The 103,387-nt window shown below is 30.5% G+C and overlaps 1 protein-coding gene across 1 annotated transcript; it reads left to right on the top strand.

Annotated features, from left to right (window-relative positions):
* The first annotated feature begins 9,344 nt into the window (after positions 1–9,344).
* Positions 9,345–79,744, top strand: LOC123302989 (neurofibromin). The gene is made up of 18 exons (XM_044886084.1): positions 9,345–9,456; positions 39,330–39,660; positions 42,717–43,183; positions 44,440–44,876; positions 46,447–46,775; positions 47,282–47,791; positions 48,587–48,628; positions 48,699–49,506; positions 50,302–50,517; positions 50,598–50,714; positions 50,890–53,403; positions 53,880–54,177; positions 55,085–55,984; positions 56,151–56,409; positions 56,987–57,231; positions 67,070–67,269; positions 68,582–68,768; positions 79,403–79,744. The coding sequence occupies exons 1-18, from the start codon at positions 9,397–9,399 to the stop codon at positions 79,742–79,744; spliced, it is 8,262 nt and encodes a 2,753-aa protein (XP_044742019.1). The 5' UTR covers positions 9,345–9,396.
* The last annotated feature ends 23,643 nt before the right edge of the window (positions 79,745–103,387 follow it).

Raw genomic sequence — 103,387 nt, 5'->3', positions numbered from 1 at the left:
CATTTTTGTCAAAAAAAATTTTGTTCTACAACTCAATTGCATGACAGTCAAATAGTCCGGGCAAAATTCGTCATTGAGCATGATTAATTTTCCCATGGAAAATTTTTACTGGATCTCGTTGAAAACATGCTCCTTAACCTAAAAGTGCAGGTTGCCGGTGGGTAACACGGTAGGATATTGTTTAAACAAACGAGTGCAACAACAAACACCGGCAACCTGCACTTTTAGATTCAGGAGTATGTTTTCAACGAGATCCTGTAAAAATTTTCCATACGAAAATTAATCATGCAAGATTTTCGAGTTCGAGCCAGATTTGATTTTAATTCGTTTCTTTATCCATAGTGTAAGGTTTTTTTTTTTAAATATAATTTGATGCATACGAGATTTTCATTTTAGGAAATTATCAAAGTTCTCCGTTTTCTTATTAACTGATATAACCTAACTCATCACGTTTTTAACATAATATTAAATGTTGTGCTCGCTGTTATGGATGTTTATCAATTATTGAATGTTATTATCCCCTCCCATCTCCTTTTCTTTACAGCTTCTTGTCATTTTAAATGAGCACCAAACACTCTAAAAATCCCTTCTCCTGTTACACAGCCATACACGGAAGTTCTTTCAATCAAAAATGAATAATATGGTGCATAAAAGTAACATTTTAGCTAAAATTTTTATTCTTCAAATTACAATTTTTGCAGGAAAACACGAGAGCCTTCTTTGTCCGAAAGAATTTTCGTATATGGATAGCAAATCTAAATATATATGAAATAATATAATCTTAAATGTATACAATAAATGGGTCCGGTTATAATTGGATTGTTAATTAAAAACTAACCATCAATTTTCGTATTTTATTTCAATTTTTTGTCATAATATTGACCTTCGTCAAGAAAACTTTTTTAAAAGCTATGTATAATTAAATAGGCTAGTCGACAAATTAAAAATGTTGAAAAATAGAGATAATGCTCTTAAAAATTTGTGCGGTAGCTCGTTGGGTTCGAAATGATGTCGATGTTGGGTTCGAGAAAAATGTACCGGAAGCGTTTTTTTAGCACATAAAAAATTGCAAAAATTATAAACAATTTAAAATGAAAAAAAAGGTATTTAGTTTTAAAAAAAAAATTAAGTTAATTTTTCAACAATTTAGACAATTGTTAATAAACAAACTGTCTCGAATTTTTGTCTTCATTGTAAACTTTAAAAAAAATGTTGAATAAATGGGCGTACAATTTTATAAAGGTTATAAACCAATATTTCATATAACATTAATATTTAAGAAATTTTAAAAATAGATTCTTAAATTTCCGGGAGTGAAAGTTTTGAAATATTGGCAAAATATGTACCTCTTTTTTTTTCATTTTTATTTTATAACTTTTGCAATTTCTTATGTGCAAAAAACGCTTCCGGTACATTTTTCTAGACATCATTATGAATCTAACCAGCTATCGCACATATTTTTAAGAGCTTTATCTCTATTTTTCACCATTTTTAATTTGTCGACTAGACTAAAATTTAAGTTAACTAAAATGAATAAAATATACAAAAGAATTCATAGATTACAAACGTTATTTAGGTATAGTGTGTTATGTTCGTGGAAAAATGTTAAAATACAAAAAATTATTATGTCACACGATGTTTCACGAAAATTTTTTCTTCGAGTGTTTTCCGTTTCTCTTTTGAAAAGTTTTTTTAAAACTGTATTAACTTTCAAATTATTATGCAAAAATAAAAACATTTTGTCGATTTTTCCATTTTTGTTCAACAACTCAATTTACTATATGCAAATTTATTGATTTTTTTAAAAGTGAGAACTGCGATAATTCCTTATTAGTCGAAGAAACGATGTAATGAAGTTCGTAAAATTTGAGCACTAAGTCGGATTTGAATGCGGTTTAAGGCATTCGATTCGTTAAAGCGTCAGGAAATTTTGCGACCTAATTTGATTTAAAGAAATTAAAATATGCATTTTAAATTGACCGTAAATACTATATTCACAATTCGGTTAATAATGATGACAGTGATTTCAACCTCGTTACACGGGGATGGTTTTTGGGGTCGCTGAACACAACTGGTGCCCAGGATGAACGGTATTCCCTTCACCTCCGGGATTTTTCAAAAAAAAAATCGTTATATAATCAGTCCAGGTAGCTCTGAGACCGATTCTGTCGCGATATTCGTGTTCAGTGAACCAAATCCCGTGTAACAAGTTTGAAATCGTTTTCATCACTATTAATCAAATTGTGAATTTAATATTTACGGTCAATTTAAAATGCATATTAATTATGCTAATTGCATATTTTTAATTTCTTTTAAACCAATTTAGGTTACAAAATTTTCTGACGCTTTAACGAATCGAATGCCCAAAAACGGCCTACTGCTCAAATTTTTAGTATTGCTAACTTCTTAAAGCTCTATTTATTCTACATCAAATTTGTTACTCATAATAAATATATATGACAAAATCTGTAATGTGTATTCAATTAATAGAAAATTATTTTATCATAGCAAGCGATTTTTCGCCCCCAAAATATTCGAGTTTGTGAGAATTATAATATTTTAATATTAGTTTATATCACAGTATACGTTGAGAAAAGAGAAAAAGTTAAGTTCTGCGACAAAAAGGTCAAGCCCTATCATTATGTAATAGTACAGTCAAAATGGGTGGTACCGACATTGAAGGGAAGTTACGCCGTTATATACATATATGGAGCGAATTTGGTGACTCACTATAAATTACCTGAGAAAAAATGCAAAGCCGGTTGTTAAACGACAAGCTCGAATATAAAAGAATCAGTTTGGGAGAGCAATCAAATAAAAACATGATAATAACAGCTAACTAATTTATTCTTAGGTTGATTACATTGTAGATAGAAATCTGGCAGTTGCTCCTTACAAAAAAAGTGTGTGTCAGCTCCGTACGACTGGAGTTTACTCCTTAAGTGTTGTATAGTGTGCTGTGTCCGTCAGGTTATTGTCAGTTTCAAACAAATAGATGCTTTGTGTTATACGTGCTATGTAGCCTAATTTATATATGGTAACCCGAAAAAACCGAATACGTACGATGTACGTTGGCTGAGTAGCTATGTAGTCATTCTGTGTCGGTGGGTAACAACTACACTGTGTGCTGTATCTGTCAGGTTATTGTTTCAAACAATAGATGTTTTGTCGGCAGAACAAAGCATCTTTCTCTCCCAAAAAGTGTATGAGAAAATCAGATTTTTAATATGCCTGCGCAACCGTTCTGAAGGGTTAAAATAGTAATATTGGGTCTTTATATACGACTAATTCTAACGATAGTTCGTCGTTGTAATCGATATGTCTTATACGATGTTGCTATAGATGGTATGTACCTTTCCAATTTGTCATTATATGCGATATCGCTGTAACCAATTTTGACTGTAATATAATATTAGATTTCTCAAAATTCATACGTTTGGGTTGTTTTAACTTTCTCGGCAAATCAAAAATAATTTAATTTTAATTCTTTTTTTTCTTAAACTAGGTAATTTTATTTCCTTACATGAAAAAAATTAATATTCATGAACTTTTTGATAAAACAAAATGAGATTCTTTTTTTAAAAATTGTGTTATTAAATATAAAAAAATATACTGAATGTAACAATTAAAAATAAAAATATATGTTTCTCAGAAAATAATCTGTGTTTCATTTATAGACGTCTACCACGGGCGGCAATTTGGAGAACGTGACCAAAAAACAATACTTTAATTATTATTAATTATGTTAGCAATACAACATATTTTTATTAATAAATCACTAGCTTGACCCGTACAGAATCCCGCTCCCGTAGTTACCGTAACCCGTGGCTACCCTGTACCCTTGGCTAATAAAAAACAAACAAAAACTTCGTAGAAAAGTGGTGAAAAAAATTCTTAAATTAATATTAGGAGAACATGTATTAAAAATAGTGATTATATGTGTTGAGTATTAGGAAGCATCTGTAAAATAACATGTTTGCCTAGTAAACTTATTATTTAAAATTATGATATTTTTCCATTCAAATTATTTGTGTAGAGTGTTTTTTCCTAAGCGGTACATTTTAGACGGTGAGTATATTTTTCGTCAAACCTAGACATAATAAGCTTCAAAATGAGGGGTGAATTATGGAATTTGATAAAGGAATAAAGAAGATAAGGGTAGGACAGAAAAAAACTTGATAGAGTAATAATATATAAGATTAATAGTTATTTACGATACAAGTGGAATAACAGTATTATTAACGTAGCACGAATTTGGCAATATTAGAAGTATGTTAACAATGCGTTAACACACGTATATTGTACAAAACTTGATCTACGGCTCTAAAATTTGTCTTGACTTATAGAAAAAAATTGAAAATTAAAAAAGTTACTACAGTAACTTGTTGTTAGTTTACATTTTAACAGTAACTTGGAGTGTGGTAATGAATTCATTACGATACAAGAGCGGTAATGCTGCGCATACTGAGTGAGAAAAGTAGTACTTTTCTCACGGGCGTGGATAAAATACATTGCCTAAAGTGCCTATAACTCATAACTCCTTAACTACTCAGTTATAGACAAAGTATATGAGGCACTTTCAACTTAAAATTGTCAAAACAATATGCTCTTAGACTAAGGCTGCCAAGTTACGGAACACTCTGTAGGTATATATCTATCTGTAGTGTGTATTTATAAACAGTAAATATATTTATCATATGGAGGGTAAATATTCACCCAAAATTTCAGACATGCCTTCGCTAGAGAAGTACATCTTCAAAAAAATTAACAACTAGAGGAAATAGTACAACATTTATTATCGATTTCTCCTCGGAGATCTCCGAGGCCACATAAAATTATCCCAATTTCATTACATAATAGCAGTGATAAACGTTTCCTTAGGAAGGTTTTCTCAGGGGGAAACGTTTATCCGACCTTCATTTGATTTTAAACTTCAGTTTGCCCCCCTCCATCCAGCAATTTTTACTGGCTCTAAAACGTATTTTAATAATTACAACTTTTTTAACCACTTCCTCCCCCCTCTTTTCACTCTCTTAAAATTATGGAAGTGGGATAGTATTGTATTTGGTGCGATTTCATCGATGATAGCGATGCTTGACGCTAGCTTTTTGCGTCAAATTGCATGGTATAAATTCGATGGCTTTTTATCTAAATGCCACTCTAATCAAAATTGAATCGATGTGATCAAATTTGACGCTAAAAGCTAGTGTCAAGCGTCACCATGATATCGCACCTTTAGGATGGATACTTATTATTTGAAGCTCCCCATAAATTAGCAACCTTCTTTAAGATTTCGTAAAAAACCTCGGAAAAAAGTTTTATATATAATTTTTTTGTCTTCGTGAATCCCTCCCTCGATTATAATATTTTATTTTAAAATTTTATATTTTTTATTTTACAATTATAACTCTTTACAAACTGACTGGTGGCGCCATGTTCACATTTGTTACGGAACCCTTAGTTTATGAAGGGTCACTAATATTAGTACCATAAAATCATTTTTGTGTATGCAAGTTTACATGTTTTGGTATTTGCAACCTTACGTAGCCTTTCATATAGCGTGACGTAGTACCTTCAAAGTACATCTGATTGGTGTTTGCTGTCACGTAAGCGGATTATAAACTTTTATACAACCGATTTATTCTTAGTGAACAAAATTTTCAAAGAGTATACTTTGATATTACACTTTGAGAAAATTAAAAAAAAAAAGTATTTAAGAACCAATACACATGGTCGTGAGATACAATCAGCGACGCCAAATTCATATATGCGAACTTACAAGTGCCCGACATGTATGGGTCCATCGAATGCATTGCCCGAGATCCAGAGGTAACTCTCCTCTTTTCTAATCTTCTTGGTCACACATGGAAAACCTTTTCAAGCGTCAGCATGAAAATACACCTTTTTAGTTTTGGAAAAAAGCTCTACAAACTTTCTGACACTAATTTGTCTAATTTATTTTCCAGAGTTTTTCTCCAAAACTAGAAGAGATAGAAGGTTGCTTCTTGGTATGTGGCTTCGAATTGTTGGTGTATAATGCTTAATTACATACTTACTCCGTTTAAAATTATTAAGAGGTGAAAAGGGTAATCTTCCCAAAATAAAAATAAAAAATAAAAAAATAGGAAGTTGAAAATTTATAGGCAGCCCCAATTAGTTTATATTTTGATCCTAATTCCATATCAACTCTACTCGATAGTAATGAGAGGTCAAAGAGGGGACGGAGTCAAAATTTATTTGAAAGCAAAAATTTTAAAGGTACTTACCTTAAAATTTGGAAACGAATATTGACATATACCTATAATGGTCGAACACCGAAATTGGTTTTTAAAAATTGCAATAATTTATTATTTCCCTTTATAACGTTTTAAAATATTAACAAAATTTTGGGTAAGGTATGTGTTCCCATTATCACCTTTCTGTCGGTCATCACCATAACTCAAAAACGCAGAACAGTTATCAGAAATTTTATCGCGTATTACAAACCAAAAACTTTGACAACGTGTCTTAAAGAACGCTGAACCATATTTAAACCAAATAAATATATAAAAAAGAAAAAAAAAAGAAATATATTGTTTTTTTTAAATAATTTTAAAAATTGCCTACGGGGGCCAAATTCTTATAATTAAATCCGGACCTACAAGTTACGAGGTAAAACTAGAAAATTGTGAAATTTTCACTATTATGCTCGGAGGTCTTCAGTAAAACTTCAAATTCGGATTAAGCGCCCCAAAGAACATAAAGAATCGCAGAGAAATCTTCTGCTTGAATTTTTTTTCATGGGAAGAACTTATGTGTTAACGAATTACTAGAATACTGGATAATTATTGCACAAAAACTGATCTAATTCGTGATTATACTTTTGTTCTCATGTGCTCAAAACTTTTTATAAAATATTTAATTTATCCGTTTGTTTTTTAAAATATTTGAATAATTTTGTTATAAAGGTAATTTGGCTTTGCACAGGCGCATAAACAAGTTTTTTTTTTAAATTAATTTATTGTGTAGGTTGAATTTGTGAAATCTATAAAATATGATATTAAAAAATATAATATTAAAAGCTTTTAATGATATTAAAACATTAGATATTGCTGAGAATATAATTAAATTACTTATAATTTTAAAATTGAAAAAATATATATTTGCGGGATATATAAACTTATAATATTATATACATACAGTATAGGTATAGATAGTAGGGTTACCCATATCAGAGCAATGGTATCATCTATTGAATAAATATAATAAAAGATGATATATAAGGGCCACAAGTCAAAATCATGGACAAAATATAATAGGCAACCAATGTCCGCCAATGAACACACTTTCGAAGGACTTAATTCTTTTATATATCTTGGTATTAGATTGAATACTAATACATAGTAAAATATCTTACCTTAAACAGAGAATCATGGCAGTTGATTAAACTAAGCCAACATAGAATATCACCGAGTCTTCGAAATTAAAATACTAAGAAAATTATGTGGGCCAGTTGATAACAGGAAGTTGTATCCCCTCCAGCTGGCGATAATAATTTGTACTAATTAAAACAGGAAGCTGACTCGTTTTGAGCATGTTACTCATCATTCATCAATAAATGATTTGGTAGAGGATAAGAAATAACAAAGGTCCTTGTTTCTGAAGGTAACAAGCTGGAGAGTGATAGATAAGAAGTGTATCTCATGAAAAATAATTACGAGGGTGAAAGCTTATTCTGGGCTGTAGACCTGCGTTCCGTGTACTGATCTACTGATTTTATTACAATAAATTAGGAATTATTACTGAAAAAGTTCATGTTAACAAATTTTATCAACCGATGCGACGGAGGAGTTTTACGATGACTGGATCTTATTGGATTAATAGCAAAATTGTAAAGAAAAGTTTTGAAGGGATCCAAACACTAAATTTGAAAATTATCGTATAATATTCTAAAACTTTTTTAGGAGTAAATACAAAATTTGGAACATCTCGGTTATTCTTTGTATTTAATTATATAAGTAGCGCCCTAATGACACATACGTCCTTTTGGAATTAAATAAAATATTTTCGTACAGAAAAAGTAGCGAACCAGAAGGGCGTATTTGCATACACTGTTGGAGTAATAGAAATCAAATACATAATATGGATAAGCTATTCGTAAAAAGGACGATTAGAATTAGGGCGATTAGAGAAAACTTTATTATTATTGTGTTTTATACCTTCCAAAGTATTCAGTTGATATTCGAATTTAATGCTAATATGTCAGCGCCACGAGTAAAAAAAACTATAAACCATACCTGTTAGACTCAAATGATTTTTCAATCGAATGAAAAGGCGGAAAATATCCATTTCATTATACATTTTAATGTGTTGTGCCATATTTTCTTCCCTAGTCAAACTTTATAGTTTGTGCGTTATATAAATTTTTTACATATAATTATATATTTTTTTATTCAAATTTAAAACATTAAATTTTATAATTTTTTAGTTTTTTATTTACATTTTGAACTTTTAATTTTTGGGTGAGGTAAGTATTTTCATATATATTTTTACTTTTAACTTTATAGTTGTGTGTGCTTTCAAACACATTTTATTACATTAACGATTAACCTCTTTTATATCTGTATGGTATGCAATATACAACTTTGTAAACATCATTTCCGTTGAATATTACATATCTATGCGAGCTAGAACCTACAGTTTTTTTCTCAATCACTAGGTAGAGTGTTTCATAGTATATGGAATTCAATATAATCAATTCCAAAAGGGTGTATGAATCATAAATCCATAACCCTTAAACAAATATAAAAAAATCACTAATTATATATAATCATAATAGCATACTTAAAATTTTGAAGTTCAAAAACAATACAAAAATCTATCAAAAAGCTTATTAAATATACGGATGTTTAACGAAGTAAAATTTAAAAACTTCAATGGACTGTTATGAAAAGTTATGTTTTGGGCGATATTCACTTTATTGGACAATACATAACTAAATTATAGATAAAGTAAATTAATTAATTAAATAAGAAAGATAATCATATTTAGATTTACGTAAGCCGTAAACAGTAACAGTGATGACTGTTCATATTCACAAATCACAATCGTTAAGATGAACGCAAGAAAATAGGTGTTGGCAACCCTAGCATTGTGATGTCACATTCGTAGTTCATAGTGTTTCTCTCTGTTCAATGATGTTCGTTCGGTTAATAAACGAATACTCAACTCAAATAGTTCTGTTCAATAATTTGTTTACCCCTTTATTAAATACTGTGCAATGATGATCGCTAGAAGCTGAATTTTCATGTGGAAATGAAGCAATTGTTATAACAACATTTTGAGTGTAATTTGGGGGGCGAAGTGTTTTTTTGTTTGTGGGAAAGTGTTATTATTTTTAACAAAATATTAACATAAATGGCAAAAGAACGGCCTGGTGAATGGGTGGTATCCCTAATCACCCGTTTTGAGGAACAGGTCAGTCCAAATTTTTATTTATTTACAAAATACCCCCCTCTATCAATCAAACGGGGCCACAGACTGCTGTCATTTGTTTTTTTTTTAACTGTCAAATACCTAACACCTAAAAATTTGTATCAAACAACATTTTTGACAGATATTCCGACTGTTTTTAAAATACATACCGGAATATTAATTTTGTTTAATTTATCTCTAATTAATATTAATTAATTTCCGGTGTTTTTTTAGGTCAGTCAAGATAATGTCAACGCATTTATTTTATAATTTTAATTATATTTGATTAAAAAAAAATTATGCCGGTGCATGGTTTCATGTAAACATATCGAACTTGTTGTAATTCAATGTCAAAACATTTCAAGAAAATGGATTTATTTACGTTTCATGTTCCGTTTTTAATATAGAAAATTAAATTTTTTAGTTTATTATCCAGTTGTTACTTTTCTAAAAAATATCTTGGCGAAAAAATCTACATCGAAGATGAAAGTTTTGTTAACATTTCGAGAAATTTTGTTTTATTTATGTTGTATGTTTTGTTTTTAATTTAGAAAATTTCATTTTTTAACTTATTATTCAGTTGTTAATTTTTTAAAAATAACATCTTGACGAAAAAATCTTACTCGAAAAAATTTTGAACTTGTTTCAAAACAATTTTTATGGTTTATGTGGCGTTTTTAATTTAGAAAATTTTAGTTTTTAATTGTTTATTTGGTTTTTATTTTCCTAAAAATAATATTTTGCCGAAAAAATTGAATACAAAGATCAGATTGCTTTAATCCACTTCGAACGACAATCTTTTGTCGAAAAGTCCACTTACCAGGCGCATATTCTTATTTCATGAAAACTTTTTTATGTTTATTTTAATTTGGAAAATTTCATTTTTCAGCTTAATATTCAGTTGTTTAAAATAGATTCACAAGCACAAAATTTCCTCTAAATCCATTTTCAAAAAAAATAACGTTATATCAGATACCGATAACTTCACGAAAAAGGATTCTAAACAGCAGACATGTTGCAGATGTACATTTTTTTGCGTTTCCGGATGCGGCAGATTTTCTGAGTCTTGTATCTGCGGATGCGAATCTTATGACTTTTAAGAAAATTGAATGAATAAATATGGAGATTCCAGAAATAAGATAACAAAACAGGGTGTTCCTGAAAGGTCTTTACAACGCTCTACCACAAATAGCTTAGCTCAAAATAAGTCGATTTAGCTAAACATGTCCTAGTAAAATCGTTTTCTTTGAATTTTTTTTTTTTCATAACTTTAGATCGGATAGCGCGATTTTTATAAAATTTTGTGTGGTGGCACTGTTTTTCACACAAAATAATTCATATCAACGTTATAAGTAATATCAATTCATTTTGCGTAAAATGTGGGGTTTTTGGTAGAAAACCCTGCAAATTTTTACACCCGGAATTTAAGTATGGAATGTAGATGAAGTTAACTGTTGACTACAAAAAATTTGCTCTTCAGAAACATTGATTATTTTCATGGATTACTTAAAATTTGCAATTTTAATCTTTGGCAGCAGCAAGATTGAGCCAAAAATTAAGTTTTGAAAAATTATTTACGATTCAGATATTTTTTAGATAAAAATAATGCTTAAGAAACAGTAATTAATCATATCGGCGTTTTTTTTTCAGGGGATAAACAAAAAACAAAGACCGAATTCCGGAAAAATTCCTCGAAAGCTGGATTTTTGCTTGAAAATTCTATTTATCGTTCTAAAAAAAATTCTAAAAGTCCCCATCGATCCGTATGCCGCTACAAAAGTTGCCCGGGGTAAAAGGTCACAAAATACGATTTTTCACGAATATTTCGTTAACGGTCTGCTATCGAAAAATACTGGTTATCAAATTTGTATATTAGGTTGAAAATGCGATTCAAAAAGTTGTAATTAACGGTATCTGTTGAGGGGTGTTTAACAGATACCGTTTTTTCCTTCGAAAAAATTGTTTTCATGATGTATTGACTTGCGGTTTTTTGCATTGGCTTCAGAAAATTATCCTAAAAAAGTCTAAATGGTTTAAATCGGAACTTTTTAGTTTTAAACTTTCGCGCCTTGGGGTAAAGGGGGTTTATATCGTAAAGTAAATCAGATAACTTTTAAAAGGTTTTAAAAAGATCAAAATGCTAAAGTAACCCGTAATTTAAGATATTTCTATTAATAAACTCCTTTATGCACCTCCCCCTACCTTTCGGAGGTCTGACAGACTCGCAAAATGAAAAAGACCATTTTTTTTTGCAAATTAAGACTTTTAATGACGTATAAAGAGGTTTTTGGGGCCGCTGATCTGTAATTTTGTCATAAAAATCAAAAAATTCTAGATTCATTTATTGTACTAATCAGATATAAATGAATCAATTCAAAAATATTCGTCGGATCACCTCGGAAGAGTATTCTTCTTTAGTAAAATATCAGGGTATTCAATTCACTCCTTATTCTTTTCAAGTAATTTAAGAGGTTATATCCAGTTGCGAGCGAAAAAAACACTTTTTTTATCAGATTTTTTTGGGAAAAACATTTATTTTAAATAAATATAAAAAACGTATACTTATAGGACATTACCTTAATTTTAAGATCCCGTTGTTCGATTTTAAAAATTTGATATGGTACTGTTCCTGTAGGCGATCTCCTGGAGGTCTTCCAAAAAACGTCTCTGTTGGTGAGCACTATATCTCTGGTTTGGATTATCCAAAATGAAAAATTCCAGAAAATTTCTTTTGTCGGTTGATAAATACAGGCAATAATCGAAGGAATAGCCAAAAACTATGATTTGTGACAAAATGACGAGAAAAAAAATTATTGATAAAATTTCCAACTTCAAAGTGGTCTAAAATAGCGAAATAATTTTTAGAAATCTTATTTCTTTGATTAATACCTGAGGAAAATATCTAAGCAGGTTGTGTAAAAATTCGAAACCGATCGGTCGAGCCGTTTCGTAGAAATCTTGCTCACCGACTTTGAAAATGCTTTTTCGAGAAAAACGCGTTTAAAGTTTGCGTGCTCAGGACGTAAAAAGTGAAGTATAGAACAATTGGGTCTTGGGTACGTAGGATCCATCTTGTAAACCGTTAGAGATCGAACAAGAGTTTAAACGTAAGAAGTATTATTTTTATTAAAAAATATTAGAATCAAACGTAAATAATTTTTCGAAACTTAATTTTTGTCTTTTGTCTTAATATTTGAGTAAACATTGAGAATAATCGATGTTTATGGAGAGCATCGTTTTGTAGTAAACAGTTAATTTCATCTAAATTCCATACTTAAAATCCTTTACCTTCCTAATTCTTACCTAAATTTGGAGAGTTGTAGCTACCAAAATAACCACATTTTACGCCCATGAATTGATATACTTATGACATTGATATGAATTATTTTGTGTGAAAAACAGTGTCACCCCACCAAATTTTATAAAAATCGCGGTATTCGTTTTAACTTAAGGAAGAAAAACGATTTCAAAATTGCAACTTCAAAAGAGCAAGTTGAAAATATGTATTTTGTGACCTTTTACACTGGGCAACTTTTTTAGCAGCATACGGATCAATGGGAACTTTTAGAATTTTGTTTAGAACGAAAAGTAGAAGGTTTATGCAAAAATCCAGCTTTCCAGGAATTTTCCCGGAATTCGATCTTTATTTATTGTTTATCCTCTGAAAAAGAAAGCGCCGATATGAATAATTACTGTTTCTTAAGCATTATTTGTATCTAAAAAATATCTGAATCGTCAATAATTTTTCGAAACCTAATTTTTGTCTCAATCTTGCTGCTGCCAAAGATTAAAATTGCAAATTTTAAGTAATCCTTAAATAAGAAAATAATCAATTTTTGAATAACACATTTTTTGTAGTAAACCGTTAACTTCATCTAAATTCCATACTTAAATAAAAAACGGCGTAAAAATTTGAAGGGTTTTAGGTACCAAAATCCCCACATTTTACGCCCATGAATTGATATTACTTATAAAATAATATCAATGAATTATTTTGTGTGATATGAATTATTTTGTGTGAAAAACATTGTCATCACACAAAATTTTATAAAAATCGCGCTATCCGATCAAAGATTTCAAAGAAAACGAGTTTACTAGGGCATGTTTAGCTAAATCGACTTATTTTGAGCTAAGCTATATGTAGTAGAAGGTTGTAAAGACCTTTTAGGAACACCCTGTTTTTTTCTTATTTCTGGAATCTCCATATTTATTCATATTCCATACAAATTTTCTTAAAAGTCATAAGATCCACATCCGCGGATTCAAAAAAAATGTAAATCTGCAACATGTCTGCTGTTTAGAATCCTTTTTCGTGAAGTTATCGGTATCTGATATAACGTTATTTTTTTTGAAAATTGATCTGGAGGAAATTTTGTGCTTGTGAATCTATTTTAAACAACTGAATATTAAGCTGAAAAATGAAATTTTCCAAATTAAAATAAACATAAAAAAGTTTTCATGAAATAAGAATATGCGTCTGGTAGGTGGACTTTTCGACAAAAGATTGTCGTTCGAAGTGGATTAAAGCAATCTGATCTTTGTATTCGATTTTTTCGGCAAAATATTATTTTTAGGAAAATAAAAACCAAATAAACAATTAAAAACTAAAATTTTCTAAATTAAAAACGCCACATAAACCGTAAAAATTGTTTTGAAACAAGTTCAAAATTTTTTCGAGTAAGATTTTTTCGTCAAAATATTCTTTTAAAAAAATTGACAACTGAATAATAAATTAAAAAACGAAATGTTCTTAATTAAAAACGAAACATACAACATAATAATAATGAAGGTTTAACCTCCGTTTTTATGACATACGCCTTATCACAGAGGCCACCCACATTATTATTAATTAGTTAATCTTTATTTATTAAATTACATTCATATTTACAATATAAATAAAAACCAATTTCTCGAAATGTTAACAAAACTCATCTTCGATGTAGATTTTCTTTAGAGACACCCTACCCTGTGTATTCAATCTTATTATTTAATTATAATTCAACATTTAATATTTAAAGTTAAAATTTGGTGCATTATATTTAATAAAAAGTAAGATAACTATCTTTTTAGGCTCCAGTCTGTTCCGCAAAGATTCACAAATTAAGCCCGCGCTACTGAACAACTGTTCACTAGGAACACTGGTCGTGTAATCCAATTAATCTGCGAAACGGATGACGAAATTGCTAACAGAAAACAAAAAATGCGTTGTTATAGAAGAAAAACAGGCCAAGAAACATAGCGTTGTTTGTTTACGACTAATCAACGGCTAAGTTAACCGGAAAAATTCGCAAAAGTAAAAAAAAAAACGGTTTACTCGCAATTAAAAAAAATTGACCACTAACGCAAAAAATTAAATGGGAAAGTTTAAGGTCTCAAAAAAAAATCTATGGATTGACCTCTGGTAAGTCCGATTTGGATGCGTAGATGTCGAGAAAACTTGAAAAACGGAGCGAAAATAAACGTTTTTGAGTTACAGGTACACAAATCTTCAGTTTTCTGTTTCTTGTCGCGTTTTTTCGAAAAAAGACATCTTTTGTAAAAACTTTCCTCTTGGTCGAGAAATTATGGTAGAGCGGTTTTTGGGAATTATGGTGAGAGCGTGGCTTAATCTCTTCGCCTAGACTTCTTCGATCATGATATTTTAGCAAAAAGTGGAATTTTTTAAATTTTGATGCCGAAATCGGGCACCGGAAAAGTGCATCTTTATGGAATGGGTTTTTCGCGGATAATAGTAAAACTCGCAGAGCTCTGAACCTTGCACAAGTTACTACTAAATAGGTTAGGTTAGTTTAGGTTATATTGACAGTCCACGAGGTCACACTTAGGCTATAGAGCCCATTGTAATACCACATATGTGTTTTACCACCTTTCCGCTGATAATTTCATTTATCAGCTTCTCAATTCCAGAGGCTGAGTGGCACCTCCTTCATGCATATACCATGCACTACACCAACCCATCTTAACTATTAATTAAATTAATTTTGTTGCGACGGCGGGAATCGAACCCGCTACCCTAAGCATACCGCGGACGGAATTGGTTATGCCTTAACCAACTGAGCTAATAGGACGACTTACTAGATACTTATTTTATATTAAAAAAATATTTGCAATTGTTATCTTTCGTGAAACGACGGCTATGATCCCGTTAACATCGAATGTTTCTGCATCCTAAAAAATGCACTTTTATCAAGGCTCGATTTCGGAACCAAAAATTAAAAAATTTCTCTTGCTGCTAAAATATTATGATCGAAGATGTCTTGACGAAGAGATTACGCACCGGAAAATCCCTCTACCATAATCCCTCGACCAAGAGGAAAGGTTTTGACGAAAGGTGTCTTTTTTTGAAAAAGTGCGATATTTCGAAAAATTTTCTAAATTTTTTGCTAAAAAAAACTGAAGATTTGTGAACCTATTGCTTATTCACCAAAATATAACCTTTAAAATTGAAAAAGAGAAAAAGTTATAAGTAAATGTAAAAACGACTATTTTCGATCATTTTTTTCTCGGCTCCTTGCATTCAAATCGGACTTACCATAATGGTGTCAATATCGCATTTTTTTAGATTTTGGTCAAAGTTAAACTCAATGTTTGCCTGACTTAAACAGTTACATAATTGTAGTACCCAGTTATATTTTGAGTTTTGATTTAAAGACGTAAAGGCCAGATACTTAAGCCTTTGGAAACATAATTTTGGGAATCTGCTGTCGGGCATCTGCATAATTGATTTGAGCCATAATAGTGTCAAATAAACGGCCTTCATTTAAAATTAGATATTTTAAAATTGTCCAATATAAAATCTAATTAAAATTTTTGAACAGAACCACAAAATAATTTTTGTTTCGTCAATAACGAGTTTTCGGCGAAATTTTCGCATTTTTTTTCAAATGCTTATATCTCGAAAACGATGAGGTAAGATAAAAAATGTCTTGGATCAAAAAAATGCTTAAAATTTTCCAAAATAAAAAATCCAATAATTTTCTAAAATATTAAATAAAGGGAAAATGGTGTTCGGGAGTAGGGAACTTCTGCTCCATCCCATGGACGTAAATCGAAAATGCACAAGCTCTCATGAACATGATTTTGTTGAGGACACTCAGACAAACATTTTCCACCGGCTCCCATAAAAATCAGCTGGCGCGGAGTTAAATCACAAAATTTTTACCGTGTATCAGTTCAGTAATAAGTTTTTATTTGTTGATAGGAACCAATTTATCCATCGCTGACCATGGGTTCCTAATGGCTATTTTAAAATGAATAGCTAGGTTTCTATTTCTCTTGGGATCACAAAATTGATATCCAAATATACATGTTTAGGAAGGGTAAGGAAAATCAGCTACACAATTATAACAGTATCAGAGCAAAAAGGTGTGTTTTCTGTGTATGGTGGAAACACTTTTTAGAAAATCGAATATATTCGGTAGAAATTAAGTGTAAATTCCCACTTCCACAATAATTTTTTCGAAAATTCTGTACACTAGCATTCCGTTATTTTGATTGTATTTTTATTAAATTTATTAATTTATTTTCAAAGACACGACCACCTCCGCAAGACATAAACATAAAATTTCTTTGTTCTTCCTTTAAATTATCTCTATTAGGTATGTTTAACTTCTGATAACTCACAACTCATTTTTTTTGAATGAAAAACATAAACATGGCAAAATTGACAGATTGTAAATTATTTTCAAAATATCCTCAAAATTCATGGCAATCTGAGTTTATTAAAAAAGTTTTAGTTTCCGAGGTAACAGATCGTTGGATTTTGGAGTTGTTTTAAATTGTTGCACATTTTTTGGTTTAACCTCCCAACCAGCAAACAAATTATAACGTGCGATAAGGAACATATTTCCAAAACATAAACTTGTTTCAAGGTAAAATAGATAATTTACCATTCTTTGATTAGTATTATCTCTAGAAAAATCTAATTCAATTTCAGAGGCTAGTACCATCCCTTAAAACGCCTGCAATTAATCGAATTTCAAAATTCGACAAATTTGGTATCCAAATATACATGTTTAGAAAGAGTCAAAAAATCAGCTACACAATTATTAACAGTATCAGAGCAAAAAAGTGTGTTATCCGTGTATGATGGAAACACTTTTTTAAAAATCGAATAAATTCGGTAGAAATTAAGTGTAAATTCCTGCTCGTAATAATTTTTTCTAAAATTTTGTAGACTATTCATTCCGTTATTTTGATTCTATTTTTATTGAATTTATTTTCAAAGGCACAACTAACTTCGCAAGAATAAAAAAAATTGTTAGAAAATAAGTAGAAGTAAATTTCTGTTGAATTAATTCGGATTTTTAAAAAAAACATGTTATCTTTGTAAGAAAGAATGTTATGACTTACTCATCTCATAACATTTATAAAATCATTTTGCCTCTTCGAGTATGATAAAAAAATTAAATAGATCGCTTGGTTCTTAAGATGATGGAAAGTATAAATTTCATCTTCTGTGTAGTCTATTTTTGAATTTTCATATGACAACCTTATCTTGTGAAACCTTAATTGAAAGAGCATTCAATTCTCTTTTCAAACATGATAAAAAACTTTACAGAAAATGGAATTCATACTTTCCATTTTCTGTGTAATTTATCTTATGAACTAATTGATCACTTTCATTTTTTTATCATGGTTGAATAGAGAATTTTATGCCCTTTCAAATGAGGTATAACAAGGTAGGGGGTGCCATTTGAAATTTAAAGTTAGGGTGGCTAAGAGTGAAAGGATGAGACCTAAATTTCTCTAGGTACCATTTTTGTAACATTTAAATCGACGTGTTTTCACTCAAAACAATAATCACATCAGGTTTAGAGTTATTCAAGGTGGATACTTTTGAAATGAACACACTGTGTCAATGATCATATTATTTATAATCGGAATCATAAAACCGAAATTTAATAGTACTACTCTGATTCCGGGAACCGATCGCAAACTATTTGTATGAGAGTGTAGAAAGTGTTTGAATAACAAATGAAAGAAAAAAGTTCGTAACAAGAAATCGTGCTGAAAAATTATGAAAATAAGAAAAAAAATTATTGTATCTTTTATTTAGAACTATTCTAAGCATTTTTTTGTACTTCGATAATTTTTTTCCAAACCTCGTCATTTTTTTAGATACAATCGCTCAAAAAAAAAAAAAATCGTTATTTTGACGAAAAGACATTGGCAAAATTAATTATTATTGCGTGGTTTGATGAAATATTTGATTCAAAGAAAATTTAATATTATATTTTCGACATTTCTAAACAATTTTTGTCTTATGACTTTTTTTTACCTATTTTTCTAGAAAATCAGCTACATAATAATTGTATTAAAGTATATACAGAGTTTTCTGTGTATAGTAGAATTCCTTTTTTGAAAACCGAATAGATTCAGTAGAAATGAAAAGTAAATTTCCACAATTATTTCCTTGAAAACCAGGTAGACTATCATTCCGTTATTATACCATGCATATGAAATATACATAGTATATTAAGTTTAGTCCCAAGTTTGTAACGCTTAAAAATAATGATGCTAGGAAAAAAATTTTGTCATAGGTGTTCATAAAATCACCTAATTAGTCCATTTCCGGTTGTCCGTCCGTCCGTCCGTCCGTCTGTGGACACGATAACTCAAAAACGAAAAAAGATATCGAGCTGAAATTTTTACAGCGTACTCATGACGTAAAAAGTGAGGTTAAGTTCGTAAATGAGCATCATAGGTCAATTGGGTCTTGGGTCCGTAGGACCCATCTTGTAAACCGTTAGAGATAGAACAAAAGTTTAAATGTAAAAAAATGTTCCTTATCAAAAATTAAACAACTTTTGTTTGAAACATTTTTTCGTAAACATCACTCTTTACCCGTGAGGGCGGAAATTTTATAATATGTACTATACTTGATTATCAGTTGTGTATGTGTCACCTGTTTGTATGTGTAATGTGATAAAGAAATCCACACTGACTATGCATGGTATTTCAACAATTAACTCAGTCAATTGTTTGTTTTTACTTGTTTTTATTTAATTTCTTTTCAAAAACAAAACTAACTCAACAAAAATAAAAAATATTATAAGTAAATAAGTAGAAGGAAATTTCTGTTGAATCAGTTCGGTTTCTAAAAACAATGTATAAAAAAAAATTAAATTTTCTTTATAAGAGAGAATATTATGAGTTACTCATCTCATAACATTTATAAAATCTACTTTTAAAACACAATATTTATAAAATCTTTTACCTTGAGGACTAATATTAAATTCTAGGCTTCCGTCAGATTTGTCTCTTTAAAACAAACATCTTTTACATTGGTCAGCTTTTTCTAAATCCCTTCATTCCGGAGATCACAAAAGAATCCGATACTTTTTGAAAACACTGTATGTGCTCTGATACATTTATTATAATTATTTTGTATCTACGTTCATTGATAGACCAGTCTCTTTATCAACTAAAAAACGAGATTAGTATTTTTGAAGTACACACTTTGCGACCATGGGGGATGGGTTCTTAATGTTATCAAAAATTGCCCCGTATCGATTTTTTGGCGGGATTTTTTGAAAAAAAAAACAAGTTATTAAAAAAATTTTATTTTCTGAATTTTGTATTTCCTCTATTGTCAGCGGCGATCCATCAATTTTCAAAAACAAACAGGTATAGGCCCGTATCTATTATTAATACAAATTCGAAAGAAATATAAAAAGTGCTACCTTCTCATACTATCTCTATCGCCCTCACCCCTGCCGTTTCCGAGAAGAAAATTTGTCAATTTCAAAATTTCAATTGCTTATAACTAGAGAACGGGCAGAGATACAGGGTCTAGCCTAAAATACGCATTTTTTAATAACTTTTCTATTTAATGTTATCAGCGAAAATCAATAGTTTTCTCAAAAAATCACCTTTATTTCAGAATTTTTCAAAAAACCCACCAAAAAAAATTGTCCCGATTGAGACCAAAAAAGTTTTTCTCAATATAGAACGACTGGCCCATGAAATGCAATGTATATTTTGATACGAATTTTACTTAAAAGAAATAGAAATCTAGCTGCCAATTTCAAAGTGGGCCTTATAAAATCCATGGTTGGTAACGTAGAAAGTTGATTCTTATCACCAATTGAAGCCCTATAATACTTGACTGATGTCAGATAAGAATTTAATGTTTTTATCCACATAAACTTAGAATTGTACAAAATCGAAATCATATCGATTTTTTAAACAAAAGAAAAGATCATAATTTTAAAGAATCTCAAAAAAAATTGAAATAAATGTAAAAAGTTTAGTTTTGTATAATAAAACAAGTGAAAACAAACAATTGACTGAGTTAATTGTTGAAATACCATCCATGTAATTGTGTACCATACATGTATTGACAGTGTTGATTACTCTATTACATTACACATATACCTATACATGTCACACATACATAACTGATAATCCCATATTAATACATACTATAAAATTTGCATCTAATGTGTGCCCTCGTGAGTAAATAGTGATGTTAACAAAAAAATGTTTGAAACAAAAGTTGCTTATTTTTTTATAAGGAACATTTTTTTGCACTTAAACTTTTGTTCTATCTCTAACGGTTTACAAGATGGGCCCTACGCACCCAAGATCTAATTGACCTATGTTGCTCATTTACGAACTCGGCTTCTTTTTACGTCCTGAGTGTGCTGTAAAAACTTCAGCGCACTCAGGATTGATATCTTTTTCGTTTTTGAGTTATCGTGTTCACAGACAGACGGACGGACAACCTAAAATAGACTAATCAGATGATTCTATGAAGACCCATACCAAAATTTTGTTCGTAGCATAGCATCAATATTTTTAAGCGTTACAAACTTAGGATTAAACTTAATATACTATGATAATATTTCATATATATGGTATAAATATGTAATATCTGATTAGTTTGTAATAACCCATACGGGAAACAGAAGATGAAAAGCATCAAGAAAAAGAAAAAATGTTTCTTAGAAAAAAGACAGCTGTCGTGGCACCCGGTTGGAACTATGTTCCTATCGTATCTTCGTATATTATATTGTAGCGCTTACTTTTTTACTCAGATTTGCTTTGATTTTTTTGCTGGTTAGAATAATTGATTTTGCACATGTTCAATCTTTTTTCTTTTGTTTATTTTTTTTTTAAATATTCAGTTTGACTTGTAGGCGATTTGCTATAAAAAAAACTCAATTCCAAAAAAATGAAAAATATACAAGATAAAATTATTTGAAAATACAAATAACTGTATACTTTATGTATTAATTGTAATATTAGTTTAAAAAAGACATACTTCTGATTTAGTAGTCAACCCAATACGTGCGTACATTACCTTTATTTGGCTTGATCAAGATATTTATTATGACATAACATAAAATTTCCTTGTTCTTCCTTTAAATTATCTCTATTATGTTTAACTTCTTCTGATAACTCACAACTCATTTTTTTGAATGAAAAACATAAATATGGCAAAGTTGACAGATTGTAAATTATTTTCAAAATATCCTCAAAATTCATGGCAATCTGAGTTCATTAAAAAAGTTTTACTTTCCGAGGTAACAGATCGTCGGTTTTGGTAGTCGTTTTAAATTGTTGCACATTTTCGGTTTTACCTCCCAACCAGCAAACAAATTATAACGTGCGATAAGGAACATAGTTACAAAACGTAAACTTGTTTCAAGGTAAAAAAGATAATTGACCTTTCTTGGGCTAGCATTATCTCTAGGATCATCCAATTAAATTTCAGAGACTAGTACCATCCCTAAAAACGCCTTCAATTAATCGAATTTCCGATTTTTTACTTTTTTAAACGAGTCTTGCAAGAAACTTTGTTTTTGGTACGTCGGTAGTCTTTTGATCGTTTATATCAATTTCAATTAATTTACGTTTTAATATCGTTTATAGTAATTTCAATTATTTTAGGTATTTAGGAATTAGTAGCAATCAACAAAATTAAATCCTTTAAAACGTTTTATTAATTTGAAAAACTGATGCACATAACAATCAAATTGTCGTACGTCACAATTTTAACTAAATAATTTAATTAAATAAATAGTTGAGTTTTATGGGATTTGATGGAAAATGTTTGTCTGAGGGTACTCAACAAAATCATATGAATGCGAACTGATTTATTTATCTTTACATTATTTAAAAAGTGTTTCCATCATACACAGAAAACACACTTTTTTGCTCTGATACTGTTAATAATTGTGTAGCTGATTTTCTTGACTCTTCCAAAACATGTATATTTGGATACCAATTTTGTGATCCTAAGAGAAATAGACCTAGCTAGAGAACCTAGAAATGTTAGTTTCAAAGGGACACATCTTAATACCGGCATCGAATTCGATTTAAGTTTTCAGGTTCAATTAAAACCTCACTCTGATTCATAACTGACAAACATTAGATGAACGCTTTAAATAAGAAAGTTGCTCTATGTTAATCGGAATCCACAAACATTTTTTGTTTGAAACATTTTTTTATAAACCGAATAGTTTACACAGTAATTGAAAACAAAAATTTTGCTTTTTGGGCTTTTGTTCATTTGAACTCAAATGGTCTTTATTATAGAAAAACGAACCACTTTTATTGAATTTATTGAAATTTTTTTTTCGAAGAGTGCCTAGATTTCGCAGAAACAATTATTACGAAATAACAATTTAGATACGAAACAAGTGAAATGTTCAAAATTTGTAAAATCTCCGAGAAATTTTTCGGACACGGAACCCTAAGCTCGTACTAGAAACGTATCTAAGAACTTTCTCCATTAATTTACCTTTTTTCTTAGAGCTTTCTCCAAACTGAACCGATTTTGAGGATCATCCCTTATTTTTTAGTTGTTTCGGGTACGGAACTCTAAACTGGCACTTAAAACACAGCTAAAAACACTCCCCATTGAATTATCTTTCTAATGAAACAAGAATAAAATCGGTTCATCCGTTTAGGCGTTACGATGCTACGGACACCCACACATAGCGATCAAACTTTTAATACAACTTTTTTTGGTTCAGGGGTTAAAAACAATTTTGAGTAAAGCTTGTCAGACCGTTTTTGCGTAAACTGTGCGGTTTCCGGAAAAATGTTTCGAACAAAAAGTGTTACTTTTTTAATCAATAACAATTTTCTAATTTAAACATAACAACTTTCTAATTATAAACTGGCCATGCTTGCCTTTGTGCATAATTTAGTGGGTTGTTTAAAACGTTTTAACCAATCTTAACCAATTCCTATCCCTATATATTTTATATGTTTCTCTATACAAGTCAATACTATAAGTCAATTATAATGCAAGAATTATTGCAATTTATTTTAAATTAAAATGTTTCAAACAATCACTCGTAAAAAATATAAAAGGTATTTTTTATTAATATCTTTAAAAATTATATCTCATGGGTTATTCTGAAGTATGAGCTATATTACTGTACAATTTCATTAAGAACCATTCGCTAGTTTTAGCTTGAAAGCGTAACAAACAAACAAACAAACAAACATGCTTACTTTCGCATTTATAATATATAGAGATAATTGTATTCAACCTTTCGTTTTTCTTTCGCGAAAACGTTGATAATGTCATCGGTATCTTGATGTTTAAGAAAGGTAGCCCGACTAATCTTTCCTGTCCCATTGAGACACGCAACCAAGATTTTACTCCGCGAAGTAAGACCCTTTTTTATATTAGGGTTCAAATCTTGGTCGCATAGTTCGATAAGATGAGCTACTGACTTTGGCATGGCGGAATTTGTTCACATTCAGTTTTCTATTTGGCCATCCAGAGTCGGTATTCATTTATAACAGTTAATTCACTATCATTAATGAATCGCCGGTTCATCTGAATCACTGTTTTCTGCCCTTGACACCGGCATTTGGTTCGGGTAGTAAAACTCCCAATTGAAATTGGTCGAGTACCTCCGGAGACAATCTTTGCCCCAAATCATTGAAAACGGAATCTAATACGGGTATGTAAATTGAAATTCGAAAGTAATCTTCTATCGATTTCGCTATGATTTTGAAAGTAAATATTCCCCCCAAAACTATCAGATGAGGGATTAGTATAAAATTAGGAACAATAGACTAACTATTTGAAGCGATTCCTTGTTTTTTTTTTTTTTTTTTTAATTTTATTAAATCATTGTTCTATTTAGCTGATGGGCATGCCCATCCTGCCCTTATGGGTAGATCCGCCACTGACTCTACCTAAAACTTAAACTTCAATTCCCTCACGCGGTTGGTTTAAAAGAAGCTGCATTGTTTACTTTGATTCCGACAAACTTGTGTGAATCATAATTCTATTGACTCAACTACGAATTTTTCATGATTTCATAAATTTTGGTCAGTGTATAAGCAGACATTATTATAAAGTTTCATCAAAATCCATTCAGTAATTTTCGAAATCGTCCAGCGAAGCGGGTGGTTAACTGCTGACTTGACGTGATGTTATATAGCCTATAGCTTTCCTTGATAAATAGCCCAATATAACGGTAGTTTGAAGTGAAAAGTTTTGGTGTAATTGTTTTAATTGGTTGATTCTATGTTTTTTGGGTTGCTGAACATGAATCTGAAGTTGTCCAACAAAAATTTGCTCGGCAAATATGAGAAATCATAAAAAACCACTAAAAATCATGCCTTTTAGGGGTTTTCAGCTTGCAAAGCAAACAATTTATGCAAAAAGTGTTTATGTAGTAAAATAAAGAAGAGAAAATTTCCTATAAATTATGTCTCTTAACATTTTTTCGTACGTCGTATGATTTCCATGCAAAAGAGTGCCACTAAAGGTGGTTTCCACTTTAGTATTGGGATATCCAACACTAATGGAGTTTTTCAATTCGAAACAGTAATTCCTGAGATTAGCATGTTCAAACAAACTCTCCAGTTTTATAATACTAGTTAAGATATATCACGAAACGTGTCATGAAATGATGTTAAAACAGGCCCTCACCTTTCTCTCGTTAGCCTTCGATACAATTTTTAAAAATGTATTTTTGTACGTTGTTATTGTTATTGTATGTTGTTATTGTTATTGTATGTTATAATTATGAATAATATTATTAAAAATTTATTATTTTTATCAAATTGTCCTTGGTTATAAAACACTATTTTCATTGTGCAAATATCGAATTTTAATGTCTAAATTATAAATTTTGTACTGCGACCAGTTTGATCTATTGTACATACCTCCTTTGCTTCAAAGGTGCTACAGAAACCCTACAGTTCTAAAAAGTTTTTGGGTATTCCAAGGCCACACATTGAGAAAAATTTAAGAAATCATGGCAACTCCGCGCGGAGTTGACAAATTTGAAGTTGAGTCAATATAATTATGATTGACACTATGTAGCTTCTTTTAAACCTTTTTTAAACTTTTAAATTTTTGGTGGAGTTGAGAACACTAAATTTGAATGGGATAAATGAGTTCAATTTTGGTACAATAAAATAAATAGTACAATGAAAAAATCTTCAATAATTGACCTGGAACTTTTTACATTTCAATCAATTTGTTTTAAAATTTGTTTGAAATATTGAAGGATTTTTTGTAAATATAGAGAAACATAAGGATAAAAATAAAAAATAAGGATAAGCTAAATTATATATAATGGCAAGCATGGCCAGTATACAATCGGGATTTTTAGAAAAAAAGTTCAGAATTTAAAGAAAAAAATAATCGAATTATTGTAATTCTCAAATGTGGTATTACATATTATAAAACAAAGTCGCTTTTTCTGTCCCTATGTCCCTATGTCCCTGTGTCCCTTTGTACGCTAAAATCTTGAAACTACGCAACGGATTTTGATATATTTTGATGCGGTTTTTTTATTAGATAGAGTGATTCAAGAGGAAGGTTTTTATGTATAATACATCCATATTATAGTAGAGTAAGGGGTTGAAGTAGGGGTTGAAAGGGATATGCTTCAAAAACTAAAAAAGTTGTGCATCGATTAAGCTCAAATATTGACACGATATACAACTAGCTTCAAAGATCTATTGTTTTTATCTACCTTTAACCTTCGGAGGGTAGAAAGGTGTAGCGAGAAAGTGGGAAGGCATTATCGAATATTTACAAATATACCTAAGTGGGGTATCAAATAAAAGAGCATGACGTGTACATTACAAAACTGTTATCCCACGCAAGGAAATGTGGAGGGAGGGGTGCAAGTGGGGATGTTGCCCAGCAAAGCGGGTAGTTCACAGCTAGTGTTTAAAATATATACCTACTAGCGTGATACAGCCTCCACTTCTCTTGCTTTCACTTATACCCTTTTTAATAACACTCGAAATAATAATAGGGATTGTTTTACACAGGTAAAATATATGAACGGTTGTCTGTTTTTTTTTTAATGTAAAATAGTCATAATTTATTGAGAATATCAGAAAGATGGTCATGAAATTTTTATATTGACTATTTTTAGTAAAAATAAAAATTATTTAAATTTGAATTAATTTTTTACCAAAAATTTAAATTAATATTTTTTTAAATATATCTTTATAAATTATAACTCATTTGTTATTCTGATGTATGAGCTATATTATTATTAAGTTTCATTCAAATCCATTCATTTGTTTTTGCGTGAAAGCGTAACAAACAAACAAACATCCTTACTTTCATATTTATAATATATAGGGATGGGTAAAATGTCACATTTATGTAATAGATCAGAAATAGGATAATAAAAAAAAGTTGAGTTGAATAATTAACGAATATTAAAAACCTAATTCAATAAATAAATTGTAAAAAATAATCAAAGAAATGATACTCAAATCAAATCGAATTTACGTCAAATGCTTTCGCTTCTAGGTCAAAGCTACCAAATACCAGTTTTAATTGAACACATTTCTTTAATTGAGCCAAATATTATTATTTTTTTTTTTTTGGACTCAATGACGTATATCAATTCCTTACGGAATTGACAATATTAACCTGCCAACTGCATCAGGGAATTGAATTAGCGTATACAACTCCGTCGCGCAGTTGAGACAACAGAAAATCATTTGACTCAAAATATCTTTTTTCTCATTGCTTCAATTATTTTATTTGACTGAAGATCAGATCATCGCAAGTAATGGTGTCGTTTGAGTGAAAGGTTTTGACATTTACACAGAATGTGAATTCCAGTATCCTTCTCGAGATCGTTACTTTTGAAATTGATTTTGTGCATATGTGTTTGCCCTAAATTTTAAAAATTGCTTTATAAGTTACCTTAAGGTAGTACGAGCATCAAGGCAATTTTAGGTTTAGGATTGAAATTATTTGTACCTTATTTTCAGCTTTGATGATGAATATTGTTAACTTCATGAATGTAGACGAAAAATAAGAATAAAATTTTTCGATATCTGCTTTGATTTTCGAAATATCGAAAGCTTAATAAATTTGTGCCCCCACTACCGTACTCATGCTTAATTAGTTAGTCGTGCACAACGGATTTTTTTTGTTTTCAATAATTTATTAAGGTTTTAACTTTAATTTAAATAGTTTTTGTGTGTATTAAATTTTGTACGCTATTTATTTTTGAAAAAATAGATGGTTAGTTGACGACCCATACTACCTTCAATTCTTTTTCAGTTTTTATTACATCACAAAAATCTGTCAGCAAATCTCCAGTTTTGACCTGAGAGCCAACATCGATAAATGTTTCAGAATTTTCCTCTAAAAGTACTTGATCCAAAATATTGAATTTTTTTAATTAATTAATTAATTTTTTTTGGTATAACTCTAACAAGAATCAAATACACCAAATATTGTGTTTATTTTCGAGATGTTAATTTCATTATTTTATATATTTTGATTTTTGCTTTGTTAATGCTCTAGCATTAGTCAATCAGTATCAATCAGGTGATGCCTTTGAACAATCAGTGTTGATCGACAGATTTTGACATTTCGAGAGAGAGAGAAAAATAGTGTGTTAATGTATAGTTGTAAATGCTTTCATATGCATCAACGTTAATTTCAAGTTCAAGTTTGATTAGTCCCTTTTATGATTGTTCGCTATGATAAAAGCTTTGATATAAATTAATTATTAAAAGCATTGACGGGTCAAGGTGAGGTTCAGTGAGTGTCATTGCAACACCAAAAAATTATTAATATTGAAACAAAAGCATGCTTTTTTTCATTTGATCAATTTTTTTTTTCGTCCACCACGGGGAGTATTAATATTTTTTTAAATCTCATTCATGAATTAGGTACTAAATTTTTAATATTTGAGAAAATAAAATATTTGAGGCCTCTTAATTTTGTATGAAGTAAATCTTTCAAAGGCGTAATATAGTTAGCTGCGAGCGTCAAATATTTTAAGAGGGTCCTATTTGATGTACTTTATACGCATTTATGCGCATAGGCATCTGAAGAATTTTTTTCCTGTATAAAGTTTTGGTGATACTTTAGAATTTGGATAAAGCAATCCTAATAATTTTTTGAGGAACATTTATTCATAAATATTCAATAGCCGGATATTACAGTGACAGTTTTTATACTGGAAAACAACTCCAATAATATCATTGCTACATCTATTAATACTTTCACACTAGCTTTTAGGTCGCGAAAAAAACCTGAAAATAGTAGTGTTTTAAAATTAGATGTATTTGACCATTAATTTACCTGAAAATGCAGTTTGATTAATGAAAATGAAAGTTTGAATGTGAAATTCAATTTTGAAATCAGTATATTTTTTTTATTTTTTAAAGCAAGTGTGTGGACTTTCAATCTCTAGGCAGGGGCAGTCGTCCTTACCCGCCACACATTGGCGACGCTCATGGTATGAAGCACTTTACAACGATATTAGTTTATAATATGATACCATAGTCACAGGACACCAGTTTTTTTGAGATAAAAATTTTTAAAGGTTGTTAATTTTTTTTAAATAATATTTCCATCAAGTTAGTTTCCCCACAATTTTTTGTAATTTACTCGAAAACTATTCATTTTAAAGAAAAACTAAGTCAGTCTAAAGTTGTCAGGTGTAAAATTTCCGAACGATTTGAATCTATTAAATTTTTCTTATCTTTATAATTTCTGAAAAATCTACGTCAATAAACAATTTTCGGTATTTTTTTAAATTTTTCTCAAATTTAAGCAAAAACTATGCATTTTAGGGAAAAAACACTCCAGTGAAAAGTTGTAAAGCGTAAACGTTCAATTTATATCTATTTATAGTTTTTTCCGATATTTAAATTTCATCACGAGAGAGCGGAAAATAATACAAGTATAGGTGTGCCTCATATAATCTAATATCCTTATATCCTTATAAATGTAACTGTCATCATAAATGTAATTGTAAAAATATGGATGTAGTTAAATAAATAAAGATTAACAAATAATATTGTGGGTGGCATCTGTTATAGGCGTATGTCAGAAAAACGGAGGTTAAACCTCATTATTATTATTATTATTATCCTATATATATTATAAATGTGAAAGTAAGGATATTTGTTTGTTTGTAACTCTTTCACGCAAAAACTAGCAAATGGATTTGAATGAAACTGTACAACAATATAGCTCATACATCAGAATAATACATGAGCTATAATTTATAAAGATATATTTTTAAAAAAATTAAATTTATTCATGCTAAACTGCTCCATCTATGATCATCATTTGGAACCATAAATTCGAGTTCTGTAAAATTTAATTTAATTTAAAATAGTAAATGTAAAGCAATTCATGGCCATCTTTTCTGAAACACTCAATGAGTTATTACCATTTTACAATTTAAAAAAATTGACAACTGCGCATATATTTTAGCTTTATAAACCAATCCCTGCGAGTGTTATGGAAGAAGGATAATTGAGATCAAGAGAGGTGGATGCTATAAAATGGTGTTTTTTACTTTTAAGTCCAGTGAAGCGGACGGATATCAAGCTATGTATTATAATCGTGAAAGTTTGGTTGAATGGGTGGATGTTTGTTACTCAATCACGCCAGAACGGCTAAACGGATTTGGATGTTTGACACAGAGATAGATTATAGTCTTAACGTAGTTCCAGCATGGTATTTGCAGTTTCTATGTTAAAGCAATGGTACAATTTTTTTTTCGACAGAATTTAACGAAAAATTAAATTTAAGAATTTAATAATGCTTACTATTAATTCCCAAAGTTTCAGAAATTTTGACCGTTTAAAATGGGAAATAATTAAGCCAACGTCCCAATTTCGATCAATTTACGTCAAAATTAATATCTCGAAAGTGAAAACTAATTTCTAAATTTTTTTTTTAGAATTTTATTGTATAAACATTTTTTTCTACTTTTTCTTCAATATATAATAATATCATAAAAAATAGTTGGAGAGACCGGACATTTTACATGCTTTAAATGGGACATGACCCTCAAAATCGCGAACTTTGTCTTTAAATATCTCGCGATCTAAACGGTCAAAAATTATGAAATTTTAGGAATTCATAAATAAAGCTATTATAAACCCGAGAAAAAAAATTCGGCCAAATCTGTCGAAAAGTGATTTCATGCTGGTACTACCTTAAATGGCACATAGGCTATTTTTAATCCCTGTAAAGTGTACGGTCTCCGTTGGATAGATTTGTTTTAATTTTTCATAGAGCAAAGTATCGACATGATTTTTTTGCATAGGTAGTGGTACTTTAGCATACACAAGCCGTGTTTTTAACGATTTTGTAAAACTTCGTGAAATTGATTTTTAACGCATTTTTCTCAAAAAGTCTTGATTAATTTACACAGTAACGATATAACTGTCAAAATCTCTTTTAATCGCGGAGCGCAGCTATATTGCATATAAAAATAAGTTTAATAGTACTTATATACAAACATACTCATATATTTATTTAAATATATACAAAAAAATCACACTAATCCGGCACTATTAAAAAACCAAACGGTGCCGGATTATTGGAATGTTCAGATTACTGGATTGTATAGAAAAATTCATAATAAATATCATCACTGGCCCGATAATAATTTTTTTTTTTCTATTTTTTTTTTTATAAAAGTGGTACGTGCCCCTCCAATAATTTTCAATTTTTTGCAAACATAATACACATGGAGATAATTTATTTACTTCTTTACTATTCTGGACTTCTTTAAACACGTAATAAAAAAATGGAAATAATTAATTTACTACATATTATGTGAAATTTTACATATTCATTAACATCATAAAAACGTTTTAAAATATCTAACGCCACAAAAACAAATAGCATACACATTCAAATGAATCATGTTCTTAAATTAAATGGATACAAAATATATAGAGCCTTACCAATTACTAACTTCAGGAACTCTCAAGATACCATCGAAAAACCATCACTTTGCAAACATGCTGCTCTATTTTTATACCATGCATATATGAAATATACATAGTATATTAAGTTTAGTCCCAAGTTTGTAACGCTTAAAAATAATGATGCTAGGAAAAAAATTTTGTCATAGCTGTTCATAAAATCACCTAATTAGTCCATTTCCGGTTGTCCGTCCGTCCGTCCGTCTGTGGACACGATAACTCAAAAACGAAAAAAGATATCGAGCTGAAATTTTTACAGCGTACTCAGGACGTAAAAAGTGAGGTCAAGTTCGTAAATGAGCATCATACGTCAGTTGGGTCTTGGGTCCGTAGGACCCATCTTGTAAACCGTTATAGATAGAACAAAAGTTTAAATGTAAAAAATGTTTCTTATCAAAAATTAAACAACTTTTGTTTGAAACATTTTTTCGTAAACATCACCGTTTACCCGTGAGGGCGCCAATTAGGCGGAAATTTTATAGTATGTATTAATATAGGAATATCAGTGTGTGTGTAGCTATTTAAAAGTGAATATCTTTTGTTATTTACGTGACGTCAAAAAAACAAACGATTGCGCATGAACACTATCTATACATTTTTGTATGTGTTATGTGATAAAGACATCATCACTGGCTATGCATGGTATTTCAACAATTAACTCAGTCAATTGTTTCTTTTCACTTGTTAAAATATGATTTAAGTAAAACTCTTCCATGCATTTTACATTTTTTTGAGATTAGTCTTTCCTGGTCAATTACCACAGCAACGGCTGAAAGGTCATTTTCGTCACTCAGGCGTCTCAAATCCTATCTAAGGAGTAAAATGGGAGAGGATAGGCTAACCGGGTTTTCTTTGAAAAGTGGAAAAGTAGTAAATTTATAATTTTTACCAACAATATGTAAGAGCTTAAAAGAAGGCAATTTTAGTGTCGAATGATAGATATGAAAAAAATTCAGTGCGATGATTATTTCATATGAAACAGGGTTTTAAATCCAGAAATGTCAATTTTGCTAAGAAAGCGAATATCTTGGTCCAAATTGCTCATACGCGAATTTTTTATAGCTTATGGCATTAACTTTATTGTGAAATAATTTTTTTAATTTTGGTACGCTTCTAAACTATATAAAATTTAATGATAACATTTTTCAATCTTTCAACCCTTGTAATTGTAAGAGGTAATTTTTTCATTTCTTATTTTTTAATTTTAGATATTTCTTTTACAATATCTATTGTTTTAAATATATGGTTTATTGTTTTACTGCCCAAAAAGTCCTTAAGTAGATCCGCCCCTGTGTGTCCAACAAAGTTCTTACTGCGTTATACGAAGTTGTAAAAACGACAAAAATCACAAAAGATGTACAATCACAGCTTAGAGAAACGTAGCAGACAAACGTACAGTGTGTCCCAGAGTGAAAGTGTATTTCAGCCATTTACAGCAATGCTGTAAATGCCAAGCTTTAAATATTAATTGCTATAAATGACAAACTTTTGCCATAGGACACACGGTATTGTATCTTGGGAATAATTAATTTTAATTACAATTATCATCACTGTACCTATGTGGCCCTTCTTTTAACCGTGGCATGAGCAATTCAGTCTAATAAGCTTGTAAAATTCGAAACAAGTATCCGAAAAAGTGTGTGACTTTCTACTTTGTATGAACTATGCGTTAGAAACTTATGCTTTTAGAAAAATAAAACAATGTACATTTTTTTCGAGCTTACAATTTACGTTCTTTTTTCCAGAGCCAGAGACCGCGGGCTTTCTTCTACTCCCCCCCCCCTCACTCCTCTCGACGGGCCTCAGTGATCGGGTACTTAGCCAATAATGACTTTGTTATGTTGACTTAAATTTGATTACGTATTTACTGTGACATCCCTTGATAGTATACGACTCTGGATGATAAAAATAACAAGGGCGTCACCAGCCAATTTGTTATACCATGTATATATGAAATATACATAGTATTATAAGTTTAGTCCCAAGTTTGTAACGCCTAAAAATATTGATGCTACAAAAATAAAATTGGTATAGGTGTTCATAAAATCACCTAATTAATCCATTTCCGGTTGTCCGGCCGTCCGTCCGTCCGTCAAACGAAAAGAGATATCAAGCTGAAATTTTTACAGCGTGCTTAGGGCGTAAAAAGTGAGGTCAAGTTCGTAAATGAGCAACATGGGTCAATTGGGTCATGGGTCCGTAGTACCCATCTTGTAAACCGTTAGAGATAGAATAAAAGTTTAAATGTAAAAAATGTTCCTTACAAAAAAATAAACAACTTTTGTTTGAAACATTTTTTTGTAAACATCACTGTTTACCCACGAGGGCGTTAATTAGGTACAAATTTTATAGTATGTATTAATATAGGAATATCAAAGTGAATATCTTTTGTTATTTACATGACGTCAAAAAAAACAAACGATTGCGCATCAACACTTGCGCATTATATGAGAATATCAGTTAAATATGTCAGATATGTATGTATGTGAAATGTGACAGAGTTATCAACACTGCAACACTGCCTATACATGGTATTTCAACAATTAACTCAGTCAATTGTTTGTTTTCACTTGTTTTTATTTAAAAACTAGCCTGATACCCGCCCGTTTTACTTGGCTTAAAAGTAAAAAACGCCGCTTTATAACCTCCACCGCTCTTAATGTTCACAGTTTTCAATTTTGTCAAATGTAAAATAGTCGTAATTCATTAAGTATATCAGCCATGAATGCTGTGACATTTAATATTTTAAATTTTTACAGAATACTTTAATTTATGGTTCAAAATTATAGATCTGCTCCATCTATAATCATCATTTTGAATCATAAATTAAAGATTTCTGCAAAAATATAAAAAAGAAAATGTCAGATTAAATCTTATTTTTTAATTTTTTTAATCATGTTCCGGACCCAAAAAGTGAGTTTGAGTTCATTAATAAACAACAGGGATCCATTGGGTCTTGTAAATCGCAAGAGAAAGAACAATGGTTTAAATGCAGTGAAAATTGTTTCGCATAAAAAAGTAAAGAACTTTTGTTTGAAACATTTTTTTCGTAAATAACTTTGTTTTCCCGTGAGGATCCAAACTAAGGCAAAAATTTAGTTCCTTTTTCTCAAAAACTATAAAAGATGGTGAGTTGAAGATTTGTAGGTTGCTTCATTGATTCTAAATTTTGAATTCAGTAGAATTTTACTTTTTTAAAGCAAGTGGGTGCTTTGAATCATTTTTTTGAATCCCTAGAAGGAGGCATTAATTGGACAATATGATGATGATTGACTACCGACATAATCATTTCATTTCACAAAGATTCTCTGTAGGTAAAACAAATTTTATTATTAAATTGTTATTCATAGAATTATATTGTATAAAGTTTATACAGTTATTATTATCCTGCCATTAGGAATAATAAACCTACATTGTAGTCTAGCCGACAAGTTGAAAATGGTAAAATATAGAGATAATGCTGTTAAAAGTATGTGCGATAGTTCGTTGGATTCAGAATGATGCCGAGAAAAATGTGCTGAAACCGTTTTTTAGCACATAAAAGATTGGAAAAGTTATAAATAATTAAAAACGAAGAAAAAGTTATACAGAATGTTTGATTTACATCTAGGCATATAAATATCACGAGTATGACAGAATTCATACGTTAAGCAATGCATCTAAGTGAGAGGTATTATATACATGTGTTGAAGCTTCGAAATGCGTTGAGATAGTTGTAAAACGCTTAGAAAGTGGGAGTTTCTTAGTTGAATAGATGAACTACAACAGATAAGCCACGATACAAGTCACTTTTCTAATTTCATGTAACACCTCTTACTTAGATGCATTGGTTAACTCATGTACTCTGTCATACTCGTGATATTTCTACCTAGATGTAAATCGAACATTCTGTATAGTTTTTCGAAAATATTTCATAAATTATTAATATTTTTGAAAAAGAAGATTCTTAAAGAGGAGGTAATTTCCAATAAAAAATTCCCACTCTCAGAAGTCTATCTCCATTATTTATAATTTTAATTTAACGCTGAAAATAGATGTTTTTGCGTCATTTTTAGATTGTTTTAACAAGTGAAAATAAACAATTGACTCAGTTAATTGTTGAAATACCATGTATAGACAGTGTTGATTACTCTATCACATTATACATATACCACATGTCACACATACATAACTGATAATCCCATATTAAAATACATACTATAAAATTTTCATCTAATGTGTGCCCTCGTGAGTAAACAGTGATGTTTACAAAAAAAATTTTCAAAACAAAAGTTGTTTATTTTTTGATAAGGAAAATTTTTTACATTTCAACTTTTGTGTTATCTCTGACGGTTTACAAGATGGGTTCTACGGCCCCAACACCCAATTGACTTATGTTACTCATTTACGAACTCGACCTCGCTTTTTACGTCCTGAGTGCGATGTAAATTTCAGCTGGATATTTTTTTTTTTTTTTGAGTTATCGTGTTCACAGACGGACGGACGGACAACCGAAAATGAGCTAATTTAATGATTCTATGAACACCTAAACCAAATTTTTTTCGTAGCATCAATATTTTTAGGCGTGGGACCAAACTTGGGACTAAACTTAATATACTATGTGTATTTCATATATACATGGTATAAAAATTTGTAAAAATTATTGTGTATCACTACATATTATAAAACAAAGTCGCTTTTTCTGTCCCTATGTCCCTATGTCCCTTTGTACGCTTAAATCTTTGAAACTACGCAACGGATTTTGATGCGGTTTTTTTATTAGATAGAGTGATTCAAGATGAAGGTTTTTATGTATAATACATCCATATTATAGTAGAGTAAGGGGTTGAAGTAGGGGTTGAAAGGGATATGCTTCAAAAACTAAAAAAGTTGTGCATCGATTAAGCTCAAATATTGACACGATATACAACCAGCTTCAAAGATATATTGTTTTTATCTACTTTTAACCTTCGGAGGGTAGAAAGGTGTAGCGAGAAAGTGGGAAAGAATTATCGAATATTTACAAATATACCTAAGTGGGGTATCAAATAAAAGAGCATGACGTGTACATTACAAAACTGTTATCCCACGCAAGGAAATGTGGAGGGAGGGGTGCAAGTGGGGATGTTGCCCAGAAAAGCGGGTAGTTCACAGCTAGTTCTGAATATATTAAACATTTATTGCTGTTGAAATTTATTTTTAAGTGAATTGTTCAACAAGTTAGACAATTGTAAATTAACAAAATTTTCGTCAGTTCGTCTTTATTCCGAATCCAATTTTAAAGAGCATTACCTCTATTTTTCACCATTTTCTACTTGTCGACTAGACTAATTGCATAATGTAGAATTGTAAATGATATTGTGTCGAATGGCGTTATTGTTTCTTGCAGCAGTTTTGTTAACGGTAACTCGTTATTTGTAAATATTGTAGAATTCTTGGTAACTAACTATCGCAGCTCTAATATAGGAGTTTAAATGATTTATTTTCAATACTAGGAAACTGAGATTTAAAAAATTGTCCTGGCAATTATTTTCCATTTATGCTAGAAAGTATAGTTATAATTGGAATTAATTATCTAGAAACTTCAGCGAAATTATGTTTTACTAGCTTGATACCCGCCCGCTTCACTTAAAAGTAAAAACCACAGTTTTATATATTTCACCTCTTTTGATCTCACTTATCAACGTTTTATAGCACCTGAAGGGATGGTTTTACGCAGCTAAAAGATTCAATTCAATTTTTTAAATCGAAAGTAGTCATAATTCATTGAATATATAAGAAAAGGTAGAATTGTGACATTTACTATTTTAAATTTTTACAGAAATCTTTAATTTATGGTTGTTCAAAATGATGATCATAACTCTGATCCATGTGTGATCATCATTTTGAACCATAATTTAAAGATTTCTGCAAAAATTTAAAATGGTAAATGTCAGATTAAATTTAAAAAAAAATTTTTTTTAGTGTTTGTATCTTTTTAATTGATAGCTCATGTGTTATTCTGATGTATGAGCTATATTGCTGTACATTTTAATTAAAAATCATTCGCTAGTTTTTGCGTGAAAGCGTAACAAACAAACAAACAAACATGCTTACTTTCACATTTATAATATATAGGGATATGAATATATACTTTTTTAAGGTATTTCGATAAGGTATTCCGTAAACATGAAAATGATACCAAAAATTAAAAAAAAATTTTATCATTTAAATGCCTTTTTATACGTCTTTTGTGAAATATTCATATTCATTCTCTGTACGGTTTATGAGAAATTAATGATCAAATTCAGTGTTTTTACCAAAAAAAGATCACATTTTTCATAAACCGTTCAGAGAATCGACACGCTTTGTTTTTACAAAAAACGAATAACAGGGTAATTAATTGATAAATAAAATTTTTTATTTTTGGGATCATTTTCATTTTTTATCAAAAAAATGTACGCCCTAAGTTTTGCGTTTATGTATATTGAAATATACCAAGGTATACAAAGTTTAGTGTCAAGTTTGTAACGCTTAAAAATATTGATGAACGAAATTTTGGTATAGGTGTTCATGAAATCACCTAATTAGTCCATTTCCAGTTGTCTGTTGTCTGTCCGTCTGTCATCACGATTACTCAAAAATGAAAAGAGATATCAAGCCGAAGTTTTTATAGCGTCTGAGGACGTAAAAAGTGAAGTCGAGTTCGTAAATGAGCAACGTAGGTCAATTGGGTCTTGAGTCTGTAGGACCCATCTTGTAAACTGTTAGAGATAGAACAAAAGTTTAAATGTAAAAAATGTTCCTTATAAAAAATAAACAACTTTTGTTTCAAAGATTTTTTCGTAAATATCACTTTTTACCCGTGACAGAGCAAATTATACGCAAATTGTATAGTATGTATTATATGGGTATATTATTTATATGTGTATGACATGTAGGTATGTGTAATGTGACAGAGTAATCAACACTGTCTATACGTGGTATTTCAACAATTAACTCAGTCAATTATTTGTTTTCACTTGGTTTTAACTGATTATATAACAGTTTTTCATTTTTACACACATTTAAATAATGAGACTGAGACAAAAGTTCTTAATTTTGGTATGATTATAAAGCTAAAAATTTTAGGAACATTGTTAAAGTTTTAACAATATTCCTTAGGTAAGGTAAGGAATATTGGTAGTTTTTTAGCGAATGTCCAAGGAACTGGAGCTATTAATTTGTCGCAATTTAAGTCCGATTTGAATAAAATTTGGTATTTGAGAGATCAAATTCCTTAATGAGAAAAATCGACAGATATACAAGGGGTGGCGAATGCGCAAAGTAAAAAAATTTGATTTTTTTCAAAATAATAAAAATATTTTTGTATTTTTTGATCAGTTTTAATCAAAAAAGTACTCTTGTAATTTTTTCTCTAGGCGCTTAGAGAAAAATCTTATTATGAGTGCAGTCCGCCACCAAATTAGCAAAGAGTAACATTCATAATAAGAGTAATCACAACTAGCTAATTCTTACTGATGATGACTACTTGGTAGTCGAAATTCGTATTTATAAAATACAAAAAACTGATCTAGGAAATTGTAGCAAAAATCGAAATTTATTTCGAAATATCCTAGAGTTCTCATTCATTATCTTCAATAATATTTATATAATATCTGTGTTTCATAATTTTCATTTAATTAAAACGTTTTTTCTTTTTGTTACAGTTACCATACAAAACTGGCCCACAAACAACACATTCTCGCATAAACGAAGAACAGAACAAAAATTGTCTTATACAAATATCTCGATACAAATTTTCCTTAGTAATCTCAGGTTTAACAAAAATATTACATTTAGTAAACGAACAATTCCAACCTACAGTAACCGTAGCGCCTAGACAACATACCAGTGAAATTGAACGTAACTATTATGAAAGTTTATTAATTGTTTTGGATACATTGGAACGATGTTTGAGTAACCAACCAAAAGATACAGCCAAATTTGAAGAGGCTATGAATGTTAAATTGTTGTTACGAGAAATCTGTCAATTTATAGGTAATTTTTTATTTTATTTTAAATGTTCTTACAGGGTGGCGTTCTTACGTTCTTTCATTACGACCTGCACTAATCTTTGTCTGGAATTTTGGGTTATTTTAGAGACGCAGAAAGTTGAAACGAAAGAAATTTTTCAACATTGCTGTGACATAATATACATAATGTCAAAAAAAAATGTATACACACTTTGCGTGATTATTAAAATAATATGGGTGTTTACGTTATATTCACCAGTGTACTGGCAAATAAAACGGGCATGACAGTGTACATGTGTTCACCGGGTGTTTGTGCAAGAAATTTATTTATTTATTGTTCACTAAGAAGGAATAATTGCTTTTGAAAAAGACTTACTCCTAATTAACGAATACAATAAGAATATATGTATATTTAAGAATATATATACACGCACTGGCCAGTATATTTCGAAACGATTCGCCAGTATGGCGTCGGCTTATGACGTCATCTACTCGTGAATATTACGGAACACGCCCTTTACATTTAGATGGATTACAGATAAATAGGCAAATTGTATAAGGCAGATGTAGAATTTGATTAGTCAGAGCAGATGTTCAAATTGATGCCCATTTTGATCCAAACATTGCTGATAACGTGAAGTAATGAAATCTTAAACGTGGCGAATCAATTCCTTAGGAGTTTCATTGCATTCCCTCTCAATTGATTGACTGTTTTCGGTTTTGACAAATAATCCTTACCTTTGATGAGTCCCCACAAAAGGAAATCAGTGGCGTGAGTTCTTTAGATGGCGGGAGCTATTCATTGTAACAAACTCTCACATTACGATGATTGTGGAGAGGTGCTCCATCTTGCTGAAAATAATAGTATTCTTTAATCTCAAAGTGCTTACGAATACTTGGCATGATATTTTCCTGCAATAAAATTCAAGTAAACAGCATCAGTCACAGTGTTATCCAAAAAGAACGTTCCAATTAAACTCCGCGTTGACAATACACACCACACCGTCACTCCTGGTAAATTTAAATGATGTTGTGACTCGTTGATGGATCTGTCTGAAACTTCCTTTTAAATCGTCTTTGCACTTTCACAACGTCCTAACACTTATGGTAGCACTTTAAACTAAATTTACGTTTTTCAAAGTCTAGTCTAATATCAGCCATTATTTTAAATGAGTTATATGTAGACAAAAAAATATTAAATTAGAAAAAAATGAGGTATTCAAGTGTGTATACATTGTTTTGGAACACTCCGTATTTATTCAAATGAGAGGTTGTAGACCTCCCTATCTTATAAAAAGTCCAATTATGAGCGAAAAAGTTCAGGAAAACGGCTATTTTCCAATCTTTTCTCAGCTACAAAATTATTAAATGTTTCAGAGCATATACCTACAGAATTTCAAAAATTCTTTAGTTATCTTCAGAATGAAGGGGCGTAGAAGATGCTAACCAATGTAAAAAATGTTTGTTTTAAAGATACTATCTAACGAAAACCTAGTTAGTTTTCTAATGTTAGTTTTCAAGGTAAAAGATTTTATAAATATTGTGTTTTAAAAAATGATTTATGTTATGAGATGAGTAACTCATAATATTCTCTCTTATAAAGAAAATTTCTTTCTTTTTTTTTTGAAACATTGTTTTTAGAAACCGAATTGATTCAACAGAAATTTACTTCTACTTATTTTCTAACAATATTTTTTATTCTTGCGGAGTTAGTCGTGTCTTTGAAAATAAATTAAATAAATATAGAATCAAAATAACGGAATGATAGTCTACAGAATTTTTGAAAAAAATTACGAGTGGGAATTTACTCTTAATTTCTACCGAATTTATTCGATTTTCAAAAAAGTGTTCCCACCATATACAGAAAACACACTTTTTTGCCCTGATACTGTTAATAATTATGTAGTTGATTTTCTTGACTGTTCCTAAACATGTACATTTGGATACCAATTTTGTGATCGTAAGAGAAAAAGAAACCTAGCTATTAATTTTAAATAGCCCTAAGAACCCATGGTCAGCGACGGATAAATTGGTTCCTATCAACAATTAAAAACCTATTACCGAACACAGTACAAATTTTGTGATTTATAATAATCTAGAAAACGAAGCATTTGACTCCGAAAAACTCCACGATACAATAGTTTTTTTTTCCTATTTTCATAATTTTTCAGCACGATTTCTTATTACGAACTTTTTTCTTTCATTTATTATTCAAACACTTTCTAAACTCTCATACAAATATTTTGCGCTCGGATCCCGGAATCAGAGTAGTACTATTAAATTTCGCTTTTTGATCATTTTTCAGTTTTATTACTCCGATTATAAATAATATGATCATTGGCACAGTGTGTTCATTTCAAAAGTATCCACCCTGAATAACTCTTAACCTGATGTGATTATTGTTTTGAGTGAAAACACGTCGATTTAGATAGTTCAAAAATGGTACCTAGTCACAGAACGCCAGTTTTTTTGAGATAAACATTTTTAATGGTTGTTAATTTTTTTAAATAATATTTCCATCAAGTGAGGTGAAATTTCATCTGATTTTGGCTCGTTTCACCACAATTTTTTGTAATTTACTCAAAAACTATTCATTTTATAGAAAAAATAGGTCAGTCTAAAATTATCGGCCCTAAAATTTCCGATCGATTTGTATCTGTAAACTTTTTCTTATCTTTCATATTTTCTGAAAAATCTACATCAATGGACAATTTACCGTATTTTTTTTAATTTTTCGTAAATTTAAGCAATAACTATGCATTTTAGGGAAAAAACACTCCAGTGAAGAGTTGTAAAGCATAAACGTTCAATTTATATATATTTATAGTTTTTTCCGCCATTTAAATTTCATCGCTAGGGAGCGGAAAATAAACATAAGTAGGTGTGCCTCATATAATCTAATATCCTTATATATATTATAAATGTGAAAGAAAAGAAAGTTTGAATGTGAAATGAAAATTGAATTCAGTATAATTTTACTTTTTTAAAGCAATTGCCCTTAATTGCCACCCCTTGGCGACGCCCATGTTTTGAAATGAACACACTGTATACAAATATTTAAAAATTGTTCGTATGTTTCAGATGTATCAAACGAAAATCCCAATGTACATGCATTAAAATTATTAGCATGTAAGGTATTATTTGCGTTAAGTTTAAATTTTTTTAATGCCGTCTTCAATAGAATATCCGCACGCTTACAAGAGTTATCAACATGTTCGGATGAGAATGCCGATCACGGTGATATTGAACTAATACAACATATAAATGTTGACATACATAGATTAATACGTTTATTACAAGAAACCGTACAAAAATTTAAATTATTAAAAAAGGCTGCACAATTATCATTAATGATGTCACTGGAGAAAGCAATCTGGAACTGGATGGACACATATCCACATGAATTTGATCAAATACAAAAATATCCGAATGAAGAACTATCTAAATTTTGTGAATCGTTGTTTGATATTTTAGATACGTTTGCGGATAGTAAAAAAGGCCGATCTGTTGTATGGCCTTTACAAATTATGTTATTAGTTTTATCGCCTGTAAGTATATATATATAATCTCATATTATTTAGCATAGTTACTCGTACAAATCAGCCTAGAAACGGTTATTCCAATTAATTAATTATAAATAAACTAGCTTGATACCCGCCCGCTTCGCTAGGCTTAAAATTAAAGCCCACCGCGTTATAGCCTCCACCTCTCCCGCTCTTACCTATCCCCCATTCATAACACTCGAAATAAGGTTAGGGATTGCTTTACACAGGTAAAATATATATAATTTATATAGTCTTGATTCATTGAATATATCAGAAAAGGTGGCCATCTGCGGGTACATATAATAGTTCATAATTTTACAAGTTTATTTAAAACTAGCTTTATCCCGTCACACTTCGCTGTGGGACATTATGGTTGCATAGAAATAGATGAGAAGTATCTAGTAAATTTTATGAAATTTTATAAACCGCTGATAAAACAGTTCTTAACTTTAAACCGGCTGAACTGATTTTCATGTAACTTACAGTTTTGTAATGTACACGTGATGATCTACCCCACCACTTGGTTTGGGTATATTTGAAAATATTTGATTTTTCATGAATAGGAAGAACATGCATGTCCACGAGAGGCAAGAAAAATTTTTCTAGATATCTTATAGAACCGTAACTATTAGTAGTTCTGTATCAACTATTCATTCCATGATATTTAATTTTGTAAGAAAAAGTTTTATACTGTATTTGTTTTAGAAAGTAAAAAAAATTTCTATCTTCAACGGTTTGCCAATTTCTGCCGATTCGAATTTTACATAGATAGCTTTATAATCATTGTTTTAAATTTTTCGTACAACGATAAAACATAGTTTCTGATTTTCGAGTAATAAAGAGGCATTCTCAAGATACTGCTTGTGAGAATAATAATTAGAATTATATTTTGTAAATATTATAAATAACATGAAATTCAAAAAAAATCTAGTAACACGGCATTTAGACAAACTTTGATCTATTTTTGTCTATAAAATTATTTACATGGGCCTTTCATAGACAATATTTCATCCTCACTTCCACCCCCCCCCCACTCTTCCACCTCGGGGGTGTTAAATATAGATAAAAACCATCCTCGAAGCAGTTCGTGTTAAAATTTCAGCTCAATCAATGTAGAACTTTTTGAATCCATAAGCAATACACAAACGAACATAACAGTTTTATATATAAAGAAGATAACTAAGAAGTGAATTTAATTTTTGAACATTGATTATAATATTCAAGATTATAAACAAATAATTTTTTGAAATAAATTTCAGAAAGTTCTAGAAGAAATAATAAATGCGGATACTGGTGCTCCATGTTCACCGCGACATAGCAAGAAAAAACAATTCATCGATTCAGTAAAACGTGGTGTTGCTATACATGGTAGTTCCAGTAAACAATTGACAGAAGCAGCAACAATAACATGCGTAAAATTATGTAAAGCCTCCACATACATCAATATATTAGATCCTAATAATGTGAATTTTACATTAGTACAAACAATTATCAATGATCTCAAAACATTATTGTTTAATCCAACAAAACCATTTTTTCGTGGACAAAATTTTATTTATCAAGATATTGATATGATGATTGATTGCTTTGTATCATGCTTTCGTATAAAGCCTCATAATAATGAGGCACTCAAAGTCTGTCTTAATTTAAATTTTCCATCTACGTACCATTTTGTACTTGTCAGCAGTTTATACAAGTAAGTATGTTTATCCATTTATTACTTACATAATTATTTTATAATCCTTCAAAAAGAAGGGCGTCAATCGACCTGGAAAGTCTGAAAATCGACCAGCTTGGAAGTTGGAGAAAAGTTAGAAAATAGTCAGCGAATTATGGTATAGGTAAAAGGTTAGGTTAGAGTGACTGTCCTGAGTGGAACATGCTTAGATCGAAGGGTACGTTGTAATACCGAAAAAGGGTTGACCCATACACGGCCACTATTTCATGAACCATTTGGAACTGTTTAAGAACAGCAAGAGTGCTTTGACGTCAACGGACTTAAGGTCAAAGAGATCAGGAAAGATAGACTGACCCAAGTGAGTTCATCTCCTCATGGCAAGAGCCGGACAGTGACAGGGAAGATGAGACGTCGTTCCTTCTTCCTCCCCACTGTGACCGCTCCTGCAATGGTCGTGATATACTTTCAGGTACAAGCGTTCAGTGTGGGATAAAGGCCCTTGGGAAAGATATAACACCTTTAGAACGCCTACGATTAGACTGAGACCATATCTGCGTCCATCTAAGATTGGTCTTTTTTAAAATATCCTCTTTAATTAGCAACGTGCAGTTCGTAAACAGAACTCTCGGTTGTCTATTCATGCTTGTGTCCAACAACATTGTGCCATTATAGGTTAAAAAAAAAATAATATAAAAATACTATGAGTTAGAATTGAATCCTGAATCAGTGCCCAAGTTTGGCTTCCGTATGTCAGGCATGGCAAAACACACGAGTTATACACTTATTTCTTAATTTTTATAGAAAACTGTTTACTGTTGAGTATCTCTTTAAGTGACCAGAATTTTCCATGCGCAGGCGAGTCTTTTCTATTTCTAGGTCCGTTTGGTCAGTAAATGATATTAATTGCCCTAAGTATGTATAGTTTCTAACGTATTGTATGTTTTCATTATCTACTGTAATGGGTATTTCCCTTCCCTTTTTGTCATATCTTCGTTTTTGATTTATTCATAGTGAGACCGGCTGTTTTTATTCCAGATTTTTGAATACATTTTCCAAGATTGCAGAGAACAGTTTTGGGAATAATCTCCTTGCCTTACGCCTTTAGTTATTATTGTTAACTCGTTACCCAATTTTTAAAGTTTTATTTGTGCTATGCTGTGTTTGTATATATTTTTTAGGCACTCCTTGCTGAGATAAAATTTTCCAGAGCGAGTCATGTCTAACCGAATCGAAGAGTTTGCTATAGTCTACAAATGCAATATACAACGGTTTACCATATTGTTGACATTGTTCTATAAACTGTTTTACAACATGCATGTGATCTATAGTTGAGAAACCCGCTCTAAAACCAGCTTGTTCCATGGGTTGGTGTTCGTCCATTATCAATGTTATTCTGTTTAAGATTAATTTGGAAAATACTTTGTAGATATTTGACATTAGGCTTATTGGCCTGTTTTCAATGATACTCCTATCTCTTTTCTTGTGTAATAATATTATTGAGCTTTTAGTCCATTGTGGCTATTTACCGTTAGTAGATTTTAAATAATTGATCTCCTTTGTAACGAATTGATTTTGTTTTGGTTTATAGAATTGTTACACAACCAAGATTACCATGGTGGCCTCATATAGATTATTTATATAGTCGATCGTCTGAATTACGGGCCATGTTTACCGATACATTAAATAAAGTTACTCAGGGTTATATAACACATACACCATTACGAATGATACAAAGTTTAACATTAAAAGGTAAAGATTCACAAACCAAATATAAAGAACGAGCTGAAGATGTACCTGGATATAGAAATCTACTATTGTATATGGTACGTTTAATACATGCGGATCCAATGCTTATGTTGAATAACCAAGGGAAGGCTGGACATGAGATACAAAGTTCAACATTAGAATTAATTAACGGTTAGTACCCTAACGACTATTAAGGATTAATAATCCTTTTAAGGCTAATTTGAAAGAAAAGCTTGAAACCTGTCACACATGGATACTACAAAAGAATACTCAACTCCATGTAACCAAATATCTGTGAAAGAAAAGATGACATTTGTGTTTCTTTTGCATCGTAGTAGAGGAACGAGAATAAAGCGTCAATTTGATTTTAAAAATATGATGCATTTATGAAGTATTTGATTTATATGTTAGTATGTGTTCGTATTTATTTCCTGCAATATCCTTCAGTGCAAAAATAACACCCGCCAGTTGATGTCTATTCAAAAACGTTGAGATAAGAGTAAAAAAATACTTCACAAAATAATCTTTATTTTCGTCAATAACTAGTTTTCGTTAAATATTTTGTTCAAAATATTTAGAAAATAATTTCTGCAAAACGGCAATGGCAAATTGTGACAGGTATCATAATTTTTTTAGATTTTGCAGCTAAATAATTTTGAATGCTTTTCCTGTAATAGGTTTAGTATCGTTAGTACACCAACCAACAATGCCAGATGTGGCACAAGAAGCAATGGAAGCATTATTAGTTTTACACCATCCAGAAAAAATTGAAGTTTGGAATCCTGAAGCACCAATTAACACATTCTGGGATGTAAGCTCTCAAGTATTATTCTCAATATCACAAAAGTTAATTCAACATCAAATTATGAATTACACGGACATTTTAAAATGGTTGCGTGAAATTTTAATGTGTCGTAATGCATTCTTACAACGGCATAAAGATTATGCAAATGTTGGTTCACAAATTGCAATCTGTAAACAAGCTCATATTAAATTGGAGGTTGTTTTCTTCATGTATTTGTGGAGTATTGATATGGACGCAGTTCTAACGGCAATGAGTTGTTTTGCATTGTTGTGTGAAGAAGCGGAAATTCGATGTGGTTCTGATGAGGTTACCGTTACGTATTTACTACCAAACTATCATTTATATCAAGAATTAGCACAAGCGTCAACGGTTTTAACTACCGGTTTGTATTTGAATCTATATCAATCGTAATCGTAATAGAGTAAATGTGAAAAACGGGCACAGTTTATAAAGGGCTGAATTTCGTAAATAGTTTCATTTTGGCGTTCTAAAAGTTGCCGCAAAAGTCTAATAAAATCTCGTGTCTGTGTCGTAAATCATTCAAAAGCAAATGTAACAAAAATCAATTATTCGCGATTATTCCAGTTTCTTTTGCTCCAATGTTGTTAAAACATTAAAAATTATAGAGCTAATGTGATTAGTAGTCTAAAAGAAAATGAGGCAAAAATACGTTTTGTGAGGATTGCGAGACAAGTTTAGAAAGTCTCTTTGTGGGTCTACATAATTTTAATGTCGATTATCCTATATTTTAAACCCATCTATAATTTTTTCTGGTTATTCAAAATAGGTTTTTACAAATGGGAGCATCTAATGCAACTTTGCGCTTTGCACTTAATGCAATTAAATTTCGACTTACAAAATATTAAATAAGAATGGGCTTTAACCAGGCCCCTTTCTTCAGATAAGGGCATCTACAGATTTTTTAATTATCCCCCGACTCCTCCTCGGACCCTTACGTAATTAATGAATGGTCTCTTACAAAGAAACAAATCTAAACCACTAGTTTAAAATATAAATGCTAAAAATTTTAATATATAAGGTTTTTTGCAAAGAAATTAAGAAGTTTGATTAAATTATTACTCTAATAAGAATTTTTATTAAATCATTGCCTTAATTTTTCACAATTACATTTTTTTTACCATGGTTTTATAATATTTACCTCCTCTAATACTAATAGCCAGCGGAGAATCTAGAATAGGATTTTATGAGCATACTCATGGTACGTTTACAAAATATAAAAACGAACATTGTATATAATTGTTTTAATAAAAATTTATTTAAAATAATAGGTCGAGCCGCATTACAGAAACGTATCATGGCATTACTTCGTAAAATTGAACATTGCGTGAACGGAGTTCAACCAGCATGGGAAGAAACATTTCGTAATTGGGACATGATGAGTAAAAGTTTACAAACATATCCAAAAGCCAAATTGGAAGATGGACAAATGGAACCATTCCATAGATCTGTTACAAAACGACGTGCATCTCATCAAAATTCAGAACACGAACTAGAAGAACAGATAAATGAATGGGCAAACATGACCGGTTTTCTTTGTGCACTTGGTGGTGTATGCCTTCAGCGTAAATCACCATCGAGACCAACACTATCTACTGCATCCCATTCAAGTTTATCTTGTATCGTCTCCATGATGGCATCTTCTGGAGGTGGAAATAGTTCTTCTTCAATTTGTTCGCTAAGTGATCGAACGAGTTTGGGTGCAAAATCAAATACACTTGTTAACAGTAGCCAAGATGTACAATACTGTCCTGTTACCCAATTCGTTAATCTGTTGTTGCGGTTATTGGTTTGTAACAATGAAAAATTCGGACCACAAATTCAAAAACATGTACAAGATTTAGTTGGGCATGAAATGTCATCGGCGTTGTATCCAATTCTGTTTGAACAAATTAAATCGATTGTGGATAAATTTTTTGATCAACAATTACAAGTTGTGGTTACGGAATTTAATACGCAATTTATTGAGCATATTATTTTTATTATGAAGAATATCTTGGATTCAAGTCGTAGTGAACAACAACCTTCAGAACATTTGGGTGTGACCAGCATTGAAGGCATGATGCTTGCCATTGTTAGGTAAATTTCTTTTTATTATTATCAGTCCATTAAAAACTTTGCTTGTGACAAGTGTGATCGATTTGGAAACCTAAAAATGTCAAGGAATTTTGAGATTCTGGGACAGTTACGGAATAATCAAGATATTTTAGTATTCCTTCCAGAGGCGGGTTAAGAAATTTAGCGCCTGCAGGCAGTTAAAAATTAGCGCCCTCCGTAATAAAAATTTATCAATAAAGACCTTTTTCTTAGTTTCAAGTTCTTTATTTCTAAGAATGTTTGGTATCATTTTTAAATAAGAACGTAGATTAATACATTTATCAACAAAGCACTTTCTTAAATCATCATCAGAAGCGGACTATTGGAAATTTCCCCCTCTTTAAGAATATTTTTTATTTTTTTAAAATTTCATATTAATAGTTAATGAGATATTGGCGAAAAACGAAATAGCTTTTTTTTCATCTTTAATTGTTTATAACTTTTGCAATTTTTTATGTGCTGCAAACCCCTTCTGGTACACTTTCCTAGACATTATTCCAAATCCAACGAGCTATCGCACGTATTTTTACGACCATTATTTCTATATTTCACTAATTTAAACTTGTTAACCAGACTAATATTCTGCAAAATTTCTTTTGGTATTGTGGATTCTTAAACTGTCATTCGCGTCCTTTTATACAAATATTTCATCTGTTCCAAAACATGAGGAAAACAAAAATCTCATAAAAAAGCATTTAAAAATAAGAATTTCCCGTTGAAGAGAAATTTGGCTTTAGTGGTGGAGATCTACTGCTCATGAATTTTTTTTTTTTTCAGATATGTTCGTCACCTGGATATGACGGTCAATGCTGTTTACATGAAGACTAAGCTCTGTCAATTAGTGGAAGCTATGATGAAACGACGAGATGATCTTGCATTCCGTCAAGAAATGAAATTCCGTAATAAACTTGTAGAATATTTAACCGATTGGGTAATGGGTACGTCACATCAAATAGCACCACCTGGTTCTGGAGATGTTACAGCTATTACAAGGTCTGTGTTCTAATTTCAATGAAATGTTATAGTAACTTTAGTATTTAGACGTAACACGTAACATTTAGGAATGCTTTCAGAGACCTTGATCAAGCTTGCATGGAGGCTGTTGCTGCTTTACTCAGAGGACTTCCCTTACAACCAGAAGAATCCGATCGTGGTGATTTAATGGAAGCTAAAAGTCAACTTTTCTTAAAGTAAGTTTCTTAAATGACTTGTAAACGCATTTTTTTTTTTTAAATTTTATCCCAATCGAAATAATAGACTTACCGCGATTTAGCCTTTTCTGGGCAGTAATATTTTTAATCTTGGTGGTTAGGGCAGTCAAAAATTTATCCTTAATTGACGAGCATGTTTCTATATTTTTTCTAGATATTTCACCTTATTCATGAACCTACTGAACGATTGTAATGACGCAGCTGATGTCGACAAAGATGTTGCATCACGTCAACGCATCGGGCCAAATAAACACAACACGTTACGTAACGCAACCATTCAAGCAATGTCAAATTTACTCTCAGCAAATATTGATAGTGGTCTAATGCACTCGATTGACTTAGGATACAATCGTGATTTACAAACTAGGGCTGCATTTATGGAAGTATTAACAAAGATTTTACAACAGGGTACAGAATTCGATACATTAGCGGAAACTGTTTTAGCGGATCGTTTTGAACAATTAGTTCAATTGGTAACGATGATTAGTGATAAAGGAGAGCTACCAATCGCTATGGCTTTGGCTAATGTTGTTACGACATCTCAAATGGATGAACTTGCACGCGTGTTTGTGACACTCTTTGATGCGAAACATTTATTATCACCATTGCTTTGGAACATGTTTTATCGGGAAGTCGAAGTTTCGGATTGTATGCAAACTCTATTTCGTGGGAATTCCCTTGGTAGTAAAATAATGGCGTTTTGTTTTAAAATATACGGCGCAAGCTATCTTCAATGTTTGTTAGAACCATTAATTCGACCGTTGCTTGAAGAACCTACATGTAGTTTTGAAGTCGATCCAGCTCGCATCGATCCAAACGACGATATTGAGGAAAATCGAAAGAAATTAATCAACTTAACACAAAAAGTTTTCGATGCAATTGTCAATTCAGCTGACAAATTTCCTCCACAACTCCGGTCCATGTGTCATTGTTTGTATCAAGTGTTGAGCAAAAGATTTCCACAATTCCCACAAAATAATATTGGAGCAGTGGGAACAGTAATTTTTCTACGCTTCATTAATCCAGCTATAGTTTCGCCACAAGAGATGGGAATTGTTGCAAAACATGTCCCACCATCAGTGAAACGAGGGTTAATGTTAATGTCCAAAATTTTACAAAATATTGCGAATCATGTCGAATTTAGTAAAGAACAACATATGTTATTCTTTAACGATTTTCTCCGGGCACATTTTGAGATTGGACGAAGATTTTTCATCAATATTGCTTCAGATTGTGAGACCGTTGATCAAGCATCCCATTCAATGTCTTTCATTAGTGATGCAAATGTGTTGGCGTTACATCGCCTACTTTGGAATCACCAGGAACGTATTGGGGATTATTTATCTAGTAGTCGTGATCATAAAGCTGTTGGAAGGCGCCCATTTGATAAAATGGCAACGTTACTTGCATATTTAGGTCCACCAGAACATAAACCCGTTGATTCGCATTTATTATTCTCATACGCCCGATGGAGTTCTATAGATATGTCATCAACGAATTTCGAGGAAATTATGGTTAAACATAACATGCATGAAAAAGAAGAGTTCAAATCGATTAAATCGTTAAATATCTTCTATCAAGCGGGGACGAGTAAAGCTGGATTTCCAATTTTCTACTACATTGCCCGTCGATATAAAATCGGTGAAACCAACGGCGATTTATTAATTTATCACGTAATTTTAACTTTAAAACCATTCTGTCATTCGCCATTTGAACTAGTGGTGGATTTTACACATACTTGTTCGGATAATCGATTTCGAACGGAATTTTTACAAAAATGGTTTTATGTACTACCCGAAGTTGCCTACGATAATATTCACGCTTGCTATATTTATAATTGTAATAGTTGGGTCCGAGAATATACAAAATTTCATGATCGAATTCTAGCCCCGCTAAAAGGTAATCGAAAATTAATATTTATCGATTCCCCAACAAGGCTTAACGATTTAATCGATGTTGATCAACAAAAATTACCTGGAGCTACACTTAGTTTGGATGAAGATTTAAAAGTATTTAACAATGCATTAAAATTATCTCACAAGGATACAAAAGTGGCGATCAAAGTTGGACCAACTGCGATACAAATTACTTCGGCGGAAAAAACCAAAGTTCTATCTCATTCAGTGCTTCTAAACGATGTTTACTATGCGTCGGAAATTGAGGAAGTGTGTTTAGTCGACGATAACCAATTTACGTTAACGATAGCGAATGAAAGTGGACCTTTGAGTTTTATCCATAACGATTGTGATAGCATTGTACAAGCTGTCATACATATTCGAAATCGTTGGGAACTAAGTCAACCAGATTCGGTGACTGTTCATCAAAAGATTCGTCCAAAAGATGTACCTGGTACGCTATTAAATATGGCATTATTAAATTTAGGATCTTCAGATCCAAACTTAAGGACTGCGGCTTATAATCAACTATGTGCGTTAACTGCAACATTTGATTTGAAAATTGAAGGGCAGTTGTTGGAAACATCTGGCTTGTGTATACCGTCCAATAATACTATTTTTATTAAGTCGGTTAGTGAAACATTAGCTACAAATGAGCCACATCTAACGTTGGAATTTTTGGAGGAATGTATTCAAGGTTTTCGTGTATCAACGATTGAATTGAAGCATTTGTGTTTGGAATATATGACACCATGGTTGGCAAATTTAGTTCGGTAAGTTTATAAATATTAATATTAACTAAATCTTTTTGTACTCTTTAAAACTATATCGCCGACAGGAGCAAATAATCCGTAAGGAAACGTAGGCACGTGCCTACAGGCGCGTGTGGAAGTTTTTACCCTACCTTATTCATACAAATATTTATAATATTATTCTAATATCTAATTTTATTTATCTACGAGTACTTACTATCATTAGCATCGCATTGCGCTGTACTAACGCTGCTGAGTGCTTTCAGACAGTGCTTCGGGAAAGACACAAACTATTCGCGTCTAAATGTTTGTACACGTATTACTTTTAAAAGATCCACTCTTAATAACTCTTGACCTACAGTGATTATTGGTTTGAGTGAAAACATCAATTTTTATACAGAGAATTTTAGTGGAGTAAAACGGCGTAGTTATTAAATGAATAAAAATTAATAAATAAATAGTAAATTAATCAGTTAAAATAATTTTTTTCCCACTAGATTTTGCAAACCATCAGAAGAAAATAAACGTCAAAAACAAGTCGCACAAATAATTGAAAAACTAATAATTTTAACAATTGAAGAAGTTGAAATGTATCCATCAATACAAGCAAAAATTTGGGGTTCAATTGGTCAAGTACCTGAATTAATTGATATGGTTTTAGATAATTTTATACATAGATCTGTAACATCAGGCCTTGGATCACCAATGGTTGAAATTATGGCGGATACAGCTGTTGCGTTGGCATCAGCAAATGTTCAACTTGTTGCAAAGAAAGTTATTGGCAGACTTTGTCGAGTAAGAATTCAAGTATTCCCTTTTATTTTCATGTGCGTGCTCCCTGAGTAGTAGATTTTTCGGTACAAAGTTGTTACAACCAAGTAAGCAACTATGCCAAATATCATAGATGCAACACTTTTTTCTTTAAAAAGGTGCAATTTCACTGAAACAATTCGGAACGACATGTTGCTCGATATTTATTGCCAAGTGTGCCTATTGTAGGCACACTTGGAAATGTGGCACAAAATTCAATTAAATGTCGCATGGGGGATTGTCGCCCCACGTCGCATGCGTTTTGTCGTACATGAGTGTGGCATGCGGCTGCGAGATTTCATTCAGGCAACTTCAGTTTGGTACATGATGTCATTACAAAAAAAATCGCGACAACTGCTCTGCTTATTTGGTAATCGCTGTGAATCGTAAAAGGAAAAGAAAAACACTATGATATTGAAGAAGAGAGCTATATGTCGATGATCTAGAAATTCAGTAAAATTTGTACAACAAGTTTGTTGCTGACGATGATGCTTTATTTCTAAATTCCACACGAATGAGTAAAGGAGATTTTCAGTATTTATTAGTTGAAAAAATCTAAATGTGATAAAAAAAATATGATTCCAACTCTGGGGAAGCAATAACACCTCGCGTGAGATTGTTAGTGACTTTGAAATATTTGGCTATCCATCGCTTATCTAGTCTGCGATGGCTTTGGTATTTGGGCACCGCTTTGGTATCCGTTTATATATCTATATTAAGATTAGCTCGATAAGTTATTTGTCTATATATGTTTACGCTATTTGTATCATAATAAAAACGTCAATTATAATCGAGAGACTTTGACGGTGTATAAAAATTGTATACAAGAGTTTAGTAAACCAAACATAAATAATAAATATTTTCTTAAACTTTAAATAATATACTTTTTCAGGTTGTGGATAAAACTTGCACATCGCCAACACCACTTTTGGAGCAACATATGATGTGGGATGACATTGCAATTTTAGCACGTTATCTACTTATGTTATCATTCAACAATTGTTTGGATGTGGCAAGACATTTACCATATTTATTCCATACTGTCACGTTTCTAGTATGTTCTGGATCATTAAGTATGCGTGCATCAACTCATGGTTTAGTTATAAACGTAATTCATTCGCTATGTACCTGTACAAAACCAAGCTTTTCGGAAGAAACCCAACGGGTGCTACGATTATCGTTAGATGAATTCTCCTTACCTAAATTTTACTTACTTTTCGGTATTAGCAAAGTAAAGTCTGCAGCAGTAACTGCATTTCGATCAAGCTATCGTCATCCCAGTGAAAGGTGGTTTGGTAATGAACGTAGTTTTTCTGGTAATGCAAACGATCGTGAACGATTATCGTTAACATCATTGGAAGTAATTACTGATGCACTTTTGGAAATTATGGAAGCGTGTATGCGAGATATACCTGATTGTGATTGGCTAACAACTTGGACATCATTAGCTAAAAGTTTTGCATTTTGTTTCAATCCAGCGTTACAACCTCGTGCGCTTATTGTCTTTGGTTGTATTAGTAAGAGTGTGACGGATCAAGATATTAAACAATTATTACGAATATTAGTTAAGGCTTTGGAAAGTTTTAATGATGTACAACTTTTGGAAGCGATTGTTATGTGTTTGACAAGATTACAGCCGTTATTGCGGCCAGAATCGTGTATACATCGTGCATTGTTTTGGATAGCAATATCGGTGTTACAATTAGATGAAGCTTCGTTATATGCCTCTGGTTTAGCATTGATTGAACAAAATTTACACACATTGGATTCACAAGGATTGTTTGATACCAAAGTATGTATATTTATACTTTTATACTCTGTAATACATCAGGAGAAAAATTTGATTAAAAAACCATTAATTTTTTACTATTTTATAGCCAAAAATAGGTTGAGCCACTTCTGCATAGTTGTTGAAATGTTTAGTACTTCAAAATAAATCTCTACTAATTTTGTTTCAGCCAATCGACCAAGTTTTGATGGCAACTCGTGAACCATTAGAATGGCATTTTAAACAATTAGACCATGCAGTAGGCTTAAGCTTCAAATCAAATTTTCATTTTGCGTTAGTTGGTCATTTAATCAAAGGTTACCGACATCCTACACCGACTACTGTGTCTCGAACAGCTCGTGTTTTAACAATGCTTCTAACAATTGTTGCCAAACCACAAGGCAGAGATAAATTTGAAGTTACGCCTGATAGTATCGCATATTTAACAGGTAAATAAATATTTTTAAATTAGTGTTATTTCGATTCCACGAATCCCTATGTGATTTGGAACTCAATGAAGAATAATTATATGTTTGTTCTCTTGATTGTGGAGTATGCTCCTTCTCATCGAAAATCTTATATATTATTACTTTAGCAAATTTTTTTTCTGTCCTACCCTTATCTTACTTATTCCTTTATCAAATTCCATGATTCAACCCTCATTTTCAAGCTTATTATGTCTAGGTTTAACGAAAAATATACTCACGGACGAAAAATATTTGAACGAAAAAATATCATAAATTTAAATAATAAGTTTATTAGGCAAACATGTTAGTTATACCAGATGCTCTCCTAATACTCTAGACATGTAATACTTAAAACATTACTAGACAAACATGTTAGTTTTTACACTTTGAACTATCATTTACTACAAAAAAATGAACATTCACTGTACATGCTCAAACAGCCGAACTACTTTAAATGATTTGGGTAACAAACTATCTAAAATAAAAAACCTTTGAAATCTACAATTTAAGGCAAAAACTTTCAACAAAAGTTCTTAAAAAAAACTTTTTTTTCCATTAGCTTTGGTAAGTGTATCGGAGGAAGTCAGAAGTCGATGTCATGTTAAACATTCGTTGCCACGATGGATCACCGATTCAATGTCACAAGATAATTTTTATGTGGACAGTTTAACAAATGGCACTGCAGCTACTAATGGTACCAGTAACAATCACATGATATTAAGTAGACGACAAAAGTCCTGGGATTTATTGGATCAAAATGCGATTGCTATGGCCCGACAACATAAACAACATACCGCACATCAGGTATTTATTGAAATATTTCCAATAAGAATTTACGAGATCGTTTTTAAGAAAATTTTCATTAACATTTCATTTCTTAAAATCGATTTCGAGTTTTTTTTTATCCTTGATTCGAATCTAAAAATATTGGTTTAATCATTTTGGAAAACTAGACTAGACTAAAATTTTTCAAACATAGTCTCATGACGACATGGGACAGTTTTTAGGGTTCTGTACTTCCGAAGATAAAACAATCCTAGTAGAATCATGTCCTTTTGACGGTGGCAAATTCTCATTACACCTTCATCCTTTTTATACCTTGTATATATGTAATATATATCAAGGTATACTAAGTTTAGCCCCAAGTTTGTAACGTCTAAGTCTAGGTATTCATTCTATATTAGTATAGGTGCTCATAAAATCACCTAATTAGTCCATTCCCGGTTGTTCGTCTGTCTGTGGAAACGATAACTCAAAAACGAAAAGAAATATCAACCTGAAATTTTTATAGCGTGCACAGGACGTAAAAAGTCAGGCTAAGTTCGTAAATGAGCAACATAGGTCAATTGGGTCTTCTTGTAAACCGTTAGAGATAGAATAATAGTTTAAATATAAAAAATGTTTCTTATAAAAAATTAAACAACATTTGTTTGAAACATTTTTTCGTAAACGTCACTGTTTATCCGTGAGGGCGCAATTCTAGAAAATATTTTCGAAAATTTTCGAAATTTTCGAAAACCAAATAAATGAAAGGCTGCCATAATTGTGTTGGTTTTTTAAATTTTAATTTATATAAAAATAACACAAGTGCTGATTAGCAACATTTTCTATACAAAGTATTTCAACAATTAACTCTGTCAATTGTTTGTTTTCACTTGATTAAATTGAAATATTAGATTTTTTGCGCGGCTTTGAGGCTTTGCGCTCTTTTTCTAAATTGAATTAGCCGGTTAAAAATTTGTATGTGAATCGAGATAATCATTTATTAATAAGATGCATTTAATGTATGGGAAATATGACCTTAGTGATGAAGCTTTGCTGCTCGCGAGTTTTTTTTTATGTGTAGTTCTCATGGTCACCAATTATCTTAAAACCTGGTTCTGGGAACAGTCAGAAAATTTTATGAGACCAATTCGTTTGTCACGGCTGCAATATTTTTAGATTCGATCATTTGTAGTAGTTAATTTTCTTTTTGATTTATTTTGATTTAAAAAAAAATGAAAATGACATGATAAATATATTTAAAATAAAATTAATGAGCAGATTGATTCGACATTTTCGCCATCGACATCCGAGGGTAATGTGCAAAATAAAGGTTGGCGCAGTTTAGATTTAACCTCAAATAGTTTGAGTAGTCATACCACAATTAGTGGTACACATATAACAAAGGTTGTTGGGGGAATGGTCAGTTCAATAAATAGTACAGCCGTAACGGCCAGTGGAATAGCGGCAATAAATTTAAATAACGATCCACATCATCATGCGTATCATCTGTCGTCGTCTAACAATAACAACCCAACATCAAATCTATACTTGTTTAATTCAAAACCATTGTTTCGTACACAAAGATCTAGTTCAGTACCCTTACATCAAAATCAAAATCAAAATAATCAACTTGCTAATAAACAAAATAATGATACAAATGCTAGTACGTCTGCTGGGTCTACCGCGTCTACAAATCAGACCACTACTACCACAAATCAGACGGATATTAATAATGCTGCTGATAACACAGATTATTGTTTAAAAGTAAGATTTCATTTACGTACACACAACATACACTTTTTAACTCTCTATATATTCTTCGTGAATACCATTTTGTCTTTAATCGTCGATTATTTTGTCGTTTTTTGTTTTTAATTCCATTTAATTTTTTTTTTTTTTTTTTTGTATTATCAAAAGGTGTCACTGTATTAGAGAGTATGCAATTATTTTCATTTTATTGCAAACTTTGAATTCATTTTTTGTGATATACATAATATTAAAAAATATCTTTAATGAATCGATTGAGAAAAAAGTTAAAAATATGCTTTCAAACATTTTTAAGCTTTTATTTCCTGTTAACCAATAGTCTATTAAAGTATTTCTGCCATCAATTGTAATTTTCAACGATATAAAGCTATAAAAATGATTTTTAAAAATATCTTTAACGAATCAATAAACAAAAAGTTAAAAAAATGCTTCCAAACCTTTTTAAGCTTTTATTTCCTGTTATCCAATAGTCTAGTATAGTATTTCCGCCATCTATTGAGTAAAAAAAAAAGATTCTGGTGACTTAAAACAAATGAACATTATATGTCAAAAATTACACTTAAAGTACTTCTAATGAAACAACAAATAATAATAAAACAAAAGAGGGATACAGAAACTGGGTCCCTAGCACCTAGACCAAGTCCTCTGTGCCCTCTTTGAGAGTGACCTGTCACTCGAAGACGAGACGTCTTCAGGTAGGAGGCGCTATTAAAATCGGATGAAGCTAAATAATTTTGTCGGAGCTAAAAGCCACGCAGAGAGCACACAGCTTCTCCTTGTGGGGATCCCAGGATTGATTGATCCAAGTTTTCGGATTCGAGATTCTGAATCTAACGCCCTGCAGATTTCTGCCGGTGCAAATAACATGTATGGAGATTTCGTCATCCTCCATACAGGGTCTACAGGTGGGATCGTTAGAGATCCCCATGTTTGTGAAGGTGATAGTTCAATCAACAGTGTCCCTTCCAGAGTCTCACCACTCTTCTCAACTGTGCTCTAGTAAGTTTCAGACGAGCACAGTCGAATAGCCTAGCTGTGGTTATAAACAGTTTGGCCTGTCGCACGTCCAGCGAAAAGTTCCAGTAATTAAGATAGGCTTGCCGTATCCATTTATTGATTCGGTAAATTACAGAGCATTTTGCTATAGGAATGACAGGCTCAGGTGAAAGGGGCGTTTGAGACGACCCCTCTCGTGCCAACGAGTCTGCTTCTTCATTCTTTTTAACGTCAGAGTGACCCGGAATGAAATAACAAAAAAATTATCAAATATTTATAAAATTGGATAAATTCGTTGAACTTTCAACACCTATGCCGAGGCTGATGCGGCAGCACCATCAGATCCACCTTAAGTTCACCACTCTTGATGTCAGGAATTTTATTTCAGACTGCTATTTATTGGATTATATAGGAAATAATTTATATGAAAGCTAAATATTTCCTTAATAATTGTGAGTCAAGGAAGAAATATATTTTGAAAATAATTATGTATATCATAATTTTATCGTTTGATGTTGTAAACGTCTTATTTTTGAAACGCCTGTGATGTTTTGTTAAAGAAGTAACACAGAAAATTAATAATTTATTTTATTTACAAAAAAAATGTCGAATGTTTTTGTCTCTCCTCAAAGTTATCAAATCATAATTTTATATACAAACATATATTTCCATCATAAAACCCTACCCTCGTCGATGTCTCATTAATGCCAGTTGCCTCATTTGATCAGAATTTAAATCGAATTTTTTTTTTTAAATTTAATGGGATAAATACTTTAAAATTTCCAAATGGAATATAGGGCTTTTATAAAGATATTCCTGCGAGTTTTATCTTTGAAAATATTTTCTTAGAATAATTTTGTGATATTTATTACTCAAACTTCAATTATGGAAAATTATCAATTTATCAATGCCCCTGAAATTATTCGCTTCGAATGTACGGTTTTCTGTGATTTATTCTAGCTTACGTTCTTCTAATGATTCAGTAGTTGTTTGGACCTACTGTTTGTAATCGCCATATATTATGTAATTAATTATTTCTGTTATATCTTCCCTTACCTTTTACAGTTCCGAACTCAAAGGTTACCAACTGAAAAATTATTAAATCAATCCCTCCCGTCCTACCTTTAAGATGTAGTAACTTCTGAACCGCAATAGGACTTTTGACCCGCTGATTACGAATATGTGCGTCGATTTTACGTAAAGTAGTAATAATAATATTAAGGCTTAACCTCCGTTTCTCAGACCACGTCTATAACAGAGACCACCCACGTCATTATTTTTAACCTTTATTTATTTCTTAAACTACATCCGAATATACAATTAATTTTAAAATGGGCGTAGAGTCGGTTACTTCGTTCTTATCCAAGTGACGACAGTGTGATCAATTTACCGCCCCGTTATCGTTTTTGTTCACACTGTCGCTGCCTTGATTCAAACCCGCAACCTTCCAGCCAGTAGTCATAGGTTAAGACGCCTTAACAAGCTTGGCTTCTGGCCGGTTTACGTAAAATAGTGCAAACAAAGGTTAATACAATTTAATTGCTTAAATCGCTTTAACTCGAAAACTGTCGACTGTAGCGACAAAAGTTGTTGACAAAAGTATTTTTTCGTACGATCGGTTCAGGAGATATTTGATAAAAAGTATTTTCCAAGATGGTGGATGAAACTCGCCCCCCCCCCGTCCCGCCGACTTGGCTTTACATTCGAGGGACACTCCTGCACATATTTCCAGAATAAAATCCATTCAGTAATCAATTATGAATACACCATTTTTAATATCGTCATCTTATTTAAATGTAGTATGGTTTTTTGAGGATAAGTTACTGCATTCATGGGTGATTTTCCGATATTTTTTATAAGTCTAATTGCCTCTCTTATTTCATAGATTTTCCATTTTCGCTTTTGTGACTGATTAAATTCAATTCAATGAGTATGAGTGTCATGGAACGCTCTTTACCGTCAGTCCTTTAACGTAACATTCAAGCTTTTGTAAATTCGACTGTCTTTAACATAGGAGGTTCTGTGTTTTTCTTCGCTTTACGGTTCCTAAAGCAGTACAGTTTTACTTTCTTTTTTATTTACACTTAATATACTGTAAAAAGAACAGACTAATATACGCAACCAAAGTATTAAAGGAAAATTATTTTAACACAAAATTTCAAACAGCTGTATCTTTACGAATTATGTAATTTGAAACCGCAATAGCTCGCTTGAAAAATTGAACATTTTAGTTTTGGAGTCCAAAAATTGTTATCACTCCTTGCCGCTTTGCATGTATGGTTGAAAGAGTGAGAAATGTTATCTCTAAATTTTATAAGTTTAGAAAGGTACCAAAATTAAAAAAAAATTATTCTTAGCGCAGGAGCTGCGTTAGCTAAGCGAATTCCCGCAAAGATTGCAAAAAAATATGCTAATTATTCAGCAATTTGCTAATTATTTTACAAAAAAATTGTTTAAATTCACTCGAAAGATGGTTAATTTTTCTTGAAAAGAAGAGAGACCGTACGAGCTTTTTGGATCTAGATATTAGTTTTTTAACCAAAATTGACACTTCTGAATTTAAAATTCTATATCTTTTGAAATAGTTATCGCATTGAAAATTTTTTTCATGCCATTTTAAAACCTCAACTGGCTTCTCTTAAGCCCTGGCATATTGTTTTTTGATATGTTTTGCAAGGGCCTAAAAAAAGGTTGCTTGGAAAACGAATATCTTGGTCCAAAAAGCTCGTACAGAATTGTTGTAAAATAATTTTTAAAATTTTGGTACGCTTCTAATCCTTAGGGATAACATTTTTCACCATTTCAATCCTCCGTGCAAAGTCTGACCGTGCAAATAATGATAAAACTTTTGAGTAATAAATTCCAAAACTAGAAAATACAAGTTTCAAAGTTGCAATTGTGATTCAAAATTTAATGATTTTTCTCTGTTTGGAATTTTGGTAGAATTTTGCGTTAAACAAATTTTTCTTTTTTTAAACAAATATTTTTTTTGAGTATATAATCAATTAGCCATTCCGTTAATTATAATTAACAAACTTCCATTGTCAGGATACAAGCCCTCTATCACCCAGTTCCAAAATCGATGCTTATATATTAAATAAATAAATAAATATTTTAAAGAAAATTCGAATTAAATTTTAGATCAATTTAAACATTCTGGTAATTTGTTTTGTTAAATTTTTTTTTTATTGTCACTAAATATTATTAGATTTTGTGTGATGCATTTTTAACGTTTATGTTTTAAAAAAAATGGCTGCTGTTATTGTCTGTTATCCTGCCTGCCTCTGTATACACATTTGTTGTCCTCTACTAATATCTACATTGACTGTTGTATTCCTGAAATAAAAATAATGGTAAAAAACATTAAAAAAATAAAAAATCTAATAAAATACGTACCATTAGAATGCTCGCATTCTCTTCAAAACACAACGTTCTTTCTCAGTACCAACTGCTAAAGAAAGGAAATCCATTGCTGATTCAGTATCATCCAAGGTAACTATTTTGAAAATCATCATAAAACCTCTCACATTTTAGAGTATTTTCCATCACATCACATCTCATTATAATATGCACATTTCGACTTAGAAATTTTTTTTTGTTTTTTCAATTTTATTCGGGAATTTTGTTGTAACGGGTTAAGTTTGTTGAATATATATAATTTTCTGTGTATTTTTTTATTTGATTTGTATTGGAATATATATTTTTGTGCATGAGTTTTATTTCTGTAAAAACAATTAATTAAATCATAAAAATTATTCCACTTTGGTTGAGCCAATTAAATAATTTTAATCAAATTTTATTTAATCAAACTGCAGGCTTATTTGAAATATAGGCCATGAAAAAGTGCGTTATGTTCCTCTCCATGAAGATAATAAGAGAAGGGGACTTAAATCTGGCTTTGAGTGGGCCGTTATACGTCCGGCACTTATAAGTTCACTTATCTGAATTTGGCGGCGCTGATTGTATCTTACGACTATAGCGTATATCATCATAGTATATACGCATGGTCGTGAGATACAATCTGCGCCGCCAGATTTACATAAGCGAACTTACAAGTGCCGAACGTATATGAGCCCATCGAATGCATTTTCCGAAATCCAAAGTTAAGTCTCCTTCTCTTATAGTCTTCATGGTCCTCTCGTATTATGTAAGCCGATTTGTCAGTGTGTTCATTCGTATAAGTTAATAGTATAAAAAATCAGTGGGGGAATTTATTTATTTGAGTTCTGTCTCTAATTGTTTTTGTGCTCATGTCAAATAGACAATATGTTTTTAACCCGTCCGCACTCGAGTCATGAGCATTTTGCTCACGCTTGATTTAAAACATAAATAACTTTTATTTTTCAAATGGTATATGTTATTTAAACTTTTTCTATCTTCTTACCCGACCAGTTCATCCGAAGTTACAAAAATTCACACCCAACTGGAATTTGTTAGGATTGATCAAAACACCATCATAAATGAAATCTAAAAAGTCCTTATCGATCCGAGATGTTTGAAAAAATTTACGCGTGGTCAAAGTTCACAAAAATTGGTTTGCCACGATTTTCAGCGAAACGGTTAATTTTATCATAAAATTAGTTCAGACGAAAATTGTAGATCAGATAATTAAATAGAGATATAACGATTCAAAAAGTTGGAAGAGTTGTATGATTTTATGGATGGATATATAATTCTATGGCTTACATTGAAAATTTAATAATATTTTCTAACAAATTTAAATCAGTAATTATGTGAATGTTTATATAAAAAATAAATTTATATAAAATTATGTAGAGGTTGTGATTTACAAAGTTAAAGAATATTTAATTCACGAAATTATGTGTCGAACAATTATGTGATGTATATTCCATAAAAATGAGTTATTAACAAATTAGTAATAAAAACAGTAACCTTTTCAAAAAGTATTTGAAAATACTTTGTCCATTTGACATTGTCCTAAAACTGGCGAACGATCTTACCCACATGTTCAGAGCTCTATATAAAAACACAAAGGCAAATCGACGCTCAATTAAGTATCTATTTTTTTTACAATGGTTGTCAGTCTATATTTAATATAAGTCTGTTAATGAAATTTATCCAGAAAGGTAAAACCAAACGTTTATTTATGTATAAAATGCTCTCTTGGTAAACGTGTCATTTCTGCTTCTCGGTGGGGCTGACATAATTTTATTCTACAAGCGCAGTCTTGGCTATAAAGACCGAACAAAGTTTTTTTTTTTTTAAATTAAAACTGCTATATATTGCCATTAAGAACGAACACAGTTCTTAGCAAATTAAGTTAGGTAAGTCTCAATAGAAAGGAAAAAGATTAAAAAAAAGAATAAAGGAAATAGGAAGATAGAAGAAAACTAAGCTAAATTAAACAGGACATTCAATTCCTGTAAGTGGACAAACTAAAATCATGGAAAACGTGCCAAATGCATTTGTTATCGGGTTTTTTGTATTTGGGCCAAATTCGGTGCCGAGGAATGTCTGCAAATTTGTAAATGGACAAAATTAATTCTACCATAAATAATAAGAGTTTTACCCCCGTTTTGTATTTTAATGTAAGTGGACAAATGGGTTAGAATTGAAAAGATAATACGTCTATAACCGACTATTATAGTAACTATACCGATATTTGTTTGAAGGTCGTAACCGGAATACTACAGAATACCCTCCTCTCACCCCGAGCATGGCCGACCATTTGCTCGTTTGCTCGTCAAGTATAAATAAAAAAACTTCCCCTTTTGGAACTTGAACCAATAACCTCTCAATTCTCTTCCCATTGACTGGTCGAACGAGCATTCTGGCCAAGTTGGTACATCTATAAATTTTACTATAAACGATTTGTTGGACTAAATCAATAAATGTAAAACGGTTTTCTTAATTATAAAAGTTGAGAAATCTATATGAAAACGTCTACAATAATTGGCTATCCGAATAATTTTTATGATTTATTTCGAATATAATAATTAATATTTTTTAAAATTTTGTTGAATTGTGTATAAATAGAGTGGTGCGAGATTGAATAACTCTTTAGAAATTGATTATTTAATATCCAACTTTATTTTGAGTATTGTGGTATTTATTTCAACCTGGATTTTTCTCAAAAATTCTTTCTTATATCTTGTTTTATCTTTTACCGGCCACTATTAAAAATGGTTCGGGTTTATTTTCAATTTCCATGTTAAAATCTTAGTTAGCAGAAACAGGTAAAAAAAACTTTTTGTCATTTTATATGTTGCGAAGAGTCGAGAGTAACAATTTTTGTATGTTACGAAGAGCCGAAAGTAATTGTTTTTAAGCTAAACAATTCCAAGGAAAAAAGTTTTGGCCCATCAGTTTTTAAAGGTAGCTGAAATTTACCTTCGGTAAAAAATGAAGATAATCGGAATAACTTTTTACAAACAAATTGAATCTCAGGTAAGTTGGACTGGGAATATCAAATCAGAACATTATAGTTGATTCAGTTGGACGTTTCATCTCTTTATTGAGACTTCTTCAGCAACTATAAATTATAATTATCAAAATTATGATGAGAATATTACAGTTGGACGTTTCGTCTCTTTATTGAGACTTCTTCAGAAATTACATTACATTACATGACCTTTGCTATGTATTTAACTATACATATAATTAGGTATTTCGAGGCACAAACTTTCAATTCTTAGAAAAGATCTGGATATGGAAATTGAAAATAAACACGGAAAATGCATATTACAGTGAAAAGCGACAACTGCTCATAGATGGCATGGTTGATAATTACATTTTTCACCACCTTTTAATAGTGGCTGACAAACAATAAGACAAAATAATTTTTGCGGTCAGGTGCCATACTATAGAAACATAATTCGAAAAACTGACACAAAGCAGAAAATTAAGTCAAAATTTGTACGCATTTTGTTTCACTTAGTGATTTTTGAGTAATCATGCTTCTAAACGAATCGAAAAAATGATTCTTATTGATATTTTTGAATGAAATTCCATACAAAATAGCAAAAGAATTCAATGAATCAATTTCATTAAAAAGTTATTCAATCAATTTCTAGTAAAATGCTATCTATAAATAATACAAAATTAATTATAATTATTATGGAAATTCGCTACATATTGAAATGAAATATTTTAGGACCGAAGTGCGAGAGTATCAGTGAGTAATGAAAATAATATATTATTAGATCCTGAAGTATTAAATGAATCAACACAAGCATTAGTGTTAACTGTATTAGCTACTTTAGTTAAATATAGTACAGACGAACGTGAATTGAGAATTTTATATCAATATTTAGCTGAAGGTTCTGTTGTATTTCCACGAATTTTTCCGGTCATGTGAGTTAATAATTTTCTACTTCTAATAATTAATTTGAATTGTTAAATTTTTATTTTTGATTTGCTATTGGTCCACACGTAATATACACAACCAAAATATTAAAGGGAAATTTTTTTAACACAAAAATTTACCATAATTTTAAAAAGCTGTTTCAAATTGCAATAGCTCGTTTTGAAAACTTTTACTTTCTAATTTTGGAATCTATTAGTTTATCCCGCCTTGTCGCTTTGCACGGAGGGTTGAAAGGGTGAGAAATGTTATTTCTAAATTTTATATGAAGTTTAAAAGCGTACACTGAAAAAAATTAAAATAATGACAACCTTTTACTTTCAAACAATTACCTAAAGATTGGAACAAGTACAGCTAAAGCTTGTATTTACAATAGAATGGGATTGCATTTAAAATATGAATTCATTGATACAAAATCACTGAAGTTAACTAATAAACAAAATCATTATTTCTATGAAAGAGATTGATTTTAGTTTAAAGTCATTTTATTGATGGAAAGTAAAATTGTACTTAGTTAAAATATACAATCGTGTAAATAAAGCGAATCGATGAATTAAAAGAAAACTTCTTTGCGTTTTGCTTCAAATAGAGTATTTGGTTATTATAATCGCATATCTATCATGTCTAGTCCATATGTGATTGAGGCAACTTTATGAAGATTATTCTTACCAGTTAACACAGAGTTTGAAATAAAAATATTGATCATTTTTATAACATTTACCTTTTATTTTTGTCATAATCAACAAGCATCGATAACGCAGTTGGTGAAGCTGTAGACTTAGGACACTAAAATCAATATATGTCAGTGGTTCAAATCCGACTTGAAGAAATTTAATTTTTTTTAAATAGATAAAAAAAAGATTGTTTAAAACTATGTTGCATTTTAAAACAACAATATTTGAAATTTGTTAAGACATTATATTACTTTCATACCAACAACTCGTGCGTTTGTGTCAACTTCACCACTCACCCTCTTACGGGAGTTGTATCACATTCGTGGCACCATTCGCTATATATAATTTCGCGATGAGGTTGAGACAACCTTATATCGGTTGGTATTAACAATTTTTTTTTCAGTGTACCAAAATTTTAAAAATTATATTTTAAAAATTTGTTAGGACCACTCGAAAACTTGTTTATTTTTCTTAAAAATGAGCTATAAAAAATTTCTGTTCGAGCTTTTTGGAGCAACATATTCGCTTTCCAAACAAAAATGTGCTTAAAAATTTTGTAACAATTCATATCTAAGTAAGAAAACATCTCTCTAAATGATTTTAATCGAATCGATTTTTAAACTTATAGAAATAATTTACTTGACCAAAAAATCAATAATATCGTACAGCAATGTCATGATCAAGTAATTTTAAATGCTGTCCAAAGTATTATCCAAAATATGATTGCATCTGAGGACTCAGGTCAACAACAATTGCATTACATACAAAGTTGTGGATTTGGTGGTTTGTGGCGTTTTGCTGGATCATTTTCAAAGGTATGTAATAAATTTATTTTTAAAGATGAATTCACATAAGATCGACCAACGGCGAGCGACAAACGATAAGCGACGGAATTGCCCAAATAACTATATGAAGTCATATAATCCTTTGAATAAAAATTTTGACCTCCAATTTCGTGTACAAAGTTGATTTTTGAAAAACTGCTCTGCGGGTGAAACTGTGAAAGTGGGAATTTGAATAGGAACTAGAAACTAGAAACTATAACAAAAAAACACATTGAGTGCTAAGCGGGTGAAAGAATTCTGTCAAATTTTAAGGAAGTGCGAGTACCAAGGTCATTTTAAACTTAGGGTTACAAATTTTTGTACCTTGTTTTCAACTTTGATGATGAATTTTGTTATAACTTCATGAATGCAGACTGCAAGTTGCTCCTCAAAGAGGATATCTTAAAACTTAAAAAAGGCGAATTTTAGATGGAGGGAGGAACGTTCTTGTAGTATTATAAGACAGATATGGTCTGAGTACAAACCTAGGCGTTTCGAAGATCTTATATCACTTCCAAAGGCCTCTATTAGCAAAATTGTTGCGGCTACTACAGGGGACACTGGCTAGGTGGCAGGCACGCTGAACGCCTGGGCCTGACAGTGTATCATAACTACTGCAGGAGCTGTCACAGTGAGGCTGAGGAAGAAACGATGTCCCACCTTCTCTGTCACTAGCTCTTGCTACGAGGAGGTGGACTCACTTGAGCCAGCTTTGCTTTCACGATTTCTCCGACTTGAAGTCCGTTGACGTCAAAGCACTCCTGCTGCTCCTAACTCCAAATGGTTCATGTAGTAGTAGCCGGGAATGGGCCAATCCTATTTCGATATCACAACGGACTCTATGGTCTAAGTGTGTCCCACCCCAGGACAGCCACTCTAACTTAATCTATGAATGTAGACGAAAAATAAGAATACAATTTTTCGATATCTGCCTTGGTTTTCGAAATATTGAAAGCTAAATATTTAAACAAGAGTTTCAAGTTTCGATATTTTGAAAATTACTCCAGATACCAAAAAGTTTGATTCTTACTTTTCGTCTTATATTGTCAAGTTATAATATAATTCACAAACAAAATTGAAAAAATATATTTTTTAAATTTGTAACCCGACTACCGTGCTCATATATCCTTTATTAGTCGGGCACAACGGTTTTTTTTTTCATTAATTTATTAAGGTTTTAACCTTAAATTTAATTAAATAGTTTTTTCAAAACCTATCATCCATCTACCGTTTAACCATAAAACCAATGTTAAATATGCCCACTTTTGAAGTCATTTATTTATTTATATAATCGGACACCTATGGGCCTAAATGGCCGAGCGGTCTAAGGCATTAGACTCAGACCGGTCGTGTATTTAGACTTAGGTTGCGGGTTCGAATCCAGGCAGCGGCAGTGTGAACAATTTAATAAATAATAATAATGAGGGCGGTAGAATTGATTACATTGTCGTCGCTTGGATGAGAACGTAGCAGCCGAATCCACCCACATCAAATTGTAATTGTAAACATGTATGAAGTTAAATAAATAAAGATTAACAAATAATGATGTGGGTGGCCTCTGTTATAGGCGCATATGTCAGAGAAACGGAGGTTAAACCCCATTATTATTATTATAATCGGACACCCTCCCCCCTTAATCGGGCACCACCCGCCTAATATTTTCAAAATTCATTTAGACTTAGGCCAACATATTTAAACAAAATCAAGCTTTTTATTTAAAATTGCCTTGGTGCTCGTACATCCTTAATTCACGATTTCAACTGGGCTATATATCAAGATATTTCCGATGATTTTTTTTAAATAAAAAAATGGTAAAATTGTTCATCAGTGTAGATCTACTTACATCACAATTGATGTACAATAGATTATCTAAGTACATCAACGTACATCAGCGTACATAAGTAAACATCAGTGTTGGTCTACATTTATATCAACAGATGTACTATACTACATCTGTAGATATAAAGATGGCTAATGCGATTCTCAAGGAAAAGTTTTTTTATTAGATTTATCATTCAAGCATGATTCCATAGAGTTAATTGTAAAATTTGTTTATCGCTTGTCGCTCTGGTGTAAATTCACCATATTTAGATTAAATTTAACTAGAAATGGTTGTATTACATCAAAATGTTTATATATTTTTTCAAATCAATTATTATAGTACAATTTATGGTAGAGGAGCTCGCAACGTCGGCAAAAAAGAATTTTATTGTTGCTGAGTATATGATATGTTGTTTCCCTTGCTCTATCTGTTAGAATTTGGGCCATCTGGCTGCCAGAAGTGGTTGCGTTTAGCACTGCGCAGCCTAAATGTACAGGTCATAATACTAAATTTTAAAAGAATTTTATTATGTCTGTAATTTTAATATTATGTTATTTAAGTATACAAAAACCTAAAATTAATTTGCCAGACGTTAATTCGGTTGCTAAACCTTGAAAAAAAGCGAAAAAGTTATGAAAAATAAATGACATTTGTTAAATATATATCTTATGTTATGGTTTTCTTTGAGTGTGGTAAATGGCTGTGTATTTTAGTGATTGCTAGTTCCGAGTTCGAATCCAGCAGCAGTCACATTTTTTTTTCTTCAATTTATTATCTTATGTAATTTTTTAATTTATTTAATTTTTATTGTATTGAACGTTTCATAACTCTGTATCGTCTTTAAAACTGAACTTTAATTCGTAATTAAAACCGTACAGAGTTATCAAAAAAATAAGATAAGAAACGTTCAATATAACAAAAACTAAATAAATTTAAAAAAATTCAATTAATATAACAAAATTAAAAAAAAAAAAATTGCGACTGCTGCTGGATTCGAACTCGGAGCTAGTATTCACTAAAATTATGACCATTAACGACCACAACCATTTACCACGCTTCAAATAAATCAAAACATAAGATATATATTGAACAAATGTCATTAATTTTTCATAACTTTTTCGCTTTTTTTCAAGGTTTAGCAACCGAATTAACGTCTGGCAAATTAATTTAAGGTTTTTGTACACTTAAATAATATAATATTAAAATTACAGACATAATAAAATTCTTTTAAATTTAGTATTATGACCTGTACATTAAGGCTGCGCAGTACTAAACGCAACCACTTCCGGTAGCCAGATGGCCCAAGCTCTAACAAAAAGAGCAAGGGGGACAACATATCATAAAATCAGCAATAATAAAATTCTCTCTCGAAAACGTTGCGAACTCCTATACTATAAACTAAATATCTAAAAGGAAAAAATTAATGCATCTTTGAAATTTTCCACAGTTGTTTATTAGGGTGTAAACACTTTGTAAAAAAAAGTTGACATCTCAAGACCGTACCTAAGTCCCTTTTTGAGGGGTAATTGGGAGTTTTAATCAGTTTTTTTTTTTACAAATTACAAATAAAAATATGCATCAAATATACTTCATTTTGTTTAAAGTTCTAGCTAAGTATTTGTGCATATTTTCGTTTTTTTTTTTTTTTTTTTTTCCACTTTCTAACTTCAAATATGCCAATTTTAAAATGGATTTTTTTTTCTCATTCAATCAAATGAAAAAGTACCCATCTTGTAAAGCGTTAGAGATAGAACAAAAGTTTAAATGTAAAAGTTATTTCTTATAAAACAAATTAACAACTTTTATTTGAATCATTCATTCGTAAACATCACTGTTTACCTGTCGGGGGAGCAACTTAGGAAAAAACTTTGGTGTCCATTTTCTCCAAAACTATAAAAAAGTATGTTGATTTTTTCAGGTTAACTTCAACTAGTGGTTTTGTGAAACATTCTAGAAAAACGGGTAAAAAGGGATGTTTAGAAAAAAATATTTCAAACAAAAGTTTTTTTTTTTTTTTTTTAATTGAACTTATTTTTTATTTGATGCATAGTTTTTTTGTAATTTGTAAAAAGCTGACTAAACCCCCCTCCATACCAACTACCCTCCAAAAAAGGGATTTAGGTACGCCCCTGAGAATTTGATTTGAATTCGAGTGTTTACAACCTTATAAACAACTGAGGAAAATTTCAAAAATACATTAATTTTTTTTTTATTACCATGATATTCTACTTTATTTTATTAGACCATTATTGATTTCAAAGAAATTAGGTTTTAAAGTTTTTCTGTTGCAATTTTATCCAAGTTTATTCACAAATAATCTAATCTAATTGGCATATTTACATCCTTGTCGTATTCGTATATTTGTTGTAAATGGGCCAGTATTTAATAATCGGGTCCATGGAGACTACACAAAAAGACCGAATTCCATGTAAACAAATTTCTGTCATAAGATGTCGGTTGTGTTCCTTTTGTATCGGGCAAATTTTGTAAAAATATAACGTAGTACTTCGTTCGTATGTGCTCGTATTTATTTCGTCCAATGCAATCCGGTGCAAAAGAGCGACGCTAGTGGTGCAAATAATTTCTACCATTACGTTGACAAATTTTATCAGTTTTCTCGCTTGAATTCGGTCTCTTTAAACGCAAAATAATGATTTTACATACTAGACCCAAAAAACGTAACCTGAAAATGATTTTTTTAAATATTAACAAAATTAGTGATATATAAAATGATTTTGTTAACGATCGGTATTTTATCATGCGCTCGGTATTCCTTAAATTATTTTTCAAAATTTTATAGTCTTTGAATGTGGAATATTCCAGGAAAATCACCACAGGAAAATGACAAAATCACATATTTTATTTTAAAGCTGTCCTTATCTTTTTAAGAATTCAAATAAACAAACACAATATGTAGTTAAATCAGTACAACTACAGTCAAACCTCGACACAAATACTGGAGTAAGTTTTTATGATTGATATTCAAATTATCAGTCTAAACTTAAAGAAGTTATAGAATCTTCAACATATCTATTAATCGAAGAAATGAATAAAAAAAGGTATTTACTTTGAAATTTGGTTTCTCGAATCCTGATTTTTATGAGATTCAACGCAAAATATTTGTTTTTTTTTCGATAATTTTTATCTTTCCTTGCTATTTTCGAGATCTGGACTTTAAAGTAACTTGTATTTCATCCAGAAATAACACTTTTGGACTCTTGAAATAGAAGCGTTTAAAATAGATGTGTTTTTCAATCAAAAAGTTATTAACTAAATTAAGGATTATTTTGATGTTTCGACTATAAATTTAATATGAAAATTCCTTCTATTTTTGTCATACGATGCACGGTTCACGAGATATTTGAGAAAATGTGATTTCCAAGATGGTGGTTGAAGCTCGCGCCTCCCGCCTCGCCGTTTTTTTTTTTTTTTTTTTTTTTTGTCAATTTGTAAGGTATATAGAAATGTAGAATAACTGCATCCTTCTAGAACATAGAAGTATGTTTAAGAAAAGAGGGTATTTTTGACCTCGGCCGCAAAAAGAGGGGTGTTAAAATTTGACTGCTATGTATACCATCTATCTGTGGAATCGTAGCTCTTAAACGGATTAACTGATTTTGATATTTTGTTGTTTGTGTAAAAGATAATTTAACCGAGAATGTTTAGCCAAATTTCAAGAAAATCGATTCAGTTTGGATAGAGATACAAGGAAAAAACCGCATTTTTCTGGAGTTTTATAAACTTCACTTGTGGATCTTTTTCCTCCCAGCATGTGTAGAAATAAAGACGGCATTTTTGGGGAGTTTTACCCAGTTTCAGAGAGGGTTAATGAATTAGTGAATTTGCGCAAGTTAGCTGAACTAGTTAACATAAAGATACTGATATTTAAACATAAAGAACACGTTGAAAAATGTTTCAGAAGGTAATAAGCGGTTTCTTCGATTTTATTTATTCGGTGTTTTTTTGTTACACCTTTAAATAGACTAAAACGGCGTGGTAAGATAAAAAATGTCAAAGGTTGAAAAATGCTTAGAATGGTCCAAAATATGATACCCAATGGGGTTTAAAAAAATTAAATCATTTTTGGTTGAGTCTTAATAAGCTGAACTTTCGATATCGAACCGATTTCGATAACTTTGTTAGATAGATAACATGGTAGATAACAAAAAAAATTCCGGTCTCATAAAATCAGGACAGAAAGAAATATTTCGAGGTTATATACTTTATTTTATGCGTTAATATAGGCTATGTTCCGTAATATTCACCAGTATACTGGCCGGTGCTCATGGCGTCAGAAATCGACGCCATATTGTACTGGTATACTACACCATATTGTACTGGTAAAAAGGGCATGATAGTGTACATGTGTTTACCGAGTGTTTGTGCAAGAAATTTATTTATTTATTGTTCATTAAGAAGGAATAATGGCGTCTGAAAAAGACTTACTCGTAATTGACGAATATAATAAGAATATATGTTTAAGCATAATATATACACGCACTGGCCAGTATATTTCGGAACGATTGACCAGTATGGCATCATTAGAACTGGCCAGTATACTGGTGAATATTTTACGGAACGGAAAAATGATTTATTTTGTATTGATTGTCTGAGCAATAAGAAACAACTAATAGTTTGAAATATCTAACTTAGAGACTTAATCACAATAATGACCAATTTCAAAGAGAAATAGTGAAAAGGATCTGAAACAAATCGAGTTATCAAGCATTCCAAATTGTTGAGGTTCGATTGTAGTTGAAAAAAAAAATAGAGGATTGCAGGATGTATTTACTGTTTCCAATTGTCTTAGCCGTGCAAGAATTACGATACTATTAATTGTTTATCCAAGGATCAGGTCACATAATGCCACCGATTTGAACAAAATGTGAGCACTATACAACCACCAATCACGATGAGCATCTTCACATCTATTTGCTTACACATAATTAATACCTTGAAAGACGATAACTAATATTCCCGGAATTCACCAATGTAAGTTTTGGTGTCAATGTTGTCAACTTAGGGGGATTTTCCCTTAATTAAGGTGTATTTTTTCATTTGGGTTTTCTTTTTGGGAATTTTAAATTTATTATAAAATTAAAATTTTTTTGTTCGACATACCATCAAAAACAATGTACAAGTTGCGGCACAAAAACAATTTATAACAGCTTATGCCATTAGTTTTCGAAATAAAAAAACAATGCATAATATACTTTCCTTATAAACAACAATATTTGAAATTTGTTAGAGAGTATATTACTTTCATACAAACAACTCATGACAAACTCTTATCGGTTGGTATTAAGAATTTTTTTTTCAGTTCAATTCAAATTTACTGCTAAAACAGTGTAGAGTTTCGTGGCGTCTTAAAAGGCGTCAAAGTACATCTGATTGGTGTTTGCTGTCACGTGACCGGATGTATAATTTTAAATAATTAATTTAAAAAAAATAAGAATAATCCTTATATTTTATAAAAATTAATTTTGAGTTTTGTTATCTACAAAAACAATTGTTTACGTGCACTCAGCAGACAGTAAGTTTGACCATCTTAACTCTTGAATGTTTTTGAGCGATCAAAAAAGTTCCTTTCCCAAGACGTGTTAAGTATTCACCCAAGAAATAAGCAATTACAAACAAGAACATCATTCTCGTGCAGAATGGAAACAAGTGCGAAAAGTTCGTTTGATGTACATAATTGGAAAATAGGCGGCTTCTACGGCAAACGGGTGTTTCTCTCTAGTTCAATGCTGGACTACTTTGGTTTCTCACAATAAACAAAATTTTAGAAGTCGCTCTTACGAAACATCACGACCACGAACGTCCGACCTCCTACTGCTGTTTGGGGGCAAATAAAAATCAAAAAGTTTTCGTGCCGCATCTGGTATAATCGAATTGATAGCAGCGTTTATGATTAGCAAGTCTATTATCATCAAATCCAAACGGAGATATAGTACCCTAGTTTAAGTTTTAATAAATTTAGGGATTTTCATTGAACAGTTTTTGGAAGTTTTAAAGCTTTTCATTGAAAACTTTGGGGAGAATTTTTTTTAAGTTGGCAACATTGTTTGGTGTATATCTGTTGAGTGAAACTTCACTACTTATGCCTTTAAGAACGAAGCCATTATCTTTCTTCAAAATTTCGTCCAGATAGAATTATCATAAATGTTGACACAATTTCAAAACTTTCGGTACAAAGCGTTAGCAAATAATAAACATTACTGATTCAAAAACTTGAAAAAACACGTTTTTCAAAGAAATTCAGCTGTTTGAAAATGCGTGAAAATTTTGGATAATTATATCTGGGCCAAATTCGGTGCCGGTGAATAGGAATATGCCTTTATACTTTTATACAAAGTAAATTTTCTCCTGAAATTATTCGCAGAAACCTTTTACCAGACTTTTCCAAAGAAAATAATGAACCAAGTCTCATTGAAATCCCAAGTGAAAAAATCCCATCGAAATCCCACATAAGAAAAATTTCGTGTGAAAAAAAAACAATTCTTATAAAACTTTTTCAATGTGAGTGTTATAAATTACAGGATGTTAGAAAAGTAACAGCGAAAGAGCTCGAAAAGTAATAATTTTACAAAAAACAAAAGTCTTATACAAAATTTGGAGGGTTAAAGAGTTGTAATAAGTTCAGATCTTAAAATTGAACTTGACTTTCTAGGTCAAAATGAACTCTTGCTCAATATCTGACAAGATAGTTAGTCTTTAAATGGTCAGTTTTTTTATCTCTATCGTTTTTAACCTAAAAATCATTAAATTTCTCTGTCTCTTTTCAATTTCTGTCGGATCTATTCAGTTCTCGAAAAAATGTTCCGAACAAAATTTGTTGGCTTTTTCATATTTAAAACTGTTTCAAGGAATAGTTTTCCACTACTTCTTTACAGTTATCAGCAAATGTTCAATTTTTGATGATCTTGAAAGTCAAGATCTGAATTTAATAAAACTCTTGGAACCCCACAACTTTTGTATAAAATCTTTTTTTCTAAAATTAGTCTTTTTTTCGAATTATTCTGCCACTTTTCTAACACTGTGTACGTTTGTCATCGTATGTTTTTGTAATTATGTGTTTGTGTTTGTCAATTTATAATATAAACTTCCGATTACATTTGCTCAACTTACTTCCAAAAATCGTGACAAAAAATGGCCTAAAATGAACCCAAGACAATGACACTGAACTTTCTCACGACAGTAACATTGAAATCGAATTAATACAAACAGCATTTCAATTTTATTAATATAGAAGTATTTAAGAATAAATGTAACTTTTTAAATCGTGAGGAACCCCAACTAGACCGATTTTCAAAAATTGGCCCATTTAAATTAAACAGGTCAATACTCTATGTACAGGTTATCCGAAAACTACCGCATTTCAAGAGCAGAGTGGTAAAGAGAAGATATACAATAGGGTGTTACACCCATTTTTGAAAGTGTCTCCATTACATTCTATAGTGCTAATAAACCTCTTAAAAACAGAAAATTTTTATTCGATCGATTGATTTATTTAATAATTGATTTATTTATCTGTGGTCATGACGTCAGTTTGCTGTGTATGCATATTAACGAAAATTAATATTTTCTAATTAACATCGCAAATTTCATTCCCTTGATAATTTCGTTCAAAATCGATATTCCGGAAGCAAAAAGGAAAACAACACAAAAAAAAGACTTTTTTTTAATTGAAAATCGGGAATTTTATACTAACTTTAAACTCAACTTTGTCAAAAATTCAAACAACTGGTTATAATTCAACGTGTTATTTTATTATAAATAAATTTCCCAGAGTATGTTATTAGCGAAAATAAATATTTTCTAATTCTCAGGATAAGTTCTTAAGGATGTTCCCTCGGCAATAATAGAAAAATAAATTAGTAGATAAGGATCCGAATTTTTAGTATGTTATAGTTAACGAAATATATTATTGTATAAAACAAAAATTTGGGTACCTTACCGTTCAATTAAGAGAGTTTTTATTAATTAAAAATACACTAAATAACATACCATCCTCATAACAGGTTATGTTATTTAGTGTATTTTTAATTAGTAAAAACTCTCTTAATTGACGGTAAGGTACCCAAATTTTTGTTTTATACAATAATATATTTCGTGAACTATAACATACTAAAAATTCGGATCCTTATCTACTAATTTATTTTTTTCTATTGCTGGCGAGGGAACATCCTTAAATGCCTGACGAAGCTTTTTAATAAAAATAAGCTTTGGAGGCGAGAGTGAATATATATACATGGTTTTGTCACAGCAAGTTTCTTTCTGTCCTATCCGTATCTTCTTTACTCCTTTATCAAATTTCATGATTCACTCTTCATTTTCAAGCTCATTTTGTCTCGGTTTGGCGAAAAATATACGCATGGTCTAAAAATGTACACACTAGACAAATAATTTGAAAAATATCATAAATTTTAATAAATTTGAATAATTAAAATAAAGTTTATTAGGCAAACATGTTAGTTTTTACAGATGCTCTCCCAATATTCTAGACATATACTTACTATTTTTTAATACATCTTCCCCTAATAATTCACCATTTTTCTACAAAATTTATTGTTTGTTGTTTTTAGCCACGGGTTACGGTAACTACGGGAGCGGAACTCCGCACACGTCGATCTAGAGTATATTATCACATTAATAGTACAGTGGATAAAAACCTGCAAAGGAACTGTTTTCTTAGAATCTTCTCTATATCACTCTACTCTTCTAACGTGATAGTTTTGGGACAACTCATATATTTATTTCGTAATATTATTTTTTCATCGAAGTTTTTTTTTCTTTTTTTCAGTGTGCTTGCAATGCAGAAAGCAGTGAATTATTTGTAAATTGCTTAGAAGCAATGGTTGAAACATGTTTACCCGCTGAATTTGAATCGGGTGATTCATCGGCATGTAAAATTCAACAGTATCCATCAATGTTAAGCGTTAGTTCAAACATGAATTTATCATCAAGTTTGTCAAGTTTAACGTTAGGTTCACCAACTGAAAAAGAAGCGACTGTCGATAGTGAAGCAGGCATTGTAAATACATCAACGTCAAATGTAAATCGTGCTTCATTTAATAAACAACGAAGCTTAAAATCAAAATCATCATTAGTGCATATACATCATCATAAAGATTTAACGCCATAGAATTCAATATCGTACAGTTATTTTGAGTCCACATTTTTATAGATGTTGTGATTTCATTTCATAAAAATAATTTTACGGAGACAAATTACCGTTATCTTTTTTGGAAAAAAAGATCATACATAATATAAGCAAAATATTTCATTTAAATATTACATAGAAATCAAAATCGACGAAAATTTCAAATTTTTTGTACAATTCGTATGATTTTTTATACATAAAAATACAGTGAATACCCGTTTAAGAAGAGATTCGAGTTACAGAAAATAACATTGAATGTTTTGAGGTGGAACTTCTTTAGGAGTTTCTCTGTTTGAAATTTTATGTCAAGTTAAAGGATTGGGCTTGACAAAGTGAGTTATATACAGTGAATAAAAGATACGCAAAATTAAGAATTTCCAGAAAAATTTCCAAATAATTATATTTCAATTTTGGTGGTGAATTATGTTAAAACTTGACGAAAAGTAAGAATAAAACTTTTCGCTATCTTGAGTAATTTTCAAAATATCAAAAATTGAATATTTTGTTGAATTATTTAGCTTTCGTTATTTCGAAAACCAAGGCAGATATCGAATTTTAAGAAAATTCATCGTCAAAGTTGAAAATAAGGTACAAATAATTTCAACCATAAGTCTAATATTACCTTGGTGCTCGTACTACCTTAAGAGCCCATAATAAAAGGCGTATTCTTCTAAATAAATAAATAAAATATTTTTAACCTATAAATCGAATTAATCTATTTCAAAATAAAATACTATAACTAAAGAAGTTTCACTTCCCCCCTGAAGATGTGAATGAGGCTCAAAATTTTTGGGAAAAAATGAAAAATAAATCGTGTTCTATGAGAATTTTTATTAGGCTCTCTGGATTGGAGAGCACCCACATTTTACGGATTTTTACTGTATTTTCACAATAAAAATTTTCATGAAAGATTTTGTTAGAAAAACACATACATACACACATAATGAGATAATTATTTTTCTATATGAAAATATGAGAAAATTTGAGTACTCAAAAATTAAAATATTTAAATGTAACCCAAACAAACAAAATATGAACTTAAAAAATATAAATTTTAGGAAAAAAACCATAATGGGACCCAAAGAAGAAAAGTTACGTTTAAATTTAACAAGAAAACTAAATTTATATTAAATACGCTTAATCCTAATCTAATATGTAAGAAATTTAATCATTTTTTGTTTCTTTATTCTTGTTTTTAAATTGCTTAATACAGTCAAAACTGGTTATAAAGACATTGAAGGGACCTACACTTATAGTCGCTGTAAACGTATGCGATAAATTACAGTATGCGACAAATAACAATTTTTTTTAATACTCGTGATCAAAATATTTATTTTCTATCAAATTGAACTTCTGATCACGAGTATGGTAACAAAAATTGTTCCATGAGCATGTATATGAAACAGTTTTCACATCATAACTCAGAAACGTGACATTTAATAAATTTGATTCACATTTTGGTGTTCAGGGGGTTAAATTTCCTAGATAAATTAAAAACTTCCGCTTTTCTTCTAAGAAAAACGAAATAAAAAGGTCGGGTCGGGTTGCCAATTCGTGTCGTAATTATCGACTCGTCGATAAGCGATGTCAATGACCGATTTTGACTGTAATTCGATTCTGCAACTACTTAGCGACAATATTTCGTTTTGAAATATCGAAATTGTGGATTAAATCGACTGAACATATTGATATTCTAAAAAGTAGCTCAGGAAAAACACTAGTTTTCGTAATATTATTGTAATTTCTCTTTGAAATATTTTTTACATCAAGATTCACTTTGAGTAGAATATCGTGTTTGCTTTGCTATATTTTGAGCGACTTAAGAATTTCTAACATTAGGTTACGACTGACATGATTGTACACTTCCGTGTTAGAAAAAATGGGATTTTACATATGCTTTCCATTTTTATGGTTCCATTGACAACTGGTAAAAGATGGAGTTTTTATAATTTCGTCATGTCCGTAAGAAGTTTAGGAAGTAAATCAATTTACGTTGATCTATTTGGTAGCTTTTCACATCAAACCTCTGAACTTGTCTTTAATGAAAGGACACCGCAGCTTTTATGAGTAAGTTTGACTTTCACTCAAAATTTCTGATAGTTTTTGTTAAGTAGAACAAAAGTACTTCCATCAACTTTTCTGAAACTTAAGCTCTTCACGATTGTGCTCGTTCTCTCCAGTTTTACAAATATCAACTTTTTTAGTTATAAGGATCAAACGCAGACAATAATAGATATCGTCGTCAACTTCAATAGAACTTGGCGTACTTGGAGTTTTTTCTTAAGTGAATATTACGCTAGATACACGTTCCCAAAGTCTTACATTATTGAGTTTGTTTGAACTTTTGAAAGGACTGTCAAAATTCATATTTTCAAAAATTGTGAGTAAAATCCAATTTACATATTAAAACTGCTGGATCATTTAGAAGAGAGGTAGCCTAGCTAGTTACGAAAAGGCTCTTTTTTCCACAAAAAAGTATTTTACCTTATAGAGAATGTAGTCCACATGAACGAAGGCGCAAGCACAGACGTAACGCCGGCACGATTATTTTCAGCGATAATTCCTGGAGCATCTAGGGCATCTATTTTTACCTGCATTATTACTCTTCCCGGTGTCTATGGGCACAGCTAATTAACGGTTTATTTTTTAAAAATTAACGATTAAAACGATTTTTTTTTTTAAATTATCGAGACATCGTAGCCTACAACCAACTATTGTCTTAAATAAAATATCGGAACTTGGAATTAATAAAATTAATCAGCAATTCCACTATACCGAACTATTTTAAATAATCGTAAGAAGTTTCGGTCTTTCTGATTATTATCAAACTGTAAAACAAATAGCGATAATTAACGATAACGGAATCTCATTCGCAAAAGTTGTTACAGAATCGTTTAAAAAGCAGAACACGGAACGTTTGAGATAAAAATGAATAGAAACATAATACACAAGATCCTTGATTTACATACGTATTTGCGTTTCACGAATTAAAAACGAATAGTGCCAATAAAAAATTAATTTAAAAAACAAAAAAAACGTAATCATAATTCTAATTTTCTTATTTTCATAATCGTTTATTTTAAAAAAAATAATATTTCGTAGTTTCAATTCAATTTTGTTTTTTTGTTTAAAGATCATACCATAGTGACAGATTTGGGCGGCTTATTTTCTCGCTTCTGCCTCGAAGGGGGCTGGTTAAGTTAGGTGTTCCAGAATCTGGACTAATTATTTCAGCTTATCAATTATTTTGAGGGATTAACCTCGCTTAGTGTACCTTCTTCATGTATTTGTTATCCATGGCATTTTTCAATACTCGAACCGTACGAATGATAGTACGCTTTAACAACCTGAGACACATGGGTCGACGTATGCGATACGTGATTTAAACTCTTTTGCCACTTACAATCCTTATGCCTATCGTTTTCTAATGACAGGAGACAAAACGAATTTTTTGATACTTTTGCCACACGGAAATCTTGAAAATTTTTTTTTTTAATCAAAATTGATCCAGTCAAATAACGATATTGGAGGAACGTACATTTATGGTCGTTTTATCCAATAGTCCTTATAAGCCAAGGGTGGCCAAATTCCTTAAGAGTCCGAGCCATTTTTCAAAATTTGAAATTTTTCGCGAGCCACAAATACTTAAAGGTATGCAAAAAGGTATTAAAACAAGTGAAAGCAAACAATTGACGACTAAGTTAATTGTTGAAATATCAAGTATAAACAGTGTTGATTACGCAATCGTTTTAACGTCATGTAAGTAAAGAAAGATAGTCACTCTTAGACAATCTTTTTTAATTCAGGATACTTCGATTTAAGATTACAAATTATATCCGTAGCAAGAATGATTCAAATTGTTTCTTACAAATTCAAAATCGATCTCGAATCGAGTCGAATTATGTTCATTCGCGCAGTTTTCGATGAGTTATATCATTCTTAACTTGCACGGACATTTTTAAATTGAATGAAATTTTTTACAACGTTGCGCTTAGTCTTTCAAATTTATTATAGTAATTAAAAAGGCGTTTTGAAACGCGTACGGAACGATAATAATTTTATAAAATATAATAACAAAAAAATTAAAAGGAAACTCGGGTTCCTTTATCGAGAGCCACAAATAGACTTTCAAACCTGTTATAAACGGATAATATGTAATAATGTATTTTTTGAGGGAAAAGGTCACGAAATAAGCGCCAGAAGTTCGATTTTGTTATAGGCGGTATATTCAAAAATATATGTTCATATTTGGATTTATCCCCGCCGGGACGGAAGCGAGAAAAAAGATTCATTTTGATCTATAATTTTGTCTAACAAACTTTTTACGTTAAGAACTTATTTTTAATTTAAGATTGTTGTAAAAAACTTGATTATAGTCTTTATTTTTGTAAAAAAATAGTTCGATTTAATTTTAAGCTATATTTTTGATAAATTAGAACGAAAAAGCTACAAAAAAAAAAATAATAATAATAATAATAAATAAATAAAATATTTTTTGAGACACCAATTTAAAAAAATTATTTTTTGGATTTTTGTGGTAAAAAAATATATATAAATATATCAAGTTTTTTAGGACATTCTTCGACACAAAACCAAACTGATTTACTTATGTTAATTATATTAATTGATAAAAGTAAAACGCAAATGTTATTTGAACATGCGAATACGTAACTTTTGTGAAATTAAAAACAAAAAATCTTTATAAAGATTTATTAGCTAATCAAAAAGGGTTTAAGATAAAAGGATCCCGTAAATATTCTTATGCAAAAGTTTTATTTTTATGTAATAATCTCGCTGAAATCAAGTATATGGTCAAATTGAACATAGAATTCTCAGAAAAAACGTTTTTTTATATCGAAATCGAATTAACTGCGATACCCGCGGTTAAATTTATGCTAGATAAATAATATATAATTGATAAATATTAACAGTTATTTACTTTCTTTTTTGATAGGCAATTTTATTACATGTATGATATACAATTTACATACTAAACAAAATTAAATCCTAATATTATTTCTCTAGTTTTCTCCTAAGCGGTAAAGTCTATTTTTCAATCATGGAAATTGATTAAGGATTGAGGAAGATTTCGCGATGTGACAGAAAAAAAGACTAGAGAAATAATAAATACGACATTCTTTTGAATAGTGAATGTATTCCCATCAGAATAATTGAACATTCAATAAAAAAGATTTTGTACTTCCAAAATGTTCCTAAAACTCTGAACGGAATAGAAAATCTCTTCAATAGTTCAGAATGTCCAAAAAAATCCCAACGAAAGTTCAAAATCTTTTGAAACTATCTCGAACATCTTTGCGAGTCTTCTTTTGTTTCGAGTCCGAGTCCAGCGTGTGTTTTGTAAGTTAAAAATAATCCAAAAAAAACGTATCTGTTTTAGATGATATATTAAAATAGCATCTCTTTCTGCCATCAGATAAAATCAGGCATGTCTATAAACTACATCATTGATTTTCGGAAGAATAAATCCTTTTCTTATTATTATTTCTTTTGTTTTCTTTAATCATGTATACGATATTTATTTACATCAAAGTCTCTCGGTTATAATTAGGATTTTAATATGATACATACAGCGTACACTAGATATTGACAAATATCTTGTCTAGTAATCTTAATTAAAGAGAATTGAAAAAAATACACTCGAACCCGGACTTCTTGGTTTCATGCCAAGCGCCCTACCAAAACCTTTTCTTAAGAGTAGTTACAGAATCCTTTTTTATTAAGAATTAATTTTTAGAAAAGCACAAAATTTAAGCACAAATTTGTTAGAATTAAAATATTTGTATAACAAAGAATATTGTTGAGAAATAAGTTTTTTGAAATGTGATTTTTGTTTTTTAATTAAAATAAAGTTGGGCGATATTTGAAAGAATATAGATATTTTAACCTAAAAAAAATGACCAAGAAATGTGAATTCAAATTAAATCATAACTTAGTAGGTTTTTTTATTGAAAAAAAAAAAGGAAATTACGTATACATTATATAACGTACATACGTTATTTAAGTGTGAATGAATTTTGGTTCTTTTTAAAATTATTTAAGTTTAAAACAAACTGACAAAAATTAAAAATTTTTAAAAATAATGCTATAAAAATATTTATGTAAACATTATTCTAAACAAATTATATGCGCAATAATTTATTTATACGCTAAGTAGATGTTTTATATTTCATGCCATAAAATCAATTTTCACTTGATGGCAAATTTAAGAATCGCATTCCCTCTTATCCTCACGCTGAAAATGAGGAGTTTGCGCAATTCAGTATATCTGAAATTGACAATGATAATGAACTTGTTAAGAAGAAAAAACAGGGGTCGTCCTCTGTGTTCATTTAACACCCGTTATGTATTTTTTTTCGTGGTAAGAGACAGATATTATGCAATTTGCAGATAAAACGGTCGCGGTCATAAAAAACAATCGCTTTTTTATGAGGTACTAATTGATAAGGTCAATTTTACGATGTTCTGAATTGCGCAAACATCTTTTTCTCAGATTAAGTATGCCCTCAGCGTAAGACGAAGAGCTAATACGACTAAGGGTACCTACAATAAATAATCTGTAAATAATCAACAAACGTCATAGATTTTGTATAATATTTATAAATAACAAATTAATTGTGTTTGATAAAAAATATTGGCCGTAGTTGTTAGCCGATACGACGCAAATGCGACGATACTATAGATGCATCCTATATATTAGAGGTATAATTTTTTCTTTAAGAAAAATAAATGTTCGATATACGCATGCTATTTTTGAGAACTATTTTTTAGCGATGTTTAAAATATACTGTCTAGATAAATGAATAAGTCTATAAGTAATTTAGTCGCTATCCGATTTGTTACAATACAGTTCAACCTCGATATAACAAATCGGAAGGAAACAAGTAAATATTTGTTAAATCAAGTAATTCGTTAAACTGAGGTTTGTTATTGAGGTTAGGTTGGTCTAAAATTAATGATGTTTCGCTTTTTTACGCTTCATTGCAACTTGAATCTTTAACAATAGTGACAAGCAGCTGTGTTTACATTACTTACTATCAATCAACAATGATTTTTTTTTACGAAAAAACGTGTCGGAACCTGTTGCGACATGAATCACATAATATGGAATTAAGGGTCATATATTGTTGGGAACGTTATATAAAGGTTTTGGGTAGATAAAATTCGTTTTAAAGAGATAGTTCGCAAAAAAATTTTCGCAATGTAACGGTATATTTTACATTTACATTGATAATACATCAGTTTGTAATAAAAAACCCAATTTTTTTAAAACTTCTTTAATGCATGTTGCACACTTAGCGGATGAGAGCTAGTCCAAAAAAAGTGTAATATTTCGACCGAGGCGACACTTTGAATGTCAAAGTCTATTGAATAACCAAGGCTGTATTAATGCATGGGCACGATTGGGCACAACCCCAGGGCTCCCGAGTATCTGGGGGCAGATAACAATCAAAATGAAAAAAAAATGTAAAAAAATCAATCAGCCAATGGCTGATGGAATAAGAGAGCATGCGATCTTCAATCGTAAATCTCCAAAACTACATAACTCTATAATAAATACAAAGTAGAAATTACAGTAAAAATCAGATAGTCAAAATAATAAAAGACACAAAGTTCTGTGTATTTACGTTAATTAAACACAGCGACGAACTATTTTCCATTAAATACTCGTGAATTATAATATTATTTGCAATCAAAGAAACTATAATAACGAATGAGTTTTACAAACTTACAAACTCTAGCGACAAGTTGACGAATTCGACCATAAGCTATTGATCTGAAGTCTATTTCAATGTATCATTCGTTAAAATTTGAAAATGTACGACAATAGAGGACAAAATCTGAAATAAAAATCCATTCAAATCCATTGATAAACATGAAGGATAAAAGCAACTAATTTTATCTATCTTTTTCTTGCAAAACAATTTTTTATATGTAGTCTCTATGGCAGTCACCAGTTATGACGCCACCACGTGCTTGCAAAAATTGATTTCACACGATGTTTTGATTAAATAACTTCACGACTAGTTTTTATAACTCAGATACCTATGAAAGGTTGGGTTTATATATTGACTGCGACTAACTGAAGTTAGCCCTACTGAGCGGAATGGTAGTATTGCTACCCTATTATATTTTAAAGAAAAAATAGATTGTAATATATTGGGTGCTGGTACTCGCACTTTTTTTAGCGAGGACTAAATTATCTGAGCGTATGCAACCAATTAGCATTTTTTAATAGTTCAATGTGTGCCGTCAAATTGTCGAATTGGAGTCAAATTGACGTAAAGTCAAATTTTACGCAATATTTTATAAAATGCCTATTGCGCGTACTTTAGCGACAAATTGTTGGCAATTCGACAGTTTGACGACATACAACGAACAAGTTAAGGTGTTCTAATTCAAAAAATAATTATTTACAGATTATTTATTGGTATATTTATTAAAAATTAAAAAGTTGTCATTTAAGATTATTCTAGACTAATTTACAAATTAAGAGTAATAGACAAATATTTTAAAGTTTATTGTCAATTTTAATACTTAAAATTAGTTTGTACGAAATCTGTTATCTAAATGATAATAACTTTTTTGTTCACGATCAAAAAACCTAATATTCTAAAGATTTACAAAATCATCTCTCAATATTGATTTCTCGTTTTAATCATGTGAATATACCGAATGGATGTAGTTTTACACACGATGTTTTAACCATCACTGGCCTTAGCAAACACACATAAATTATTTGCTCATTCTATCTCACTCAAACTAGAATACGGTCAACTCTGAGATGAGATAGAATGAATCAAATGTACTCCGTAAAAGTATTAAAGGATAATATTTTATGCACCAAATTTTACCAAAATTTCAAAGCTTGTGCATATGGGTTTTTGAATTCAATGTTGAAAATTTACCCCACCGCTTTATATCGAGGGTTGAAATGGTGAGAAATGTTATCCATTAATTTTTTATCAATTTTGGAAGAGAGAAACAATTCTAAAAATTATTTTACAATAATTCCAATGAAACCATCGAAGCCTTATAAATTTCTCTCGAAAATGCGCATACAGTCGTTCCTGTATGAGCTTTTTTGATGAGCGAGTTATTCATTGCCAGAGCAAAATAGACCATTTTTACATTAATCTATTATATAATCTCAAATAATTATCGCACAGAATCAGTCTGATATCGTTTATGAAAATATCTAAATAAGAAAACTTAGAGTGATTTTCATATATCACTATTTTTTGTTACAAAATGGAGTGACAGATTTGAAAATGAATTCTCTCAGTCAGTTTTAGTTTTAAACGATATCAGACAGAAACTCACCATATAACAAGGGCGTGAAAGTTTCACGGTGAAACTACACTTCTATGCCGAGCTATAAGCGCCCGTGGCTGAATTTGCGGCGCTTATCTGGGCGGGGTTTGCTCATCGATCGTTGCGTTTTACTGCGCATCAGGCTGTCTTTCTCTCGAATGAGAAAGAAAGCTATTTATACAATTGAAATTGTTGACAATCACTTTCAATTCATTGAAAACAAAAGACAAAAAATTGAAAAGAAAAGACAGCCTGTTGCGCAGTAGAGAACTTGCAACTAGACCTCGCCTAGATAGGCGCTTTTATTCCCAGCTACCCTCTCCACTCGTGTTTCACATGCTTGTTATATGGGTTCGTGCAGAAGCCTTACTTGCCTAACCTCATGTCATAATCGACAACTATCTTGGCTTCCGTTTGGTTACCACTACCAATGGAATAGAATTTAAAACAATTTGAGGTTAAGTTAAAATTTTTGAAGATTTTTCATGCTTTTCATAACAGTAAGGATCAGATTCAGATAATGTCTAGGATATCATTTATGGCATTCTATAACATATTCCTGTTGGAATTAGTCACCGATTATTACTCAACAGAAGGGCTAAAATTATACATGATTATAAATTTTCACCCCTTCGTAAATATTGATGACAAATAACTAATAATAATTTCAACAAAAATACTTTCACATCAACAACAACTCTTTCACAATCTCAACCTCCTTTTCCCTATATATTCTTACCATTAATTGTTACAGTATCAGACATTACAACGAAATATTGACTAAAATTAGGTTTTTTACAAATTTATACGTAATATTTTTACAAATCATTCTTATTTAACGTTTACGTAAGCACTAAAATTTGTTTATAGACATTATATTGATATCCGAATACACGTAGGGTTGCCATCTCGGTCAGATCTCTCGCCCGGCACATTATGAAGGTGTGAAGGTGGTGTTGTGTGGGGGTGGGGGGGGGTAGATTGCAGTTAGAAGTGGGAAATTCAAAAGAGTCCAATTTTGTCATTTTTTACTTTTTTTCAACTACATCAAGTATGAATTAATATAAATATATTAGAAATTTGTACATTTTGTCCATCATTTTGCACGGAAACTATCAGTCACTTAGTTTTGGCATTAATCCTTAAATATCTATCAACACTTATTGACAAGATACAGGCATAAAAATTTTACGCAAGCATGACTGGAATAAAACGAGCAAACATGAAAATTCTGCACGAACGTGACTTAAATAAGAACGAATACAAAAGTTTTACAACTGACTTCTTATCGTGATACCAACAAAATAAGCTGAAAAGTTCTATGAACACTAAAATCATGAATAAAACCAATTATAACAACTCTAGTTGCTGAGGTCGAATCTATCGTGGTGGCGATCCAGCAATCATAATGCTAATTTTTGCTTTTTCGACTCTGACCACGCGGTAGCCTGGCAAAACCTTCTAAGCTCGTCACTAACGGGCGAGGCGCGAGCAGGTGGCAACCCTAAATACACGCTTATTTGTAGACCAGACATATCGGATCGTGTAAACAAATTTTTAATTAACTTTCTTCAAAAGTAAACTCATAATTAGTTAAAGTATAAGTGTTATATTTATGCCCCTGTATTTCTAACATTAAGTATTATTATAGTGGGGCTAAAAAGAACAAGCCTTTTAATATCAGGTTAAAAACGCTTGAAAAAGTCTACACTGTGTAAACTAACCTTCCCGTTATTTATAATAGAAATTACATTAAATATTGTAGTTGTTTAAGTCAATAACATCAATGCTTTACATTGTTTTCTCCCTCAATGAAAGCAGGGATCTGAAACTCAATGTTATACGGCTCAGTCTTATTTGGCCGGAGCCCGGAGATAGTTACTTGAATGCATACATCAGGGTTGCCATTACTTATAATTTTAATTTAACTCTGAAAGTTGATTTTTTTTCGTCATTTTTAAATTGTTTGTCGTATAAACGAGTACGTCACACTAAATAACTTTTTTAATATATTATATATTAATTTTACAAATTTGAAAAAATTACGGTGTATTTTGAATACTTTAAAAAATTTATTCTCGTTGGAAATTTATCCTAAAGTTAATTTTTCAACAAGTTAGACAATTGTTAACTAACAAAATTTTCTCGAATTTTCGTTTTCATTGTAAACTAAAAAAAAAAAGGTTTAAATAATTGGCGTTAAATTTTTCGGCTTCGTGGATCCCTTCTCATATATGCAACGTGTCCAAATTTCGAAAAGAGTTTTTTTGTTGCTCTTGATGAGCTTATTTGGGAAGTTAGGTGTCTGCAGTTAATAAAAGAACACGTTGTATACTTAACAAGATCACGCCAAAAGAGTTTTATAAATTTTTATACTTTGTTTATAATAATTTGTTTAATTTAATAAATGCATAAAAAATATGCCTTTTTTGTTAAATTATTTTAAACAAAGTATTAAAATTTTTCAAACTCTTTTGACGTGATATTGAAGCCAAGATTTTACACCAATTGGAACTTGTTGACTAAACTATTTTAGTAATGCTATTGTTTATTCATTTTGGTTATTATGTCCGAAAATTACTCTGGCGCTGTTAAAAAGAACAAGCCTTAAAAACACTGGAAAAAGCATCTACTGTGTAAACAGTGTTAATTTTAATAGAAAAGACATTAAATATTATTGTAATTATGTAAGTAAAGAGCACCAATTCACCAATTCATTTTACTGTTTGCACCTAGCATAATGTAGCGGTGATAGTCAGGTCCGTGCGCACGGGAGTGGTTTTGGGATCGAACCCCCTCCCATTGAGAATCTGTCCACATAAATTTTGTACTTACAATATAGTCGTGTATATTCACCCATTTATGAGACGCATATCCACTGACGAATCAGGTATCCATGTATATTTTGAGCTCGTTACATTCTTTGATTTAGTTTTTGAATCAAGTACTTCAAACGGAAAACCTAGATCTTAGCAAAGCAATCGAACTGGCTGATGCTGCGTAACATATTTTGATTGAAGGAAGAGCTGGAGAAGCGTTCAGGAAAATTTTCAAACCCATGAGCGATATCTGCGATGAATACGGCATAGAATTGCGGAAGCCAAGGTTCGCGTCATAACAAACTCAACGTTCGACTACACAGACTGATTCAGTTGAAGATTATAGATCGATTTTCGAATCATAGCAATATTTTCTCAAATTTTGCTTGTCTCAAGTTTGGGTTGCCAAAAATTCACACGAAGCATTCGATATTTACAACAAAGATGTGTTTTCGAATGTCTACCAAATGCTTCACGTTCTGGCAGTTTTGCCAGTGACAACAGCGACGAATGAATGCTGCTTTTCAACCTTGAGTCGTCTCAAAGCATACTTGAGGTCGATGCCCACAGAGTTTTGGAAAAGTTTTTTCTGTAGCTCGCCGCTAAATTAACTTATTGAAAAATAGTGCCTGAATATCACATTTTGACCTAATTAAATGTTCTCTTTCTCGAAAAAAGAATTTCTCCTTTTTATTGATTTAATGACCTAACATGGCAAACAAAAGTTCCAACCCCTCTCTTGGATAATTCCAGCGCACGGGCCTGATGGTAGTAGATATAGCTCTCAACAATTTTTCTTCAAGTACGAACTATCTGAAATCACATTTAGTTTAAGGTAGATTGCTTATAATATACTATAATCTTGCCATCTGTGAGTGAATTAAATAAGTTACCAGAAATCTTAGTGGTCATCAAATTTCCCAATGTCAGATTTTTTTTATGTAAGATTAAAAAATAATTTATTTTCTTATTTACAATAAGTTAGTTTTAAAAAAAAAAAGCATAACAGTTTTGACTGTCAAAATTATTCCATAAAGCTATGCAAGAGTAACAAGGACACGACTATAATTTTCACATTCATTTACAGGAAGCAACAACGTCAAAAATTCTTTTCCTTTGAGGTATGTGTCTAATAAACAGAAATTTACCGAATTTAATTTTTTTAAATATGGGAAAAATCTGATACAATTTATTTATAATGCAATCTACCTTAATATCAGCGACGGTCTTTACTCGTATCAAAATGAATAATTTATAATTATGGAAACACATGCAGATTAATAAGTAAACGTTTCCCTCAAAATTATTTCATATAGATAAGAGTAAAAAACGCTAACTCTAGATATAAGTGTAATTTTAAAAAAAATCTAAGCATTTAACTACGGAAGCCTGAATGATTCACTGCCCATTTATGAGAAAGTGGTGCTACATGAGCTTATTTTTTAAATGTGTACTATCCACAAGTATAAAACCAACTTTTAAAAAAGTCACTAGTTCACTTTCAACAAGTGAACTTGTGACTTGTGGCATTATGGAAACGAACCTTTTTGAAGATGTTAGTCGGTGATGGCTATCCTTTAATTAGACACTACCGAAACTGTCTGGAGTTATTAATAATTGTGTGTCCGGATTTAATAATAATATGATAATGTTTATAATTTTTCTTATGTAGTTAGTTAAAAATTTTCTTTAGTATTATTTTAAAAGTATAATGCTTTAATTGTTGATATTTTTCTTTTGCATCTGTACATTTCTAATTTCAAACCTTTAAAATTATTATTAAGTGTTTATTATGACGTTTAATTAGAAATCTGCTCATGACAACATAGCGACACCTTCAAAGAGGTTTGTTTCCATAAAGTCACAAATGCATTTGTTGAAAGTGAACTAGTGACTTGACTTTTAAAAGTTGGTTTTATACTTGTGGGTAGTACACATTTAAAAAATAAGCTAGTGTAGCGCTGCTTTCTCATAAATTGACAGTGAGCCATTCAGGCTTCCGTATTTAACAGCACTTTAAAAACGATAGTTATTCATTTTCTGATAACTTAAAAATATTCACTTATTAAAAAATACTAATTTCAATTTTTCTAAAAAAAAATAAGCAATAATATTTAAAAAATAAAATTCTAAAAACATTTTCGAATTTCTAATATTTAAATATAAAAAAAAAAAAAAAAAAAAAAAAAAAAACCACAAACAACAACTGTGCCAGATACATAGACAGAGAATAGACTGAGCGCTCCTTATGCAGCTGTAAAGCAGTAATGCTTGAGAGTGCGATCATGCAACCAATAGTTAGTCTTACATTTATAGACCTTTTAATCCTAAATTTTTTGTGCGCATGGGTCAACATTAATCATCTTACTGTTTTATGTAAACTAAGGTGTTATAAAATATCTGAACTAAAATTGTCAAATATCAAATGAACCATATTTAATATTTAAAATCTCTTACCGTTTCTAATTTAAAATTTTATTCTATCTCTTTCCGTTAAGGATCTAAATTGGCTATTAAAGAAACTCGAAGAACTAGGTACAATCTAATGTGAGAACATGATTTACTTTTATTATTTTTGGATTGGATAATTACATAACGAGATATTTATGTGTATAGATTAAAATGGCCAACCCTGTATATTAACTTATACAGGATACTAGCACGATCCTTGCGGAATTTCGCAGTGCTAAAGGAAAATATATATAGTGATAAATATCATCACTTTTTATTTATAGGCAATTTTATTACAGATATGATATACAAATTACATACCGTACAAAATTAAATTTTAATATTATTTCTCTAGGCGATTTTTTCCTAAGCGGTACATTTTTAGACCATGAGTCTATTTTTAGTGACAGAAAAAAAGGCTAACGAAATAATATATAAGATATTATTAACTGAATGTTTTTGGAGATTATACTTTTTTTCCATTATTTCACAAAACAGTACGAAATTGTTAAACTACCACACTTTAAATATGACGGCTGCGCTTGCGTTTTTGTCATGCTGAAAAACTCCTATTGGTCGCACGGTCATTTTCTCTTCTTTTAGAGAGTGGTCAATTTCATGACGATATTGCTTAGTCCATTCTCTACGTCAATGGTCAAATACAACAAATATGGGAAATTTGAATTTCTTAAAGTGTTCGATTTGTGTGCCTGATATTAACTAATAATCGTAATAAAGGAACAATATTTATGTGTTTTCTTTAGTTTTTTTTGAATAAAAATAAAACAAATGACAACTTTTTAATTACCCATAATTCATTGAAATTTTTGAATACAATCATTTATTATTACAAAACTAAAATTCAATATAAAATATTCTAAATAAATGTTTATTTACTAAGTAAAAAAAAAAAAAATAATGCCATTATGAGGTAAAAACAAAAGTTTTTCTCGCTATACAAAACAAAAGATTCCGAATACATCGTTAGTGATTTAATATTAATAATAAAATAGTAACTTACAAGTTCCACATAATTCATGATATTACTTATAGCCATACATTTAATAATAATAATTAAGAAAAAAAGGTTTTCATAATATTTATTGTAAATCAGTCATTAGAAGTTTTTCTTATTGCACAATTGCATAACCAAGACATTTTGACAATGAGCAAATAGACGAATTTCTATATATTATAAGATTTTGACGTAAAATGAACCGTGATACGTTAAGCTTCCACAAAATCTAAAATAAGAAGTCTTTATTTAACATTTTATTGATGTAACTTTTATTTTCGTTTCTAACTAATTATTTAATTAGAAATTAATGATTTTTATTATAAGCTTATGAATAATGAAAATTATTTAAAATTGAACGGAAAACATATTTCGAGGTACTCAACTGATCAAAAATCGTTTGTGAATTGAGTTGTTGAACTAAATTTTTTTTTTGCCAAATTTGAAAGATCGCTTACACGTTATTATAACAAAACTATGTAAAAAACTTTTCAAATGAGAAACAAAAACGACCGAAGAAAAAATTTTCGTAAAATATCGTAATAAATTTAATTATGTATGTATAAATTGTTACATACGATTTTGTATTTTAACATACCTATGTCACAAACATAGCACACTATGCCTAAATAACGTTTGTAATCTATGAATTCTTTTGTATATTTTGTTCATTTTAATTAACTTATATTTAATTATAGATAGTTTTCTTGGCGAAGTTGAATATTATTTATGGTAAAGAATTGAAATAAAGTATAAAAATTGATGATAATTTTTATTCAACAACTCAATTGTTTAAGAATAAACATTTTTTTACGTCAAAATACATTAAAAACATTTTTTTAACGTTGAAATACATTAAAAAATTTATTAACATATCGAAAATTATCTATTTGCTATAATGACTGTTGTAATTATAGATAATATTTTTTGTAAGAAAATCATTTCGTATGATTTATTATAACTGAAAAATCGTTGTTTATTGTCGTAAAATAAATACATTAATACATTTATTATGAATGTTTAAGAAAATTAGGCTTAAATGATTTTTATGAATTTTTTTACACAATTTTTTATACAGAAAAACACAACAATATCAAATTTTTAATTATTGACAAGTAGAACAAATCTATAAAAAAAAATTTGCAAGGCTGCGTTCAACAATTACACTCTCAGTCAGTTTGAAGGAGTCTTAAAGTAGGATTGTATTCACGATTTTAAGTTAATAAATGGAAATATCAAACTACGAGTAATATTACAAAATACCAAAAAAAATAGTTTAAACGTCATGCAACTTCACTCTATTAATGAAAAACTGAATGAAAGCTTCTAAACTCAAAACAAACACTAGTTATATTTCTGGTGTTCAGGTGACGCTGAGAGTGCTGAAAAGGTGCTCTACTAGTTGAGCTCATACACTTAACACCACGTATGAGTAAAGGCTCAGCTTCATTCAAGAGTTCAGCGACGTAAGAAAGACAGAAATCAACATTTGTTACGTCACCTTGTCATTATTATTATTATCGTTTGTGACCTGATATAGAAGGTTTCAATCGGATTTTATTTATAATTTTCTATCATTTTTTCCTTGATGGACAAATCGAGTTAGTTTGTGAACGTACCCCAAAATAAATGACAAGATATAAATCGATTTAGCTAACTTTAAATAAAATGAATAAAAAATTCATTTATACTTTGATTTCCATTTTGAAATTAAAAAAGATAAATCTGAACGCAGCCTAGCTTGTAATGATTTAAATAAAAAAAAGTTTAATGTACGTATGTATACATTATTATATAATACTACATTTGACTAGCTACTCATAAAATTATTCCCGAAAAGATTTGTTTTTAATTATTTTGTAAATAGAATAAATTTTTTTAAATAAAATTACGCTCGCTGATTTATGTAATTAAATGTTTAAACAAAAGATGTAAAAACATTATTTAATTAATAATATACAATTATTACATTCATCAGAACTTTACAACGGGAGAAACACCAAAAATAATTTTTAGACAAATTTTTAAAGATGTAAAAAAAAAAAATAAAAAAAAAAAATAAAAAAAAAATAAAATATGAATAAAAAAAAAACAGTAACTCATTTACGATTGAATTTGCCATGATTGTTTTCAAGATGGCAACCATTTTGGTATTATAATATTTATTCATTTGACATCATTCACTAATTCATCTTTGTAATTAATAAGAAAATTTTTAAAATATACCAACGATGCTAATTAAAAGTGTTTAAATGTTAACAAATTTTAGAATAGTTATATTTAAATGTAATTTGTTTACAAAGTTATGTGTGCAGCTATAATATTATACAACTTATACGACGTATACTTTAATATTTGTTCGCTAGAATACAGATCAATTTCATTTAACAGTTTTATAAACAAAATGGCTATTTTTGAAGCTAACAAATGTATGATGTATTTTTTATAAAGAGAGTGTAAATAGGCGAAATCAGAAAAATATATGTTTTTGGTAGTACATTGATGAACTAATAAACTAAAATATGGGTCGTATCATATATTTAATACTCCTATATGTTTAGTTTCTGTAAATTTAGGCTGTTCCGACAAAGTAAGACAGATAGCTCCTCGTGTTTTCTATCCTCCGAGTGACTAAGTCTATTCTGCGCATATGGTTAGGTTAGGTTAGAGTGACTGACCTGGGGTGGGACACACTTAGACCATAGGGTCCGTTGTGATATCGAGAAAGGGTTGGTCCATTCCAGGCCACTACTCCATGAACCCTTTGGAGCTGTTTAAGAATAGCAAGCTTTGACGTCGACGGACTTTAGGCCAGAGAGGTCGTCAAAGAGAGGCTCAAGTAAGTCCATCTCCTCATGGCAAGAGCTGGGCAGTGACAGAGAAGATGAGACATTGCCCTCTTCCTCATCACCGTGACAGCTCTTGCAGTAGTCGTGATACACTGCCAGGCCCAGGCGTTCAGCATGCCTGCCGCCCAACAGAGGTCCTTGGAAGTGATATAAGATCTTCGGAACGTCTACGTTTGTACTCAGACCATATCTGTCTTGTAGTACCACAAGGACGTTCCTCCCTCTATCTAAGACTGGCCTTTTTTAAGATATCCTCTTTGAGAAGCAACTTGCAGTTCGCAAATGGAACTCCCGGATATTTATTGATGCTTGTGTCCGGCAGCATTGTGCCATTTCTAGCAAGCTCGTCGGCTTCACAATTTCCTGAAATGTTCCTGTGTCCCGGTACCCATACCAGATTTACATTAATTTGTTCCACCAGCTCATTTAAGGACGTACCGCGCATATGCTACTGTTAATTTAGAGAATCGTGAAGTTGAAAAGCATGCGCGTTGTGGTCAATGTCTCTCGGAGGATAGAGAGAATAATATATTATCAATATCGTATAGTTCTAAATGTCCGGAAAAACTAGTAACTAAATGTAATGAAATTTGGTATACACAACCTGAAAAAAAAAAAATAAATGGCTAGACGTGGGTTGTTTTTTTTTTTTTGGAAAACAACTTTCAAATAAAAGACAAAAAGTATTTTAACTACACTTGGCCCTTAATTTTTATATTTAGATTGTGTATACCATATTTTATAAAAGACCTCACACAAATTAGATGTAATCCGCATTTCGGTCAAACTTTTTCAAATTTTGGCAAATGATAGTTTAAGTCATTCTAAAGAAAAGTTCCCATAGTCACAAGTCATGAATATGACAGTATTTCATGTTATAGCTAAATTAAAGTTGGAAAATGTACTTATTTGCATAATATATGTCTATGTGTGTATAGGCAAATACATATGCAGGTATGTATAACTTCATGCATATGTGTTTTTTTTAATGTAAGGGTGTTGCTTTTTAATTCTTGTTTTTTTGTAGAATATGTTACGAAATTGAAAGAAGAAGCAGTGTTAAATGTTCAATGGATCAATAATATGAATTGTTAAGGTCAATATTTTCAGCAACATGTATACGTACATGATTTTTGACAATTAAATTACGATAATTTTTTTTATATAAATGAGTACATTTTCCAAATTTTAATTTAGCGATAACTTAAATTCCTGTCAGTTTCATGACTTGCGACCTTGGGAACTTTTAATCAGAATGACTTTAACTATCATTCCCCAAAATTTGAAAAAGTTTGATTGAAATGCAGATTACATATAACTTGTGCGAGGTCTTCTGCATATTTATTTTTCGTATTATAGTTGTATATAAATTACTAAATTTGCTAAATTTTCTTAAGTTATTTCAAATTATTTGTTTATTAAATTGATATTTTTAATAAATTAGCATACGAAATTCCGTTTGTACACAAAATTTGTAACAAACTTTTAATTCATTTATTTCGTTCGTTATGGCGCATTGAGAATCTATACATATGAGTAAGTAAGATCGTTGGCCATTTTGAAGATAATGTCAAATAGACAAAATGTTCTTAAAACTAATTTTTAGTAAGATTAAGTTTTATTTAATTAACATTTATTTATTATATCTTCGCTACACGAAAATTGACGCATTTTATCGATTATAATTGATATTTTTATTCAAATATCAATTACACTTTTCTCACGTACAATACATGTAGGTTATGTCTGTAATTATTATTTGAAAACAGTGTCAATTATATATCATAGAGATGCGTCAATTTTCGTGTAGCGGTGAATAATTAATAAATTAATAATTTTTAAACTTACGTTTACTTGAAAATGGTGTTTGAGAACATTTTGTCTATTTGACATTAGCATCAAAATGGTGAACGATTTTACCCACATAAATATATTGGGCTCTATTACGCACAACGATTGATTTCTTGGCAGACATAGTAATTAGCGACAGAGTTACCAATTTCCGAAACATAATTTTTTAAATTATTATCATCGGCTTTTGATATTACAATTCCTGATACTTGAACTGAATGCATTCGAAATGCTTGTTGCTACCATTTCATAGGTATGCGATCATTTTAAATGTTTATAAAATTTGGTTTGTTTGATCCCTTTAGGCTTAAATTTTTCATGGAAATGTGGATAAACCTTATGAGTAGCACAGCTATAGACGCCGAAATAAGAGCAGAGATCTTGCAGAGAACGCAATAAATAAAATAATCCGTTATGAGTAACTAAAATAGTATATTATTTCGTCTACTATTATCTATTCTTCATGCCGCGAGTGGTTAGTACAAAATGAGTAAATGATAGCTCTCAAGTTGACAGGGTAATTAAAGGTTTGAAAATAAATACATTTTGATATAATAATTTTTTGTAAAGAACATATGAACAATAAGTTGAAAAATTCATCCGTAAATCCTCTAGCAATTCGATTATGACCAAGCTGTCGTTATCTAAAAATATTTCGCCTATAAAATAATCCAAAGACTGACAATTATATTTAATTTTTTAATAATTTTATTTTAAAATTGTTAAATGAAATTTTCTATGAAACCAAATTTTGAATACTATTAAATATTTATTTAAAACAGTATTTTAAATTTCTAATTTGGAATTGGCGCACAAATTTTAAATAATACAAATTTTTGAATTATATAAACTATTAAGATTCTATGGATTTTATTTCAGTAAAAAACAACTTAAAAACCAAATTTTATTTTTAATTATAAGAATTAATTAGATAAGTTAAAACATGTAATTAATAACTTGTGGAAATAATTTGGGGCTATTGCGCGCATTCAGAAAATTCAGAGGATTCAATAGGCGAATATTTATCGTCGATTGATTGTTTATCCTCTGATTATTAAAAATTTTAAGTTTATTATTTTGTATAATTTGAAATTAAAATATCACTGTGATTCATTAGCGATATCGAATTATTCAATCAATTTTTAAGATGTCATTGTTGAGAAAATCATATTCTAACCAGAAAAACGTTTATGTTTTTCAGGCAAATAGTACACAGTGATCAATGACCAAATTATTATCACTGATCGGACGCCATATTTAATTATTAAATTAAATTCAGTTATTTTGTTTGATATCCTCAAAATTGTAGAAATATCGAGTATGGTTTAAAATATCATATTCACTTACAAAAGCCAGATATTACAAAACAACTTAATATGGTAAATAATAGACTAGCGTAAAATTAATTCATAAATAGATAGTTAATCAATCAATCAATGATTACTATGATCGCCAATGAACTGATTACTGATCATAAATTTCTACTGAATGCACCCATTTTTAAAACATAACTAGCCACGCAAACAAACTAATGAACGAATACAAATTCTTATAAATAAAAATTCTTTTTATAAAAAAAAAAAAAAACAAAAAGCAAAAAAAAAAAAAAAAACAAACAAACAAAAAAAAATTACAATTTTGGAGTGAATGTTTCAATAAGTTTTATAAGTAAATTATTTTTGAATGATTAGAACAATCTACTTATTTTTATCAATAGACAGACAATAAAATAATGAAAAATCGATAGAAAACAAACCGAAAATTTGATGAAAACACTTACATCGCTTCTGTATACAAGTATAATATTAAAATTTTTAAAAACGAATAATTTTAATAAATATCTAGTTTTATCTTGGGCGGAGATGCATTATGATAACGCTTAGGTCCTGCGAAAATATGCACTCCCAAGACCTGTTGATTAAAGTTTTAACATTTCACAATTTTGGAAACAATTTCTCAGTAAAAACATCTTCCAGAGAAGAATAGGATGAAAACCTTTTCTGCGAGATTCTATATTCACAGATCTATACTTGAAGGTAAAGTAGGCAATGTATTCTATACTGAGAACTCAGCCGTATGTCGCTAGATCCCTACAAAATATATGAAGTGAAAGGGATAGAACTCATATGGATGCAAAGCCATGGGGACATTCCAAGAAACTACAAAAAAAAAAAAAAGAAAAAACTATCGGACTGAAGCATCACTACACACATCCAAGTGAATCATTTTCGAGCTTTAAATTAATCTCCATATTATCCTTACTAGTGAGATTGTTTGAAATTCCCAAATTATGATAATTCAATCGGCATTGCCCTGTTAAAATACCCACAATCCTTCTCAACTGTATTCTAGTCAGTTTCCATCAAACACAGTAAAATGTTCTATCTGTGTTTATGCAAAACTTAATCTGTCTTAGAGGAACTTAATTTGCTATAGGAACGACCAGTTCATGAGAGGGGTTGTTTGAAATGACTTCTACCACGCCAGCGACTGTGCTGCTTCATACCGTTTTACGCCAAAATGGTCCGGTTATCGAGGCATTCATAGGGAATTTTCGATTCGAATTTTAAGCTTTGAGGATCTGAAGTGCCGCCAGAATGTCTGAGAATGCCAGTTGGCCTGTGTATAGAATTGAGAATAATAATTGTATTACTTGCCAAAAAGTTTTTGTTTTTTTAAACAATTGACGTTTTATACATCTAGTATTTATTTATATGCATATTTTAATGGTATAGAAAGAAAGATAAAACTACAAAATCTTAATAAAAGAGAGAAAATTGGACGAGAAGAAGTATGTACGATTTATTAAAAGTGTTGTGCATGGATTCAAAGATGAAAGTGTGTTCATCAAATTGAATTAATTAATGCCTTCGTTTAGCTAAACTGATCGTTTATTACCGGCACACCATGTGTAAAAAAATAGATGATCGATAAATGGAGTGCTTGTGCAAGTGAGCGGTTTCGAGCGCGCAGTTCGTCTAAACGCAGCCGATAAATATTCTGAATTGATCGATAATAAAACATATTTCGTGATAAAAATTAACAAAACATTTGGTAAACACCATTATTATAATTGTTTTTAGAGAGCAGAAAAAATAAGATGATTGATGTGCATGTAAGAGTGACATTTTTGTTTGTTTAATTTTTAAAAACTGTGAGAACTGATCTACGGATTTTACGGATTAAGATCACACAAGTTAAATACTATAATAATACAATTTACAAAAAAAAAAAAAAATAAATAAATAAATAAAAACCTAAATAATTAAACAAAAATCATTTTATTTTTAAGTTATTTGTTAAGAGT

The sequence above is a fragment of the Chrysoperla carnea genome, chromosome X, assembly GCF_905475395.1.
Source record: "Chrysoperla carnea chromosome X, inChrCarn1.1, whole genome shotgun sequence".
Taxonomy (NCBI): Eukaryota; Metazoa; Arthropoda; class Insecta; order Neuroptera; family Chrysopidae; genus Chrysoperla; species Chrysoperla carnea.
The sequence above is the reverse complement of the archived record's forward strand: the minus strand, read 5'-3'. Positions and strand labels throughout refer to the sequence as shown.

What these genes read in the sequence shown, in the direction of transcription:
- LOC123302989 (XM_044886084.1), top strand. Translation starts at nt 9,397, where the DNA reads ATGGCAAAAGAACGGCCTGGTGAATGGGTGGTATCCCTAATCACCCGT. An exon ending in CTTGTCAGCAGTTTATACAA is followed by an intron (nt 44,877 to 46,446) that starts GTAAGTATGTTT and finishes TTTGGTTTATAG; the next exon opens with AATTGTTACACAACCAAGAT. An exon ending in TGGTTGGCAAATTTAGTTCG is followed by an intron (nt 53,404 to 53,879) that starts GTAAGTTTATAA and finishes TTTTCCCACTAG; the next exon opens with ATTTTGCAAACCATCAGAAG.